Genomic DNA, 144,179 nt, shown 5'->3' with positions numbered 1-144,179 from the left:
TAAATGGTATTGGAGGGGATGATTGATGCCTTGTTTAACAATGTCATGTAAACAACGATTAAAGCATTAAGTATTTGTGGTGTTACCTTTCAATCTTTAAAGGACTTTTCTTTAGCATTTATTTTGTGATAATATTCATTTCTTTTTAATGTTTTCTCTATTAATGCTATTGGATTTTATAATCTTGTTACAATATGTTGGCTCCTAATAATAAGAAATCATCATTTGTTATCATATCTTTTAAAAACAGAAGACTACTAAAACTTTTCATATAATCCTGTTACAGAAAAAAACGACTATTTGCTTGTTATTATAGTCACTTATTATTTTTCAAAAACTTGTAAGTGAAGTGTTATGAAAATCATATGAATTTGGGAATTCCCAAGCATTCTCAGAATTTCTATTTCCTTGTTCCCAAATCCCAATGATTAATATCTGCCAGGAGTCGGAAAACAGTGAAAGGAAGTAACATCCTATGTTGGATACCTGGTAGGGTTAGTGAAGAAACGTTATTGCTGAGCTCTGTGTTACGCTCACGAATGATGCCATTGAGGAAGTCACGCTTGTTGAAAGGAACGCAGATACACAAAGAGTTTTGCTGCTGTCTGTTGGATAAGAACCCCCTGGTCGATTTCAGCTCCTACTGCAAGTTACAAAAATCAATCCAATGATAAATGAAAAGTGCCCAGTGTGCTGGGAAATAACTTATTTTTTGGCTTCAGAGGAAATTTTAGAAACAGTGCCAAGTGAAACGTAAAAACAAACTACGAAGACGTTCATGAATTTCCCTCTGAAGCTGACAGCCGTATTTTAGCAGATGGAACTCCTACTATTAGCCCAACTCTTGGGTTGAAACAGTGTGTCCAGGAAACCCTATGTTAAAATGCAATGTGTTGGGGATATTGTTCCTCTATTTGCTTGAGTTAATTTTCAAATTAGTGTACTCTTGCTTAGCTGTGCTCTGAGGGAATGAACAAAAGATTGGTAAACTCTGATGGAGAACACTGGTCAGGCAGGGCACATAGAATCCCTGGGGATGGTGGTTCCTGGCAAATGGGGGAGGACGCCCTGAGCCAGGCTTGGGCTGGGCTGGAGGAACATGAAGATGGGATCTACTCACAACCCCCAAAACTGAGGGGTCCTGGTAACACATTACTTCACCCTCAGCCATGCAAATTTATTATTTTTATGGATAAAATAGCTTTAAAAAACTAATTTACATTGAAATGTTAAAATATTTCTATAGAGATTAGAAATATTTATATAGAGATTATTGGGAATCCCCTCCTAAAGCCCAAACATAAAAACTACCAAAAAAAGAAATTCCGTGTAGGCTAAGATTGCAAATGACTGATGGAATGTAATTTAAATTAAACATGGAAAATATATTTCCTCTTTAATAAAGATCTAAATTCTATTCTTTTTAGGAGCCTTCAGAAATGAAATTCAACTATTAAAAAAAGTATAGAGAAGCCTTTAGAAAAGAAACTTTTCTTTTGCTGTATTATATATTAAAGAACTTTGATGAGAATAGTTCTAAAGTGTTTAATACTCGATTCCACTGATGTTTCTAGGTATTGTGGGGAACACCTAGAAATTAAATCTTCATCTTTGGCAGATCAGAGGCCTATTATTTTTAGGTAAAACAATTAAAATCCGCTTTTAATAAATCACAAATTTTGCAAGTTAGCCATTAATAGTAAGTGCTTTTCAAAGTTTGGCCCAATACATGAAAAAGCCAGAAAAACATACCTGCAATAGTTTTGCCCATCACCTTCTTATGCTGGCCTCAGGAGATTTATTAACAGCATTCAATATTTTAGGTAGGCTGGATGTGGTGGCTCATGCATGTAATCCCAGCACTTTGGGAGGCTGAGGTGGGAGGATGGCTTGAGAACAGGAGTTCAAGACCAGCCTGGTCAACCAAGTGAGCCCCTCGGTCTCTCTGAAAAGAAAAAAAAATTAGGTATCCTGTGGCTACCTCCAAAAACAAACTCCAGAGGAACTGAATTTTTTTTTTTTTTATTTCATGTGTTGGGATAATGGCTTCTTTTGCAGTTACTTACGAAGAATTTAAGGGTCAGTAAAAATATTTTTTCATCCTTAATAACATGAATTCTCTAATTTGTGTGTGATATAATGCTAGATATTGTTCCAAAAGTGTTACATAGACATAATCCATGCCCATTTTCAAAGATAATACTAATATAGAGAATAAGAATCATTATTATTGTAGTAATTATTATTTTAGTAATAGTAGTAATAATCAAAACAATTACATCAAACACTTATTAAACCCTTATTATGTGATAGGTAGTGTGTAAGCAATTTCCACATATTAGCTCCTTAAATGTGATCACTAACCCCATGAGGTAGGTAGCATTATGTCCATTTTATAGATGCAGAAACTGAGCTTTGAAGAGGGAAACAACTTGCCCAAGGCCATGCAGGCAGCCATTGATAAGGGTGGGGAGCGAGAAGTTGAAGTCTGAGATGTAAGTTCACAGACACGAGTACACAAACACGTACAAGATACTCGTATGACATGTGGGGTTGCTTGAAATATGGAATTGACTTTCCCCAGCACAAGAAAGTGTTTGGACAGATTTCAAAGGGATCTAACACTTCCTCAGAGGACTGCCCTACGACATTTTTCCGTGTGCTTTTCTGCCTCTTGTCCTATACTTTTGGCATTTCTTCTGCTCTTAGAGGCAATGAGTCAACAGCATATTTTTAGCACCTCCTGTGTGCATAGAAGTGGCCCCTGACTCAATGGGAGTGTATAACTACCATGGGCCAAATCAGTGTGCTTTCCTGTTAGCCAGGGGATTATAGAAGAACACGCTCCCCTGATTCCAACAGAACTTGCTGCCACTCTGATGTCTTCATTGTAAGGCCTCTAAATGAATGTTCAAGAAATTCATGTTAAAGGCACGTGTCATATGTGTAACTTGTAAACATTTGTGTACTTGTCTCTGTGTCCTTACACCTCAGGCTTCAACTCTTGTTTTTACCTTTATCAATGACTACCTGTGTGCTGTGTGGCTTTGGATCAATTGCTCACCCCCTCTAAAGCTCAGTTTCTGCATCTGTAAAATGGATATAATGCCATATATACATAGATATAGATATACATACACCAATATATATACACACATATATATGTGTGTATATACACACATATATATGTGTGTATATACATATATATATAATATACAAACTGAAATATATAGTTATATAAATATTTCAGTTTAAGTTTCAAAAATCACTGGAGGGTATTTTTATAATACCCTTCAGCAATTTTACCTGCTGCCTTTGCACATTCTGGTGAATTTCTAAATGGAAGTCTGATAGAGATTAATCTTTTAATGCATCATAAATAAAAAAGAAAATCACAGAATGATGTAGCTGGAGAGGACCCTGGGGATCTAGTGTTTCATGAAAGATTAATGTCCTTGATCTGTTTGTAAGTGTTTTGGAAAAATCTTCCATGGTCAAATAAAACTTGGCAATGTTGGATTAAAGTTAAATAGGTTTTTTTTTCCTGCAGAACTTCATAGTCTTTAATATGCTAATATGTTTTGTGAATCTACAAGGAATGAAGTGTTTCAATGCTTATTTTACCCAGATTCTCATTTTGGGACAGGCTGGTCAAGCTGAGTCAGATAGTATATTCTCTAGATGGAGATGATGGCTGATTCCTTTTTGACAGCAAGAGAGTCCCCAGGGGAAGCAAGGGTATATCAGTTGCTCCATTTCATGCCAAGGATCCTCAGTCTTTAGAGGCTCAGAGAAGGCTGAAAGGCTACTCTAGGCTATCAGGGCTACCATTCATTGTGACCCATGCTACAGAGAAGCTTTGAGCTCAGTGCAAAGGAGTGACCAGCCCTTGAGAATCAGGAAAATTTATTTATTCCAGACCTAGTCCACTGAGGACATACAAGGAATGGGGCAGGGGAGTGTCACCAGCTATGGTTACAAGCTAGTCTGATTCTCTTTCATTAAGAAAACTGGTCCCTGTGAGTTTAGATTGGGAAGCACCAGGTTAAAAAAATTTTAGGCCAGGAGTGGTGGCCACTGTACTCCAGCCTGGGTGACAGAGTGAGAATCTGTCTTAAAAAAAAAAAAAAGTTAAGTGATGTCTTCTGTTGAGGACCTCTCAGAACTTTTAATATGAAAGTGTGCATTGTGAAGAATGGGAGTAGAGTGTACAGGAGTTTTAAAAGCTACTTGGTCATGAAACTCTTGCTTTGTGCAGGATTCAAGGGGCACTAACATTCTGAGGAAAATAGTTTGGGAAACATTGATCTAATCCAAACTTCTCATTTTACCAGCAAACAACTGTGGGGCCCTCTAAGTTTCCTTTCTCCATCATTGTGACAAATTCATTGGAATTAATTCAATTAAACCTGGGGTCAGCTTCGAAGAGATTTATTTAGCAGGTAAATCTGTTTTGTACATTTTGAGGGAGTTCTGAGTTTCCATAGTCACAAACCACAGATCAATTTAACCAACCTTTATGGAATATCACCTATGGCCCAAAGACCCTTTAGCTACAGTGATGGTCTACAAAAATATAAACTGTAATTCTTGCAATACAGGAGATTAGTAATAATGGTAAATATAATGATGATGACACCATGAATAGCTAACATTTATTGAATGCCTTTCTATTAGTCAGGCACTTTACTAAGTATTTTAATCCTCCCAACAATTTATGAGATAGGGATTATAATAATTCCCATCTTATAGTGAGGACACTGAGGTTAGGAAATTATCCTAGCCTAAATGTTAAGTATAAGCATGAATAGAAAGGTGTTATTAGCCTATAAGACATTCCTTTATGAGTGATACAAAGTCCTATGTAAATTCAGAGAAAAGAAAAGTGGTTTTAGAAATCCTTGATCAGTGAGTGTGAAGCATGTGGTGGCCCGGTTACTGTTTGGTTGCCCATCTGTCCTCCCTCTGGGATCAGCACCCCCTTACTTTGGAAGAATTGTTTTCCTTTTCACTGTAAGGTTCTTTCTGGCTATGCGATGGGGCACATTGCCTCAAACTAGCCCTGTTCCAGTCTTTGAGAACCTTGAAATTGGAACCAAGGGAAGAGGATTGCCTCTTGAATGGTAATTCTCTAAAATCTAGTCTGAGGTGCTGGTGCCTAATCCCTGGGTCTGTGGAAGGAGCTGGGCTGTGAGAGGGGAGAATGATGTTGATGTCAAGAGAGAGGCAGGTGCTAGGAGCAGAGAAATGGAGGCCTGGAGCGTTTCTGGGCTTCTCTGAGGCTTAGGGTTTGGATCATTGTCTTCGTTACTGGAACAAAGGATTTACCATACCTGCTCTTCTGGGAATGAAACTGTCCTGCTTTGCAAAATAAAGTGTCATTAGAAAGAGATCTTAAAAACCCCACACCATAGACAGGTGCACAGATCCGTAGAAGTGTTAAAGTTCTGTCTGTTGGATGCTAAGCCAAGACTCTTAAGTATGTTCTAAAGAGAAACTGGTGTGTGTAGGCTGTGCACTCCCAGGGAGATAAAAAGTTAGGAACTTTATGGGTTGGGCTTGGTGGCTCCCACCTGTAATCCCAGCACTGTGGGAGGCTAAAGTGGGCAGATTGATTGAGCTGAGGAGTTCGAGACCAGCCTAGGCAACATGGTGAAACCCCATGTCTACAAAAACTACAAAAATTAGCTGGGCGTGGTGGCATGTACCTGTAGGCGGGAGGATCGCTTGAGCCCAAGAGGGAGAGGGTGCAGTGAGCCATGATTGTGCCACTGCACTCCACCTGGGTGACAGGAACTTTATGGGGAATGGGATCTTGGAGACTGAGTAGAGACTAGAGGAAAAAAAAAAAAAAAAAAAAACTACCTCCCCAACTGGCCACACTATTCTTTTAAAAAATGTTAATTGACAAATTAAAATTGTATGTATTTACGGAGGTATAATGTGATGTTATGATATATGTATACATTGTGGAATAATTAAATCCAGAGAATCAATAGATTCATCACCTCAAAACCTATCTTTTTTGTGGTGAGAACATTTGAAATTTATTGTCTTAGCAATTTTGAAATACACAATACTTCATTGTAAACTACAGTCACCATGCTGTGCTGTAGATCTCAACAAAATGTATTCTTCCTGTCTCAACTAAAACATTGTACTCTTTGACAACATTTCCCCATTCCTCTCACCCCCTCCAAAAACACCCATTCTTTATGTTGAAGAGAATGGCTAAAAAGTCCCAGCAGGTTTCAACTGACAGCTTCAGTGGTTGTCCCATCACACTTCAATGTTATTAATAGAAAGGGGAGGGGCAATACATAATTTGGACAGGCGGAAAGTACCACTGTAACCACTTTCCTGACTTCACAGAAAAAGTCCTCTTGTTTTCATCTGTAAAATGGGAACTGCGTGAATACCATTCTTCTTTTCTTCAGCCTCCAAAGAAAAAACAGATGCAAAGCCTTTTATCAATTGCAAAACAGTATACAATGTGTGTTATTACTCACAGTTGTCTTACTGTGACCAAACACTTTATAAGCCTGTGGCAAGTCAGCCTTACTCTCAGGAAGTGGACAATATTTGGGGAAGGAGAAGCAGCAGGATCTTTCAGGACAGTAGCCTTGGTGGGTCCAAAAATTCTTTGAGCAAAATGGGAGACAAAACTTTCTTCCTGCTTTGGGGTTTATCCTGTTAGTCTTTTCTCTCTTCACTCCTATTTTCTATGGAGAATTTCCTGGTTTTGGAGTTTGGGTGCGTTTTATGGAGAGGAGGCAGAACATCTTTAGCTCCAGCAGAATGAAAGGATACATGCAAAGGAACCTAGCACAGTATGTGGTACCCAGTTCCCCTTTAACTTGGCTTTATTCATTCACTCCTGGTAGGGCATTAATAAGGGATTTAGCCCCCTCCTATTGAAAACGATTAATTCAGGGAAGAGTTCAGGCAGTGTGGACAGATACAGTGTAGGCCAAGCCTGTTTCTAAGGCAGGAGCTGGGTAGGGAGGGTGAGAAGGGCGAGAAGAATAGGGAAATATGTGTCGTCTGTGTTGCTGCTGTTGCAACCACCAAAACAAACAAACAAGTGAAAAAAAAAAAAAAGAATTGTCCATACCGGAAAGTGTGCTGTTTTGGAGGAGGCTGGGGAAAGTGTGGATGGCTCGAGTGGGTCCTGTTGGATTGAAGTCTGACAGTGGTGATTCCCTTCAACAAATGGTCGGGGTGGGAGGGTACACACACACATACACACACACACACACCCCACACGCAGCACCAAGCCTCCGATTTCAGCGCTGGCAGGAGATAACCATCCTTAGCTCGCCTTTCCAGGGTTATTTTTGGCTGAGGCTGTTCGCTGATGGCAAAAGGTTTCAGCCCCCTCCCAAATCCCTCCCCATGCTTGTTCTAAAGAGAAACTGGTGCGTGTAGGCTGCGCACTCCCAGGGAGACAGGGAGACGGGCCTGGCGCCGGAGAGGAACCCGGACTCTGCCCAAAGTCTCGCCGCCCGCCGGCTGTTTTCTGGCGGAGGGTGTGCCGCGGAGGGCGGCGATCGCGCGTGAAGGCTGGGGCCAGGCGCGGGTGCAGGCGTCACCGGGGTCGGGCTAGCAGGCCCTGGAATCAGGCTTTTGGGACACCCCGAAAGTGAGTCCAACTTGGGGAGAAACTGAGGACACCTCGGGCGGTCTGGCAGCGGAGAAGGTGGGCGGGAGAAAACTTTACAGGAAGGCAGAAGCAGTCTCCGCCGAGGGAGTCAGCGAGCGGCCGCGTGGAGAGGAGGGGCGGGCGGTCCCCAGGCGGGCGGGCGCAGGGCGCAGGGTGCCGACCTGCCGGAGAGGGGGCCCGGGCGCGAGGCGGAGTCCCGGCACGCGGCCAGGCTGGTGGAGGCCCCCGGCAGGCTGCAGATTCCCTCCGGCCCCGGGAGCCACAGCAGGACCGGCCAGGAGGCACCACGGAGGGGAGCCCCATCCCGGTGCTGACAGTGCCCACCGTGCCCTACGAGGACTCGCGGCGGGCCGGCGGCGGGGTTCTGCGGCGACCTACCGGCCTCTTCGAGGGCCAGCGCAACTACCTGCCCAAATTCATCCAGAGCGTGCTATCGTCCATTGACCTGCGCGACCGTCGGGGCTGCACCACGGTGGTGGGCAGCGACGGCAGGTACTTTAGCAGGACGGCCATCGAGATCGTGGGGCAGATGGCCGCGGCCAACGGGGTGAGTGTCCAGATGCCCCTCGCTTCCCGCCGCGCTGCCGCCATGCCCTCTCCTAGCCCTTGTTCCCCTGCTGCCTCCAGGCCCAGCTGGGAGGCCCCTGCCCGGCCCAGGCTTTGCTTCCTCACTCCCGCGTCCTCACCCTCCAGCGCCCCACTCCCACCGTGCTTGCAGCCTCCCCGGCGCACCCCGGACACTGGGTTCTATTAGTACCCACTGCCCCCAAAAGCCTTGAGGGGTGTCCGTCGTTCCTGGAGCCACTCCGGGCGCCCTGGACTCTTCTCCGACTCTGCACACATCCCGCACCTGCTCATTTTTCTTTCGGACATTCTCTTACCCGGCCCTGTAGATTCCAAGGCAGCTCCCAGTTTTCCATATTGTTCCCAACGCGTTCACTGCCCACAGTCCCCACACAAACTTCTTTCCCAGGCTCACAACATAGTCCCTCTGCCCCGTGCCCTTTTTGCAATAATCTGCCAGTCCCCTAAGTCTTAGCTCTGCCTATTTAACAGTAGTGGTGTCTCAGAACACACACACACACACACACACACACACACACACACACGATCCCTGACATATTTGGCAAGAGTAGGCCCTGAAGGTTTTTAATATTTTGGTTTTTTAACCCAGTGGAATTACTGAATGATTTATTTAATTAGGGTAGGGATGGAGTGGATCCATTTGTTTGATGCGAAACAGCCTGAGCTCGCAGTTCCCAGGGGGCATATCTCTAAATGGTCTGAAACGAGATTTGCAGTGGTTTTCTTAATGCAATTCCCAACTTCTCTCCAAATGCCTTTTGACATTTGACAACATTTCATGCCTCTTCCCCTTTCGCTTTTCATCCTTGTTTTCTCTCCCTTCTCCCACGACCTCGGTAGTCTTCTGCAATCCAGATTCTCAGACCTCGGGTTTTTCTCCCTCTGCCCCTTTCCTCTCTGTCCTATAACTAGAAGCACCTTTTGGCATAGACCCGTATCCCAGTTTCCTCTTTCCCAGGTCCAGCAGCATCTCAAGGACATCTACAAGAGGGATACCTAACTTCAGGGGTCTCTGAATGATATGTGGGAAACATCGTCTAAAAAAGTAATTTTATCCTTATTCATGCAACCAGACCCACACTCACAGAACTTTTCTTTAAGGGGAGTGTCTTGCAGATGTATAAATGAGTGTTAACATCTTTAAAAGCGAAACTGCACAATTCCCTGGCATTTGAATTCCCTCCTTCCTTCCCAACCCTCTCCTTTTCATTTTCTCATTTATTATTAAAAACATTTTTAAAGGATCTCCATGCTTCATATTTATCTACTATAATTCCTCCTTCTCGGTGTTGCAGGGATGGGGAAAGAGGATTTTTTAAAAAACACAATAAAAAGCAATTGGGAGAAACAGGGCCAATGGTGTTGGGGTGGGTAGTGGAATTGTGATTTTTGACTCCAGTAGACAATGATGCTGGATATATGGGGTTTGATTTCTCTCTGGCTCCTCACTTGAGATTGATGAAGTTTGGCTAGAATCAGGGAGTTGAAGAGAGGTTGACAAATGGTCTTTCACTCTTCTCTGACAGGCTGTTCCTGTGGAGTGATGGAGAATAATGAGCCTTGGGAGAGCTATGGGAGCTCTCATACTCCTTCCCGAGCCAATTTTTTAGGGAGTGAGAGAAACATGGCCTGTCCAATACTTGTTGTGGGTCAAGATATTTTTGAAGCTACGGTTGTTGATTTGCATGGGAAAATTATTATGTCTTATTATTTCTTGTCCCACTTTACCATAAGGGCTCCTCAGCTTCTTACTTCAATGGGTCTTCCATGACACACACACTTTATTAACTCTAAGAGTGGAATTTATTTTAACAGATAATTAGCATAGGTCAATATATGCTGAAAATAGAGTCAAATTAAACACACTAGCTGTTATAAAAGACAGATGACAAAATCCACATAGAAGCATCGACTCTTAAATAATCTGAAAGTACTACTTCTAAGAGGGGCGGGCATGGGTGAAGGGAATGGTGGACATGTTTCAGAATTTCAAATGCCAACTTTAACCAATCGTTTCCTCATTTTGTTCACCTTCTTGGGGGCTTATGCTAAAGTGAAGTGAATAGCCATAAGGCTGGCTTCAGGAGAAAGGTGGTCTAAAAGAACTGGATAATTATAAGCAAAATTGGTCTCGAATGATTGAAAATTGATGAGAATGTGCTTGTCTCCTGATTTGGCATCCTGAGTTAGACTCAGGAATACTGAACATGGATCCCAAAGGCTTTGGTCTTTTTTGATATCCTATTGGATAATCATAAGCAGGCTAGAAAAATAGGAAACTAGAATTTATTCTCTTTGAACTGACAAATCTGACCAGTGGGCTGCATTCTCTATATCTGAAAAATCTTGGTTTTGATTGAAAAATTAATTTTACAAAGCAATTTTCTTTTTTTCAATTAAATTTCATTTTTTTTTTGACACAGGGTCTCACTTTGTTGCCCAGGCTGGAGTGCAATGGTACAGTCTTGGCTCACTGTAGCCTTGACCTCCCCAGATTCAGGTGATCTTCCCACCTCAGCCTCCTGAGTAGCTGGGGCTATAGGTGCACGCCACTATGCACAGCTGATTTTTGTGTTTTTACTACTCATAGGGTTTCTCTGTTGCCCAGTCTAGTCTCAAACTCCTGATCTCAAGAGATCTGCCTGCCTTGGCCTCCTAAAGTGTCATGAACCACCATGCCCAGCCTACAAAGCAATGTTCTAGGAAAAACTACAGTTACTCTTTGATTATGTAATTGCTGGAGAAGAAAAGCATGGCATTTCTAAAATGATGAACTATATTACTTATATTTTAATATCTCATAAAGTTTGAAATAGACATTTCAAACATAAACATGTATAAAAATTTTTATAAATTATAAAATCAAAAACATTTTACAATTATTTTATTATAAAATTATTATAGAATCAAAAACATTATAAATTTAAACAACTTTTTTAAAAATTTATTTTGGGATTTCCCATGGAGTGATGGAGAATAATGAGCCTTGGGAGAGCTATGGCAGCTCTCATACTCCCTCCTGGGCCAACTTTTTTAGGAAATGGGAGAAATATACCCTGTTCAATGTTTATTGTGGGTCAGGATATTTTTGAAGCTATAGTTGTTGATTTGCTTCAAACTTTTAAAAAATTATTATAAAATTATGGGATGTAAAAAAATTTATTATAAAACTTTGAAATTTTCAAACTTTCAGAAAAGCAGACAGATGAGATTAATGGCACTCACAGGCAAGCATAGAACATAGATTGTAAACATTTTGCTATATTTGTGTCATGACTATTTTTTGCTTGTGTTTGAAAGTCTATTAAAGAAAATGATATTTTACCCCTAAATTCTTTAGTACAGATTTCTAAAAAAATAAGAACATTTTCCTGTATAGTTACAAAATCATGTTTTCAAACAAAATAAAAAATGGCTTTTTTATATCATTTATTACCCAGTCCACATTCAGATTTCCTCAATTATTATGAAATGTCCTTTTATTTTTTGAGACAAAGTCTTGCTCTTTCACACAGCCTGAAGTGCAGTGAAACAATCATAGCTCATTGCAGCCTCAAACTCCTGGGCTCAAGTGATCTTCCTGCCTCAGCTTCCTGAGTAGCTAGGACTAGAGGTGCACACCACCATGCCCAGCTAATTTATTGTTTTTGTAGAGATGGAGGTCTTACTACGTTGCCCAGGCTGGTCTCAAACTCCTGGCCTCAAGTGATCCTTCCAGCTTGGTCTCCCTGAAATATCTTTTGTGGCTGGTTTGTTCAAATTAGTTTCTTCTAATCAAGGGATACACATTGCATTTGATTATTTAGCTCAAGACTTTTTTAACCTGGAAAATACCCATACTCTTTGTTTATGTATTTATTTAGTGAAATTGACTTGTTGAAAAACTAGTCAGTTGTCCTGTAGAATATTTCCCCTTCTGGAATTTTCTGGTTGCTTTTTATGGTGTCATTTAACTTTTCACTCTGTTTTTCCCTGGTTAACTGGAAGTTAGTTCTAAAGGCTTTTAGGCCTGCTATAACAAAATACCAAAAACTGGATGACTTATAAAGAACAGAAATTTATTTCTCACAGTCCTAGAGGCTAGCAAGTTTAAAATCAAGGAGCATGTGGTTTTGATATCTGGTTAGGACCAACTTTCTGGTTCATAGATTGGCCTTCTTGCTGGGCCCTCACATAGTGGGAGAGACTAGCTAGCTCTCTGGGGCCTCTTTTATAAGGGCACTAATTCCAATCATGAAGCCTCTGTCCTTATGATCTAATGACCCCCTAAAGGCCCCACCTTTTAATACCAGCACCTTTGGGGTTAGGATGTCAACATATTAATTTGGGGAAGACATACACGTTCAGCCCATTGCAAGGTTTAGTTAGATTCAGGTTCAACTTCTTTTTTTAAAGACTATTTCATAGGCAATAATGTGTATTCACATCCCATCATTAGTGATGGTGAGATGATCGCAAGGTTAGGGTGATCACTGCCTATCTCCTCTGCTATATTCCCCCTTGGGTCAAGCCAGTAGTCTGTGACGTGAACTTTGTACCATGTGTATATTCAGTTATATTCTGTATCAATAGTTACTTGATTGTTTTAGCATTTATTAATGATCCTTGCTTGAGTTGATTATTTCATTAGGGGTTTCAAAATGGTGAATTTCTAATTCTCTAATTCTATCTACATGTTTTAGCTGGCATTTTTCTATAAGCAGACCATTTTCTTCACAACTGGGTTATTTGGCTACCCTGAAACATAGTTCCTTCCGGGAAGGCAGAACATATGTTTATTTCTGTCTTTTAAAAATTACTGGTGTTTGGAGTGAAGATTAGGTGAGCTAACTACCTCCACAGGTGACAAATGAATTTTGTTTTGTCTCACTTTTGCTTTTTTGAATATCACTGTGGCTGCTTGGATTTTTATATTTAATTTGAATGGATTAGGGAATAAATGAGAAGATAGGTTTTATCTGTTTCTGTAGTTTTTATGTGGCTGTGTGAACTTACTTTTAAAAATTCCCAGAAATATTTTAATTCCCCTTTAAAGATATAAACTATGTCATACTATAAAGCAAAAGAAAAACCAATCATGTGAAGAGTAAATAGTATCGTTTAAACGAATTGTGGTTAAGCTTAGTTTGTAACTAATTAGTTTTTTATTTTCTTTCTACTTTTATCTGCTTCAGAGCCTCTTCAGTGGTTTAGATCTTCTATGTGTCAAATTATTCTAATCTCTTAAAAAGTTTAAGAGCTAAAATACAACACAATGACTACAGGAATGCCCTTGTCCTTTTCTGGGTAGGTACACCGAAGGCAACTTCTTTTTCTCTTCTTTGTTCTCTTCTTCTTTCTTATTCTTAAATCATCTTCAATATTGGACAGATGACAGCACTATGCCTGCCTCAAGATGTTTCTGACTTTTTCTTTTTCTTTTTCTTTTTTTTTTGAGATGGAGTCTTGCTCTGTCACCCAGGCTAGAGTGCAGTGGCACAATCTTGGCTCACTACAACTTCTGTCTCCTGGGTTCCAGTGATTCTCCCAACTCAGCCTCCTGAGTAGCTGGGGTTACAGGCATGCACCACCACGCCTAGCTAATTTTTTGTATTTTTACCAGAGACGGGGTTTCACCATGTTGGCCAGGCTGGTCTTGAACTCCTGACCTCAAGGGATCTGCCTGCCTTGGCCTCCCAAAGTGCTGGGATTACACGTGTGAGCCACTGCACCCGGCCATTTCTGACTTTTTCTAAAGTCTTCTTTCTCTGGAGATGACATTATATAATAGCACTGTTCAATAGAAGTTTCTTTGATGATGGAACTGTTCTATAATCTGCATTGTCCCAGCCACTAGCCATATGTGACTACTGTAACACTTGAAATGTGGCTAGAGCAACTGAAGAACTGAATTTTGCATTTTACTGAATTTTAATTAATTAAAATAGAAATGCAAATAACCATAAGTGGTTAGTAGCTACCATACTGGACAGCAAAGATCTATAATTCAGCATTTAAAATCGATTTTGTTTTGTTTTCAAAAATGGAGTCAGACTGTTACAACCCAAAAGAACTGTAGGTTAAATTAAGGTAAATCCCCAAATGCTACATACACATTTGGGAAATCCAAACCAGATTTTTTCATGTGATAACCACACCCTCTTTTGACTTTAGCCTTGGAGGTAATGGAGTATGGCAGAAAAAACCCTGTATCAGCAGCTGGAAGACTCACCTTCTTTTCCTAGCTCTGCCATATATTGACCAAAAGAGTCAAAGTCCATTCAGATGGTTGAAGGGCCTTGGAATTTTGTTTTTGGTTTTCACATACAAGTTGGAGGGCAGATGCGTTAGCCTCTTGAAATACCCAGAAACCACTTGTTTCCTCATCTAAAAATCAGGTATGACAGGATCATTTAATTATCCTGGAAATCAGATGAAGCACTGCATATGAAAGCACTTTGTAACATCGATAGCACTGGGAAATGTAAAGACCTTTTACTGAAATATAAAGGTGTATGGTCAACTGAATATATCTCAGATAGTTAGGATTTGACTGTATATATTGAATATAACCTGTAGTGGGCCCCTTGGTAAACGGCTTACAGTTTTGTTGCAAGTTTTAGCCAAGAGAAAATTTATTTGTTGACTAGTCATGCCCTTTATTGGCCACATGATGAGCAGCCAAGATATTAACACACAGTGCACCTTGCAGAATTCAAGAATGTCTCAGTGTCTTGTGAACTAGGAAGCTGAAATGCAGTGGTATGCAGAAGGCTGGCTCAGTAGGAGCCTTGGGAGTGTCCTCCAGATAGATGTTTGTGCAGGTTGTGTTTGATTCCAGTTGGCCATGAAAAGCTGGTTGCTCTAAAGAATGAGAATATACTTGGTTTTGCATTTACTAGAACTATCTGGGGAACAAATCTTGGGGTGGAAGAAAGAAGGGAGGGAGGGAAAGCTGTGCTTCAATACCTAGGGCTTCTTTCCTGGAATGGATCTGAGAATCTGGGATTGGGTGGCTAATATCTCATCTCTAGAAGGGAGAAAGAACTGGGTGGTGATGGCTTTGTATTTTCTATTGGAGTTCACTAGAGAATAGGTGAATGGAATGGGCTGCTATGATCCAGACATTAGGGAGGACAGGTTTGTGATACATTAGAAAACTTGAATGAGCCCTTCTATGATTCTCTCTTCCCTCTTTCTGCTTCCCGTTCTTAATCACCATCCGCAGGTTGTGGAATTAGCAAATCTATTATGTGAGCAATAGCAAACTTACAGGAGCCCTTGGCTCCAACTATCTCCCTGTTTGTGTCAGTTCCTTCTGGATGCTTTTAGTCTGTGGTCTTCATTCACTCTTTTTATGGGGAAGTAAAAGGAGTGGGACAGATTATGAGAAGAGCTGGGTCCTCCCAGTTGCTGGGGTGGTTATTTTAAGCTTTGTTTAATGTGTCCAGAGACCCAGATGGCATTTTTAACTAAGCTGCTTTATTAAATCTTGTGATAAAGCATAGTGATGTTTATTGAAAAGGCAGACACGTATCAGCAACATTATGCGTGAAACTTGCTCTAAGAATTTTCTATAAAACATCTGTTCTCTTTGAGCCTTTTGTGAACTCTGGAAGTTTGCTAGTTTCTATACAGACTTGAGGACAAGAAGCTGGAACCCACTTTTGGAGATGTCCAAGCATAGGTATTGGAATCATTAATCCTAACCCTCTCAGTTTTAAGGCCCCGGATACCCTTCTGTTAGACAACAGTAACATGAGCAAGCACTGTAATAACCTTTAAACAAGATTATTTGGAAATAATGGACAAGAAAAATTAGTATACATTGTTTGGGGATTTTAAAATTAAAGATAAAAAGCTAGGGCTTCAATGACCTGTGCCAGCCTATAGCCTTAATAGTCAATTTGCAAACACTCAAGATTTGGCCAATATGCCTCTACTACTTCTACTTAACACAGTCAAAGGGAAATTTTTAGAGTCTTTCATCTGATTTGACTCTCTTAGTTACGAATAAGAGGATATCTAGAATATATATGTGACTTGTTAAAATGAAAATCCACCTTCTCTGAGTCTTTAAATATCTTTCATATCTTACATTTTTTAGTCACATCAACTTTTGAAGTCATGTCCGTAGTTGTATGAAAAGAAAAATTTCAGGAACATTCAACCTCAAAAGTTCTTTTTCTTAGTCTGAAGTCGTAGAAGCATTTGACTTTTACTTTCTCTTTTTAAGTTTGTACTAGTAGGTATTTTGTATAAATATAATATTTAATTATTGCCTTTGTATTCTTTTTCTCTAGTAAACATCCTGGTTTTTAGCTATCAATATGTAGTTTTACATTCAGGGATTTCTAATGGAAAGAGAAAGGAATCTGAAATCAGAGGACGAGAGTATATTCTACTTGACCAAACACATACACAATACTGGAAGGAGAGTTTTACAACAAATATTTAATATCTATGACATGTAAAACGTTTTTTGAAATCAAGAAAATTCAAACAATTCAATACAAATATCATCAATAATAACACATGAACAGGTGGCCAACCTTATTAATAACCAGAGAAATATAAATTAAAACAATCCATCAACTTGTAAAAAAGATGAAATTACCCAGAGTTGGTGTAGGTGATGGAAAATTGTCATGTTTGTATACTGTTCATAGAATTTAAATTGACATAATTTTTTGGTCAGGCAATTTGGAAGTATATATCTAAATTAAAAGAGTAGTTTTCTAATAACCTGGGAATCTCTTAATCTAAGAATCTTTACTGTAGATTTTTCTAGAACAAATGTACAAACATCTGTGTACAAGGGTACTCACTGCAGCATTTTGCTAAGGAAAAACTCAGAAAAAATCTATATGTTCAACAGAGAACAGGTACATAATTTATGACACAACTGCACAATATACACCCCTAAAATAAAGGATATAAATTTATATGTAGTATGAAAAAGATGTGAATGATAGCTTGTTGGTGAAAAACAGCAATGACTGGAATATTGTGTGTAACGCAATCCTGCTTTTCTGTATATAATGTAGGCATAGAAAATAGGATTGAAAGGACATACTCTAGTCAACAGTGTATATAGCTTGGGTGGAGGGGGTGTATAATGGGGAAGGAGAGTCCCTTTTCCTATCTATTCCATATACATCTCTGGATTTAAAAGATCATACATGCATATGCATTACCTTCAAAATTAAAATGATAAAGACAAAAGGAGAAGCTTTGGATTTGAATCATGATACTACTGTTTGCAACTTCTATGACCGTGGGGAAGTCGCCTAGCCTCCTGGGGTTTATTTCCTCATTTATAAAAATAGGGAAAGTAATAATACTTGTCTACAAATCTTCTAGGGTTGTTGGGAGGATTGAATGTCATAATGGGTTACAGCGTTATGAATTATTTATTCATATAACACAATTATTATAAAAATATTTTGCTCTGATTAAAATAAAAGAAGGACGAGATCGTGTGTGTTTTTCAGTCCCAGTAGCTTTACTAACCAGAAAGCGCCTGCTGATGTGGTGATCACAGTTGCTTTGGTGCAGCTTCCTGTTGACTTTTGGCAATTCTCCACGCTGCTAGCTAAGGCTGAGGTGGCGACTGTGGAAGGTGTGATCTCCTCCCCCTCCCAGCACACATTTGTGTGCATACTCACACTCATGCACACACAAACACACACATGCACACTCTATCACAGTACATGAGGTGGCAGCAGCTGCTCCGGCATAGACTTTCACACAACATAAAGGGCTTTTTTGGTGTGGTCTGTGCATTATTTCCTGTGAAGCATGAGCTGAGTCAGTGCCATGCTTTTCCATCTGAAACCTTTCTGAGGCTCAGGCTGTGTTAAGAGCAAACCCTCTCCCCTCCATGCCCACCCCATGGCCCTCTACTGAAGCCAGATCATAGTCTGCTCATTTCATGAGGATTTTCAAACCGAATGGACTGGGCCATGTGAGAGATCACTGAAAGGAACAGACCAAGCAGAGGCTAAGAGACTCCACGCTAATCTGCTGAGTCATCTGAAAATGCACAGCTGTGGCAGCTCACGGTGCTTTAAAGTATTTTGGCAGGATGTTTGTTCAGGGGGCCTGTTCCTGCAGCCCTGCTGAATGTTTGGTTGGGAGGCATAATCATTTTTTGGACAGGATCTCCCAAATGTAAGGTGATAGATGCTAATGTGGAATATAATACAGAAGATCCAGCTTGGATGTCATAAATAACAATAAATTGTTTAATCTTGCTGAGTTGTAAATATATGATTGCCAGAGGTCTTTAGTTCACTGGAACATAGTATGGGGGCAGGGGCACTTAGCAAATAGGCAGTTATTATTTTCCAACCAGACAGAAACTGGTCTGATGAAATTTATCTAAAAAGGCATACACATGTATTTTAATTAATTGTGACAATTACTCAGAGAAAACACATGGCCCTAAAGAGGCTGAGGGTTTTTTTGTTCTAAATATAAATGTATATGTATATTCACCTATATTCTACCTATGTATAAGTAAGAGAATGAGTTTTTGTTTTGGGGATATATATTTATACGTATCTATACAGACAGATATACACATACTTAATTTCTGTGTACCTATTAAGGTGCGGTGACAGATGGAAAGTATTTTTAAGCATTTAGATAGCTTATTCTATAGCATATGTGTGCATATAGCCCACCCATAAAGCTTTGTCTCTTTTCTGGATATATTTAACAAGAGGCTAGAACAGAGTCCAAAATGTCAGAAATGTTTGAACATTCCATAGAAATGAAGGAGGTGTTTCCAAATGACCTATGTTTCTATGGCAATAAATAGAACTTGTGCTGCGTTGGATGGGTCAGGAGTAAGGAATATAAACAGTGTAATTATGGCTATTCCAGGCAGAAATCTACCTTGTAAGAACAGCTTTGTGCAGTGAGCTCGACAACATTGATCAGTTAGCAGTCCGGTTCAGTACAACATTGATAAGGTAGCAAGACGGTTCGGCAGTGCCAGTCGGAGACAAAGATGGGGACAATCAAAGAAGATGCAGGTCAGGACAAGGATGCAGACATGTACCTGTCACTACCATGGACTTCAGCAGCTTCTTAGTGAGCAGGTTTATGACCAAAGAAGAAAGACATCGTTGATATGTAAGCATGTTACAATTACTTTGCTGTTTAGTTACTAGCAAACTACATCCAGTTTTTAGTTTTTAGGGTTTTTTTTCTTTTTTCTTTTTTGAAACAGGTTCTTGTTCTGCCATCCAGGTTGGAGTGCAGTCGTTATCCAAGCTCACTGCAGCCTTAAAATCCTAGGCTCCATAGATCCTCCCACCTCAGCCTCCCAAGAAGCTGGGACTACAGGTGCACACGACCATGGCCAGCTAATATTTCTAATCTTTCTGTAGAGATGAGGCCTTGCTGTATTGCCCAGGCTGCTCTTGAGCTCCTGGCAGTGTAGATATTTCCATGTTTATACAGATGATGGTGTAGATATTTCCATGTTTATACAGATGAGTGTGTAGATATTTCCATGTTTTTAAAGATGGCGGTGTAGATATTTCCATGTTTATAGAGATGGCGGTGTAGATATTTCCATGTTTATACAGATAGCGGTGTAGATATTTCCACGTTTTTAAAGATAGCGGTGGAGAAATTTCCATTTTTATACAGCTAGCGGTGTAGATATTTCCATGTTAACACAGATGGCGGTGTAGATATTTCCATGTTTATTGAGATAGCGGTGTAGACATTTCCATGTTTATACAGATAGTGGTGTAGATATTTCCATGTTTATAGAGATAGCGGTGTAGATATTTCCATATTTATACATATAGCGGTGTAGATATTTCCATGTTTATAGTGATAGCGGTGTAGGAATTTCCATGTTTATAGTGATAGCGGTGTAGATATTTCCATCTTTATACATATAGCGGTGTAGATATTTCCATGTTTATAGTGATAGCGGTGAAGGAGTTTCCATGTTTATAGTGATAGCGGTGTAGATATTTCCATGTTTATATGGATAGCGGCGTAGATATTTCCGTGTTTATACGGATAGCGGTGTAGATATTTTCATGTTTATACAGATAGCGGTGTAGGTATTTACATGCTAATACAGATAGCGGTGTAGAAATTTCCATGTTTATACAGATGGCTGTGTAGATATTTCCATGTTTATACAGATGGCAGTGTAGATATTTCCATGTTTATGCAGATGGTGGTGTTGATATTTCCGTGTGTACAGAGATAGCGGTGTAGATATTTCCATCTTTGCACAGATTGCGGTGCAGGTATTTCCATCTTTACACAGATAGTGGTGTAGATATTTCCGAGTTTACAAAGATAGCTGTGTAGATATTTCCATGTTTACACAGATGGCGTTGTAGATATTTCCATGTTTACACAGATGGCGTTGTAGATATTTCCATGTTTATACAGATAGCGGTGTAGGTATTTCCATGTTTATACAGATAGCGGTGTAGATATTTCCATGTTTATACAGATCGCGGTGTAGATATTTCCATGTTTATACAGATCATGGTGTAGATATTTCCATGTTTATACATGTCGCGGTGTAGATATTTCCATGTTTATACAGATCGCGGTGTAGATATTTCCATGTTTATACAGATCATGGTGTAGATATTTCCATGTTTATACAGATCGTGGTGTTGATATTACCATGTTTATAGGGATAGAGGTGCAAATATTTCCACATAGAGATAGCGGTGTAGTTATTAGCATGTTTATACAGACAGCGGTGTAGGTATTTCCATGTATAAACAGATGACTATGTAGATATTTCCATGTTTAAACAGATGGTGGTGTAGATATTTACTTGTTTATACAAATAGCAGTGTATTTATTTCCATGTTTATACAGATAGCGGTGTAGATTTTCATGTATATACAGACGGCTGTGTAGATATTTCCATGTTTATAGAGATGGCTTTGTAGATATTTCCATGTTTATACAGATGACTTTGTAGGTATTTCCATGTATATACAGATAGGGGTGTAGAAATTTCCATGTTTATAGTGATGGCGGTGTAGATATTTCCATGTTTATACAGATCACGTTGTAGATATTTCCTTGTTTATACAAATAGAGGTGTAGTTATTTCCATGTTTATACAGATAGCGGTGCAGATATTTCCTTGTTTATACAAATTGCACTGTAGATATTTCCATGTTTATACATATCACGGTGTAGATATTTCCTTGTTTATACAAATAGCAGTGTAGTTATTTCCATGTTTATACAGATAGCGGTGTAGATATTTCCATGTATATACAGATGGCTGTGTAGATATTTCCATGTTTATACAGATGACTTGTAGGTATTTCCATGTTTATACAGATGGCGGTGAAGATATTTCCATGTTTATAGAGATACCTGTGTAGATATATCCATGTTTATACAGATAGCGGTGTAGATATTTCCATGTTTATACAGATCGTGGTGTAGATATTTCCATGTTTATGCAGATCGCGGTGTAGATATTTCCATGTTTATATAGATAGCGGTGTAGATATTTCCATGTTTTTACAGATATTGTTGTACATATTTCCATGTTTACACAGATTGAGGTGTAGGTATTTCCATCTTTCTACAGATGGCATTGTAGATATTTCCATGTTTATACAGATGGCGGTGTAGATATTTCCATGTTTATATAGATGGTGGTGTAGATATTACCATGTTTATACAGATAGATTTGTAGATATTTCCATGTTTATACAGATCGTTGTGAAGATATTTCCATGTTTATACAGATCGCGGTGTAGATATTTCCATGTTTATACAGATCGCGGTGTAGATATTTCCATGTTTATACAGATGGCGGTGTAGATATTTCCATGTTTATAGAGATCGCAGTGTAGAAATTTCCATGTTCATAGAGATAACGGTGTAGATATATCCATGTTCATAGAGATAGCAGTGAGGATATTTCCATGTTTATACAGATAGCAGTGTAGATATTTCCATTTTTATAGAGATAGCAGTTTTGATACTTCATATTTATACAGATAGCGGTGTAGATATTTCCATGTTAATACAGATTGCGGTGTAGATATTTCCATGTTTATACAGTTAGCGGTGTAGATATTTCCACGTTTATACACATGGCGGTGTAGATATTTCCATCTTTCTACAAATGGCAGTGTAGATATTTCCATGTTTATAGAGATGGCGGTGTAGATATTTCCATGTTTATATAGACGGCAATGTAGATATTTTCTTGTTTATGTAGATGGCGTTGTAGATATCTCCATGTTTAAAGAGATGGCGGTGTACATATTTCCATGTTTATAGAGACAGCGGTGTAGGTATTTCCATGTTTATACAGATAGCGGTGCAGATATTTCCATGTTTATACAGATTCCTATGCAGATATTTCCATATTTATACAGAGGTCTGTGTAGATATTTCTATGTTTATGCATATGGCATTGTAGATATTTCCATGTTCCTACACATGACTGTGTAGGCATTTCCATGTTTATACAGATGGCTTTGTAGATATTTCCATGTTTATAGAGATAGCGGTGCAGATATTTCCATGTTTATACAGATAGCGGTGTGTATATTTCCATGTTTATTCAGATCGTGGTGTAGATATTTCCATGTTTATACAGATACCGGTGTAGATATTTCCATGTTTATACAGAGCGCAGTGTAGATATTTCCATATTTATAGAGACAGAAGTGTAGATATTTCCATGTTTGTACAGATGGCGGTGTTGATGTTTCCATCTATACACAGATTGCCGTGTAGGTATTTCCATGTGTATACAGATGGCATTATAGATATTTCCATGTTTATACAGATGGTGGTGTAGATATTTCCATGTTTATACAGATGACTGTATAGATATTTCCATGTTTTTACAGATGGCATTGTAGATATTTCCATGTTTATAGAGATAGCGGTGTAGATATTTCCATGTTTATACAGATTGCGGTTTAGCTATTTCCATGTTTATACAGACCGCGGTGTAGATATTTCCATGTTTATACAGATAGCAGTGCAGATATTTCCATGTTTGTACAGATGGCGGTGTTGATATTTCCATCTATACACTGATGAACGTGTAGATATTTCCATCTTTATACAGATGGCGGCGCAGATATTTCCATGGATATGTAGAAGGCAGTGTAGTTATTTCCATGTATATACAGATAACGGTGTAGATATTTCCATGTTTATATAAATAGCGGTGTAGATATTTCCATGTATATACACATGGCTGTGTAGATATTTCCATGTTTATACAGATGGCAGTGTAGCTATTTCCATGTTTATACCGATAACTTTGTAAGTATTTCCATGTTTCTACAGATGATGGTGTAGATATTTCGATGTTTATAGAGATAGCAGTGGAGATATTTCCTTGTTTATAGAGATAGCGGTGTAGATATTTCCACGTTTATACTGATTGCGGTTTAGATTTTTCCATGTTTATAAAGATAGCGGTGTTGATATTTCCAAGTTTATACAGATAGGGGTGTAGATATTTCTATGTTTATAGAGATGGCGGTGTAGATATTTCCATGTTTATACAGAACACGTTGTAGATATTTCCTTGTTTATACAAATAGTGGTGTAGTTATTTCCATGTTTATACAGATAGCGGTGTAGATATTTCTTTGTTTATACAAATATCACTGTAGATATTTCCATGTTTATACAGATCACGGTGTAGATATTTCCTTGTTTATACAAATAGCGGTGTAGATATTTCCATGTTTATACAGATAGCGGTGTAGATATTTCCATGTATATACAGAAGGCTGTGTAGATATTTCCATGTTTATACAGATGGCTGTGTAGATATTTCCATGTTTATACAGATGACTTGTAGGTATTTCCATGTTTATACAGATGGCGGTGAAGATATTTCCATGTTTATAGAGATAGCTGTGTAGATATTTCCATGTTTATACAGATAGCGGTGTAGATATTTCCATGTTTACACAGATCTCTGTGTAGATATTTCCATGTTTATGCAGATCGCGGTGTAGATATTTCCATGTTTATACAGATAGCGGTGTAGATATTTCCATGTTTTACAGATATTGTTGTAGATATTTCCATGTTTACACAGATTGCGGTGTAGTTATTTCCATCTTTCTACAGATGGCATTGTAGATATTTCCATGTTTATACAGTTGGCGGTGTAGATATTTCCATGTTTATATAGATGGTGGTGTAGATATTACCATGTTTATACAGATAGCTTTGTAGATATTTCCATGTTTATATAGATGGCGGTGTAGATATTTCCATGTTCATTGTGATAACGGTGTAGATATATCCATGTTCATAGAGATAGCAGTGAGGATATTTCCATGTTTATACAGATAGCAGTGTAGATATTTCCATTTTTATAGAGATAGCGGTTTTGATATTTCATATATATACAGATAGCGGTGTAGATATTTCCATGTTTATACAGATTGCGGTGTAGATATTTCCATGTTGATGCAGTTAGTGGTGTAGATATTTCCACATTTATACAGATGGCGGTGTAGATATTTCCATCTTTCTACAAATAGCAGTGTAGATATTTCCAAGTTTATAGAGATGGCGGTGTAGATATTTCCATGTTTATATAGATGGCAATGTAGATATTTTCTAGTTTATGTAGGTGGCGTTGTAGATATCTGCATGTTTAAGGAGATGGCGGTGTACATATTTCCATGTTTATAGAGACAGCGGTGTAGGTATTTCCATGTTTATACAGATAGCGGTGCAGATATTTCTATGTTTATACAGATTCCTATACAGATATTTCCATATTTATACAGAGGGCTGTGTAGATATTTCTATGTTTATACAGATGGCAGTGTGGATATTTCCGTGTTCCTACACATGACTTTGTAGGCATTTCCATGTTTATACAGATGGCTTTGTAGATATTTCCATGTTTATAGAGATAGCGGTACAGATATTTCCATGTTTATACCGATAGCGGTGTATATATTTCCATGTTTATACAGATCGTGGTGTAGATATTTCCATGTTTATACAAACACCGGTGTAAATATTTCCATGTTTATACAGAGCGCGGTGTAGATATTTCCATGTTTATAGAGATAGCAGTGTAGATATTTCCATGTTTGTACAGATGGCGGTATTGATATTTCCATCTATACACAGATTGCCGTGTAGGTATTTCCATGTGTATACAGATGGCATTGTAGATATTTCCATTTTTATACAGATGGCGGTATAGATCTTTCCTTGTTTATAGAGATAGCGGTGTAGATATTTCCATATTTATACAGATAACGGTGTAGGAATTTCCATGTTTATACAAATAGCAGTGTAGTTATTTCCATGTTTATACAGATAGCGGTGTAGATATTTCCATGTATATACAAATGGCTGTGTAGATATTTCCATGTTTATACAGATGGCTGTGTAGATATTTCCATGTTTATATAGATGACTTGTAGGTATTTCCATGTTTATACAGATGGCGGTGAAGATATTTCCATGTTTATAGAGATACCTGTGTAGATATATCCATGTTTATACAGATAGCGGTGTAGATATTTCCATGTTTATACAGATCGTGGTGTAGATATATCCATGTTTATGCAGATCACCGTGTAGATATTTCCATGTTTATATAGATAGCGGTGTAAGTATTTCCATGTTTTACAGATATTGCTGTAGATATTTCCATGTTTACACAGATTGAGGTGTAGGTATTTCCATCTTTCTACAGATGGCATTGTAGATATTTCCATGTTTATACAGATGGCGGTGTAGATATTTCCATGTTTATATAGATGGTGGTGTAGATATTACCAAGTTTATACAGATAGCTTTGTAGATATTTCCATGTTTATACAGATCATGGTGAAGATATTTCCATGTTTATACAGATTGCGGTGTAGATATTTCCATGTTTATACAGATCACGGTGTAGATATTTCCATGTTTATACAGATGGCGGTGTAGATATTTCCATGTTTATAGAGATGGCAGTGTAAATATTTCCATGTTCATTGAGATAACGGTGTAGATATATCCATGTTCATAGAGATAGCAGTGAGGATATTTCCATGTTTATACAGATAGCAGTGTAGTTATTTCCATTTTTATAGAGATAGCAGTTTTGATACTTTATATTTATACAGATAGCGGTGTAGATATTTCCATGTTTATACAGATTGCGGTGTAGATATTTCCATGTTTATACAGTTAGCGGTGCAGATATTTCCACGTTTATACAGATGGCGGTGTAGATATTTCCTTCTTTCTACAAATGGCAGTGTAGATATTTCCATGTTTATAGAGATGGCGGTGTAGATATTTCCATGTTTATATAGATGGCAATGTAGATATTTTCTTTTTTATGTAGATGGCGTTGTAGATATCTCCATGTTTAAAGAGATGGCGGTGTACATATTTCCATGTTTATAGAGACAGCGGTGTAGGTATTTCCATGTTTATACAGATAGCGGTGCAGATATTTCCATGTTTATACAGATTCCTATGCAGATATTTCCATATTTATACAGAGGGTTGTGTAGATATTACTATGTTTATACAGATGGCAGTGTAGATATTTCCATGTTCCTACACATGACTGTGTAGGCATTTCCATGTTTATACAGATGGCTTTGTAGATATTTCCATGTTTATAGAGATAGCGGTGCAGATATTTCCATGTTTATACAGATAGCGGTGTATATATTTCCATGTTTATACAGATCGTGGTGTAGATATTTCCATGTTTATACAGATACCGGTGTAGATATTTCCATGTTTCTACAGAGTGCAGTTTAGATATTTCCATATTTATAGAGATAGAAGTGTAGATATTTCCATGTTTACACAGATAGCGGTTTAGCCATTTCCATGTTTATACAGACCGTGGTGTAGATGTTTCCATGTTTATACAGAGAGCGGTGCAGATATTTCCATGCTTGTACAGATGGCGGTGTTGATATTTCCATCTATACACTGATGACCGTGTAGATATTTCCATGTTTATTCAGATGGCGGCGCAGATATTTCCATGAATATGTAGAAGGCAGTGTAGTTATTTCCATGTACATACAGATAACGGTGTAGTTATTTCCATGTTTATATAGATAGCGGTGTAGATATTTCCATGTATATACACATGGCTGTGTAGATATTTCCATGTTTATACAGATGGCAGTGTAGCTATTTCCATGTTTATACCGATAACTTTGTAAGTATTTCCATGTTTATACAGATGGCGGTGTAGATATTTCGATGTTTATAGAGATAGCAGTGGAGATATTTCCATGTTTATAGAGATAGCGGTGTAGATATTTCCACGTTTATACTGATCGCGGTGTAGATTTTTCCATGTTCATAAAGATAGCGGTGTGGATATTTCCATGTTTGTACAGATAGGGGTGTAGATATTTCTATGTTTATAGAGATGGCGGTGTAGATATTTCCATGTTTATACAGATCACGTTGTAGATATTTCCTTGTTTATTCAAATAGCGGTGTAGTTATTTCCATGTTTATACAGATAGCGGTGTAGATATTTCTTTGTTTATACAAATAGCACTGTAGTTATTTCCATGTTTATACAGATCACGGTGTAGATATTTCCTTGTTTATACAAATAGCGGTGTAGATATTTCCATGTTTATACAGATAGCGGTGTAGATATTTCCATGTATATACAGAAGGCTGTGTAGATATTTCCATGTTTATACAGATGGCTGTGTAGATATTTCCATGTTTATACAGATGACTTGTAGGTATTTCCATGTTTATACAGATGGCGGTGAAGATATTTCCATGTTTATAGAGATAGCTGTGTAGATATTTCCATGTTTATACAGATAGCGGTGTAGATATTTCCATGTTTACACAGATCGCTGTGTAGATATTTCCATGTTTATGCAGATCGCGGTGTAGATATTTCCATGTTTATACAGATAGCGGTGTAGATATTTCCATGTTTTTACAAATATTGTTGTAGATATTTCCATGTTTACACAGATTGCGGTGTAGGTATTTCCATCTTTCTACAGATGGCATTGTAGATATTTCCATGTTTATACAGACGGCGGTGTAGATATTTCCATGTTTATATAGATGGTGGTGTAGATATTACCATGTTTATACAGATAGCTTTGTAGTTATTTCCATGTTTATACAGATCGTGGTGAAGATATTTCCATGTTTATACAGCTCGCGGTGTAGATATTTCCATGTTTATACAGATCGCGGTGTAGATATTTCCATGTTTATACAGATGGCAGTGTAGATATTTCCATGTTTATACAGTTAGCGGTGTAGATATTTCCACGTTTACAGATGGCGGTGCAGATATTTCCATCTTTCTACAAATGGCAGTGTAGATATTTCCATGTTTATAGAGATGGCGGTGTAAATATTTCCATGTTTATATAGATGGCAATGGAGATATTTTCTTGTTTATGTAGATGGCGTTGTAGATATCTCCATGTTTAAAGAGATGGCGGTGTACATATTTCCATGTTTATAGAGACAGCGGTGTAGGTATTTCCATATTTATACAGATAGCGGTGCAGATATTTCCATGTTTATACAGATTCCTATGCAGATATTTCCATATTTATACAGAGGGCTGTGTAGATATTTCTATGTTTGTACAGATGGCAGTGTAGATATTTCCATGTTCCTACACATGACTGTGTAGGCATTTCCATGTTTATACAGATGGCTTTGTAGATATTTCCATGTTTATAGAGATAGCGGTGCAGATATTTCCATGTTTATACAGATAGCGGTGTACATATTTCCATGTTTATACAGATCGTGGTGTAGATATTTCCATGTTTATACAGATACCGGTGTAGATATTTCCATGTTTATACAGAGTGCAGTGTAGATATTTCCATATTTATAGAGATACAAGTGTAGATATTTCCATGTTTGTACAGATGGCGGTGTTGATGTTTCCATCTATACACAGATTGCCGTGTAGGTATTTCCATGTGTATACAGATGGCATTATAGATATTTCCATGTTTATACAGATGGTGGTGTAGATATTTCCATGTTTATACAGATGACTGTATAGATATTTCCATGTTTTTACAGATGGCATTGTAGATATTTCCATGTTTATAGAGATAGCGGTGTAGATATTTCCATGTTTATACAGACCGCGGTGTAGATATTTCCATGTTTATACAGATAGCGGTGCAGATATTTCCATGTTTGTACAGATGGCGGTGTTGATATTTCCATCTATACACTGATGACCGTGTAGATATTTCCATGTTTATTCAGATGGCGGCGCAGATATTTCCATGGATATGTAGAAGGCAGTGTAGTTATTTCCATGTATATACAGATAACGGTGTAGATATTTCCATGTTTATATAGATAGCGGTGTAGATATTTCCATGTATATACACATGGCTGTGTAGATATTTCCATGTTTATACAGATGGCAGTATAGCTATTTCCATGTTTATACCGATAACTTTGTAAGTATTTCCATGTTTATACAGATGGCGATGTAGATATTTCGATGTTTATAGAGATAGCAGTGGAGATATTTCCATGTTTATAGAGATAGCGGTGTAGATATTTCCACGTTTATACTGATCGCTGTGTAGATTTTTCCATGTTTATAAAGATAGCGGTGTGGATATTTCCATGTTTGTACAGATAGGGGTGTAGATATTTCTATGTTTATAGAGATGGCGGTGTAGATATTTCCATGTTTATACAGATCACGTTGTAGATATTTCCTTGTTTATTCAAATAGCGGTGTAGTTACTTCCATGTTTATACAGATAGCGGTGTAGATATTTCTTTGTTTATACAAATAGCACTGTAGTTATTTCCATGTTTATACAGATCACGGTGTAGATATTTCCTTGTTTATACAAATAGCGGTGTAGATATTTCCATGTTTATACAGATAGCGGTGTAGATATTTCCATGTATATACAGAAGGCTGTGTAGATATTTCCATGTTTATACAGATGGCTGTGTAGATATTTCCATGTTTATACAGATGACTTGTAGGTATTTCCATGTTTATACAGATGGCGGTGAAGATATTTCCATGTTTATAGAGATAGCTGTGTAGATATTTCCATGTTTATACAGATAGCGGTGTAGATATTTCCATGTTTACACAGATCGCTGTGTAGATATTTCCATGTTTATGCAGATCGCGGTGTAGATATTTCCATGTTTATACAGATAGCGGTGTAGATATTTCCATGTTTTTACAGATATTGTTGTAGATATTTCCATGTTTACACAGATTGCGGTGTAGGTATTTCCATCTTTCTACAGATGGCATTGTAGATATTTCCATGTTTATACAGAAGGTGGTGTAGATATTTCCATGTTTATATAGATGGTGGTGTAGATATTACCATGTTTATACAGATAGCTTTGTAGTTATTTCCATGTTTATACAGATCGTGGTGAAGATATTTCCATGTTTATACAGCTCGCGGTGTAGATATTTCCATGTTTATACAAAACGCGGTGTAGATATTTCCATGTTTATACAGATGGCAGTGTAGATATTTCCATGTTTATACAGTTAGCGGTGTAGATATTTCCACGTTTACAGATGGCGGTGTAGATATTTCCATCTTTCTACAAATGGCAGTGTAGATATTTCCATGTTTATAGAGATGGCGGTGTAAATATTTCCATGTTTATATAGATGGCAATGGAGATATTTTCTTGTTTATGTAGATGGCGTTGTAGATATCTCCATGTTTAAAGAGATGGCGGTGTACATATTTCCATGTTTATAGAGACAGCGGTGTAGGTATTTCCATATTTATACAGATAGCGGTGCAGATATTTCCATGTTTATACAGATTCCTATGCAGATATTTCCATATTTATACAGAGGGCTGTGTAGATATTTCTATGTTTATACAGATGGCAGTGTAGATATTTCCATGTTCCTACACATGACTGTGTAGGCATTTCCATGTTTATACAGATGGCTTTGTAGATATTTCCATGTTTATAGAGATAGCGGTGCAGATATTTCCATGTTTATACAGATAGCGGTGTACATATTTCCATGTTTATACAGATTGTGGTGTAGATATTTCCATGTTTATACAGATACCGGTGTAGATATTTCCATGTTTATACAGAGTGCAGTGTAGATATTTCCATATTTATAGAGATACAAGTGTAGATATTTCCATGTTTGTACAGATGGCGGTGTTGATGTTTCCATCTATACACAGATTGCCGTGTAGGTATTTCCATGTGTATACAGATGGCATTATAGATATTTCCATGTTTATACAGATGGTGGTGTAGATATTTCCATGTTTATACAGATGACTGTATAGATATTTCCATGTTTTTACAGATGGCATTGAAGATATTTCCATGTTTATAGAGATAGCGGTGTAGATATTTCCATGTTTATACAGACCGCGGTGTAGATATTTCCATGTTTATACAGATAGCGGTGCAGATATTTCCATGTTTGTACAGATGGCGGTGTTGATATTTCCATCTATACACTGATGACCGTGTAGATATTTCCATGTTTATACAGATGGCGGCGCAGATATTTCCATGGATATGTAGAAGGCAGTGTAGTTATTTCCATGTATATACAGATAATGGTGTAGTTATTTCCATGTTTATATACATAGCGGTGTAGATATTTCCATGTTTATACACATGGCTGTGTAGATATGTCCATGTTTATACAGATTGCAGTGTAGCTATTTCCATGTTTATACCGATAACTTTGCAAGTATTTCCATGTTTATACAGATGGCGGTGTAGATATTTCGATGTTTAAAGAGATAGCAGTGGAGATATTTCCATGTTTATAGAGATAGCGGTGTAGATATTTCCACGTTTATACTGATCGCGGTGTAGATTTTTCCATGTTTATAAAGATATCAGTGTGGATATTTCCATGTTTATACAGATAGGGGTGTAGATATTTCTAAGTTTATAGAGATGACGGTGTAGATATTTCCATTTTTGTACAGATCACGTTGTAGATATTTCCTTGTTTATACAAATAGCGGTGTAGATATTTCCATGTTTATACAGATAGCGGTGTAGATATTTCTTTGTTTATACAAATAGCACTGTAGATATTTCCATGTTTATACAGATCACGGTGTAGATATTTCCTTGTTTATATAAATAGCGGTGTAGATATTTCCATGTTTATACAGATAGCGGTGTAGATATTTCCATGTATATACAGAAGGCTGTGTAGATATTTCCATGTTTATACAGATGGCTGTGTAGATATTTCCATGTTTATGCAGATGACTTGTAGGTATTTCCATGTTTATACAGATGGCGGTGAAGATATTTCCATGTTTATAGAGATAGCTGTGCAGATATTTCCATGTTTATACAGATAGCGGTGTATATATTTCCATGTTTACACAGATCGCTGTGTAGATATTTCCATGTTTATGCAGATCGCGGTGTAGATATTTCCATGTTTATACAGATGGCGGTGTAGATATTTCCATGTTTATATAGATGGTGGTGTAGATATTACCATGTTTATACAGATAGCTTTGTTGATATTTCCATGTTTATAGAGATGGCGGTGTAGATATTTCCATGTTCATTGTGATAACGGTGTGGATATATCCATGTTCATAGAGATAGCGGTGAGGATATTTCCATGTTTATACAGATAGCAGTGTAGATATTTCCATTTTTATAGAGATAGCGGTTTTGATATTTCATATTTATACAGATAGCGGTGTAGATATTTCCTTGTTTATACAGATTGCGGTGTAGATATTTCCATGTTTATACAGTTAGTGGTGTAGATATTTCCACGTTTATACAGATGTCGGTGTAGATATTTCCATCTTTCTACAAATGGCAGTGTAGATATTTCCATGTTTATAGAGATGGCGGTGTACATATTTCCATGTTTATATAGATGGCAATGTAGATATTTTCTTGTTTATGTAGATGGCGTTGTAGATATCTGCATGTTTAAAGAGATGGCGGTGTACATATTTCCATGTTTATAGAGACAGCGGTGTAGGTATTTCCATGTTTATACAGATAGCGGTGCAGATATTTCCATGTTTATACAGATTCTTATGCAGATATTTCCATATTTATACAGAGGGCTCTGTAGATATTTCTATGTTTATTGAGATGGCAGTGTGGATATTTCCGTGTTCCAACACATGACTTTGTAGGCATTTCCATGTTTATACAGATGGCTTTGTAGATATTTCCATGTTTATAGAGATAGCGGTACAGATATTTCCATGTTTATACAGATAGCGGTGTATATATTTCCATGTTTATACAGATCGTGGTGTAGATATTTCCATGTTTATACAGACACCGGTGTAGATATTTCCATGTTTATACAGAGCGCGGTGTAGATATTTCCATGTTTATAGAGATAGCAGTGTAGATATTTCCATGTTTGTACAGATGGCGGTATTGATATTTCCATCTATACACAGATTGCCGTGTAGGTATTTCCATGTGTGTACAGATGGCATTGTAGATATTTCCATGTTTATACAGATGGCGGTATAGATCTTTCCTTGTTTATAGAGATAGCGGTGTACATATTTCCATATTTATACAGATAACGGTGTAGGAATTTCCATGTTTATACAAATAGCAGTGTAGTTATTTCCATGTTTATGCAGATAGCGGTGTAGATATTTCCATGTATATACAAATGGCTGTGTAGATATTTCCATGTTTATACAGATGGCTGTGTAGATATTTCCATGTTTATATAGATGACTTGTAGGTATTTCCATGTTTATACAGATGGCGGTGAAGATATTTCCATGTTTATAGAGATACCTGCGTAGATATATCCATGTTTATGCAGATAGCGGTGTAGATATTTCCATGTTTATAAAGATCGTGGTGTAGATATTTCCATGTTTATGCAGATCGCCGTGTAGATATTTCCATGTTTATATAGATAGCGGTGTAGGTATTTCCATGTTTTTACAGATATTGTTGTAGATATTTCCATGTTTACACAGATTGAGGTGTAGGTATTTCCATCTTTCTACAGATGGTATTGTAGATATTTCCATGTTTATACAGATGGCGGTGTAGATTTTTCCATGTTTATATAGATGGTGGTGTAGATATTACCAAGTTTATACAGATAGCTTTGTAGATATTTCCATGTTTATACAGATCGTGGTGAAGATATTTCCATGTTTATACAGCTCGCGGTGTAGATATTTCCATGTTTATACAGATCGCGGTGTAGATATTTCCATGTTTATACAGATGGCGGTGTAGATATTACCATGTTTATAGAGATGGCAGTGTAGATATTTCCATGTTCATTGAGATAACGGTGTAGATATATCCATGTTCATAGAGATAGTAGTGAGGATATTTCCATGTTTATACAGATAGAAGTGTAGATATTTCCATTTTTATAGAGATAGCAGTTTTGATACTTCATATTTATACAGATAGCGGTGAAGATATTTCCATGTTTATACAGATTGCGGTGTAGATATTTCCATGTTTATACAGTTAGCGGTGTAGATATTTCCACGTTTATACAGATGGCGGTGTAGATAATTCCATCTTTCTACAAATGACAGTGTAGATATTTCCATGTTTATAGAGATGGCGGTGAAGATATTTCCATGTTTATATAGATGGCAATGTAGATATTTTCTTGTTTATGTAGATGGCGTTGTAGATATCTCCATGTTTAAAGAGATGGCGGTGTACATATTTCCATGTTTATAGAGACAGCGGTGTAGGTATTTCCATGTTTATACAGATAGCGGTGCAGATATTTCCATGTTTATACAGATTCCTATGCAGATATTTCCATATTTATACAGAGGGTTGTGTAGATATTTCTATGTTTATACAGATGGCAGTGTAGATATTTCCATGTTCCTACTCATGACTGTGTAACCATTTCCATGTTTATACAGATGGCTTTGTAGATATTTCCATGTTTATAGAGATAGCGGTGCAGATATTTCCATGTTTATACAGATAGCGGTGTATATATTTCCATGTTTATACAGAGCGCAGTCTAGATATTTCCATATTTATAGAGATAGAAGTGTAGATATTTCCATGTTTACACAGATAGCGGTTTAGCTATTTCCATGTTTATACAGACCGCGGTGTAGATATTTCCATGTTTATACAGACAGCGGTGCAGATATTTCCATGTTTGTACAGATGGCGGTGTTGATATTTCCATCTATACACTGATGACCGTGTAGATATTTCCATGTTTATTCAGATGGCGGCGCAGATATTTCCATGGATATGTAGAAGGCAGTGTAGTTATTTCCATGTATATACAGATAACGGTGTAGTTATTTCCATGTTTATATAGATAGCGGTGTAGATATTTCCATGTATATACACATGGCTGTGTAGATATTTCCATGTTTATACAGATGGCAGTGTAGCTATTTCCATGTTTATACTGATAACTTTGTAAGTATTTCCATGTTTATACAGATGGCGGTGTAGATATTTCGATGTTTATAGAGATAGCAGTGGAGATATTTCCATGTTTATAGAGATAGCGGTGTAGATATTTCCACGTTTATACTGATCGCGGTGTAGATTTTTCCATGTTTATAAAGATAGCGGTGTGGATATTTCCATGTTTATACAGATAGGGGTGTAGATATTTCTATGTTTATAGAGATGGCGGTGTAGATATTTCCATCTTTATACAGATCACGTTGTAGATATTTCCTTGTTTATTCAACTAGCGGTGTAGTTATTTCCATGTCTATACAGATAGCGGTGTAGATATTTCTTTGTTTATACAAATAGCACTGTAGTTATTTCCATGTTTATACAGATTACGGTGTAGGTATTTCCTTGTTTATACAAATAGCGGTGTAGATATTTCCGTGTTTATACAGATAGCGGTGTAGATATTTCCATGTATATACAGAAGGCTGTGTAGATATTTCCATGTTTATACAGATGGCTGTGTAGATATTTCCATGTTTATACAGATGACTTGTAGGTATTTCCATGTTTATACAGATGGCGGTGAAGATATTTCCATGTTTATAGAGATAGCTGTGTAGATATTTCCATGTTTATACAGATAGCGGTGTAGATATTTCCATGTTTACACAGATCGCTGTGTAGATATTTCCATGTTTATGCAGATCGCGGTGTAGATATTTCCATGTTTATACAGATAGCCGTGTAGATATTTCCATGTTTTTACTGATATTATTGTAGATATTTCCATGTTTACACAGATTGCGGTGTAGGTATTTCCATCTTTCTACAGATGGCATTGTAGATATTTCCATGTTTATACTGACGGCGGTGTAGATATTTCCATGTTTATATAGATGGTGGTGTAGATATTACCATGTTTATACAGATAGCTTTGTAGTTATTTCCATGTTTATACAGATCGTGGTGAAGATATTTCCATGTTTATACAGCTCGCGGTGTAGATATTTCCATGTTTATACAGATCGCGGTGTAGATATTCCCATGTTTATACAGATGGTGGTGTAGATATTTCCATGTTTATACAGATGACTGTATAGATATTTCCATGTTTTTACAGATGGCATTGTAGATATTTCCATGTTTATAGAGATAGCGGTGTAGATATTTCCATGTTTATACAGACCGCGGTGTAGATATTTCCATGTTTATACAGATAGCGGTGCAGATATTTCCATGTTTGTACAGATGGCGGTGTTGATATTTCCATCTATACACTGATGACCGTGTAGATATTTCCATGTTTATTCAGATGGCGGCGCAGATATTTCCATGGATATGTAGAAGGCAGTGTAGTTATTTCCATGTACATACAGATAACGGTGTATTTATTTCCATGTTTATATAGATAGCGGTGTAGATATTTCCATGTATATACACATGGCTGTGTAGATATTTCCATGTTTATACAGATGGCAGTGTAGCTATTTCCATGTTTATACCGATAACTTTGTAAGTATTTCCATGTTTATACAGATGGCAGTGTAGATATTTCGATGTTTATAGAGATAGCAGTGGAGATATTTCCATGTTTATAGAGATAGCGGTGTAGATATTTCCACGTTTATACTGATCACGGTGTAGATTTTTCCATGTTTATAAAGATATCAGTGTGGATATTTCCATGTTTATACAGATAGGGGTGTAGATATTTCTATGTTTATAGAGATGGCGGTGTAGATATTTCCATGTTTATACAGATCACGTTGTAGATATTTCCTTGTTTATACAAATAGCGGTGTAGATATTTCCATGTTTATACAGATAGTGGTGTAGATATTTCTTTGTTTATACAAATAGCACTGTATATATTTCCATGTTTATACAGATCACGGTGTAGATATTTCCTTGTTTATATAAATAGCGGTGTAGATATTTCCATGTTTATACAGATAGCGGTGTAGATATTTCCATGTATATACAGAAGGCTGTGTAGATATTTCCATGTTTATACAGATGGCTGTGTAGATATTTCCATGTTTATGCAGATGACTTCTAGGTATTTCCATGTTTATACAGATGGCGGTGAAGATATTTCCATGTTTATAGAGATAGCCGTGTAGATATTTCCATGTTTATACAGATAGCGGTGTATATATTTCCATGTTTACACAGATCGCTGTGTAGATATTTCCATGTTTATGCAGATCGCGGTGTAGATATTTCCATGTTTATACAGATAGTGGTGTAGATATTTCCATGTTTATATAGATGGTGGTGTAGATATTACCATGTTTATACAGATAGCTTTGTAGATATTTCCATGTTTATAGAGATGGCGGTGTAGATATTTCCTTGTTCATTGTGATAACGGTGTAGATATATCCATGTTCATAGAGATAGCAGTGAGGATATTTCCATGTTTATACAGATAGCAGTGTAGATATTTCCATTTTTATAGAGATAGCGGTTTTGATATTTCATATTTATACAGATAGCGGTGTAGATATTTCCTTGTTTATACAGATTGCGGTGTAGATATTTCCATGTTTATAGAGTTAGTGGTGTAGATATTTCCACGTTTATACAGATGGCGGTGTAGATATTTCCATCTTTCTACAAATGGCAGTGTAGATATTTCCATGTTTATAGAGATGGCGGTGTAGATATTTCCATGTTTATATAGATGGCAATGTAGATATTTTGTTGTTTATATAGAAGGCGTTGTAGATATCTGCATGTTTAAAGAGATGGCGGTGTACATATTTCCATGTTTATAGAGACAGCGGTGTTGGTATTTCCATGTTTATACAGATAGCGGTGCAGATATTTCCATGTTTATACAGATTCCTATACAGATATTTCCATATTTATACAGAGGGCTCTGTAGATATTTCTATGTTTATAGAGATGACAGTGTGGATATTTCCGTGTTCCTACACATGACTTTGTAGGCATTTCCATGTTTATACAGATGGCTTTGTAGATATTTCCATGTTTATAGAGATAGCGGTACAGATATTTCCATGTTTATACAGATATCGGTGTATATATTTCCATGTTTATACAGATCGTGGTGTAGATATTTCCATGTTTATACAGACACCGGTGTAGATATTTCCATGTTTATACAGAGCGCGGTGTAGATATTTCCATGTTTATAGAGATAGCAGTGTAGATATTTCCATGTTTGTACAGATGGCGGTATAGATATTTCCTTGTTTATATAAATAGCGGTGTAGATATTTCCATATTTATGCAGATAACGGTGTAGGAATTTCCATGTTTATACAAATAGCAGTGTAGTTATTTCCATGTTTATACAGATAGCGGTGCAGATATTTCCATGTATATACAAATGGCTGTGTAGATATTTCCTTGTTTTTACAGATGGCTGTGTAGATATTTCCATGTTTATATAGATGACTTGTAGGTATTTCCATGTTTATACAGATGGCGGTGAAGATATTTCCATGTTTATAGAGATACCTGTGTAGATATATCCATGTTTATACAGATAGCGGTGTAGATATTTCCATGTTTATACAGATCGTGATGTAGATATTTCCATGTTTATGCAGATCACGGTGTAGGTATTTCCATCTTTATAGAGATAGCGGTGTATAAATTTCCATGCTGATACAGATAGCGGTGTAGATATTTCCATGTTTATACAGACCGCGGTGTAGATATTTCCATGTTTTTACAGATAGCGTTGCAGATATTTCCTTTTTTATACAAATAGCACTGTAGATATTTCCATGTTTATACAGATCGCGGTGTAGTTATTTCCTTGTTTATACAAATAGCAGTATAGTTATTTCCATGTTTATACAGATAGCGGTGTAGATATTTCCATGTTTTTACAGGTATTGTTGTAGATATTTCCATGTTTACACAGATTGAGGTGTAGGTATTTCCATCTTTCTACAGATGGCATTGTAGATATTTCCATATTTATAGAGATAGAAGTGTAGATATTTCCATGTTTGTACAGATGGCGGTGTTGATGTTTCCATGTTTGTACAGATTGCCGTGTAGGTATTTGCATGTGTATACAGATGGCATTAGAGATATGTCCATGTTTATACAGATGGTTGTGTAGCTATTTCCATGTTTATACAGATTGCGGTGTAGATATTTCCATGTTTATAGAGATAGCTGTGTAGATGTTTTCATGTTTATAGAGATAGCGCTGTAGATATTTCCATGTTTATACAGATAGCGGTGTAGATATTTCCATGTTTATACAGATCGCGGTGTAGGTATTTCCATGTTTATACAGATCGCGGTGCAGATATTTCCATGTTTTTACTGATATTGGTGTAGATATTTCCATGTTTGCCCAGATTGCGGTGTAGATATTTCCATATTTATACAGATGGCGGTGTAGATATTTCCATGTTTATACACATGGCGGTGTAGATATTTCCATGTTTATATAGATGGTGGTGTAGATATTACCATGTTTATACAGATAGCGGTGTAGATATTTCCATGTTTATACAGATCGAGGTGAAGATATTTCATGTTTATACAGATCGTGGTGTAGATATTTCCATGTTTATACAGATCGCAGCGTAGATATTTCCATGTTTATACAGATAGCGGTGTATGTATTTCCATGTTTATACAGATGGCAGTGTAGATATTTCCATGTTTATAGAGATGGCGGTGTAGGTATTTCCATGTTCATAGAGATAGCGGTGTAGATATATCCATGTTCATAGAGATAGCAGTGAGGATTTTTCCATGTTTATACAGATAGCTGTGTAGATATTTCCATTTTTATAGAGATAGCGGTTTTGATATTTCATATTTATACAGATAGCGGTGTAGATATTTCCATGTTTATACAGATTGCGGTGTAGATATTTCCATGTTTATACAGATAGCGGTGTAGATATTTCCACGTTTATACAGATTGCGGTGCAGATATTTCCATCTTTCTGCAAATGGCAGTGTAGATATTTCCATGTTTATAGAGATGGCGGTGTATATATTTCCATGTTTATATAGATGGCAATGTAGATATTTTCTTGTTTATGTAGATGGCGTTGTAGATATCTCCATGTTTAAAGAGATGGCGGTGTATATATTTCCATGTTGATGGAGATAGCGGTGTAGATATTTCCATGTTTATAGAGATAGCAGTGTAGATATTGCCATGTTTATAGAGATAGCGTTGTAGATATTTCCATATTTCTACAGATGACTGTGTACATATTTCCAGGTTCGTACAGATGGCAGTCTAGGTATTTCCATGTTTATAGAGATAGCGTGTAGATATTTTCATGTTTATACAGATTGGGGTGGAGGTATGTACATGTTCATGCAGAGAGCAATGGAGATATTTCCACGTTAATACACATAGCGGTGTAGATATTTCCATGTTTATACAGATAGCGGTGTAGATATTTACATGTTTATACAGATGGCTGTGTCGATATTTCCATGTTTACGCAGAGTTCTCTGTAGATATTTCCATGTTTATATAGATGACAGTGTAGATATTTCCAGGTTTATACAGATGACTGTGTAGGTATTTCCATGTTAATACAGATGGCGGTGTAGATATTTCCATGTTTATAGAGATAGCGGTGTAGATATTTCCATGTTTATTGAGATAGCGGTGTAAATATTTCCATATTTTTACAGATGGTGTAGATATTTCCATGTTTTTACAGATAGCGGTGTAGTTATTTCCATCTTTATTCAGAGAGTGCTGTACATATTTCCATGTTTATACACATCCCCGTGTAGATATTTCCATGTTTATACAGATAACGTTGTAGATATTTCCATCTTTATAAAACGGTGGTGTAGATATTTTCATGTTCCTACACATGACTGTGTAGTTATTTCCATGTTTATACAGATGGCGGTGTAGATATTTCCATATTTATAGAGATAGCATTGTAGATATTTCAGGTTTATACAGATCGTGGTGTAGATATTTCCATGTTTATACAGATACAGGTGTAGATATTTCCATGTTTATACAGACTGCATTGTAGGTATTTCTATGTTTATACAGATAGCAGTGTAGTTATTTCCATGTATGTACAGATTGCCGTGTTGATATTTCAATATGTACACAGATTTCAGTGTAGATATATCCATCTTTATACAGATGGCGTTGTAGATATTTCCATGGATATGCAGATGGCGGTGTGGATATTTCCATGTTTATAGAGATAGCGGTGTAGGTATTTCCATGTTTATAGACATAGCGGTGTTGATATTTCCATGTTTATACAGACTGCAGTGTCGGTATTTCTCTGTTTATAAGATAGCGGTGTAGATATTTCCATGTTTGTACAAATGGCGGTGTTGACATTTCCATCTGTTCACAGATTGCCGTGTAGATATTTCCATCTTTATACAGATGGCATTGTATATATTGCCATGGATATGCAGATTGCGGTGTAGGTGTTTCCATGTTTATAGACATAGCGGTGTAGGTATTTCCATGTTTATATAGATGGCGTTGTAGATATTTCCATGTTTATGCCGATAGCGGTGTTGGAATTTCCACGTTTATACAGATAGCGATGTAGATATTTCCATGTTTATACAGCTCGCGGTGCAGATATTTATATCTTTATACAGATGGCATTATAGATATTTCCTTATTCACACAGATGGCAGTGTAGATGTTTCCATGTTTATACAGATGGCGGAGTAGTTAGTTCCATGTTTATGGAGAAGGCAGTGTAGATATTTTCATGTTTATAGAGATGGCGGTGTAGATATTTCCATGCTTATAGAGATAGCAGTGTAGATATTTACATGTTTATACAGATGGCTGTGTAGATATTTCCATGTGTATACAGATGGCATTGTAGATATTTCCATGTTTATACAGATGACTGTATAGGTATTTCCATGTTTTTACCGATGGCAGTGCTGATATTTCCTTGTTTATACAGATAGCGGTGTAGATATTTCCATGTATAAACAGATGTCTCTGTAGATATTTCCATGTTTAAACAGATGGTGGTGTAGATATTTCCTTGTTTATACAAATAGTGGTGTATTTATTTCCATGTTTAAACAGATAGCAGTGTAGATATTTCCATGTATATACAGACGGTTCTGTAGATATTTCCATGTTTATACAGATGGCTGTGTAGATATTTCCATGTTTAAACAGATGACTTTGTAGGTATTTCCATGTTTATACAGATTGTGGTGTAGATATTTCCATGTTTATAGAGATAGCTGTGTAGATATTTCCATGTTTATACAGATAGCGGTGTAGATATTTCCATGTTATACAGATCGCGGTGTAGATATTTCCATGTTTATACAGATCGCGGTGTAGATATTTCCATGTTCCTACACATGACTGTGTTGGTATTTCCATGTTTACACAGATTTCTTTGTAGATATTTCCATGTTTATAGAGATAGCGGCGTAGATATTTCCATGTTTATACAGATAGCAGTGTAAATATTTCCATGTTTATACAGATCGTGGTGTAGAAATTTCCATGTTTATTCAGACCGCAGTGTAGATATTTCCATGTTTATACAGATGGCGGTGTAGATATTTCCATGTTTATAGAGATAGCGGTGTAGGTGTTTCCATATTTATACAGATAACGGTGTACATATTTTCATGTTTATACAGATAGCAGTGTAAATATTTCCATGTTTATGCAGATCACGGTGCAGATATTTCCATGTTTATAGAGATAGCGGTGTAGATATTTCCATGTTTATACAGATAGCGGTTTAGATATTTCCATGTTTACACAGATTGAGGTGTAGGTATTTCCATCTTTCTACAGATAGCGGTGTAGATATTTCCATCTTTGTACAGAAAGCGGTGTAGATATTTCCATGTTTATACAGATCGCGGTGTAGATATTTCCATGTTCCTACATATGACTGTGTTGGTATTTCCATGTTTATACAGATGGCTTTGTAGATATTTCCATGTTCACAGAGATAGCGGTGTAGATATTTCCATGTTTATAGAGATAGCTGCGTAGATATTTCCATGTTTTTACAGATAGCAGTGAAAATATTTCCATGTTTATACAGATCGTGGTGTTGAAATTTCCATGTTTATACAGACCGCAGTATAGATATTTCCATGTTTATACAGATGGCGGTGTAGATATTTCCATGTTTATAGAGATAGCGGTGTAGGTATTTCCATATTTATACAGATAACGGTGTACATATTTTCATGTTTATACAGATAGCAGTGTAAATATTTCCATGTTTATACAGATCGTGGTGTTGAAATTTCCATGTTTATACAGACCGCAGTATAGATATTTCCATGTTTATACAGATAGCGTTTTAGATATTTCCATGTTTATACAGGCTGCGGTGTAGATATTTCCATGTTTACATAGATGGCTGTGTAGATATTTCCATGTTTATACAGATGACTTTGTAGGTATTTCCATGTTTATACAGATGGCGGTGTAGATATTTCCATGTTTGTAGAGATAGCTGTGTAGATGTTTCCATGTTTATGGAGATAGCGCTGTAGATATTTCCATGTTTATACAGATGGCGGTGTAGATATTTCCATGTTTATAGAGATAGCGGTGTAGGTATTTGCATATTTATACAGATCACGGTGTAGATATTTCCATGTTTATAGAGATAGCGGTGTAGATATTTCCATGCTTATACAGATATCGTTTTAGATATTTCGATATTTATACAGGCTGCGGTGTAGATATTTCCATGTTTATACAGATAGGGGTGTAGATATTTCCATGTTTGTACAGATGGCGGTGTTGATATTTCCATGTTTATACAGATGGCTGTGTATATATTTCCATGTTTATAAAGATGACTTTGTAGGTATTTCCATGTTTATACAGATGGCAGTGTAGATATTTCCATGTTTATAGAGATAGCTGTGTAGATGTTTCCATGTTTATGGAGATAGCGCTGTAGATATTTCCATGTTTATACAGATCGCGGTGTAGATATTTCCATGTTTATACAGATCGCGGTGTAGATATTTCCATGTTTATTCAGATAGCGGTGTAGTTATTTACATGTTTTTACAGATATTGGTGTAGATATTTCCATGTTTGCCCAGATTGCGGTGTAGATATTTCCATGTTTATACAGATGGCGGTGTAGATATTTCCATGTTTATACACATGGCGGTGTAGATATTTCCATGTTTATATAGATGGTGGTGTAGATATTACCATGTTTATACAGATAGTAGTGTAGATATTTCCATGTTTATACAGATCGTGGTGAAGATATTTCCATGTTTATACAGATCGCGGTGTAGATATTTCCATGTTTATACAGATCGAAGTGTAGATATTTCCAAGTTTATACAGATAGCGGTGTAGTTATTTCCATGTTTATACAGCTAGCTGTGTAGATATTTCCATGTTTATCCAGATGGCGGTGTAGATATTTCCATGTTTATAGAGATAGCGGTGTAGATATTTCCATGTTTATTGAGATAGCGGTGTAAATATTTCCATATCTTTACAGATGGTGTAGATATTTCCATGTTTTTACAGTTAGCGGTGTAGTTATTTCCATCTTTATTCCGAGAGTGCTGTACATATTTCCATGTTTATACACATCCCTGTGTAGATATTTCCATGTTTATACAGATAACGTTGTAGATATTTCCATCTTTATAAAACGCTGGTGTAGATATTTTCATGTTCCTACACATGACTGTGTAGTTATTTCCATGTTTATACAGATGGCGGTGTAGATACTTCCATATTTATAGAGATAGCATTGTAGATATTTCCAGGTTTATACAGATCGTGGTGTAGATATTTCCATGTTTATACAGATACAGGTGTAGATATTTCCATGTTTATACAGACTGCAGTGTTGGTATTTCTATGTTTATACAGATAGCAGTGTAAATATTTCCATGTATGTACATATGGCGGTGTTGAAATTTCCATCTGTACACAGATTTCCGTGTAGATATTTCCATCTTTATACAGATGGCGTTGTAGATATTTCCATGGATATGCAGATGGCCGTGTGGATATTTCCATGTTTATAGAGATAGCGGTGTAGTTATTTCCATGTTTATAGACATAGCGGTGTAGATATTTCCATGTTTATACAGACTGCAGTGTCGGTATTTCTATGTTTATAAGATAGCGGTGTAGATATTTCCATGTTTGTACAGATGGCGGTGTTGATATTTCCATCTGTACACAGATTGCCGTGTAGGTATTTCCATCTTTATACAGATGGCATTGTGTATATTGCCCTGTATATGCAGATGGCGGTGTAGGTATTTCCATGTTTATATAGATGGCGTTGTAGATATTTCCATGTTTATACCGATAGCGGTGTTGGTATTTCCACATTTATACAGATAGCGATGTAGATATTTCCATGTATATACAGCTCGCGGTGCAGATATTTTTATCTTTATACTGATGGCATTGTAGATATTTCCTTATTCACACAGATGGCGGTGTAGATGTTTATATGTTTATACACATGGTGGAGTAGTTAGTTCCATGTTTATGGAGATGGCAGTGTAGATATTTTCATGTTTATAGAGATGGTGGTGTAGATATTTCCATGTTTATAGAGATGGCAGTGTAGATATTTACATGTTTATACAGAGGGCTGTGTAGATATTTCCATGTGTATACAGATGGCAGTGCAGATATTTCCATGTTTATAGAGATAGCGGTGTAGATATTTAAATGCTTGTACAGATGGCGGTGTTGGTATTTCCATCTATACACAGATGGCCGTGTAGATATTTCCATGATTATACAGATGGTGGCGTAGATATTTCCATGTTTATACAGATAGCGGTGAAGATATTTCCATGTTTACACAGATGGTGGTGTAGATATTTCCGTGTTTATACACATGGCTGTGTAGATACTTCCATCTTTATGGAGATGGCAGTGTAGATATTTTCATGTTTATATAGATGGCGGTGCAGATATTTCCAAAATTTATAGAGATAGCGGTGTAGATATTTCCATCTTTCTACAGATGGCAGTGTAGATAATTCCATGTTTATACAGATGGCAGTGTAGGTATTTCCATGTGTATACAGATGGTATTGTAGGTATTTCCATGTTTATACAGATGGTGGTGTAGATATTTCCAGGTTTATTCAGATGACTGTGTAGATATTTCCATGTTTTTACAGATGGCAGTGTAGATTTGTCAATGTTTATAGAGATGGCGCTGTAGACATTTCCATGTTTATACAGATAACGGTGGAGATATTTCCATGTTTATACAGAGAGCAGTGGAGATATTTCCATGTTTATACACATAGCGGTGTACATATTTCCATGTTTATAGAGACAGCGGTGTAGGTATTTCCATGTTTATACAGATAGCGGTGCATATATTTCCAGGTTTCCACAGATGCCTATGCAGATATTTCCATATTTATACAGAGGGCTGTGTAGATATTTCTATGTTTATACAGATGGCAGTGTAGATTATTAAATGTTCCTAAACCTGACTGTGTAGGTATTTCCATGTTTATACAGATGTCTTTGTAGATATTTCCATGTTTATAGAGATAGCGGTGTATATATTTCCATGTTTATACAGATCATGGTGTAGATATTTCCATGTTTGTACAGATTCCGGTGTAGATAATTCCATGTTTATACAGACCGCAGTGTAGATATTTGCATGTTTATAGAGATTGCAGTCTAGATATTTCCATGTTTGTACAGATGGCGGTGTTGATGTTTCCATCTATACACAGATTGCCGTGTAGGTATTTCCATGTTTATACAGATGGCGGCACAGATATTTCCATGGATATGTAGATGGCGGTGTAGATATTTCCGTGTTTATACATATAGCGGTGTAGTTATTTCCATGTTTATATAGATAGCGGTGTAGATATTTCCATGTATATACACATGGCTGTGTAGATATTTCCATGTTTATACAGATGGCGGTGTAGATATTTCCATGTTTATACAGATAACTTTGTAAGTATTTCCATGTTTATACAGATGGCGGTGTAGATATTTTGATGTTTATAGAGATAGCAGTGGAGATATTTTCACGTTTATGCAGATAGCGGTGTAGATATTTCCATGTTTACACAGATTGCGGTGTAGTTATTTCCATCTTTCTACAGATGGCATTGTAGATATTTCCATGTTTATACAGATGGCGGTGTAGTTATTTCCATGTTTATATAGATGGTGGTGTAGATATTACCATGTTTATACAGATAGCGGTGTAGATATTTCCATGTTTATACAGATCGTGGTGAAGGTATTTCCATGTTTATACTGATCGCGGTGTAGATATTTCCATGTTTATAATGATCGCGGTGTAGATGTTTCCATGTTTATACAGATCGCGGTGTAGATATTTCCATGTTTATACAGATAGCGGTGTAGATAGTTCCGTGTTTATACAGATAGCGGTGTAGATATTTCCATGTTTGTACAGATTCCGGTGTAGATAATTCCATGTTTATACAGACCGCAGTGTAGATATTTGCATGTTTATAGAGATTGCAGTCTAGATATTTCCATGTTTGTACAGATGGCGGTGTTGATGTTTCCATCTATACACAGATTGCCGTGTAGGTATTTCCATGTTTATACAGATGGCGGCACAGATATTTCCATGGATGTGTAGATGGCGGTGTAGATATTTCCGTGTTTATACATATAGCGGTGTAGTTATTTCCATGTTTATATAGATAGCGGTGTAGATATTTCCATGTATATACACATGGCTGTGTAGATATTTCCATGTTTATACAGATGGCGGTGTAGATATTTCCATGTTTATACAGATAACTTTGTAAGTATTTCCATGTTTATACAGATGGCGGTGTAGATATTTTGATGTTTATAGAGATAGCAGTGGAGATATTTTCACGTTTATGCAGATAGCGGTGTAGATATTTCCATGTTTACGCAGATTGCGGTGTAGATATTTCCATCTTTCTACAGATGGCATTGTAGATATTTCCATGTTTATACAGATGGCGGTGTAGTTATTTCCATGTTTATATAGATGGTGGTGTAGATATTACCATGTTTATACAGATAGCGGTGTAGATATTTCCATGTTTATACAGATCGTGGTGAAGGTATTTCCATGTTTATACTGATCGCGGTGTAGATATTTCCATGTTTATAATGATCGCGGTGTAGATGTTTCCATGTTTATACAGATCGCGGTGTAGATATTTCCATGTTTATACAGATAGCGGTGTAGATAGTTCCGTGTTTATACAGATAGCGGTGTAGATATTTCCATGTTTATAGAGATAGCGGTGTAGATATTTCCATGTTCATAGACATAGCCCTGTTGATTTTTCCATGTTTATAGAGATAGCGGCGTGGATATTTCCATGTTTATACAGATTGGGTGTAGATATTTCCATGTTTATAGAGATGGCGGTGTAGATATTTCCATGTTTTTAGAGATAGCTGTGTAGATATTTCCATGTTTATACAGATCGCGGTGTAGATAATTCCATGTTAATAGAGATAGCAGTGTAGATATTTTCATGTTTGTACAGATGGTGGTGTTGGTGTTTCCATCTATACACAGATTGCCGTGTAGGTATTTCCATGTGTATACAGATGGCATTGTAGATATTTCCATGTTTATACAGATGGTGGTGTAGATATTTCCATGTTTACACAGATGACTGTATAGGTATTTCCATGTTTATACAGATGGCGGTGTAGATATTTCGATGTTTCTAGAGATAGCAGTGGAGATATTTCCATGTTTATACAGATAGCGGTGTAGATATTTCCATGTTTATACTGATCGTGGTGTATATATTTCCATGTTTATAGAGATGGCGGTGTAGATATTTCTATGTTCATAGAGATAGCGGTGTTGATTTTTCCATGTTTATAGAGATAGCGGTGTGGATATTTCCATGTTTATACAGATAGGGGTGTAGATATTTCCATGTTTATAGAGATGTTGGTGTAGATATTTCCTTGTTTATACAGATCACGGTGTAGATATTTGCTTGTTTATACAAATAGTGTAGTTATTTCCATGTTTATACAGATAGCGGCGTAGATATTTCCATGTATATACTGATGGCTGTGTAGATATTTCCATGTTTATACAGATGGCTGTGTATATATTTCCATGTTTATACAGATGACTTTGTAGGAATTTCCATGTTTATACAGATGGCGGTGTAGATATTTCCATGTTTATAGAGATAGCTGTGTAGATATTTCCATTTTTATACAGATGGCTGTGTAGATATTTCCAGGTTTACAAAGATGACTTTGTAGGTATTTCCATGTTTATACAGATGGCGGTTTGGATATTTCCATGTTTATAGAGATAGCTGTGTAGATATTTCCATGTTTATACAGATAGCGGTGTATATATTTCCATGTTTATACAGATCGCGGTGTAGATATTTCCGTGTTTACACAGATCGCGGTGTAGATATTTCCATGTTTATACAGATAGCGGTGTATATATTTCCATGTTTTTACAGATATCGGTTAATATATTTCCATGTTTACACAGATTGCAGAGTAGATATTTCCGTCTTTCTACAGATGGCATTGTAGATATTTCCATGTTTATACAGATGGCGGTGTAGATATTTCCATGTTTATATAGATGGTGGTGTAAATATTACCATGTTTATACATATAGCGGTGTACATATTTCCATGTTTATACAAACAGCGGTGTAGGTATTTCCAAGTTTATACAGATAGCGGTGCAGATATTTCCATGTTTACACAGAGGTCTATGCAGATATTTCCATATTTATACAGAGGGCTGTTTAGATATTCCTATGTTTATACAGATGGCTGTGTAGATATTTCCATGTTCCTACACATGACTGTGTAGGTATTTCCATCTTTATACAGATGGCTTTGTAGATATTTCCATGTTTATAGAGATAGCGTTGCAGATATTTCGATGTTTATACAGTTATCGCTGTATATATTTCCATGTTTATACACATCATGGTGTAGATATTCCCATGTTTATACAGATACCGGTGTAGATATTTCCATGTTTATACAGACCGCAGTGTAGATAATTCCATTTTTAGAGAGATAGCAGTGTAGATATTTACCTGTTTATACAGATGGCTGTGGAGATATTTCCAGATGTATACAGATGGCATTGTAGATATTTCCATGTTTATACAGATGACTGTATAGGTATTTCCATGTTTTTACACATGGCAGTGCAGATATTTCCATGTTTATACAGATAACGGTGTAGATATTTCCATGTATATACAGATATCTCTGTTGATATTTCCATGTTTAAACAGATGGTGGTGTAGATAATTCCTTGTTTAAACAAATAGGGATGTAATTATTTCCATGTTTATACAGATAGCGGTGTAGATATTTCCATGTATATACAGACGGCTGTGTAGATATTTCCATGTTTATAGAGATAGCTGTGTAGATATTTCCATGTTTATACAGAAAGTGGTGTAGCTATTTCCATGTTATACAGATCGCGGTGTAGATATTTCCATGTTTATACAGATCGCGGTGTAGATATTTCCATGTTCCTACACATGACTGTGTTGGTATTTCCATGTTTATACAGATGGCTTTGAAGATATTTCCATGTTTATAGAGATAGCGGTGTAGATATTTCCATGATTATACAGATCACAGTGTAAATATTTCCATGTTTATACAGATCTTGGTGTAGAAATTTCCATGTTTATACAGACCGCAGTGTAGATATTTCCATGTTTATACAGATGGCGGTGTAGATATTTCGATGTTTGTACAGATAGCGGTGTTGGTATTTCCACATTTATACAGATAGCGATGTAGATATTTCCATATTTATACAGGCCGCGGTGCAGATATTTATATCTTTATACAGATGGCATTGTCGATATTTCCTTATTCACACAGATGGCGGTGTAGATGTTTCCATGTTTATACAGATGGCGGAGTAGTTAGTTCCATGTTTATGGAGATGGCAGTGTAGATATTTTCATGTTTATAGAGATGGCGGTGTAGATATTTCCATGTTTATAGAGATAGCAGTGTAGATATTTTCATGTTTATACAGATGGCTGTGTAGATATTTCCATGTGTGTACAGATGGCATTGTAGATATTTCCATGTTTATACAGATGACTGTATAGGTAGTTCCATGTTTTCACAGATGGCAATGCAGATATTTCCATGTTTACAGAGATAGCGGTGTAGATATTTCCATGATTGTACAGATGGCGGTGCTGATATTTCCATCTATATACAGATGGCCGTGTAGATATTTCCATGTTTATACAGATGGCGGTGTAGATATTTCCATGGACAAGCAGATGGCGGTGTAGATATTTCCATGTTTATACAGAGAGCGGTGTAGATATTTCCATGTTTACACAGATGGTGGTGTAGATATTTCCGTGTTTATACACATGGCGGAGTAGATAGTTCCATCTTTATGGAGATGGCAGTGTAGTTATTTTCATGTTTGTAGAGATGGCGGTGTAGATATTTCCATATTTATAGAGATAGCGGTGTAGATATTTCCATCTTTCTACAGATGGCAGTGTAGATATTTCCATGTTTATACAGATGGCGGTGTAGCTATTTCCATATTTATACAGATGTCTGTGTAGATATTTCCATGTGTATACAGATGATATTGTAGGTATTTCCATGTTTATACAGATGGTGGTGTAGATATTTCCATGTTTATTCAGATGACTGTGTACATATTTCCATGTTTTTACAGATGACAGTGTGGATATTTCAATGTTTATAGAGATGGCGCTGTAGATATTTCCATGTTTATACAGATAACGGTGGAGATATTTCCATGTATATGCAGAGAGCAGTGGAGATATTCCCATGTTTCTACACATAGCGGTGTACATATTTCCATGTTTATAGAGACAGCGGTGTAGGTATTTCCATGTTTATACATATTGCGGTGCAGATATTTCCATGTTTATACAGATGCCTATGCAGATATTTCCATATTTATACAGATGGCAGTGTAGATATTTCCATGTTTATTCAGATGTCAGTGTAGATATTTAAATGTTCCTACACATGACTGTGTAGGTATTTCCATGTTTATACAGATGTCTTTGAAGATATTTCCATGTTTATAGAGATTGTGGTGCAGATATTTCTATGTTTACACAGATAGCGGTGTATGTATTTCCATGTTTATACAGATCGTGGTGTAGATATTTCCATGTTTATACAGATACTAGTGTAGATATTTCCATGTTTATACATACCGCAGTGTAGATATTTCCATGTTTATGGAGATAGCACTGTAGCTATTTCCATGTTTGTACAGAAGGCGGTGTTGATGTTTCCATCTATACACAGATTGCCATGTAGGTATTTCCATGTGTATACAGATGGCATTGTAGATATTTCCATGTTTATACAGATAGTGGTGTAGATATTTCCATGTTTACACAGATGACTGTATAGGTATTTCCATGTTTATACAGATGGCGGTGTAGATATTTCCATCTTTATAGAGATAGCGGTGAAGATATTTCCATATTTATACAGATAACGGTGTAGAAATTTCCATGTTTATACAGATAGCGGTGTAAATATTTCCATGTTTATACAGATCACGGTGTAGATATTTCCATGTTTATAGAGATAGCGGTGCAGGTATTTCCATGTTTATACAGACCGCGGTGTAGATATTTCCATGTTTATACAGATTGTGGTGCAGATATTTCCATGTTTGTACAGATGTTGGTGTTGATATTTCCATCTATACACAGATGACCGTGTCGATATTTCCATGTGTATACAGATGACGGCGCAGATATTTCCATGGATATGTAGATGGCGGTGTAGATATTTCCATGTTTACACAGATAGCGGTGTAGTTATTTCCATGTTTATATAGATAGTGGTGTAGATATTTCCATGTATATACACATGGTTGTGAAGATATTTCCAGATTTATACAGATGGTGGTGTAGATATTTCCATGTTTATACAGATAACTTTGTAAGTATTTCCATGTTTACGCAGATGGCGGTGTAGATATTTCGATGTTTATAGAGATAGCAGTGGAGATCTTTCCATGTTTATACAGATGGTGTTGTAGATATTTCCATGTTTATACAGATAGAATTGAAGATATTTCCATGTTTATACAGATAGCAGTGTAGATATTTCCACATATATAGAGATAGCGGTTTAGATATTTCATATTTATACAGATAGCGGTGTAGATATTTCCATGTTTATACAGATTGCAGTGTAGATATTTCCATGTTTATACAGATGCCTATGCAGATATCTCCATATTTTTACAGAGGGCTGTGTAGATATTTCTATGTGTATACAGATGGCAGTGTAGATATTTCCATGTTCCTACACATGACTGTGTAGCTATTTCCATGTTTATATAGATGACATTGTAGGTATTTCCATGTTTATACAGATGGCGGTGTAGATATTTCCATGTTTATAGAGATAGCGGTGTATATATTTCCATGTTTATACAGATCGTGGTGTAGATATTTCCATGTTTATACAGATACCGGTGTATATATTTCCATGTTTATACAGAACGCCGTGTATATATTTCCATGTTTATAGAGATAGCAGTGTAGATATTTCCAAGTATGTACAGATGGTGGTGTTGATGTTTCCATCTATACACAGATTGCCTTGTAGGTATTTCCATGTGTATACAGATGGCATTGTAGATATTTCCATGTTTATACAGATGGTCGTGTAGATATTTCCATGTTTACACAGATGACTGTATAGGTATTTCCATGTTTATACAGATGGCGGTGTAGATATTTCCATGTTTATAGAGATAGCGGTGTAGATATTTCCATATTTATACAGATAATGGTGTAGAAATTTCCATGTTTATACATATAGCGGTGTTAATATTTCCATGTTTATACAAGTCACGGTGTAGATATTTCATTGTTGATACAAATAGCGGTGTAGTTATTTCCATGTTTATACAGATAGTGGTGTAGATATTTCCATGTATATACAGATGGCTGTGTAGATATTTCCATGTTTATACAGATGGCTTTGTAGATATTTCCATGTTTATATAGATAACATTGTAGGTATTTCAATGTTTATACAGATGGCGGTTTAGATATTTCCATGTTTATAGAGATAGCTGTGTAGATATTTCCATGTTTATACAGATCGCAGTGTATATATTTCCATGTTTATACAGATCGTGGTGTACATATTTCCATGTTTATACAGATACCGGTGTAGATATTTCCATGTTTGTACAGACCACCGTGTATATATTTCCATGTTTATAGAGATAGCAGTGTAGATATTTTCAAGTTTGTTCAGATGGCGGTGTTGAAGTTTCCATCTATACACAGATTGCCTTGTAGGTATTTCCATGTGTATACAGATGGCATTGTAGATATTTCCATGTTCCTACACATGACTGTGTAGTTATTTCCATGTTTATATATATGGCGGTGTAGATATTTCCATATTTATAGAGATAGCAGTGTAGATATTTCCAGGTTTATACAGATAGTGATGTAAATATTTCCATGTTTATACAGATCGTGGTGTAGATATTTCCATGTTTATACAGATACCGGTGTAGATATTTCCATATTTATACAGACTGCAGTTTAGGTAGTTCTATGTTTATGCAGATAGCGGTGTAGATATTTCCATGTTTGTACAGATGGCGGTGTTGATATTTCCATCTGTACACAGATTGCCGTGTAGATATTTCCATCTTTATACAGATGGCGTTGTAGATATTTCCATGGATATGCAGATGGCGGTGTGGATATTTCCATGTTTATAGAGATAGCGGTGTAGGTATTTCCATGTTTATACACATAGTGGTGTAGATATTTCCATGTGTATATAGATGGCGTAGTAGATATTTCCATGTTTATACCGATAGCGGTGTTGGTATTTCCACGTTTATACAGATAGCGTTGTAAATATTTCCATGTTTATACAGCTCACGGTGCAGATATTTATATCTTTATACAGATGGCATTGTAGATATTCCCTTATTCACAGAGATGGCGGTGTAGATGTTTCCATGTTTATACAGATGGCGGAGTAGTTAGTTCCATGTTTATGGAGATGGCAGTGTAGATATTTTCATGTTTATAGAGATGGCGGTGTAGATATTTCCATGCTTATAGAGATAGCAGTGTAGATATTTACATGTTTATACAGATGGCTTTGTAGATATTTCCATGTGTATACAGAAGGCATTGTAGTTATTTCCATGTTTATACAGATGACTGTATAGGTATTTCCATGTTTTTACAGATGGCAGTGCAGATATTTCCATGTTTATACAGATACCGGTGTAGATATTTCCATGTATAAACAGATGTCTCTTTAGATATTTCCATGTTTAAACAGATGGTGGTGTAGATATTTCCTTGTTTATACAAATAGTGGTGTATTTATTTCCATGTTTATACAGATAGCGGTGTAGATATTTCCATGTATATACAGACGGCTGTGTAGATATTTCCATGTTTATACAGATGGCTGTGTAGATATTTCCATGTTTACACAGATGACTTTGTAGGTATTTCCATGTTTATACAGATTGCGGTGTAGATATTTCCATGTTTATTCAGATAGCAGTGTAGATATTTCCATGTGTGTACAGATGGCGGTGTTGATATTTCCATCTATACACAGATGACCATGTAGATATTTCCATGTATATGCAGACGGCGGCGCAGATATTTCCATGGATATGTAGATGGCGGTGTAGATATTTCCATGTTTATACAGATAGCGGTGTAGTTATTTCCATGTTTATATAGATAGCGTAGTAGATATTTCCATGTATTTACACATGGCTGTGTTGGTATTTCCATGTTTATACAGATGGCGGTGTTGATATTTCCATGTTTATACCGATAACTTTGTAAGTATTTCCATGTTAATACATATGGCGGTGTAGATATTTCGATGTTTATAGAGATAGCAGTGGAGATATTTCCATGTTTATAGATATAGCGGTGTAGATATTTCCACGTTTATACTGATCACGGTGTAGATATTTTCATGTTTATAGAGATGGCGGTGTAGATATTTCCATGTTCATAGAGATAGCGGTGTTGATTTTTCCATGTTTTTAGAGATAGGGGTGTGGATATTTCCAAATTTATACAGATAGGGGTGTAGATATTTCCATGTTTATAGAGATGGCGTTGTAGATGTTTCCATGTTTATTCAGATCACGGTGTAGATATTTCCATGTTTATACAGATCACGGTGTAGTTATTTCCATGTTTATACAGATCATGTTGTAGATATTTCCATGTTTATACAGATCGCTGTGTTGATATTACCATGTTTATAGGGATAGCGGTGCAAATATTTCCACATTTATGCAGAGAGCGGTGTAGTTATTAGCATGTTTATACAGATAGTGGTGTAGTTATTTCGATGTATGAACAGATATCTGTGTATATATTTCCGTGTTTAAACTGATGGCGGTGTAGATATTTCCTTGTTTATACAATTAGCGGTGTAGTTATTTCCATGTTTATACAGATCACAGTGTAGATATTTCCTTGTTTATACAAATAGCGGTGTAGTTATTTCCATGTTTGTACAGATTGCGGTGTAGTTATTTCCTTCTTTATACAAATTGCGGAGTAAATATTTCCATGTTTATACAGATCACGGTGTAGATATTTCCTTGATTATACAAATAGCGGTGTAGTTATTTCCATGTTTATACAGATAGCGGTGTAGATATTTCCATGTATGTACAGATGGCTGTGTAGAGATTTCCATGTTTATACAGATGGCTGTGTAGATATTTCCATGTTTATACAGATGACTTTGTAGGTATTTCCATGTTTATACAGATGGCGGTGTAGATATTTCCATGTTTATAGAGATAGCTGTGTAGATATTTCCATGTTTATAGAGATAGCTGTGTAGATATTTCCATGTTTATAGAGATAGCGGTATAGATATTTCCATGTTTATACAGATCGCGGTGTAGATATTTCCATGTTTATACAGATAGAGGTGTAGATATTTCCATGTTTATATAGATGATGGTGTAGATATTACCATGCTTATACAGATAGCGGTGTAGATATTTCCATGTTTATACAGATCGTGGTGAAGATATTTCCATGTTTATACAGATCGCGGTGTAGATATTTCCATGTTTATACAGATCGCAGTGTAGATATATCCATGTTTATACAGATCGCAGTGTAGATATATCCGTGTTTATACAGATAGCGGTGTAGATATTTCCATGTTTATACAGATAGCGGTGTAGATATTTCCATGTTTATACAGATGGCGGTGTAGATATTTCCATGTTTATAGAGATGGCGGTGTAGATATTTCCATGTTCATAGAGATAGCAGTGAGGATTTTTCCATGTTTATACAGATAGCAGTGTAGATATTTCCATTTTTATAGAGATAGCGGTTTTGATATTTCCTACTTATACAGATAGCGGTGTAGATATTTCCATGTTTATACAGATTGCGGTGTAGATATTTCCATGTATATACAAATAGCGGTGTAGATATTTCCACGTTTATACAGATGGCGGTGTAGATATTTCCATCTTTCTACAAATGGCAGTGTAGATATTTCCATGTTTATAGAGATGGCGGTGTATATATTTCCATGTTTTTATAGATGGCAATGTAGATATTTTCTTGTTTATGTAGATGGCGTTGTAGATATCTCCATGTTTAAAGAGATGGTGGTGTATATATTTCCATGTTGATGGAGATAGCGGTGTAGATATTTCCATGTTTATAGAGATAGCGGTGTAGTTATTTCCATGTTTATAGAGATAGCGGTGTAGATATTTCCATATTTCTACAGATGACTGTGTAGATATTTCCATGTTCGTTCAGATGGCAGTGTAGATATTTCCATGTTTATAGAGATAGAGGTGTAGATATTTTCATGTTTATACAGATTGCGGTGGAGATATGTCCATGTTTATACAGATAGCAATGGAGATATTTCCACGTTAATACACATAGCGGTGTAGATATTTCCATGTTTATACAGATAGCGGTGTAGATATTTCCATGTTTATATAGATGGCGTTGTAGATATTTCCATGTTTATACCGATAGCGGTGTTGGTATTTCCACGTTTATACAGATAGCGATGTAAGTTTTCCATGTTTATACAGCTTGCGGTGCAGATATTTATATCTTTACACAGATGGCATTGTAGATATTTCCTTATTCACACAGATGGCGGTGTAGATGTTTCCATGTTTATAGAGTTAGCAGTGAAGATATTTACATGTTTATCCAGATGGCTGTGAAGATATTTCCATGTGTATACAGATGGCATTGTAGATATTTCCATGTTTATACAGATGACTGTAAAGGTATTTCCATGTTTTTACAGATGGCAGTGCAGATATTTCCATGTTTATAGAGATAGCGATGTAGATATTTCCATGTTTGTACAGATGGCGGTGTTGATATTTCCATGTACACACAGATGGCCGTGTAGATATTTCCATGTTTATACAGATGGCGGCGTAGATATTTCCAAGGACATGAAGATGGCGGTGTAGATATTTGCATGTTTATGCAGATAGCGGTGTAGATATTTCCATGTTTACACAGATGGTGGTGTAGATATTTCCGTGTTTATACAAATGTCCGAGTAGATACTTCCATCTTTATGGAGATGGCAGTGTAGATATTTTCATGTTTATATAGATGGCGGTGTAGATATTTCCATATTTATAGAGATAGCGGTGTACATATTTCCATCTTTCTACAGATGGCAGTGTAGATATTTCCATGTTTATACAGAAGGCCGTGTAGATATTTCCATGTTTATTCAGATGGCCGTGTAGATATTTCCATATTTATACAGATGTCTGTGTAGATATTTCAATGTTTATAGAGATGGCGCTGTAGATATTTCCATGTTTAGACAGATACCGGTGTAGATATTTCCATGTTTACACAGACCGCAGTGTAGATATTTCCATGTTTATAGAGACAGCAGTGTAGATATTTCCATGTTTGTACAGATGGCGGTGTTGATGTTTCCATCTATACACAGATTGCCGTGTGGGTATTTCCAGGTGTATACAGACGGCATTGAAGATATTTCCATGTTTATACAGATGGTGGTGTAGATATTTCCATGTTTACACAGATGAATTTGTAAGTTTTTCCATGTTTATTCAGATGGCAGTGTAGATATTTCCATGTTTATAGAGATAGCTGTGTAGATATTTCCATGTTTATACAGATAGCGGTGTAGATATTTCCATGTTTATACAGATAGCAGTGTAGATATTTCCATATTTACACAGATAACGGTGTAGAAATTTCCATGTTTATACAGATAGCGGTGTAGATATTTCCATGTTTTTATAGATAGCGGTGTAGATATTTCAATGTTTTCACAGATAAAGGTGTAGATATTTCCATGTTTACACAGATTGCCGTGTAGATATTTCCATCTTTCTACAGATGGCATTGTAGATATTACCATGTTTATATAGATGGCGGTGTAGATATTTCCGTGTTTATATAGATGGTGGTGTAGATATTACCATGTTTATACAGATAGCGGTGTAGATATTTCCATGTATATGCAGATCGTGATGAAGATATTTCCATGTTAATACAGATCGCGGTGTAGATATTTCCATGTTTGTACAGATCGCGGTGTAGATATTTCCATGTTTATACAGATAGCGATGAAGATATTTCCATGTTTATACAGATAGCCGTGTACTTATTTCCATGTTTATAGAGTTAGCGGTGTAGGTATTTCCATGTTTATAGTCATAGCGGTGTAGATATTTCCATGTTTATATAGATGGCGTTGTAGATATTACCATGTTTATACCGATAGCGGTGTTGGTATTTCCACGTTTACACAGATAGCGATGTAGATATTTCCATGTTTATGCAGCTCACGGTGCAGATATTTATATCTTTATAAAGATGGCATTGTAGGTATTTCCTTGTTCACACAGATGGCGATGTAGATGTTTCCATGTTTATACAGATGGCGGAGTAGTTAGTTCCATGTTTATGGAGACGGCAGTGTAGATATTTTCATGTTTATAGAGATGGCGGTGTAGATATTTCTATGTTTATACAGATAGCAGTGTAGATATTTACATGTTTATACAGATGGCTGTGTAGATATTTCCATGTGTATACAGATGGTATTTTAGATATTTCCATGTTTATATAGATGAGTGTATAGGTATTTCCATGTTTTTACAGATGGCAGTTCAGATATTTCCATGTTTATAGAGAAAGCGGTGTAGATATTTCCATGTTTGTACAGATGGCGGTGTTGATATTTCCATCTATACACAGATGGCCGTGTAGATATTTCCATGTTTATACAGATGGCGGCGTAGATATTTCCATGGACGTGCAGATTGCGGTGTAGATATTTCCATGTTTATACAGATAGCGGTGTAGGTATTTCCATGTTTATAGAGATAGCTGTGTGGATATTTCCATGTTTATACAGATAGCTGTGTAGATATTTCCATGTTTATAAAGATCGCGGTGTAGATATTGCCATGTTTATACAGATCGCGGTGTAGATATTTCCATGTTTATATAGATAGCGGTGTAGATATTTCCATGTTTTTACAGCTATCGGTGTTGATATTTCCATGTTTACACAGATTGCCGTGTAGATATTTCCATCTTTCTACAGATGGCTTTGTAGATATTTCCATGTTTATATAGATGGCGGTGTAGATATTTCCGTGTTTATATAGATGGTGGTGTAGATATTACCATGTGTATACAGATAGCGGTGTAGATATTTCCATGTATGTACAGATCGTGGTGAAGATATTTCCATGTTTATACAGATCGCGGTGTAGATATTTCCATGTTTGTACAGATCGCGGTGTAGATATTTCCATGTTTATACAGATAGCGATGAAGTTATTTCCATGTTTATACAGATAGCGGTGTAGTTATTTCCATGTTTACAGAGATAGCGGTGTAGGTATTTCCATGTTTATAGACATAGCGGTGTAGATATTTCCATGTTTATATAGATGGCGTTGTAGATATTACCATGTTTATACCGTTAGCGGTGTTGGTATTTCCACGTTTATACAGATAGCGATGTAGATATTTCCATGTTTATGCAGCTAACGGTGCAGATATTTATATCTTTATAAAGATGGCATTGTAGATGTTTCCTTGTTCACACAGATGGTGATGTAGATGTTTCCATGTTTATACAGATGGCGGAGTAGTTAGTTCCATGTTTATGGAGATGGCAGTGTAGATATTTTCATGTTTATAGAGATGGCGGTGTAGATATTTCTATGTTTATAGAGATAGCAGTGTAGATATTTACATGTTTATACAGATGGCTGTGTAGATATTTCCATGTTTACAAAGATAGTGTTGTAGATATTTCCATCATTATACAGATAGTGGTGTAGATATTTCCATGTTTATAATGATAGCGGTGTAGATATTTCCATGTTGATAGAGATTGCGGTGGAGATATTTCCATGTTTAGACAGTTAGCGATGTAGATATTTCAATGTTTATACAGATAGCGGTGTAGATATTTTCGTGTTTATGCAGATAGCGGAGGAGATATTTCCATGTTTATACAGATGGCGGTGTAGATATATCCAAGTTTATACAGATAGCGGTGTTGTTATGTCCAAGATTATACAGATTACGGTTTAGGTATTTCCTTGTTTATAGAGTTAGCGGTGTAGATATTTCCATCTTTATGCAGATCTCGGTGTAGATATTTCCATCTTTCTACAGATGGCAGTGTATATATTTCTGATTATACAGATGGCGGGGAAGATAATTCCATGTTTGTACAGATGGCGGTGTAGTTATTTCCATGTTTATGCTGATTGCGGTGTAGATATTTACATGTTTATAGAGATGGCAGTGTAGATATTTCGATGTTTATACAGATAGTGGTGTAGATATTTCCATGTGTATACAAATAGTGGTGTACATATTTCCAAGTTTACAGAGATAGCTGTGTAGATATTTACGTGTTTACACAGATAGCTTTGTAGATATTTCCATGTTTATACTGATAGCAGTGTAGATATTTCCATGTTTATACTGATAGCGGTGTAGATATTTCCATGTTCATACAGATAGAGGTGGAGTTATTTCCATGTTTATACAGATAGCGATGTAGATATTTACATGTTTATATAGATAGCGGTGTAGATATTAACATGTTTATAGAGATAACGGTGTAGATATTTCCATATTTATATAGATAGCGGTGTAGATATTACCATGTTTACACAGATGTCGGTGTAGATATTTCCATGATTATACAGATGGCGGTGGAGATATTTCCATGTTTATACAGATCGTGGTGTAGATATTTCCATGTTTATAAAGATAGCGGTGTTTGTATTTACATGTTTATTCAGATAATGGTGCAGATATTTCCATGATATAGAGATAGCGGTGTAGATATTTCCATGTTCATACAAATAGCGGTGTAGGTATTTCCATGTTTATACAGATAGCGGAGTAAATATTTGCATGTTTATAGAGACAAAGGTGTAGATATTTCCATATTTATACAGATAGCGGTGTAGATATTTCCATGTTTTTACAGATGGTGGTGTAGATATTTCCATGTTTATACAGATAGCGGTGTAGATATTTCCATGTTCATGCAGATGGCGATGTAGATATTTCCATGTTTATAGAGTTGGCAGTGTAGATATTTCCATGTTTATACAGATTGTGGTGTAGATATTTCCATGTTTATACCGATAGTGGTGTACATATTTCCATGTTTACAGAGAAAGCACTGTAGGTATTTTCATATTTGCACAGATTGCGGTCTAGATATTTCCATGTTTATACAGATAGTGGTGTACATATTTCCATGTTTACAGAGATAGCACTGCAGGTATTTTCATATTTGCACAGATTGCAGTCTAGATATTTCCATCTTTACACAGATATTGATGTACAGATTTTCATGTTTACACAGATATCTGTGTAGATATTTCCATCTTTACACAGATATTGTTGCAGATATTTTCATGTTTATAGAGATGGCTGTGTAGATATTTCCATGTTTATACAGATGGCAGTGTAGGTATTTCCATGTTTATACAGATAGTTGTGTAGAGATTTCCATGTTTATACAGATGACTGTGTAGCTATTTCCGTGTTTATACTGATGGCAGTGTAGATATTTGCATGTTTATACAGATAGAAATGTAGATATTTCCATGTTTATAATGATAGCGGTGTAGCTATTTCCTTGTTTATACAGATAGCGTTGTACATATTTCTATGTTTATACAGATCGTGGTGTAGATATTTCCATGTTTATACATATCGTGGTGTAGATATTTCCATGTTTATTCAGATACCGGAGTAGATATTTCCATGTTTACAGAAATAGCGGTGTAGATATTTGCATATTTGCACAGATTACGGTGTAAATATTTCCATCTTTATACAGATAGCGGGGTACATATTTCCATGTTTACACAGATAGCTGTGTAGATATTTCCATGTTTACACAGATAGTGTTGTAGATATTTCCATGCTTATACAGGTAGCGTTATAGATATTTCCATGTTTATAGAGATATCGCTGGAGATATTTCCATGTTTACACAGATAGCGATGTAGATATTTCCATGCTTACGCAGATAGCGGTGTAGATATTTCCATGTTTAGACTGATATCGGTGTATATATTTCCAAGTTTGTACAGATAGCTGTGTAGGTATTTCCATGTTTTTACAGATAGCTGTGTAGATATTTCCATGTTTACAGAGATAGCAGTGTAGATATTTCCATCCTTGCACAGATTGCAGTGTAGATATTTCCATGTTTACACAGATAGCGGTGTAGATATTTCCATGTTTACACAGATATCTGTGTATGTATTTCCATATTTGCACAGATAGCCTTGTAGATATTTCCATGTTTATACACATAGGGGTGTAGATATTTCCATGTTTATAAAGATAGCTGTATAGATATTTCCACGTTTATACAGATAGCGTTGCAGGTATTCCCATGTTCATAGAGATAGCGGTGTAGATATTTCCATGTTCATAGAGATAGTGGGGTAGATATTTCCACGTTTATACAGATAGCAGTGTAGACATTTCCATGTTTATAGAGATAGCTGTGTAGATATTTACATGTTCATACAGATGGCAGTGTAGATATTTCCATGTTTATGCAGATAGCTGTGTAGGTATTTCTATGTTTATGAAGATGACTGTGTAGCTATTTCCATGTATATAGAGATGGCGGTGTAGATATTTCCAATTTTATAGAGACTGCTGTGTAGATATTTCACTGTTTATACACATAGCGCTGTAGACATTTCCATGTATATAGAGATGGCGGTGTAGATATTTCTATTTTTATAGAGAGGGCGTGTAGTTTTTTCCACGTGTATAGAGATGGCAGTGTAGTTATTTCCATGTTTATAGAGATAGCGGTAGAGATATTTCCATGTTTATACAGATAGCGGTGTACATATTTCCATGTTTATACAGATAGCGGTGTAGATATTTCCATGTTTAAAAAGATGGCGGTGTACATAGTTCCATGTTTATGGAGATGGCGGTGTAGATATTTTCATGTTTATAGAGATGGCGGTGTAGATATTTCTATGTTCATAGAGATTGCGGTGTAGATATTTGCATGTTTATAGAGATAGCGTTGTATGTATTTCTATGTTTATAGAGATACGGGTGTAGTTATTTCCATGTTTATACAGATGGCAGTGAAGATATTTCCAGGTTTATGCAGATGGCGGTGTAGATATTTCCATGTTTATAGAGATAGGGGTGTAAATATTTCCATGTTTATACAGATGGCCGTGTAGATATTTCCATGTGTATACATATGTCAGTGTAGATATTTCCATGTTTATAGAAATGGCTGTGTAGTTATTTCCATGGTTATAGAGATAGCGGTGTACATATTTCCATGTTTATACACATAGCGGTGTAAATATTTCCATGTTTATACAGATACCGGTGCAGATATTTCCATGTTTATAGTGATCGTTGTGTAGATATTTCAATGTTTATTCAGATAGCGGTGGAGATATTTCCATGTTTATAGAGACAGCGGTGTACATATTTCCATGTTGATACAGATGGCTGTGTAGATATTTTCTTGTGTATACTGATGCTAGTGTATATATTTCCATGTTTATAGAGTTGGAGGTGTAGATATTTCCATGTTTATACAGACGACTGTGTAGATATTTGCATGTTTATATAGATGGCGGTGTAGATATTTCCTTGTTTATTCAGCTGGCGGTGTAGATATTTTCTTGTGTATTCAGATAGTGGTGTAGGTATTTCCATGTTTATACAGATAGCGGTGTAAATATCTCCATGTATATAGAGAGAGCAGTGTAGATATTTCCATCTTTGCACAGATTGTGGTGCAGATATTTCCATCTTTACACAGATAGCTCTTTATATATTTCCAAGTTTACACAGATAGCTGTGTAGGTATTTACGTGTTTACACAGATAGCTTTGCAGATATTTCCATGTTTATACTGATAGCGGTGTAGATATTTCCATGTTTATACTGATAGCGGTGTAGATATTTCCATGTTCATACAGATAGAGGTAGAGTTATTTCCATGTTTATACAGATAGCGATGTAGATATTTACATGTTTATATAGATAGTGGTGTAGATATTAACATGTTTATAGAGATAACGGTGTAAATATTTCCATGTTTATACCGATGCCGTGAAGATATTTCCATGTGCTTACATATGGTAATATAGATATTTCCATGTTTATAGAGATGGTTGTATAGATATTTCCATGTTTATACAGATGGTGGTGTAGATATTTCCATGTTTATACACATGACTGTGTAGATATTTGAATGTTCATACAGATTGCAGTGTAGATATTTCCATGTTTATAGAGATAGTGGTGTAGATATTTCCATGTATATACAGATGGCGGTGTAGTTATTTCCATGTTTATACAGATGGCGGTGTAGTTATTTACATGTTTATACAGATGGAGGTGTAGATATTTCCATGTTTATACACATAGCGGTGTAGATATTTCCATGTTTACAGTGATAGCGGTGTAGATATTTCCATCTTTGCACAGATTGTGGTGTAGATATTTCCATCTTTACACAGATAGCGGTGTAGATATTTCGTAGTTTACACAGATACCTGTGTAGATATTTCCATGTTTACACAGATAGGGTTGTAGATATTTCCGTGTTTATCCAGATAGCGGTTTAGATATTTTCATGTTTACTCAGATAGCGGTGGAGATATTTCCTTGTTTATACAGATCGTGGTGGAGATATTTCCATGTTTATACAGAAAGCGGTGTAGATATTTCCATGTTTCTACAGGTAGCGGTGTAGATATTTCCATTTTATACAGATCGCGATGTAGATATTTCCATCTTTCCACAGATGGCAGTGTAGAGATTTCCATGTTTATAGAGATCGCGGTGTAAGTATTTCCGTGTTTATACAGATGGCTGTGTAGATATTTCCATGTGTATACATATGGCAATGTAGGTATTTCCATGTTTATAGAGATGTTGGTGTAGATATTTCCATGTTTATACAGATGACTGTGTAGATATTTGCATGTTTATACAGATGGCGGTGTAGATATTTCCATGTTCATAGAGATAACGGTGTAGATATTTCCATGTTTATACAGAGAGCGGTGTAGATATGTCCATGTTTATAGAGAGAATGGTGTAGATATTTCCATATTTATGCAGATAGCGGTGTAGATATTTCCATGTTTATAGAGACGGCGGTGTAGTTATTTCCATGTTTATAAAGATTGTGGTGTAGATATTTCCATGTTTATAAAGACGGTGGTGTAGATATTTCCATGTTTATACAGATAGCGGTGGAGATATCTCCTGTTTATACAAATCGTTTTGTAGATAATTCCATGTTTATATAGGTAGCGGTGTTAATATTTCCATGTTTATACAGGTAGCTGTGTAGATATATTCATCTTTATACAGATCGCAGTGTAGATATTTCTCTCTTTCCACTGATGGTCGTGTAGATATTTCCATGTTTATTCAGATGGCGGTGTAGGTATTTCCATGTATATAGAGATGGCGGTATAGATATTTCTATGTTTATACAGATAGCCCTGTAGATATTTCCTTGTGTATAGAGATGGCGGTGTAGGTATTTCCATGTTTATAGAGATAGTGGTGAAGATATTTCCTTGTTTATACAGATAGCGGTGTAGATATTTCCATGTTTACAGGGATAGCGGTGTGGATATTTCCATCTTTGCACATATTGCGGTGCAGCTATTTCCATCTTTACACAGATAGCCGTGCAGATATTTCCAAGTTTACACAGATAGCTGTGTACATATTTCTAAGTTTACACAGATAGTGTTGTAGATATTTCCATTTTTATACTGATAGCGGTGTAGATATTTCCATGTTTATAGAGATAGCGGTGTGGATATTTCCATGTTTATACAGATTGCGGTGTAGATATTTCCATGGTTATACAGATAGCGATGTAGATATTTCCATGTTTATACAGACAGCGGTTTAGATATTTCCATGTTTATCGAGAGAGCGGTGTAAATATTTCCATGTTTATACAGATGGCTGTGTAGTTATTTCCATGTGTATACATATGGCAGTGTAGATATTTCCATGTTTATAGAGATGGCGCTGTAGGTATTTCCATAGTCATAGAGACATCGGTGTAGATATTTCCATGTTTATACAGATGGCGGTGTAGATATTTCCTTGTTTATGCAGAGAGTGGTGTAGGTATTTCCATGTTTATACAGATAGCGGTGTAGATATTTCCATGTTTATAGAGATAGCGGTGTATATATTTCCATTTTGCACAGATTTCAGTGCAGATATTGCCATCGTTACACAGATAACTCTGTAGATATTTACAAGTTCACACAGATAGCTGTGTTGATATTTCCATGTTTACACAGAAAGCGTTGTAGATATTTCCATGTTTATACAGATATCGGTGTAGATATTTCCATGTTTACAGGGATAGCGGTGTGGATATTTCCATCTTTGCACATATTGCGGTGCAGCTATTTCCATCTTTACACAGATAGCCGTGCAGATATTTCCAAGTTTACACAGATAGCTGTGTACATATTTCTAAGTTTACACAGATAGTGTTGTAGATATTTCCATTTTTATACTGATAGCGGTGTAGATATTTCCATGTTTATAGAGATAGCGGTGTGGATATTTCCATGTTTATACAGATTGCGGTGTAGATATTTCCATGGTTATACAGATAGCGATGTAGATATTTCCATGTTTATACAGACAGCGGTTTAGATATTTCCATGTTTATCGAGAGAGCGGTGTAAATATTTCCATGTTTATACAGATGGCTGTGCAGTTATTTCCATGTGTATACATATGGCAGTGTAGATATTTCCATGTTTATACAGATGGCGGTGTAGATATTTCCATAGTTATAGAGACAGCGGTGTAGATATTTCCATGTTTATACAGATGGCGGTGTAGATAATTCCTTGTTTATGCAGATAGTGGTGTAGGTATTTCCATGTTTATACAGATAGCGGTGTAGATATTTCCATGTTTATAGAGATAGCGGTGTATATATTTCCATTTTGCACAGATTTCAGTGCAGATATTGCCATCGTTACACAGATAACTCTGTAGATATTTACAAGTTCACACAGATAGCTGTGTTGATATTTCCATGTTTACACAGAAAGCGTTGTAGATATTTCCATGTTTACACTGATAGCGGTGTAGATATTTCCATGTTGATACAGATAGCGGTGTAGATATTTCCATGTTCATACAAATAGCGCTGGAGTTATTTCCATGTTTATACAGATATTGATGTAGATATTTCCATGTTTATACAGATAGCGGTGTAGATATTAACATGTTTATAGAGATAGCAGTGTAGATATTTCCATGTTTATACAGATGTCTGTGTTGATATTTCCATGTATATACAGATGGCAGTGCAGCTACTTCCATGTTTATAAAGATAGTGGTATAGATATTTCCATGATTATACAGATGAATGTGAAGATATTTGCATGTTTATACAGATGGCGGTGTAGATATTTTCATGTTTACAGAGATAGTGTTGAAGATATTTCCATGTTTATTAGAGATAGTGGTGTACATATTTCCATATTTATACAGATAGCGGTGTATATATTTACATGTTTATAGAGATGGCGGTGTAGATATTTCCATGTTTATACAGATGGCGGTGTACACATTTCCATGTTCATACTGATGGCGGTGTACATATTTCCATGTTTATACAGATAGCGTTGTAGATATTTCCATGTTTACGGAGATATCGTTGTAGATACTTGCATCTTTGCATAGATTGCGGGGTAGATATTTCCATCTTTACACATATAGCGGTGAAGATATTTCCTAGTTTACACAGACAGGTGTGTGGATATTTCTATGTTTACACAGATAGCGTTGTAGATACTTCCATGTTTACACAGATAGCGGTGTAGATATTTCCATGTTTATACAGAGACCGCTGTAGATATTTCCACCTTTGTACAGATAGCGTTGTAGATATATCCATGTTTATACAGATGGCGATGTAGATATTTCCATATGTATACAGATAGCGGTGTAGATATTTAGATGTTTATATAGATAGCGGTGTAGATATTTCCATGTTTACAGAGATAGCGGTGTAGATATTTCCATCTTTCCACAGATTGCGGTGTAGATATTTCCATATTTTCACAGATAGCATTGTAGATATTTCCATGTTTACACAGATAGCTGTGAAGATATTTCCATGTTTTCACAGATACCGTTGTAGATATTTCCATGTTTATAAAGATAGCGGTGTAGATATTTCCAAGTTTATACTGATAGCGGTGTAAATATTTCCATGTTTATACAGATGGCGTTAAGCTATTTCCAAGTGTATACATATGGCAATGTAGATATTTCCAAGTTTATAAAGATGATGGTGTAGATATTTCCATGTTTATACAGATGGTGGTGTAGATATTTCCATCTTTATACAGATGACTGTGTAGATATTTGAATGTTTATACAGATTGCAGTGTAGATATTTCCATGTTTACAGAGATAGTGGTGTAGATATTTCCATGTATATACAGATTGCGGTGTAGATATTTCTATTTTCATAGAGATAACAGTGTAGATATTTCCATATTTATACAAATAGCGGTGTAGATATTGCCATGTTTATACAAATGGCGGTGTAGATATTTCATGTTTATACAGATGGCGGTGTAGGAATTTCCATGTTTATACAGATGGAGGTGTAGATATTTCCATGTGTATACAGATAGCGGTGTATATATTTCCATGTTTACAGAGATAGCGTTGTAGATATTTCCATCTTTGCACAGAGTTCGGTGTAGATATTTCCATCTTTACACAGATAGCAGTGTAGATATTTCCATGTTTACACAGATAGCGTTGCAGATATTTCCGTGTTTATACAGATAGTGGTGTAGATATTTCCATGTTTATACAAATAGTGGTGTAGATATTTCCATGCTTATACAGATAGCGGTGGAGATATTTCCTTGTTTATACAGATCGTGGTGGAGATATTTCCATGTTTATACAGATAGCGGAGTAGATATTTCCATGTTTCTACAGATGGCGGTGTAGGTATTTCCATGTTTATACAGATGGCGGTGTACATATTTCCATGTTTATACAGATAGCGGTGTAGATATTTCCATGTTTACAGAGATAGCGTTGTAGATATTTCCATCTTTGCATGGATTGCTAGGTAGATATTTCCATCTTTACACATATAGCATTGGAGATATTTCCAAGTTTACACAGACAGCTGTGTGGATATTTCTATGTATACACAGGTAGTGTTGTAGATACTTCCATGTTTACACAGATAGCAGTGTAGATATTTCCATGTTTATACAGATAGCAGTGTAGATATATCCACCTTTGTAAAGATAGCGTTGTAGATATATCCATGTTTATACAGATGGCGATGTAGATATTTCCATATATATACAGATAGCGGTGTAGATATTTCCATGTTTACAGAGATAGCGGTGTAGATATTTCCATGTTTTCACAGATAGCGTTGTACATATTTCCATGTTTATAAAGATAGCGGTGTAGATATTTCCACATTTATACAGATAGCGGTGTGGATATTTCCATGTTTACAGAAATAGCGGTGAAGGCATTTCCATCTTTGCACAGATTGCGGTGTAGATATTTCCATTCTTACACAGATACCGATGTAGTTATTTCCAAGTTTACACAGCTGTGTAGATAATTCCATGTTTCCAAAGATAGCGGTGTCCATATTTCCATGTTTATAGAGATAGCGGTGTGGATATTTCCATGTTTATACAGACAGCGGTGTAGATATTTCCATGTTTATTCAGATAGCGGTGTAGAGATTTCCACGTTTATACAGATAGTGGTGGAGATAATTCCATGTTTATAAGATAGCGATGTAGATATTTCCGCGTTTATACAGATATCGGTGTAGATATTTCCATGTTTATAGAGACAGTGGTGCAGATATTTCCATGTTTATACACATGGCTGTGTAGATTTTTCCATGTGTATACAGATGGCAGTGTATATATTTCCATGTTTATAGAGATGGTGGTATAGATAATTCCATGTTTATACAGATGACTGTGTAAATATTTGCATGTTTATACAGATGGCGGTGTAGGTATTTCCATGTTTTTAGAGATAGCGGTGTAGATATTTCCACATTTATACTGATAGTGTTGTAGATATTGCCATGTTTACACAGATAGCGGTGTAGATATTTACATGTTTATAGAGATGGTGGTGTTTTTCTATGTTTATACAGATAGCAGTGTAGATATTTCCATGTTTACAGAGTTAGCGGTGTAGCTATTTCCATCTTTGCACAGATTGCAGTGCAGGTATTTCCATCTTTACACAGATAGCAGTGTAGATATTTCAAAGTTTACACAGATAGCTGGGAAGATATTTCCATGTTTACACAGATAGCATTGTAGATATTTCCAAGTTTATACAGTTAGCGATGTAGATATTTCCATGTTTATACAGATAGCGGTGTAGATATTTCCATGTTTATAGAGATAGCGGTGAAGATATTTCCATGTTTATGCAGATAGCGGTATAGATATTTCCATGTTTCTACAGATAGCGGTGTAGATATTTCCATGTTTATAGAGATAGTTTTGTAGATATTTCCATGTTTATACAGATGGATTACTAGATATTTCCATGTGTATACAGATGGTGTTGTAGATATTTCCATGTTTATACAGATTGTGGTGAAGGTATTTCCAGGTTTATACAGAGGACTGTGTAGATATTTGCATGTTTATACAGATGTCGGTGTAGATATTTCCATGTCTATAGAGATAGAGGTGTAGAAATTTCCATGTTTATACAGATAGCGGTGCAGATATTTCCATGTTTATAGAGATAAGGGTGTAGATATTTCCATATTTATACAGACAGCGGTGTAGGTATTTGCATGTTTATACAGATGGTGGTGTAGATATTTCCATGTTTATACAGATGGCGGTGTAAATATTTCCATTATTATGGAGATAGCGGTGTAGATATTTCCATGTACACAGAGATAGCAGTGTAGATATTTCCATCATTGCACAGATTGCAGAGTAAATATTTCCAACTTTACACAGATAGCGGTGTAGATATTTCCAAATTTACACAGATTGCTATGTAGATATTTCCATGTTAACACAGATAGCGTGGCAGATATTTCCATGTTTATACAGATAGCGGTGTACATATTTCCATGTTTATGCAGATAGCTATGTAGATATTTCCATGTTTATACAGATAGCGTTGGAGATATTTCCTTGTTTATACAGATCGTGGTGTAGATATTTCCATGTTTATACAGATATCCGTGTAGATATTTCCGTGTTTATACAGGTCGCGGTGTACATATTTCCTTGTTTAGACAGATCGCGTTGTAGATATTTCCATCTTTCCACAGATGGCAGTGTAGATATTTCCACGTTTATACAGATAGCGGTGTAGATATTTCCATGTTTATAGAGATTGCGGTGTAAATATTTCCATGTTTATAGAGATGACTGTGTAGATATTTCCATGTGTATACATATGGCAGTGTAGATATTTCCATATTTATAGAGATGGTGGTGTAGATATTTCCATGGTTATAGAGATAGCAGTGTAGATATTTCCATGTTTATACAGATGGCGGTGTATATATTTCCTTGTTTATACAGATAGCATTGTAGATATTTCCATGTTTATACACAGAGCGGTGTAGATATTCCCATGTTTATACAGATAGCGGTGTAAATATTTCCATGTTTATACATATGGCGTGAAGATATTTCCATGTGTATACATACGGCAATGTAGATATTTCCATGTTTATAGAGATGGTGATGTAGATATTTCCATGTTTATACAGATGGTGGTGTAGATATTTCCATGTTTATACAGATGACTGTGTAGGTATTTTCATGTTTAAACAGATTGCGGAGGATTTATTTCCATGTTTATAGAGATAGTGATGTAGATATTTCCATGTTCGTACAAATGGCGGTGTAGATATTTCCATGTATATAGAGATAACAGTGCTGATATTTCCAGAATTATACAGATAGCGGTGTTGATATTTCCATGTTTATACAGATGGCGGTGTAGATATTTCCATGTTTATGCAGATGGCTGTGTAGTTATTTTCCTGTTTATATAGACGGATGTGTAGATATTTCCATGTTTATACAGACAGCGGTGAAGATATTTCCATATTTGCAGACATAGCGGTGCAGATACTTCCATCTTTGCACAGATTGCTGTGTAGATATTTCCATCTTTACACCGATAACGGTGTAGATATTTCGAAGTTTACACAGATAGCTGTGTAGATATTTCCATGTTTATACAGATAACGGTGGAGATATTTCCTTCTTTATACAGATCGTGGTGTAGATATTTCCATGTTTATACAGATAGCAGTGTAGATATTTCCAAGTTTCTACAGGTAGCAGTGTAGATATCTCCATGTTCATACAGATAGCGTTGGAGTTATTTCCATGCTTATACTGATAGCGGTGCAGATATTAACATGTTTATTGAGATAGCAGTGAAGATATTTCCATGTTTATGTAGATGGCATTGTAGATATTTACATGTGTATACACTTGGCAATGTAGCTAATTCCATGTTTATAAAGATTGTGATGTAGATATTTCCATGATTATACAGATGAATGTGTAGTTATTTGCATGTTTATACAGATGGCGGTGTAGATATTTCCATGTTTATAGAGATAGCGGTGTAGATATTTCCACATTTATACAGTGTAGATATTTCCATGTTTATAGAGATAGCGGTGTAGATATTTCCACATTTATACAGATAGCGGTGTAGATATTTCCATGTTTATACAGATGTCCGTGTAGATATTTCCATGTTTATACATAGAGCGGAGTAGATATTTCCATGGTTATAGAGATAACGGTGCAGATATTTCCATTTTTGCACAGATAGCAGTGTAGATATTTCCATGTTCATGCAGATGGCGGTGTAGATATTTCCATGTTTATAGAGATGGCGGTGTAGATATTTCTATGTTTATACAGATAGCAGTGTAGATATTTCCATGTCTATAGAGATGGCAGTGTAGGTATTTCCATGTTTATAGAGATAGTGTTGAAGAGATTTCCATGTTTATACAGATAGCGGTGGAGTTATCTCCTTGTTTATAGAAATAGTGGTGTAGGTATTTCCATGTTTATACAGATAGCGGTGTAGATATTTCCATGTTAATGCAGATAGCGGTGGAGATATTTCCACGTTTACAGAGTCAGCGGTGTAGATATTACCATGATTACACAGATGGCTTTGTAGATATTCCCATGTGTATACAGATGGTATTGTAGATATTTCCATTCATATAGAGATGGTGGTGTAGATATTTTCATGTTTTTACCGACGACTGTGTAGATATTTGCATGTTTATATAGATGGCGGTGAGGATATTTCCATGGTTAAAGAGATAGCAGTGTAGATATTTCCATGTTTATACAGATAGTGGTGTAGATATTTCCATGTTTACAGAGACAGCGGTGTAGATATTTCCATGTTTGCACAGATTGTGGTGTAGATATTTCTATCTTTACTCAGTTAGTAGTGTAGCTATATCCATCTTTACACAGATAGCTGTGTAGATATTTCCATGTTTATACAGATAGCAGTGAAGGTATTACCATGTTTATAAAGAGAGCGGTGTAGATATTTCCATGTTTATACACATAGCGGTGGACGTATTTCCATGTTTATACAGACAGCATTGTAGATATTTCCATGTTTATACAGATAGCGGTGTAGATATTTCCATGTTTATACAGATCGCGGTGTAGATATTTCCATGTTTATACAGATAGCGGTGTAGATATTCCCATGTTTACACAAATAGCGGTGTAGATATTTCCATGTTTATACAGATAGCGGTGGAGATTTTTCTAAGTTTATACAGATAGCGGTGGAGATATTTCCATGTTTATACAGATAGCGGTGTAGATATTTCCATGTTTATACGGATGGCTGTGTAGATATTTCCATGTGTATACAGATGGTAGTGTAGATATTTCCATGTTTATGCAGATGGAGGTGTAGATATTTCTTTGTTTATACAGATGACTGTGCAGAAATTTCCATGTTTTTACAGATGGCGGTGTAGATATTTCCATGTTTATACACATAGCGGTGAAGATAATTCCATGTTTATAGAGATGGCTGTGTAGATATTGCCATGTTTATACAGATGGCTGTGTGGACAGTTCCATATTTATACAGATGTCATTGTGGATATTTCCATGTTTATGCAAATAGTTGTGTAGATATTTCCATGTTTATATAGATGAAAGTTTAGTTATTTCCATGTTTATACAGATGGCGGTGTTTATATTTCCATGTTTATAGGGATAGTCATGTAGATATTGCCATGTTTATACGGATAGCGGTGTAGGCATTTCCATGTTTATATAGATAGCGGTGTAGATATTTCCATATTGATACAGATAGTGGTTTAGATATTTCCATGTTTATACAGATGGCGGTGTAGATATTTCCATGTTTATACAGATGGCTGTGTGGATAGTTCCATGTTTATACAGATGGCTGTGTAGATATTTTCATGTATATTCAAATAGTTGTGTAGATATATCCATGTTTATACAGATGACCGAGTAGGTATTTCCTTGTTTATACAGATTGCGGTATAGATATTTCCATATTGATACAGATAGAGGTGTAGATATTTTCATGTTTATACAGATAGCAGTCTCGATATTTCCACGTTTATACAGATAGCGGTGTAGATATTTCGATGTTTATACAGATAGAGGTGTAGATAATTCCATACTTACAGAGATAGCGGTGTGTATATTTCCATATTTGCACAGATTGTGGTGTAGGTATTTCCATTTTACACAGATAGCGGTGTACATATTTCCTTGTTTACACAGATAGCTGTGTATATATTTCCATGTTTGCACAAATAGTGTTGTAGTTATTTCCATGTTTATACAGATAGCGGTGTAGATATTTACATATTTATACAGATAGCGGTGTAGATATTTCCATGTTTATGCAGGTAGAGGTGTAGATATTTCCATGTTTATGCAGATTGTAGTGCAGATATTTCCATCTTTCTACAGATGGCAGTGTAGATATTTCTGTGTTTATACAGATTGCGGTGTAGATATTTCCATGTTTATGCAGATGGCGGTGTAGATATTTCCATGTTTATAGAGATGGCCGTGTAGATATTTCTATGTTTACAGAGTTATCGGTGTAGATAATTCCATATTTACAGAGATGGCAGTGTAGGTATTTCCATGTTTATAGAGATAGTGGTGCAGTTATTTCCATATTTATAGAGCTAGCGGCGTAGATATTTCCATCTTTATACAGATGGCAGTGTAGTTATTTCCATGTTTATACAGATAGCGGTGTAGATATTTCCATGTTTACACAGATGGCAGTGTAGATAGTTCCATGTTTATGGAGATGGCATGTAGATATTTTCATGCTTATAGAGATGGCGGTGTATATATTTCCCTGTTTATAGAGATAGCGGTGTAGATATTTCCATGATTATAGAGAATTCGGTGTAGGTATTTCCATGAGTATATAGATAGCATTGCAGATGTTTCCATGTTTATACTGATGGCTGTGTAGATAGTTCCATGTGTATAAAGATGGCAATTTAGATATTTCCATATTTACAGAGATGGTGGTGTAGATATTTCCATGTATGTACAGATGACTCTGTAGATATTTCCATGTTTATACATATAGCGGTGTAGCTATTTCCAAGTTTATGGAGATAGCGGTGCAGATATTTCCATGTTTATAGAGATAGCGGTGCAGATATTTCCATGTTTGTAGAGATTGCGGTGTAGATATTTACATCTTTACACAGATAGATGTGTACATATTTCCATGTTTACGCAGATAGCTCTGTAGATATTTCCATGTTTACACAGATATTGTTATAGATATTTCCATGTTTATACAGTTATCTGTGTAGATATTTCCATATTTATACAGATATTGATGGAGATATTTCCATGTTTATACAGGTAGAGGTGCAGATATTTCCATGTTTATGCAGATCGCGGTGCAGATATTTCCATCTTTCTACAGACGGCAGCGTAGATATTTCTATGTTTTTACAGAAGGTGGTGTAGATATTTCCATGTATATACAGATAACTGTGTAGATATTTTCATGTTTATACAGATGGCTGTGTAGATATTTCCATGTTTATACAGATGGCGGTGTAGACATTTCCATGTTTTTGGAGATAGCGGTGTAGATATTTCCATGTTTGTACATATAACGGTGCAGATATTTCCAAGTTTATAGAGATAGCGGTGTAGATATTTCCATCTTGGAACAGATTGCGGTGAAGATATTGCCATCTTTACACAGATAGCGGCGTATAGATTTCCATGTTTACACTGATAGCGTTGTATATATTTCCATGTTTATACAGATAGTGGTGTAGATGTTTCCATGTTTATACAGACAGCGGTGGAGATATTTCAATGTTTATACAGATAGCGGTGTAGATATTTCTTGTTTATACAGATAGCGGTGTAGATATTTCCATGTTTATAGAGATAGCAGTGTAGATATTTCCATGTATCAGAGACAGCGGTGTAGATATTTGCATATTTGCACGGATTGAGGAGTAGATATTTCCATCTTTACACAGATAGTGGTGTACATATTTCCATGTTTACACAGATAGCTGTGTAGATATTTCCATGTTTACACAGTTTTGTAGATATTTCCATGTTTATACAGATAGCGGTGTAGATATTTCTATGTTTATAAAGATAGCGGTGTAGATATTTCCATTTTTATAGAGATAGCGGTGGAGGTATTTACATGTTTATTCAGATAGCTATGAAGAGATTTCCATGTATATACAGATAGCAGTGTAGATATTTCCATGTTTATACCGATAGTGGTGTAGATGTTTCTATGTTTATAGTGATAGCGGTGTAGATATTCCCATGTTTATACAGAGAGTGGTGGCGATATTTCCATGTTTATACAGATAGCGGTGGAGATATTTCTATGTTTATACAAATGGCAGTGTAGATATTTCCAAGATTATGGAGATAGCGGTGTATATATTTCCATTTTATAGAGATAGCGTTGTAGATACTTCCATCTTTATACAGATTGTGGTGCAGGTTTTCCCATGTTTATGGAGATAGCGGTGTAGATATTTCCATGTTTATACAGATGGCTGTTTAGATATTTCCATGTTTATACAGATGGAGGTGTAGATATTTCCATGTTTATACAGATGTCTATGTAGATAGTTTCATGTTTTTACAGATGGCGGTGAAGATATTTCCATGTTTATGCAGATAGCGGTGTAGATATTTCCATGTTTATACAGATTGCGGTGTAGATATTTCCAAGTTTATACAGATGGCGGTGTAGATATTTCCATCTTTCTACAAATGGCAGTTTAGATATTTCCATGTTTATAGAGATGGCGGTGTAGATATTTCCATGTTTATATAGATGGCAATGTAGATATTTTCTTTTTTATGTAGATGGCGTTGTAGATATCTCCATGTTTAAAGAGATGGCGGTGTAGACATTTCCATGTTTATAGAGATAGCAGTGTAGATATTTACATGTTTATTCAGATGGCTGTGTAGATATTTCCATGTCTATACAGATGGCATTGTAGATATTTCCATGTTTATACAGATGACTATCTAGGTATTTCCATGTTTTTACAGATGGCAGTGCAGATATTTCCATGTTTATAGAGATAGCGGTGTAGATATTTCCATATTTGTAGAGATGGCGTTGTTGATATTTCCATCTATGCACAGATGGCCGTGTAGACATTTCCAGGTTTATACAGATGGCGGCGTAGATATTTCCTTGGACATGCAGACGGAGGTGTAGTTATTTCCATGTTTACACAGATGGTGGTGTAGATATTTCCATGTTTATACACACGGCGGAGTAGATACTTCCATCTTTATGGAGATGGCAGTGTAAATATTTTCTGGTATATAGAGATGGCGGTGTAGATATTTCCATATTTATAGAGATAGCGGTGTAGATATTTCCATCTTTCTCCAGATGTCAGTGTAGATATTTCCATGTTTATACAGATGTCTGTGTAGTTATTTCCATGTGTATACATATGGTATTGTAGCTATTTCCATGTTTATACAGATGGTGGTGTAGATATTTCCATGTTTATTCAGATGACTGTCTAGATATTTCCATGTTTTGTAGATGGTAGTGTAGATATTTCAATGTTTATAGAGATGGCGCTGTGGATATCTCCATGTTTATAAAGATAACGGTGGATATATTTCCATGTTTATAGACATAGCGGTGTACATATTTCCGTGTTTATAGAGACAGCGGTGCAGATATTTCCATGTTTATACAGATGCCTTTGCAGATATTTCGATATTTATACAGAGGGCTGTGTAGATATGTTTATACAGATGGCAGTGTAGATATTTTCATGTTCCTACACATGACTGTGTAGATATTTCCATGTTCGTACAGATGGCAGTGTACATATTTCCATGTTTATAGAGATAGCGGTGCAGTTATCTCCATGTTTATACAGATAGCGGTGTATATATTTCCATGTTTATACATATCGTGGTGTAGATATTTCCATGTTTATACAGATACCGGTGTAGATATTTCCATGTTTATACAGACCGCAGTGTAGATATTTCCATGTTTATAGAGATAGCAGTGTAGATATTTACATGTTTGTACAGATGGCGGTGTTGATGTTTCCATCTATACACAGATTGCCGTGTAGGTATTTCCATGTGTATACAGATGGCATTGTAGATATTTCCATGTTTATACAGATAGCAGTGTATATATTTCCATGTTTATACATATCGTGGTGTAGATATTTCCATGTTTATACAGATACCGGTGTAGATATTTCCATGTTTATACAGACCGCAGTGTAGATATTTCCATGTTTATAGAGATAGCAGTGTAGATATTTCCATGTTTGTACAGATGGCGGTGTTGATGTTTCCATCTATACACAGATTGCCGTGCAGTTATTTCCATGTGTATACAGATGGCATTGTAGATATTTCCATGTTTATACAGATGGTGGTGTAGATATTTACATGTTTACACAGATGACAGTATAGGTATTTCCATGTTTTTACAGATGGCGGTGTAGATATTTCCATGTTTATAGAGATAGCGGTGTAGATATTTCCATATTTATACAGATAACGGTGTAGAAATTTCCATGTTTACACAGATATCGGTGTAAATATTTCCATGTTTATACAGATCACGGTGTAAATATTTCCATGTTTATAGAGATAGCGGTGTATATGTTTCCATGTTTATAGAGATAGCGGTGTAGATATTTCCATGTTTATAGAGATAGCGGTGTAGATATTTCCATGTTTATACAGATAGCGGTGCAGATATTTCCATGTTTGTACAGATGGCGGTGTTGATATTGCCATCTATACACAGATGACCGTGTAGATATTTCCATGTTTACAGATGGCCGCGCAGATATTTCTATGGATATGTAGATGGCGGTGTAGATATTTCCATGTATGTTCACATGGCTGTGTAGATATTTCCATGTTTATACAGATGGCGGTGTAGATATTTCCATGTTTATACAGATAACTTTGTAAGTATTTCCATGTTTATACAGATGGCGGTGTAGATATTTCGATGTTTATAGAGATAGCAGTGGAGATATTTCCATGTTTATACAAATAGCGGTGTAGTTATTTGCATGTTTATATAGATAGCGGTGTAGGTATTACCATATATATACACATGGCTGTGTAGATATTTCCATGTTTATACAGATGGTGGTGCAGTATTTCCATGTTTATACAGATAACTTTGTAAGTATTTCCATGTTTATACAGATGGCGGTGTAGATATTTTGATGTTTATAGAGAGAGCAGTGGAGATATTTCCATGTTTATACAGATAGCGGTGTAGATATTTCCATGTTTATAATGATCACGGTGTAGATATTTCAATGTTTATAGAGATGGCGGTGTAGATATTTCCATGTTTATACCTATGGCTGTGTAGATATTTCCATGTTTACACAGATCGCGGTGTAGATATTTCCATGTTTATAAAGATCATGGTGTAGATATTTCCATGTTTATACAGATCGCGGTGTTGATATTACCATGTTTATAGGGATAGCGGTGCAAATATTTCCACATTTATACAGATAGCGTTGTAGTTATTAGCATGATTATACAGATAGCGGTGTAGATATTTCCATGTGTAAACAGATGTCTGTGTATATATTTCCATGTTTATACAGATGGCGGTGTAGATATTTCTTTGTTTATACAAATAGCGGTGTAGTTATTTCCATGTTTATACAGATAGCGGTGTAGATATTTCCATGTATATACCGATGGCTGTGTAGATATTTCCAAGTTTATACAGATGACTTTGTAGGTATTTCCATGTTTATACAGATGGTTTTGTTGGTATTTCCATGTTTATAGAGATAGCTGTTTAGATTTTTCCATGTTTATACAGATAGCGGTGTAGATATTTCCATGTTTATACAGATAGCAGTGGCGATATTTCCATGTTTATACACGTAGCGGTGTACATATTTCCATGTTTATAGAGACAGCGGTGTAGGTATTTCCATGTTTATACAGATAGCGGTGCAGATATTTCCATGTTTATACAGATGCCTATGCAGATATTTCCATGTTCATACAGATGGCAGTGTAGATATTTCCATGTTCCTACACATGACTGTTTAGGTATTTCCATGTTTATACAGATGGCTTTGTAGATATTTCCATGTTTATAGAGATAGCGGTGTAGATATTTCCATGTTTATACTGATCACGGTGTAGATATTTCCATGTTCATAGAGATACCGGTGTTGATTTTTCCATGTTTATAGAGATAGCTGTGTGGATATTTCCATGTTTATACAGATAGGGGTGTAGATATTTCCATGTTTATAGAGATGGCGTTGTAGATATTTCCATGTTTATACAGATCACGGTGTAGATATTTCCATGTTTATACAGATCGCGGTGTAGATATTTCCATGTTTATACAGATCATGGTGTAGATATTTCCATGTTTATACAGATCGCGGTGTTGTTATTACCATGTTTATAGGGATAGCGGTGCAAATATTTCCACATTTATACAGATAGCGGTGTAGTTATTAGCATGTTTATACAGATAGCGGTGTAGATATTTCCATGTATAAACAGATGTCTGTGTATACATTTCCATGTTTAAACAGATGGCGTTGTAGATATTTCCTTGTTTATACAAATAGCGGTGTAGTTATTTCCATGTTTATACAGATATCGGTGTAGATATTTCCATGTTTATACAGATGGTGGTGTAGATATTTCCATGTTTATACAGATGACTGTATAGGTATTTCCGTGTTTTTACAGATGGCATTGTATATATTTCCATGTTTATAGAGATAGCAGTGTAGATATTTCCATGTTTATACAGATGGCGGTGTAGATATTTCCATGTTTATAGAGATGGCGGTGTAGGCATTTCCATATTTATACAGATATTGGTGTAGATATTTCCATGTTTATACAAATAGCAGTGAATATATTTCCATGTTTATACAGATAGCAGTGTAAATATTTCCATGTTTATACAGATCACGGTGCAGTTATTTCCATGTTTATAGAGATAGCGGTGTAGATATTTCCATGTTTATACAGATAGCCGTTTAGATATTTCCATGTTTATACAGACCGCGGTGTAGATACTTCCATGTTTATACAGATGGCGTTGTTGATATTTGCATCTATACACAGATGACCGTGTAGATATTTCCATGTTTATACAGATGGCCGCGCAGATATTTCCATGGGTATGCAGATGGCGGTGTAGATATTTCCATGTTTATACAGATAGCGGTGTAGTAATTTCCATGTTTATATAGATAGCGGTGTAGATATTTCCATGTATATACACATGGCTGTGTAGATATTTCCATGTTTATTCAGATGGCGGTGTAGATATTTCCATGTTTCTACCGATATCTTCGTAAGTATTTCCATGTTTATACAGATGGCGGTGTAGATATTTCGATGTTTATAGAGATAGCAGTGGAGAAATTTCCAAGTTTATAGAGATAGCGGTGTAGATATTTCCACGTTTATACTGATCGCGGTGTAGATATTTCCATATTTATAGAGATGGCCGTGTAGATATTTCCATGTTCATAGAGATAGCGTTGTTGATTTTTCCATGTTTATAGAGATAGCGATGTGGATATTTACATGTTTCTACTTATAGGGGTGTAGCTATTTCCATGTTTATAGAGATGGCGGTGTAGAAATTTCCATGTTTATACAGATCACGGTGTAGATATTTCCATGTTTATACAGATCGCGGTGTAGATATTTCCATGTTTATACAGATCATGGTGTAGATATTTCCATGTTTATTCAGATCGCGATGTTGATATTACCATGTTTATAGGGATAGCAGTGCAAATATTTCCACATTCATACAGATAGCGGTGTAGCTATTAGCACGTTTATACAGATAGTGGTGTAGATATTTCCATGTATAAACAGATGTCTGTGTATATATTTCCATGTTTAAACAGATGGCGGTGTAGATATTTACTTGTTTATACAAAAAGCGGTGTAATTATTTCCATGTTTTTACAGATCACGGTGCAGATATTTCCTTGTTTATACAAATAGCAGTGTAGTTATTTCAATGTTTATACAGATAGCGGTGTAGATATTTCCTTGTTTAAACAAATAGCGGTGTAGATATTTCCATCTTTATACAGATCACGATGTAGATATTTCCTTGTTTATACAAATAGCGGAGTAGTTATTTCCATGTTTATACAGATAGCGGTGTAGATATTTCCATGTATATACAGATGGCTGTGTAGATATTTCTTTGTTTATACAAATAGCGGTGTAGTTATTTCCATGTTTATACAGATAGCGGTGTACATATTTCCATGTATATACAGATGGCTGTGTAGATATTTCCTTCTTTATACAAATAGCGGTGTAGGTATTTCTATGTTTATACAGTTAGCGGTGTAGATGTTTCCATGTACATACAGATGGCTGTGTAGATATTTCCAGGTTTACATAGATGGCTGTGTAGATATTTCCATGTTTATACTGATGACTTTGTAGCTATTTCCATGTTTATACAGATGGCGGTGAAGATATTTCCATGTTTATAGAGATAGCTGCGTAGATATTTCCATATTTATACAGATAGTGGTGTAGATATTTCCATGTTTATACAGATCGCGGTGTAGATATTTCCATGTTTATGCAGATCGCGGTGTAGATATTTCCATGTTTATACAGATAGCGGTGTAGATATTTCCATATTTTTACAGATATTGGTGTAGATATTTCCATGTTTACACTGATTGCGGTGTAGATATTTCCATCTTTCTACAGATGGCATTGTAGATATTTCCATGTTTATACAGATGGCGGTGTAGATATTTCCATGTTTATATTGATGGTGCTGTAGATATTACCATGTTTATACAGATAACGGTGTAGATATTTCCATGTTTATACAGAGAGCAGTGTTGATATTTCCATTTATATAGAGATAGCGGTTTTGATATTTCATATTTATACAGACAGAGTTGTAAATATTTCCATGTTTATACAGATAGCGGTGTAGATATTTAAACGTTTATACAGAGGGCGGTGTAGATATTTCCATCTTTCTACAAATGGCAGTGTAGATATTTCCATGTTTATAGAGATGGCGCTGTAGATATTTCCATGTTTATATAGATGGCAATGTAGATATTTTCTTGTTTATGTAGATGGCATTGTAGATATCTCCATGTTTAAAGAGATGGCGGTGTATATATTTCCATGTTGATGGAGATAGCGGTGTAGATATTTCCATGTTTATAGAGATAGCAGAGTAGTTATTTCCATGTTTATACAGATAGCGGTGTAGATATTTCCATGTTTGTACTGATGGCGGTGTTGATATTTCCATCTACACACTGATGGCCGTGTAGATATTTCCATGTTTATACAGATTGTGGCGCAGATATTTCCATGGACATGCAGATGGCGGTGTAGTTATTTGCATGTTTATACAGATAGCGGTGTAGATATTTCCATGTTTTCACAGATAGTGGTGTAGATATTTTCGTGTTTATACACATGCCGGAGTAAATACTTCCATCTTTATGGAGATGGCAGTGTAGATATTTTCATGTTTATAAAGATGGCGGTGTAGATATTTCCATATTTATAGAGATAGCGGTGTAGATATTTCCACCTTTCTACAGATGGTATTGTAGCTATTTCCATGTTTACACAGATGGTGGTGTAGATATTTCCATGTTTATTCAGATGACTGTGTAGATATTTCCATGTTTTTACAGATGGCAGTGTAGATATTTCAATGTATATAGAGATGGCGCTGTAGATATTTCCATATTTATACAGATAACGGTGGAGATATTTCCATGTTTATACAGAGAGCAGTGGAGATATTTCCATGTTTATACACATAGCGGTGTACATATTTCCATGTTTATAGAGACAGCGGTGTAGGTATTTCCATGTTTATACAGATAGCGGTTCAGATATTTCCATGTTTATTCAGATGCCTATGCAGATATTTCCATATTTATACAGAGGGCTGTGTAGATATTTCCAGGTTTATACAGAAGACAGTGTAGATATTTCCATGTTCCTACACATGACTGTGTAGGTATTTCCATGTTTATACAGATGGCTGTGTAGATATTTCCATGTTTATAGAGATAGCGGTGTAGATATTTCCATGTTTATACAGATAGCAGTGTATATATTTCCATGTTTATACAGATGGTGCTGTAGATGTTTCCATGTTTATACAGATACCGATGAAGATATTTCCATGCTTATACAGACCACAGTGTAGATACATCCATGTTTATAGAGATAGCAGTGTATATATTTCCATGTTTGTACAGATGGCCGTGTTTATGTTTCCATCTATACACAGATTGCTGTGTAGGTATTTCCATGTGTATACAGATGGCATTGAAGATGTTTCCATGTTTATACAGATGGTGGTGTACATATTTCCATGTTTACACAGATGACTGTATAGGTATTTCCATGTTTATACAGATGGCGTTGTAGATATTTCCATGTTTATAGATATAGCGGTGTAGATATTTCCATATTTATACAGATAACAGTGTAGAAATTTCCATGTTTATACACATATCGGTGTAAATATTTCCATGTTTACACAGATCACGGTGTAGATATTTCCATGTTTATAGAGATAGCGGTGTATATATTTCCATGTTTATACAGATAGCGGTGTAGATATTTCCATGTTTATACAGACCGCGGTGTAGATATTTCCATGTTTATACAGATAGTGGTGCAGATTTTTCCATGTTTGTACAGATAGCGGTGTTGATATTTCCATCTATACACAGATGACCGTGTAGATATTTCTGTTTATTAAGATGGCGGTGCAGATATTTCTATGGATATGTAGATGGCAGTGTAGATATTTCCATGTATATACAGATAGCGGTGTAGTTATTTCCATGTTTATATAGAGAGCGGTGCAGATATTTCCATTTATGTACACACGGCTGTGTAGATATTTCCATGTTTATACAGATGGCGGTGTAAATATTTCCATGTTTGTACAGATAACTTTGTAAGTATTTCCATGTTTATACACATGGCGGTGTAGATATTTCGATGTTTATAGAGATAGCAGTGGAGATATTTTCATGTTTACACAAATAGCGGTGTAGTTATTTCCATGTTTATATAGATAGCGGTGTAGATATTTCCATGTATATACAGAGAGCGGTGTAGATATTTCCATGTTTACACAGATAGTGGTGTAGATATTTCCGTGTTTATACACATGCCGGAGTAAATACTTCCATCTTTATGGTGATGGCAGTGTAGATATTTTCATGTTTATAAAGATGGCGGTGTAGATATTTCCATGTTTATACAGATGGCTGTGTAGATATTTCCATGTTTATACAGATGACTTTGTAGGTATTTGCATGTTTATACAGATGGCGGTGTAGATATTACCATGTTTATAGAGATAGCTGTGTAGATATTTCCATGTTTATACGGACAGCGTTGTAGATATTTCCATGTTTATACAGATCGCGGTGTAGATATTTCCATGTTTATACAGACAGCAGTGGAGATATTTCCATGTTTATACACATAGCGATGTACATATTTCCATGTTTATAGAGACAGCGGTGTAGGTATTTCCATGTTTATACAGATAACGGTGTAGATATTTCCATGTTTATAGAGATAGCAGTGTAAATATTTCCATGTTTATACAGATCACGGTGTAGTTATTTCCATGTTTATAGAGATAGCGGTGTAGATATTTCCATGTTTATACAGAACGCGGTGAAGATATTTCCATGTTTATACAGATAGTGGTGCAGATATATCCATGTTAGTACAGATAGCAGTGTTGATATTTCCAGCTATACACAGATGACCGTGTAGATATTTCCATGTTTATACAGATGGCGGTGCAGTTATTTCTATGGATATGTAGATGGCGGTTTAGATATTTCCATGTTTATACAGATCGCGGTGTAGTTATTTCCATGTTTATAGAGATAGCAGTGTAGATATTTCCATGTTTATACAGATAGCAGTTTAGATATTTCCATGTTTATACAGATGGTGGTGTAAATATTTCCATGTTTATACAGATGACTGAATAGGTATTTCCGTGTTTTTACAGATGGCATTGTAGATATTTCCATGTTTATAGAGATAGCAGTGTAGATATTTCCATGTTTATACAGATGGCGGTGTAGATATTTCCATGTTTATAGAGATAGCGGTGCAGGTATTTCCATATTTATACAGATATCGGTGTAGATATTTCCATGTTTATACAGATAGCAGTGTAAATATTTCCATGTTTATACAGATCACGGTGTAGTTATTTCCATGTTTATAGAGATAGCGGTGTAGATATTTCCATGTTTTTACAGATAGTGGTTTAGATATTTCCATGTTTATATAGACCGCGGTGTAGATACTTCCATGTTTATACAGATGGCGTTGTTGATATTTCCATCTATACACAGATGACCGTGTAGATATTTCCATGTTTATACAGATGGCAGCGCAGATATTTCTATGGATATGTAGATGGCGGTGTAAATATTTCCATGATTATACAGAAAGCGGTGTAGTTATTTCCATGTTTACAGATCGCGGTGTTGATATTACCATGTTTATAGGGATAGCGGTGCAAATATTTCCACATTTATACAGATAGCGGTGTAGTTATTAGCATGTTTATACAGATAGCGGTGCAGATATTTCCATGTATAAACAGATGTCTGTGTATATATTTACATGTTTAAACAGGTGGCGGTGTAGATATTTCCCTGTTTATACAAATAGCGGTGTAGTTATTTCCATGTTTATGCAGATAGCTGTGTAGATATTTCCATGTAAATACACATGGCTGTGTAGGTATTTCAGTGTTTATACCGATGGCTCTGTAGATATTTCCATGTTTATACAGTTGACTTTGTAGGTATTTCCATGTTTATACAGATGGCGGTGTAGCTATTTCCATGTTTATAGAGATATCTGTGTAGATATTTCCATGTTTTTACAGATAGCGATGCAGATATTTCCATGTATATACAGAACGCGGTGTAGATATTTCCATGTTTATACAGATAGCGCTGTAGGTATTTCCATGTTTATACAGATGGCAGTGTAGATATTTCCACGTTTATAGAGATTGCGGTGAAGATATTTCCATGTTTATAGAGATAGCGATGTAGATATATCCGTGTTCATAGAGATAGCAGTGAGGATACTTCCATGTTTATACAGATAGCAGTGTAGATATTTCCATTTTTATAGAGATAGCGGTTTAGATACTTCATATTTATACAGATAGCGGTGTAGATATTTCCGTGTTTATACAGATTGCGGTGTAGATATTTCCATGTACCTACACATGACTTTGTAGGTATTTCCATGTTTATACAGATGGCTTTGTAGATATTTCCATGTTTATAGAGATAGCGGTGCAGATATTTCCATGTTTATACAGATAGCGGTGTAAATATTTCCATGTTTCTACAGATCTTGGTGTAGATATTTCCATGTTTATACAGATACCGGTGTAGATATTTACATGTTTATACAGACCGCAGTGTAGGTATTTCCATGTTTATAGAGATAGCGGTGTAGATATTTCCATGTTTGTACAGATGGCGTTGATGCTACCATCTATACAAAGATTGTCATTTAGGTATTTCCATGTGTATACAGGTGGCATTGTAGATATATCCATGTTTATACAGATGGTGGTGTAGATATTTCCAAGTTTATACAGATGACTCTGTAGGTATTTCCATGTTTTTACAGATGGCATTGTAGATATTTCCATGTTTATAGAGATAGAAGTGTAGCTATTTCCATGTTTATACAGATGGCTGTGTAGATATTTCCATGTTTATAGAGATAGCGGTGTAGATATTTCCATATTTATAGAGATAACTGTGAAGATATTTCCATGTTTATACAGATAGCGGTGTAAATATTTCCATGTTTATAAAGATCATGGTGCAGATATTTCCATGTTTATATAGATAGCGGTGTAGTTACTTCCATGTTTATGCAGATAGCGGGGTAGATATTTCCATGTTTATACAGACCGCGGTGTAGATATTTCCACGTTTATACAGATAGCGGTGTAGATATTTCCATGTTTGTACAGATGGCGGTGTTGATATTTCCATCTATACACAGATGACCGTGTAGATATTTCCATGTTTATACAGATGGCGGCACAGATATTTCTATGGATATGTAGATGGCGGTGTAGATATTTCCATGTTTATACAGATAGCGGTGTAGTTATTTCCATGTTTATATAGATAGCTGTGTAGATATTTCCATGTATATACACATGGCAGTGTAGATATTTCCATTTTTATACAGATGGCGGTGTAGATATTTCCATGTTTATACAGATCGCGGTGTAGATATTTCCATGTTTATACAGATCGCGGTGTAGATATTTCCATGTTTATACAGATCATGGTGTAGATATTTCCATGTTTATACAGATCGCGGTGTTGATATTACCATGTTTATAGGGATAGCGGTGCAAATATTTCCACATTTATACAGATAGCGGTGTAGTTATTAGCATGTTTATACAGATAGCGGTGTAGATATTTCCATGTATAAACAGATGTCTGTGTATATATTTCCATGTTTAAACAGATGGCGGTGTAGATATTTCCTTGTTTATACAAATAGCGGTGTAGTTATTTCCATGTTTATACAGATAGCGGCGTAGATATTTCCATGTATATACAGATGACTGTGTAGATATTTCCATGTTTATACAGATGGCTGTGTAGATATTTCCATGTTTATACTGTTGACTTTGTAGTTATTTCCATGTTTATACAGATGGCGGTGTAGATATTTCCATGTTTATAGAGATAGCTGTGTAGATATTTCCATGATTATACAGACAGCGGTGTAGATATTTCCATGTTTATACATATCGTGGTGTAGATATTTCCATGTTTATACAGACAGCAGTGGAGATATTTCCATGTTTATACACATAGCGGTGTAGATATTTCCATGTTTATAGAGACAGCGGTGTAGGTATTTCCATGTTTATACAGATAGCGGTTCAGATATTTCCATGTATATACAGATGCCTATGGAGATATTTCCATATTCATACAGAGGGCTGTGTAGGTATTTCCATGTTTATACAGATGGCAGTGTAGATATTTCCATGTTCCTACACATCACTGTGTAGGTATTTCCATGTTTATACAGATGTCTTTGTAGATATTTCCATGTTTATAGAGATATCGGTGCAGATATTTCCATGTTTATACAGATAGCCGTGTATATATTTCCATGTTTATACAGATCGTGGTGTAGATATTTCCATGTTTATACAGATACCAGTGTAGGTATTTCCATGTTTATACAGACCACAGTGTAGATATTTCCATGTTTATAGAGATAGCGGTGTAGATATTTCCATGTTTGTACAGATGGGGGTGTTGATTTTTCCATCTATACACAGATTACCATGTAGGTATTTCCATGTGTATACAGATGGCATTGTAGATATTTCCATATTTATACAGATGGTGCTGTAGATATTTCCATGTTTATACAGATGACTTTATAGGTATTTCCATGTTTTTACAGATGGCATTGTAGATATTTCCATGTTTATAGAGATTGCAGTGTAGATATTTCCATGTTTACACAGATAACGGTGTAGATATTTCCATGTTTATACAGATAATGGTGTAGATATTTCCATGTTTATACAGATAGCCGTGTAAATATTTCCATGTTTATACAGATCCCGGTGTAGATATTTCCATGTTTATAGAGATAGCGGTGTAGATATTTCCATGTTTATACAGATAGCGGTGTAGATATTTCCATGTTTATACAGACCGTGGTGTAAATATTTCCATGTTTATTTAGATAGCGTTGCAGATATTTCCATGTTTGTACTGATGGCGGTGTTGATATTTCCATCTATACACAGATGACCGTGTAGATATTTCCATGTTTATACAGATGGCAGCGCAGATATTTCTATGGATATGTAGATGGCGGTGTAAATATTTCCATGTTTATACAGAAAGCGGTGTAGTTATTTCCATGTTTATATAGATAGCGGTGTAGATATTTCCATGTATATACACATGGCTGTGTAGATATTTCCATGTTTATTCAGATGGTGGTGTAGTTATTTCCATGTTTATACAGATAACTTTGTAAGTATTTCCATGTTTATACAGATTGCGGTGTAGATATTTCGATGTTTATAGAGATAGCAGTGGAGAAATTTCCATGTTTATACAGATAGCGGTGTAGATATTTCCATGTTTATACTGATCGCGGTGTAGATATTTCCATGTTTATAGAGATGGCGGTGTAGATATTCCCATGTTCATAGAGATAGCGGTGTTGACTTTTACATGTTAATAGAGATAGCGGTGTGGATATGTCCATGTTTATACAGATATTGGTGTAGATATTTCCATGTTTATAGAGATGGCAGTGTAGATATTTCCATGCTTATACAGATCACGGTGTAGATGTTTCCATGTTTATACACATCATGGTGTAGGTATTTCCATGTTTACAGATCGCGGTGTTGATATTACCATGTTTATAGGGATAGCGGTGCAAATATCTCCACATTTATACTGATAGCGGTGTAGTTATTAGCATGTTTATACAGATAGCGGTGTAGATATTTCCATGTATAAACAGATGTCTGTGTATATATTTACATGTTTATACAGATGGCGGTGTAGATATTACCTTGTTTATACAAATAGCGGTGTAGTTATTTCCATGTTTATACAGATAGCTGTGTAGATATTTCCATGTATATACACATGGCTGTGTAGATATTTCAATGTTTATACAGATGGCTGTGTAGATATTTCCATGTTTATACAGATGACTTTGTAGTTATTTCCATGTTTATACAGATGGCGGTGTAGATATTTCCATGTTTATACAGATATCTGTGTAGATATTTCCATGTTTTTACAGATAGCGGTGCAGATATTTCCATGTATATACAGAACGCGGTGTAGATATTTCCATGTTTATACAGATAGCGGTGTAGGTATTTCCATATTTATACAGATCGCGGTGTAGATATTTCCATGTTTATACAGATAGCGGTGTAGATATTTCCATGATTATACAGATAGCTGTGTAGATATTTCCAGGTATATACACATGGCTGTGTAGATATTTCAATGTTTATACAGATGGCTGTGTAGATATATCCATGTTTATACAGATGACTTTGTAGGTATTTCCATGTTTATACAGATGGCGGTGTAGATATTTCCATGTTTATAGAGATAGCTGTGTAGATATTTCCATGTTTTTACAGATAGCGGTGCAGATATTTCCATGTATATACAGAACGCGGTGTAGATATTTCCATGTTTATACAGATTGCGGTGTAGATATTTCCATATTTATACAGATCGCGGTGTAGATATTTCCATGTTTATACAGATAGCGGTGTAGATATTTCCATGTTTATACAGATAGCGCTGTAGGTATTTCCATGTTTATACAGATGGCAGTGTAGATATTTCCACGTTTATAGAGATTGCGGTGTAGATATTTCCATGTTTATAGAGATAGCGGTGTAGATATATCCGTGTTCATAGAGATAGCAGTGAGGATACTTCCATGTTTATGCAGATAGCAGTGTAGATATTTACATTTTCATAGAGATAGCGGTTTAGATACTTCATATTTATACAGATAGCGGTGTAGATATTTCCGTGTTTATACAGATTGCGGTGTAGATATTTCCATGTACCTACACATGACTGTGTAGGTATTTCCATGTTTATACAGATGGCTTTGTAGATATTTCCATGTTTATAGAGATAGCGGTGCAGATAATTCCATGTTTATACAGATAGCGGTGTAAATATTTCCATGTTTCTACAGATCGTGGTGTAGATATTTCCATGTTTATACAGATACCGGTGTAGATATTTACATGGTTATACAGACCGCAGTGTAGGTATTTCCATGTTTATAGAGATAGCGGTGTAGATATTTCCATGTTTGTACAGATGGCCTTGTTGATGCTACCATCTATACACAGATTGTCATTTAGGTATTTCCATGTGTATACAGGTGGCATTGTAGATATTTCCATGTTTATACAGATGGTGGTGTAGATATTTCCAAGTTTATACAGATGACTCTGTAGGTATTTCCATGTTTTTACAGATGGCATTGTAGATATTTCCGTGTTTATAGAGATAGCAGTGTAGCTATTTCCATGTTTATACAGATGGCTGTGAAGACATTTCCATGTTTATACAGATAGCGGTGTAAATATTTCCATGTTTATTCAGATCATGGTGCAGATATTTCCATGTTTATATAGATAGCGGTGTAGTTATTTCCATGTTTATGCAGATAGCGGTGTAGATATTTCCATGTTTATACAGACCGCAGTGTAGATATTTCCACGTTTATACAGATAGCGGTGTAGATATTTCCATGTTTGTACAGATGGCGGTGTTGATATTTCCATCTATACACAGATGACCGTGTAGATATTTCCATGTTTATACAGAAGGCGGCACAGATATTTCTATGGATATGTAGATGGCGGTGTAGATATTTCCATGTTTATACAGATAGCGGTGTAGTTATTTCCATGTTTATATTGATAGCGGTGTAGGTATTTCCATGTATATACACATGGCAGTGTAGATATTTCCATGTTTATACAGATGGCGGTGTAGATATTTCCATGTTTATACAGATCGCGGTGTAGATATTTCCATGTTTATACAGATCGCGGTGTAGATATTTCCATGTTTATACAGATCATGGTGTAGATATTTCCATGTTTATACAGATCGCGGTGTTGATATTACCATTTTTATAGGGGTAGCGGTGCAAATATTTCCACATTTATACAGATAGCGGTGTAGTTATTAGCATGTTTATACAGATAGCGGTGTAGATATTTCCATGTATAAACAGATGTCTGTGTATATATTTCCATGTTTAAACAGATGGCAGTGTAGATATTTCCTTGTTTATACAAATAGCGGTGTAGATATTTCCATGTTTCTGCAGATAGCGCTGTAGGTATTTCCATTATTATACAGATGGCTGTGTAGATATTTCCTTGTTTATAGAGATGGCGCAGTAGATATTCCCATGTTTATATAGATGGCAGTGTAGATATTTTCTTGTTTATGTAGATGGCGTTGTAGATACCTACATGTTTAAAGAGATGGCGGTTTGTATATTTCCATGTTTATAGAGATAGCGGTGTAGTTATTTCCATGTTTATGGAGATAGCGGTGTAGATATTTCCATGTTTCTACAGATGACTGTGTAGATATTTCCATGTTTGTACAGATGGCAGTGTAGATATTTCCATGTTTATAGAGATAGCCGTGTAGTTATTTTCATGTTTATACAGATTGCGGTGGAGATAAGTCCATGATTATACAGATAGAAATTTAGATATTTCCACGTTAATACACATAGCGGTGCAGATATTTCCATGTTTATACAGATAGCGGTGTAGATATTTCCATGTTTATACAGATGGCTGTGCCGATATTTCCATGTTTATACAGAGTTCTCTCTAGATATTTCCATGTTTATATAGATGACAGTGTAGATATTTCCCGGTTTATACAGATGACTGTGTAGATATTTCCATGTTAATACAGAAGGCGGTGTAGATATTTCCATGCTTAGAGAGATAGTGGTGTAGATATTTCCATGTTTATAGAGATAGCGGTTTAAATATTTCCATCTTCATAGAGATAGTGGTTTACATATTTCCATGTTTATACAGATGGCGGTGTAGATACAGCCATGTTTCTGAAGATGGCAGTGTAGATATTTTCATGTTTACATAGATGGCGGTGTAGATATTTCCATGTTTACTGAGATTGTAGTGTAGATATTTCCATGTTTATAGTGCAAGTGGTGGATGTATTTCCATGTTTATAGAGATAGCGGTGTAGACATTTCCATATTTATACAGGTAGCAGTGTAGGTATTTCCATGTTTATACAGATGGCGATGTAGATATTTCCATGTTTGTAAAGATGGCGGTGTAGATATTTCCTTGTTTGTACTGATAGCGGTGTAGATATTTCCATGTATATACAGATAGCGGTGTAGATATTGCCATGTTTGCACAGATAGCGGTGGAGATATTTCCCTGTTTATACAGATAGCGATGTAGATATTTCCATGTTTATACAGATAGCGGTGTAGATATTTCCATGTTTATAGAGATAGCGGTGTAGATATTTCCATGTTTATACAGATGGCTGTGTAGATATTTCCATGTGTATACAGATGGTGGTATAGATATTTCCATGTTTATACATATAGCGGTGTAGATATTTGCATGTTTACAGATATAGCAGTAAAGATATTTCCATCTTTGCACTGATCGCGGTGTAGACATTGCAAACTTTACACAGATAGCGGTGTAGATATTTCCAAGTTTACACAGATAACTGTGTTGATATTTCCATGTTTACAGAGATATCACTGTAGATATTTCCATGTTTATACAGATAGCGGCATAGTTATTTACATGTTGATACAGATAGCGGTGTAGATATTTTCAGGGTTATACAGATAGTGGTGTAGATATTTCCACGTTTTACAGATAGCTGTGTAGATATTTCCCTGTTTACACAGATAGCGTTGTAAATATTTCCATGTTTACAAAGATCGCGTTGTAGATATTTCCATGCTTACACAGATTGCGGTGTAGATATTTCCAAGTTTACACAGATAGCTGTGTAGATATTTCCATGTTTACACAGATAGCGTTGTAGATATTTCATTGTTTACAGAGATAGCGGTGTAGGTATTTCCATGTTTTTAAAGACACCGGGGTAGGTATTTCCTTGTTTATAAAAATAGCGCTGGAAATATTTCCATGTTTATACAGATAGCGGTGTAAAAATTTCCATGTTTATACAGATAGCGGTGTATTTATTTCCATGTTTATACAGATAGCTGTGTAGTTTTTTCCATGTTTATAGATACTGCGGTGTAGATATTACCATCTTTGCACAGATTGCTGTGTAGATATTTCCATGTTTATACAGGTAGCGGTGTAGAAATTCCCATGTTTATACAGATCGCTTTGTAGATATTTCCATCTTTCTACATATGTCAGTGTAGATATTTCCATGTTTATACAGATGTGTGTGTAGCTATTTCCATGTATATGCAGATGGCGGTGTAGATATTTCCATATTTATAGGGATGGCGGTGTAGTTATTTCTATGTTTATAGAGATAGCGGTGTAAATATTTCCATGCTTATAGAGATGGTGGTGTAATTATTTTCATATTTATAGAGATAGCGGTGTAGGTATTTCCATGTTTATACAGATAGCGGTGTTGCTATTTCCATCTTTATACAGATAGCGGTGTAGATATTTCCATGTTTATACAGCTCGCGGTGTAGATATTTCCATCTTTATACAGATGGCAGTGTAGATATTTCCATGTTTGTACAGATAGCGGTGTAGATATTTCCATGTCTATAGAGATAGCGGTGTAGTTATTTCCATATTTATACAGATTGCGGTGTAGATATTTCCATCTTTATACAGATGGCGGTGTAGATATTTCCATGTTTATACAGATGAAAGTGAAGATATTTCCATGTTCATACAGATAGTGGTGTAGATATTTCCATGTTTATACTGATGGCGGTGTAGATACACCCATGTATCTGAAGATGGCGGTGTAGATATTTTCATGTTTATAGACATAGAGGTGTAGATATTTCCATGTATATAGAGATAGCAATGTAGATATTTTCATGTTTATAGGGAAAGCCGTGTAGGTATTTCCATGTTTATACAGATGGCAGTGTAGATATTTCCATGTTTATACAGATATCGGTGTAGATATTAACATGTTTACAGAGATAGCGGTGTAGGTATTTCCATCTTTGCATAGATTGCGGTGTAGGTATTGCCAAATTTACACAGATAGCGGTGTAGATATTTCCAAGTTTACACTGATAGCTGTGTGGATATTTCCATGTTTACAGAGATAGCATTGTACATATTTCCATGTTTATACAGATTGTGGTGTAGTTATTTCCATGTTGATACAGATAGCGGTGTAGATATTTCCATGTTTATACCGGTAGCGGTGTAGAAATTCCCATGTTGATACAGATCTCTTTGTAGACATTTCCATCTTTCTACAGATGTCAGTGTAGATATTTCCAAGTTTATACAGATGGCAGTGTAGATATTTCCATGTTTATACAGATATCTGTGCAGATATTTCCATGTTTATGCAGATGGCGGTGTAGATATTTCCATGTTTATAGAGATGGCGTTGTAGTTATTTCTATGTTTATAGAGATAGCAGTGTAAATATCTCCATGTTTATAGAGATGATGGTGTAAGTATTTTCATGTTTATAGAGACAGCGGTGTAGATATTTCCATGTTTATACAGATAAAGGTGTTGGTATTTCCATGTTTGTACAGATAGCGCTGTAGATATTTCCATGTTTATACAGCTCGCGGTGTAGATATTTCCATCTTTATACAGATGGCAGTGTAGATATTTCCATGTTTATACAGATAGCGATGTAGAAATTTCCATGTCTATAGAGATAGCGGTGTAGGTATTTCCATATTTATACAGATTGTGGTGTAGATATTTCCAACTTTATACAGATGGCGGTGTAGATATTTCCATGTTTATACAGATGGCAGTGAAGATATTTCCATGTTTATACAGATAGTGGTGTAGATATTTCCATGTTTATACAGATGGCGGTTTAGATACATCCATGTTTCTGAAGATGGCGGTGTAGATATTTTCATGTTTATAGAGATGACGGTGTACATATTTCCATGTTTATACAGATGTCTGTGTTGATATTTCCATGTTTATGCAGATAGCGGTGTAGATATTTCCATGTTTGTAAAGATGGCGGTGTTGATAACTCCATCTATACGCAGATGACCGTGTAGATATTTCCATGTTTATACAGATGGCAGTGTAGATATTTCCATGTTTATACCGATAACTTTGTAAGTATTTCCATGTTTATACAGATGGCGGTGTAGATATTTCGATGTTTATAGAGATAGCAGTGGAGATATTTCCATGTTTATAGAGATAGCGGTGTAGATATTTCCACGTTTATACTGATCGCGGTGTAGATTTTTCCATGTTTATAGAGATAGCAGTGTGGATATTTTCATGTTTATACAGATAGGGTTGCAGATATTTCCATGTTTATAGAGATGGCGGTGTTGATATTTCCATGTTTATACAGATCACGTTGTAGATATTTCCTTGTTTATACAAATAGCGGAGTAGTTATTTCCATGTTTATACAGATAGCGGTGTAGATTTTTCCTTGTTTATACAAATAGCACTGTAGATATTTCCATGTTTATACAGATCACGGTGTAGATATTTCCTTGTTTATACAAATAGCAGTGTAGTAATTTCCATGTTTATACAGATAGCGGTGTAGATATTTCCATGTATATACAGAAGGCTGTGTAGATATTTCCATGTTTATACAGATGGCTGTGTATATATTTCCATGTTTATACATATGACATGTAGGTATTTCCATGTTTATACAGATGGCGGTGAATATATTTACGTGTTTATAGAGATAGCTGTGTAGATAATTCCATGTTTATACAGATAGCGGTGTAGATATTTCCATATTTACGCAGATCGCTGTGTAGATATTTCCATGTTTATGCAGATCGCGGTGTAGATATTTCCATGTTTATACAGATAGCGGTGTAGATATTTCCATGATTTACAGATATTGTTGTAGATATTTCCATGTTTACTCAGATTGCGGTGTAGGTATTTCCATCTTTCTACAGATGGCATTGTAGATATTTCCATGTTTATACAGATGGCGGTGTAGATATTTCCATGTTTATATAGATGGTGGTGTAGATATTACCATGTTTATACAGATAGCTTTGTAGATATTTCCATGTTTATAGAGATGGCGGTGTAGATATTTCCATGTTCATTGTGATAACGGTGTAGATATATCCATGTTCATGGAGATAGCAGTGAGGATATTTCCATGTTTATACAGATAGCAGTGTAGATATTTCCATTTTTATAGAGATAGCGGTTTTGATATTTCATATTTATACTGATAGCGGTGTAGATATTTCCATGTTTATACAGATTGCGGTGTAGATATTTCCATGTTTATACAGTTAGCGGTGTAGATATTTACACGTTTATACTGATGGCGGTGTAGTTATTTCCATCTTTCTACAAATGGCAGTGTAGATATTTCCATGTTTATTGAGATGGCGGTACAGATATTTCCATGTTTATACAGATAGCGGTGTATATATTTCCATGTTTATACAGATCATGGTGTAGATATTTCCATGTTTATACAGATACCGGTGTAGATATATCCATGTTTATACAGATCGTGGTGTAGATATTTCCATGTTTATAGAGATAGCAGTGTAGATATTTTCATGTTTGTACAGATGGCGGTATTGATATTTCCATCTATACACAGATTGCCGTGTAGGTATTTCCATGTGTATACAGATGGCATTGTAGATATTTCCATGTTTACACCAATAACTTTGTAAGTATTTCCATGTTTATACAGATGGCGGTATAGATATTTCCTTGTTTATATAGATAGCGGTGTAGATATTTCCATATTTATACAGATATCAGTGTAGGAATTTCCATGTTTATACAGATATCAGTGTAAATATTTCCATGTTTATATAGATCACGGTGTAGATATTTCCATGTTTATAGAGATAGCGGTGTATATATTTCCATGCTGATACAGATAGCGGTGTAGGTATTTGCATGTTTATACAGACCGCGGTGTAGATATTTCCATGTTTATACAGATAGCGGTGGAGATATTTCCATGTTTGTACAGATGGCGGTGTTGATAACTCCATCTATACGCAGATGACCGTGTAGATATTTCCATGTTTATACAGATGGCAGTGTATATATTTCCATGTTTATACCGATAACTTTGTAAGTATTTCCATGTTTATTCAGATGGCGGTGTAGATATTTCGATGTTTATAGAGATAGCAGTGGAGATATTTTCATGTTTATAGAGATAGCGGTGTAGATATTTCCACGTTTATACTGATCGCGATGTAGATTTTTCCATGTTTATAGAGATAGCAGTGTGGATATTTTCATGTTTATACAGAAAGGGGTGTAGATATTTCCATGTTTATAGAGATGGCGGTGTAGATATTTCCATGTTTATACAGATCACGTTGTAGATATTTCCTTGATTATACAAATAGTGGTGTAGTTATTTCCATGTTTATACAGATAGCGGTGTAGATATTTCTTTGTTTATACAAATATCACTGTAGATATTTCCATGTTTATACAGATCACGGTGTAGATATTTCCTTGTTTATACAAATAGCGGTGTAGATATTTCCATGTTTATACAGATAGCGGTGTAGATATTTCCATGTATATACAGAAGGCTGTGTAGATATTTCCATGTTTATACAGATGGCTGTGTAGATATTTCCATGTTTATACAGATGACTTGTAGGTATTTCCATGTTTATACAGATGGCGGTGAAGATATTTACATGTTTATAGAGATAGCTGTGTAGATAATTCCATGTTTATACAGATAGCGGTGTAGATATTTCCATATTTACACAGATCGCTGTGTAGATATTTCCATGTTTATGCAGATCGCGCTGTAGATATTTCCAAGTTTATACAGAAAGCGGTGTAGATATTTCCATGTTTTTACAGATATTGTTGTAGATATTTCCATGTTTACACAGATTGCGGTGTAGGTATTTCCATCTTTCTACAGATGGCATTGTAGATATTTCCATGTATATACAGATGGCGGTGTAGATATTTCCATGTTTATATAGATGGTGGTGTAGATATTACCATGTTTATACAGATAGCTTTGTAGATATTTCCATGTTTATAGAGATGGCGGTGTAGATATTTCCATGTTCATTGTGATAACGGTGTAGATATATCCATGTTCATAGAGATAGCAGTGAGGATATTTCCATGTTTATACAGATAGCAGTGTAGATATTTCCATTTTTATAGAGATAGCGGTTTTGATATTTCATATTTACACTGATAGCGGTGTAGATATTTCCATGTTTATACAGATTGCGGTGTAGATATTTCCATGTTTATACAGTTAGCGGTGTAGATATTTACACGTTTCTACTGATGGCGGTGTAGATATTTCCATCTTTCTACAAATGGCAGTGTAGATATTTCTATGTTTATAGAGATGGCGGTGTAGATATTTCCATGTTTATATAGATGGCAATGTAGATATTTTCTTGTTTATGTACATGGCGTTGTAGATATCAGCATATTTAAAGAGATGGCGGTGTACATATTTCCATGTTTATAGAGACAGCGGTGTAGGTATTTCCATGTTTATACAGATAGCGGTGCAGATATTACCATGTTTATACGGATTCCTATGCAGATATTTCCATATTTATACAGAGGGCTGTGTAGATATTTCTATGTTTATACAGATGGCAGTGTGGATATTTCCGTGTTCCTACACATGACTTTGTAGGCATTTCCATGTTTATACAGACGGCTTTGTAGATATTTCCATGTTTATAGAGATAGCGGTACAGATATTTCCATGTTTATACAGATAGCAGTGTATATATTTCCATGTTTATACAGATGGTGGTGTAGATATTTCCATGTTTATACAGATACCGGTGTAGATATTTCCATGTTTATACAGAGCGCGGTGTAGATATTTCCATGTTTATAGATATAGCAGTGTAGATATTTCCATGTTTGTACAGATGGCGGTATTGATATTTCCATCTATACACAGATTGCCGTGTAGGTATTTCCATGTGTATACAGATGGCATTGTAGATATTTCCATGTTTACACCGATAACTTTGTAAGTATTTCCATGTTTATACAGATGGCGGTATAGATATTTCCTTGTTTATATAGATAGCGGTGTAGATATTTCCATATTTATACAGATATCAGTGTAGGAATTTCCATGTTTATACAGATATCAGTGTAAATATTTCCATGTTTATAGAGATCACGGTGTAGATATTTCCATGTTTATAGATATAGCGGTGTATATATTTCCATGCTGATACATATAGCGGTGTAGATATTTGCATGTTTATACAGACCGCGGTGTAGATATTTCCATGTTTATACAGATAGCGGTGCAGATATTTCCATGTTTGTAAAGATGGCGGTGTTGATAACTCCATCTATACGCAGATGACCGTGTAGATATTTCCATGTTTATACAGATGGCAGTGTAGATATTTCCATGTTTATACCGATAACTTTGTAAGTATTTCCATGTTTATACAGATGGCGGTGTAGATATTTCGATGTTTATAGAGATAGCAGTGGACATATTTCCATGTTTATAGAGATAGCGGTGTAGATATTTCCACGTTTATACTGATCGCGGTGTAGATTTTTCCATGTTTATAGAGATAGCAGTGTGGATATTTTCATGTTTATACAGATAGGGTTGCAGATATTTCCATGTTTATAGAGATGGCGGTGTTGATATTTCCATGTTTATACAGATCACGTTGTAGATATTTCCTTGTTTATACAAATAGCGGAGTAGTTATTTCCATGTTTATACAGATAGCGGTGTAGATTTTTCCTTGTTTATACAAATAGCACTGTAGATATTTCCATGTTTATACAGATCGCGGTGTAGATATTTCCTTGTTTATACAAATAGCAGTGTAGTAATTTCCATGTTTATACAGATAGCGGTGTAGATATTTCCATGTATATACAGAAGGCTGTGTAGATATTTCCATGTTTATACAGATGGCTGTGTAGATATTTCCATGTTTATACAGATGACATGTAGGTATTTCCATGTTTATACAGATGGTGGTGAATATATTTACGTGTTTATAGAGATAGCTGTGTAGATAATTCCATGTTTATACAGATAGCGGTGTAGATATTTCCATATTTACGCAGATCGCTGTGTAGATATTTCCATGTTTATGCAGATCGCGGTGTAGATATTTCCATGTTTATACAGATAGCGGTGTAGATATTTCCATGATTTACAGATATTGTTGTAGATATTTCCATGTTTACTCAGATTGCGGTGTAGGTATTTCCATCTTTCTACAGATGGCATTGTAGATATTTCCATGTTTATACAGATGGCGGTGTAGATATTTCCATGTTTATATAGATGGTGGTGTAGATATTACCATGTTTATACAGATAGCTTTGTAGATATTTCCATGTTTATAGAGATGGCGGTGTAGATATTTCCATGTTCATTGTGATAACGGTGTAGATATATCCATGTTCATGGAGATAGCAGTGAGGATATTTCCATGTTTATACAGATAGCAGTGTAGATATTTCCATTTTTATAGAGATAGCGGTTTTGATATTTCATATTTATACTGATAGCGGTGTAGATATTTCCATGTTTATACAGATTGCGGTGTAGATATTTCCATGTTTATACAGTTAGCGGTGTAGATATTTACACGTTTATACTGATGGCGGTGTAGTTATTTCCATCTTTCTACAAATGGCAGTGTAGATATTTCCATGTTTATTGAGATGGCGGTACAGATATTTCCATGTTTATACAGATAGCGGTGTATATATTTCCATGTTTATACAGATCATGGTGTAGATATTTCCATGTTTATACAGATACCGGTGTAGATATATCCATGTTTATACAGATCGTGGTGTAGATATTTCCATGTTTATAGAGATAGCAGTGTAGATATTTTCATGTTTGTACAGATGGCGGTATTGATATTTCCATCTATACACAGATTGCCGTGTAGGTATTTCCATGTGTATACAGATGGCATTGTAGATATTTCCATGTTTACACCAATAACTTTGTAAGTATTTCCATGTTTATACAGATGGCGGTATAGATATTTCCTTGTTTATATAGATAGCGGTGTAGATATTTCCATATTTATACAGATATCAGTGTAGGAATTTCCATGTTTATACAGATATCAGTGTAAATATTTCCATGTTTATATAGATCACGGTGTAGATATTTCCATGTTTATAGAGATAGCGGTGTATATATTTCCATGCTGATACAGATAGCGGTGTAGGTATTTGCATGTTTATACAGACCGCGGTGTAGATATTTCCATGTTTATACAGATAGCGGTGGAGATATTTCCATGTTTGTACAGATGGCGGTGTTGATAACTCCATCTATACGCAGATGACCGTGTAGATATTTCCATGTTTATACAGATGGCAGTGTATATATTTCCATGTTTATACCGATAACTTTGTAAGTATTTCCATGTTTATTCAGATGGCGGTGTAGATATTTCGATGTTTATAGAGATAGCAGTGGAGATATTTTCATGTTTATAGAGATAGCGGTGTAGATATTTCCACGTTTATACTGATCGCGGTGTAGATTTTTCCATGTTTATAGAGATAGCAGTGTGGATATTTTCATGTTTATACAGAAAGGGGTGTAGATATTTCCATGTTTATAGAGATGGCGGTGTAGATATTTCCATGTTTATACAGATCACGTTGTAGATATTTCCTTGATTATACAAATAGTGGTGTAGTTATTTCCATGTTTATACAGATAGCGGTGTAGATATTTCTTTGTTTATACAAATAGCACTGTAGATATTTCCATGTTTATACAGATCACGGTGTAGATATTTCCTTGTTTATACAAATAGCGGTGTAGATATTTCCATGTTTATACAGATAGCGGTGTAGATATTTCCATGTATATACAGAAGGCTGTGTAGATATTTCCATGTTTATACAGATGGCTGTGTAGATATTTCCATGTTTATACAGATGACTTGTAGGTATTTCCATGTTTATACAGATGGCGGTGAAGATATTTACATGTTTATAGAGATAGCTGTGTAGATAATTCCATGTTTATACAGATAGCGGTGTAGATATTTCCATATTTACACAGATCGCTGTGTAGATATTTCCATGTTTATGCAGATCGCGGTGTAGATATTTCCATGTTTATACAGAAAGCGGTGTAGATATTTCCATGTTTTTACAGATATTGTTGTAGATATTTCCATGTTTACACAGATTGCGGTGTAGGTATTTCCATCTTTCTACAGATGGCATTGTAGATATTTCCATGTATATACAGATGGCGGTGTAGATATTTCCATGTTTATATAGATGGTGGTGTAGATATTACCATGTTTATACAGATAGCTTTGTAGATATTTCCATGTTTATAGAGATGGCGGTGTAGGTATTTCCATGTTCATTTTGATAACGGTGTAGATATATCCATGTTCATAGAGATAGCAGTGAGGATATTTCCGTGTTTATACAGATAGCAGTGTAGATATTTCCATTTTTATAGAGATAGCGGTTTTGATATTTCATATTTACACTGATAGCGGTGTAGATATTTCCATGTTTATACAGATTGCGGTGTAGATATTTCCATGTTTATACAGTTAGCGGTGTAGATATTTACACGTTTCTACTGATGGCGGTGTAGATATTTCCATCTTTCTACAAATGGCAGTGTAGATATTTCTATGTTTATAGAGATGGCGGTGTAGATATTTCCATGTTTATATAGATGGCAATGTAGATATTTTCTTGTTTATGTACATGGCGTTGTAGATATCAGCATATTTAAAGAGATGGCGGTGTACATATTTCCATGTTTATAGAGACAGCGGTGTAGGTATTTCCATGTTTATACAGATAGCGGTGCAGATATTACCATGTTTATACGGATTCCTATGCAGATATTTCCATATTTATACAGAGGGCTGTGTAGATATTTCTATGTTTATACAGATGGCAGTGTGGATATTTCCGTGTTCCTACACATGACTTTGTAGGCATTTCCATGTTTATACAGACGGCTTTGTAGATATTTCCATGTTTATAGAGATAGCGGTACAGATATTTCCATGTTTATACAGATAGCAGTGTATATATTTCCATGTTTATACAGATGGTGGTGTAGATATTTCCATGTTTATACAGATACCGGTGTAGATATTTCCATGTTTATACAGAGCGCGGTGTAGATATTTCCATGTTTATAGATATAGCAGTGTAGATATTTCCATGTTTGTACAGATGGCGGTATTGATATTTCCATCTATACACAGATTGCCGTGTAGGTATTTCCATGTGTATACAGATGGCATTGTAGATATTTCCATGTTTACACCGATAACTTTGTAAGTATTTCCATGTTTATACAGATGGCGGTATAGATATTTCCTTGTTTATATAGATAGCGGTGTAGATATTTCCATATTTATACAGATATCAGTGTAGGAATTTCCATGTTTATACAGATATCAGTGTAAATATTTCCATGTTTATACAGATCACGGTGTAGATATTTCCATGTTTATAGATATAGCGGTGTATATATTTCCATGCTGATACATATAGCGGTGTAGATATTTGCATGTTTATACAGACCGCGGTGTAGATATTTCCATGTTTATACAGATAGCGGTGCAGATATTTCCATGTTTGTAAAGATGGCGGTGTTGATAACTCCATCTATACGCAGATGACCGTGTAGATATTTCCATGTTTATACAGATGGCAGTGTAGATATTTCCATGTTTATACCGATAACTTTGTAAGTATTTCCATGTTTATACAGATGGCGGTGTAGATATTTCGATGTTTATAGAGATAGCAGTGGAGATATTTCCATGTTTATAGAGATAGCGGTGTAGATATTTCCACGTTTATACTGATCGCGGTGTAGATTTTTCCATGTTTATAGAGATAGCAGTGTGGATATTTTCATGTTTATACAGATAGGGTTGTAGATATTTCCATGTTTATAGAGATAGCGGTGTAGATATTTCCTTGTTTATACAAATAGCAGTGTAGTAATTTCCATGTTTATACAGATAGCGGTGTAGATATTTCCATGTATATACAGAAGGCTGTGTAGATATTTCCATGTTTATACAGATGGCTGTGTAGATATTTCTATGTTTATACAGATGACTTGTAGGCATTTCCATGTTTATACAGATGGCAGTGAAGTTATTTCCATGTTTATAGAGACAGCTGTGTAGATATTTCCATGTTTATACAGATCACGGTGTAGATATTTCCATGTTTATACAAATCGTGGTGCAGATATTTCCATGTTTATGCAGATCGCGGTGTAGATATTTCCATGTTTATACAGATAGCGGTGTAGACAGTTCCATGTTTTTACTGATATTGTTGTAGATATTTCTATGTTTACACAGATTGCAGTGTAGGTATTTCCATCTTTCTACAGATGGCATTGTAGAGATTTCCATGTTTATACAGATGGCGGTGTAGGTATTTCCATGTTTATATAGATGGTGGTGTAGATATTACCATGTTTATAGAGATAGCTTTGTAGATATTTCCATGTTTATACAGATCGTGGTGAAGATATTTCCATGTTTATACAGATCGTGGTGTAGATATTTCCATGTTTATAGAGATCGCGGTGTAGATATTTCCATGCTTATACAGATAGCGGTGTAGATATTTCCATGTTCATTGAGATAGCGGTGTAGATATATCCATGTTCCTAGAGATAGCAGTGAGGATATTTCCATGTTTATACAGATAGCAGTGTAGATATTTCCATTTTTATAGAGATAGCGGTTTTGATATTTCATATTTATACAGATAGCGGTGTAGATATTTCCATGTTTATACAGATTGCGGTGTAGATATTTCCATGTTTATACAGATAGCGGTGTAGGTATTTCCTCGTTTATACAGATGGCGGTGTAGATGTTTCCATCTTTCTACAAATGGCAGTGTAGATATTTCCATGTTTATAGAGATGGCAATGTAGATATTTTCTTGTTTATGTAGATGGCGTTGTAGATATCTCCATGTTTAAAGAGATTTTGGTGTACATATTTCCATGTTTATAGAGACAGCGGTGTAGGTATTTCCATGTTTATACAGATAGCGGTGCAGATATGTCCATGTTTATACAGATTCCTAAGCAGATATTTCCATATTTAAACAGAGGGCTGTGGAGATATTTCTATGTTTATACAGATGGCAGTGTAGATATTTCCTTGTTCCTACACATGACTGTGTAGGCATTTCCATGTTTATACAGATGGCTTTGTAGATATTTCCATGTTTATAGAGATAGCGGTGCAGATATTTCCATGTTTATACAGACAGCGGTGTATATATTTCCATGTTTATACAGATCGTGGTGTAGATATTTCCATGTTTATACAGATACTGGTGTAGCTATTTCCATGTTTATACAGATGGCATTGTAGATATTTCCATGTTTATACAGAGCGCAGTGTAGATATTTCCATGTTTATAGAGATAGCAGTGTAGATATTTCCATGTTTGTACAGATGGCGGTGTTGATGTTTCCATCTATACACAGATTGCCGTGTAGTTATTTCCATGTGTATACAGATGGCATTGTAGATATTTCCATGTTTTTACAGATGGTGGTGTAGATATTTCCATGTTTACACAGATGACTTTATAGGTATTTCCATGTTTATACAGATGGCGGTATAGATATTTCCATGTTTATAGAGATAGCGGTGTAGATATTTCCATATTTATACAGATAACAATGTAGAAATTGCCATGTTTATACAGATATCGGTGTAAATATTTCCATGTTTATACAGATCACGGTGTACGTATTTCCATGTTTATAGAGATAGCGGTGTATACATTTCCATGTTTATACAGATAGCGGTGTAGATATTTCCATATTTATACAGACAGCGGTGTAGATATTTCCTTGTTTATACAGATAGCGGTGCAGATATTTCCATGTTTGTACAGATGGCGGTGTTGATGTTTCCATCTATACACAGATGACCGGGTAGATATTTCCATGTTTATACAGATGGCAGTGCAGATATTTCTATGGATATGTAGATGGCGGTGTAGATATTTCCATGTATACACAGATAGGGGTATTGTTATTTCCATGTTTATATAGAGAGCGCTGTAGATATTTCCATGTATGTACACATGGCTGTGTAGATATTTCCATGTTTATACAGATGGCGGTGTAGATATTTCCATGTTTATACAGATAACTTTGTAAGTTTTTCCATGTTTATACAGATAGCAGTGTAGATATTTCCATGTTTATAGAGATGTCTGTGTATATATTTCCATGTTTAAACAGCTGGCAGTGTAGATATTTCCTTGTTTATACAAATAGCGGAGTAGTTATTTCCATGTTTATACAGAACACGGTGTAGATAATTCCTTGTTTATACAAATAGCGGTGTAGATATTTCCATGTTTATACAGATCACGGTGTAGATATTTCCTTGTTTATACAACTAGCGGTGTAGTTATTTGGATGTTTATGAAGACCGCAGTGTAGATATTTCCATGTCTTTAAAGATAGCGGTGTTGATATTACCATGTTTATAGGGATAGCGGTGCAAATATTTCCACATTTATAAATATAGCGGTGTAGTTATTAGCATGTTTATACAGATAGTGGTATAGATATTTACATGTATAAACAGATGACTGTGTATATATTTCCATGTTTAAACAGCTGGCGGTGTAGATATTACCTTGTTTATACAAATAGCGGAGTAGTTGTTTCCATGTTTATACAGATCATGGTGTATATATTTCCTTGTTTATACAAATAGCAGTGTAGTTATTTCAATGTGTATACAGATAGCGGTGTAGAGATTTCCTTGTTTATACAAATAGCGGTGTACATATTTCCATGTTAATACAGATCACGGTGTAGATATTTCCTTGTTTATTCAAATAGCGGTGTAGTTATTTCCATGTTTATACAGATAGCAGTGTAGATATTTCCATGTATATGAAGATGGCTGTGTAGATATTTCCATTTTTATATAGATGGCTGTGTAGATATTTCCATGTTTATACAGATGACTTTGTAGGTATTTCCATGTTTATACAGATGGCGGTGTAGTTATTTCCATTTTTATAGAGATAGCTGTGTAGATATTTCCATGTTTATACAGATAGCGGTGTAGATACTTCCATGTTTACACAGATTGCGGTGTAGATATTTCCATCTTTCTACAGATGGCATTGTAGATATTTCCATGTTTATACAGATGGCGTTGTAGTTATTTCCATGTTTATATAGATGGTGGTGTAGATATTACCATGTTTATACAGATAGCGGTGTAGATATTTCCATGTTTATACAGAAGGTGGTGAAGTTATTTCCATGTTTATACAGATCGCGGTGTAGATATATCCATGTTTATACAGATCACAGTGTAGATATATCCATGTTTATACAGATAACTTTGTAGATATTTCCATATTTATACAAACAGTGGTGTAGGAATTTCCATGTTCCTACACATGACTGTGTGGTTATTTCCATATTTATACAGATGACGGTGCAGATATGTCCATATTTATAGAGATAGCAGTGTAGATATTTCCAGGTTTATACAGATAGCGATGTAAATATTTCCATGTTTATACAGATCGTGGTGTAGATATTTCCATGTTTATACAGATACCGGTGTAGATATTTCCATGTTTATACAGACTGCAGTGTAGGTATTTCTATGTTTATACAGATAGCGGTGTAGATATTTCCATGTTTGTACAGATGGCAGTGTAAATATTTCCATGTTTATACAGATCGTGGTGTAGATATTTCCATGTTTATACAGATACCGGTGTAGATATTTCCATGTTTTTACAGACCGCAGTGTAGATATTTCCATGTTTATAGAGATAGCGGTGTAGATATTTCCATGTTTGTACAGACGGCGATGTTGATATTTCCATCTATACACAGATTGCCGTGTAGGTATTTCCATGTGTATACAGATGGCATTGTAGATATTTCCATGTTCATACAGATGGTGGTGTAGATATTTCCATGTTTATACAGATGACTGTATAGGTATTTCCATGTTTTTACAGATGGCATTGTAGATATTTCCATGTTTATAGAGATAGCAGTGTAGATATTTTCATGTTTATACAGATGGCGGTGTAGATATTACCATGTTTATACAGACCGTGGTGTAGATATTTCCATGTTTATACAGATAGCCATGTAAATATTTCCACGTTTTTACAGATCACGGTGTAGATATTTCGATGTTTATACAGATAGCAGTGTAGATATTTCCACGTTTATACAGATGGCGGTGTAGATATTTCCATCTTTCTACAAATGGCAGTGTAGATATTTCCATGTTTATAGAGATGGCGGTGTAGATATTTCCTTGTTTATATAGATGGCAATGTAGATATTTTGTTGTTTATGTAGATGGCGTTGTAGATATCTCCATTTTAAATAGATAGCGGTGTATATATTTCCATGTTGATGGAGATAGCGGTGTAGATATTTCCATGTTTATAGAGATAGCGGTGTAGTTATTTCCATGTTTATAGAGATAGCGGTGTAGATATTTCCATATTTCTACAGATGACTGTGTAGATATTTCCATGTTTGTACAGATGGCAGTGTAGATATTTCCATGTTTGTACAGGTGGCAGTGTAGATATTTCCATGTTTATAGAGATAGCGGTGTAGAAATTTTCATGTTTATACAAATTGCGGTGGAGATAAGTCCATGTTTATACAGATACCAATGGAGATATTTCCACGTTAATACACATAGTGGTGTAGATATTTCCATGTTTATACAGATGGCTGTGCCGATATTTCCATGTTTATACAGAGTTCTCTGTAGATATTTCCAAGTTTATGTAGATGACAGTGTAGATATTTCCAGGTTTATACAGATGACTTTTTAGGTATTTCCATGTTTATACAGATGGCGGTGTAGATATTTCCATGTTTATAGAGATAGCTGTGTAGATATATCCATGTTTATACAGATAGCGGTGTAAATATTTCCATGTTTATACAGATCGTGGTGTAGATATTTCCATGTTTATACAGACACCGGTGTAGATATTTCCATGTTTATACTGATCGCGGTGTAGATATTTCCATGTTTATAGAGATTGCGGTGTAGATATTTCCATGTTCACAGTGATAGCGGTGTTGATTTTTCCATGTTTATAGAGATAGCGGTGTGGATATTTCCATGTTTATACAGATAGGGGTGTACATATTTCCATGTTTATAGAGATGGCGGTGTAGATATTTCCATGTTTATACAGATCACGGTGAAGATGTTTCCATGTTTATACAGATCATGGTGTAGATATTTCCATGTTTTTACAGATCGCAGTGTTGATATTACCATGTTTATAGGCATAGCGGTACAAATATTTCCACATTTATACAGATAGCGGTGTAGTTATTCGTATGTTTATACAGATAGCGATGTAGATATTTCCATGTATAAACAGATGTCTGTGTATATATTTCCATGTTTAAACAGATGGCGGTGTAGATATTTCCTTGTTTATACAAATAGCAGTGTAGTTATTTCCATGTTTATACAGATAGCGGTGTAGATATTTCCATGTATATACAGATGGCTGTGTAGATATTTCCATGTTTATACAGATGGCTGTGTAGATATTTCCATGTTTATAGAGATGGCGGTGTAGATATTTCCATGTTTATAGAGATAGCGATGAAGATATTTCCGTGATTATACAGATAGCGGTGTAAATAATTCCATGTTTATACAGATCGTGGTGTAGATATTTGCATGTTTATACAGATACCGGTGTAGATACTTACATGTTTATACACACCGCAGTGTAAGTATTTCCTCTTTTATAGAGATAGCGGTGTAGATATTTCCATGTTTGTACAGTTGGCGGTGTTGATGTTTCCATCTATACACAGATTGCCGTGTAGGTATTTCCATGTGTATACAGATGGCATTGTCGATATTTCCATGTTTATACAGATGGTGGTGTAGATATTTCCACGTTTATACAGATGACTGTATAGGTATTTCCATGTTTTTACAGATGGAATTGTAGATATTTCCATGTTTATAGAGATAGCAGTGGAGATATTTCCATGTTTATACAGATAGCGGTGTAGATATTTTCATGTTTATACAGATCATGTTGTAGATAATTCCATGTTTATACAGATCGCGGTGTTGGTATTACCATGTTTATAGGGATAGCGGTGCAAATATTTCCACATTTATACAGATAGCGATGTAGTTATTAGCATGTTTATACAGATATCGGTGTAGATATTTCCATGTATATACAGATGTCTGTATATATATTTCCATGTTTAAACAGATGGCGGTGTAGATATTCACTTGTTTATACAAATAGCGGTGTAGATATTTCCATGTTTATACAGCTCGCGGTATAGATATTTCCATCTTTATACAGATGGCAGTGTAGACATTTCCATGTTTATACAGATAGCGGTGTAGATATTTCCATGTCTATAGAGATAGCGGTGTAGTTATTTCCATATTTAGACAGATTGCGGTGTAGATATTTCCATCTTTATACAGATGGCAGTGTAGATATTTCCATGTTTATACGGATGGCAGTGAAGATATTTCCATATTTATACAGATAGTGCTGTGGATATTTCCATGTTTATACAGATGGCGGTGTAGATAATCCATGTTTCTGAAGATGGCGGTGTATATATTTTCATGTTTACAGAGATGGAGATGTAGATATTTCCATGTATATAGAGATAGCAGTGTAGTTATTTTCATGTTTATAGAGAAAGTGGTGTTGGTATTTCCATGTTTATACAGATGGCAGTGTAAATATTTCCATGTTTATACAGATATCTGTGTAGATATTTACATGTTTACAGATATATCAGTGTAGGCATTTCTATCTTTGCACAGATTGCGGTGTAGGTATTGCCAAATTTACAGAGATAGCAGTGTAGATATTTCCAAGTTTACACAGATAGCTTTGTAGATATTTCCATGTTTACAGAGATAGCATTGTAGATATTTCCATGTTTATACAGATTGCGGTGTCGTTATTTCCATGTTGATAAAGATAGCGGTGTAGATATTTCCATGTTTATACAAGTAGCGGTGTAGAAATTCCCATGTTTATACAGATCGCTTTGTAGACATTTCCATCTTTCTACAGATGTCAGTGTAGATATTTCCAAGTTTATACAGATGGCAGTGTAGATATTTCCATGTTTATACAGATGTCATTGTAGATATTTCCATGTTTATGCAGATGGCGGTGTAGATATTTCCATGTTTATAGAGATGGCGGTGTAGTTATTTCTATGTTAATAGAGATAGCGGTGTAAATATCTCCATGTTTATAGAGATGGTGGTGTAAGTATTTTCATGTTTATACAGTTAGCGCTGTAGATATTTCCATGTTTATACAGATAATGGTGTTGGTATTTCCATGTTTAAACAGATATCGGTGTAGATAGTTCCATGTTTACACAGCTCGCGGTGTAGATATTTCCATCTTTATACAGAAGGCATTGTGGATATTTCCATGTTTATACCGATAGCGGTGTAGATATTTCCATGTCTATAGAGATAGCGGTGTAGTTATTTCCATATTTATACAGATTGCGGTGTAGATATTTCCATCTATGTACAGATGGCGGTGTGGTTATTTCCATGTTTATACAGATGGCAGTGAAGGTATTTCCATGTTTATACAGATAGTGGGGTAGATATTTCCATGTTTATAGAGATACCGGTGTAGATATTTCCATGTTTTTACAGACCGCAGTGTAGATATTTCCATGTTTATAGAGATAGCGGTGTAGATATTTCCATGTTTGTACAGACGGCGGTGTTGATATTTCCATCTATACACAGATTGCCGAGTAGGTATTTCAATGTGTATACAGATGGCATTGTAGATATTTCCATGTTTATACAGATGGTTGTGTAGATATTTCCATGTTTATACAGATGACTGTATAGTTATTTCCATGTTTTTACAGATGGCATTGTAGATATTTCCATGTTTATAGAGATAGCAGTGTAGATATTTTCATGTTTATACAGATGGCGGTGTAGATATTTCCATGTTTATACAGACCGCGGTGTAGATATTTCCATGTTTATACAGATAGCCATGTAAATATTTCCACGTTTTTACAGATCACGGTGTAGATATTTCCATGTTTATACAGATAGCGGTGTAGATATTTCCACGTTTATACAGAGGGCGGTGTAGATATTTCCATCTTTCTACAAATGGCAGTGTAGATATTTCCATGTTTATAGAGATGGCGGTGTAGATATTTCATTGTTTATATAGATGGCAATGTAGATATTTTGTTGTTTATGTAGATGGCAATGTAGATATCTCCATTTTAAATAGATAGCGGTGTATATATTTCCATGTTGATGGAGATAGCGGTGTAGATATTTCCATGTTTATAGAGATAGCGGTGTAGTTATTTCCATGTTTATAGAGATAGCGGTGTAGATATTTCCATATTTCTACAGATGACTGTGTAGATAATTCCATGTTTGTACAGATGGCAGTGTAGATATTTCCATGTTTGTACAGGTGGCAGTGTAGATATTTCCATGTTTATAGAGATAGCGGTGTAGAAATTTTCATGTTTATACAAATTGCGGTGGAGATAAGTCCATGCTTATACAGATACCAGTGGAGATATTTCCACATTAATACACATAGTGGTGTAGATATTTCCATGTTTATACAGATGGCTGTGCCGATATTTCCATGTTTATACAGAGTTCTCTGTAGATATTTCCATGTTTATGTAGATGACAGTGTAGATATTTCCAGGTTTATACAGATGACTTTGTAGGTATTTCCATGTTTATACAGATGGCGGTGTAGATATTTCCATGTTTATAGAGATAGCTGTGTAGATATATCCATGTTTATACAGATAGCGGTGTAAATATTTCCATGTTTATACAGATCATGGTGTAGATATTTCCATGTTTATACAGATACCGGTGTAGATATTTCCATGTTTATACTGATCGCGGTGTAGATATTTCCATGTTTATAGAGATTGTGGTGTAGATATTTCCATGTTCATAGTGATAGCGGTTTTGAATTTTCCATGTTTATAGAGATAGCGGTGTGGATATTTCCATGTTTATACAGATAGGGGTGTACATATTTCCATGTTTATAGAGATGGCGGTGTAGATATTTCCATGTTTATACAGATTACGGTGTAGATATTTCCATGTTTATACAGATGGTGGTGTAGATATTTCCATGTTTATACAGATCATGGTGTAGATATTTCCATGTTTATACAGATCGCGGTGTTGATATTACCATGTTTATAGGGATAGCGGTGCAAATATTTCTACATTTATACAGATAGCGGTGTAGTTATTAGCATGTTTATACAGATAGCAGTGTAGATATTTCCATGTATAAACAGATGTCTGTGTATATATTTCCATGTTTAAACAGATGGCGGTGTAGATATTTCCTTGTTTATAAAAATAGCAGTGTAGATATTTCCATGTTTATACAGATAGCGGTGTAGATATTTCCATGTATATACAGATGGCTGTGTAGATATTTCCATGTATATACAGATGGCTGTGTAGACATCTCCATGTTTATACAGATGGCTGTTTAGATATTTACATGTTTATACAGATGTCTTTGTAGGTATTTCCGTGTTTATACAGATGGCGGTGTAGATATTTCCATGTTTGTAGAGATAGCTGTGTGGATATTTCCATGTTTACACAGATAGCGGTTTAGATATTTCCATGTTTATACAGATCGCGGTGCCGATATTTCCATGTTTATACAGAGTTCTCTGTAGATATTTCCATGTTTATATAGATGACAGTGTAGATATTTCCAGGTTTATACAGATGACTCTGCAGATATTTCCATGTTAATACAGATGGCGGTTTAGATATTTCCATGTTTATAAAGATAGTGGTGTAGATATTTCCATCTTTATAGAGATAGCGGTATAAATATTTCCATCTTTATACAGATAGTGGTGTAGATATTTCCATGTTTATACAGATGGCGGTGTAGATACAGCCATTTTTCTGAATATGGCAGTGTAGATATTTTCATGTTTACATAGATGGTGGTGTAGATATTTCCATGTTTACAGAGATTGCGGTGTAGATATTTCCATGTGTATAGTGCAAGTGGTGTACGTATTTCCATGTTTATAGAGATAGCAGTGTAGACATTTCCATATTTATACAGGTAGCGGTGTAGGTATTTCCATGTTTATACAGATGGCGGTGTAGATATTTCCATGTTTCTAAAGATGGCGATGTAGATATTTCCTTGTTTATACTGATGGCGGTGTAGATATTTCCATGTTTATACAGACTGCAGTGTAGGTATTTCTATGTTTATACAGATAGTGGTGTAGATATTTCCATGTTTGTACAGATGGCGGTGTTGATATTTCCATCTATACACAGATTGCCGTGTAGATATTTCCATCTTTATACAGATGGCGTTGTAGATATTTCCATGGATATGCAGATGGCGGTTTGGATATTTCCATATTTATAGAGATAGCGGTGTAGGTATTTCCATGTTTATAGACATAGCGGTGTAGATATTTCCATGTTTATATAGATGGCGTTGTAGATATTTCCATGTTTATAGCGATAGCGGTGTTGGTATTTCCACGTTTATACAGATAGCGATGTAGATATTTCCATGTTTATACACCTCGCGGTGCAGATATTTATACCTTTACACAGATGGCATTGTAGATATTTCCTTATCCACACAGATGTCGGTGTAGATGTTTCCATGTTTATACAGATGGCAGAGTAGTTAGTTCCATGTTTACGGAGATGGCAGTGTAGATATTTTCATGTTCATAGAGATGGTGGTGTAGATATTTCCATGTTTATAGAGATAGCAGTGTAGATATTTACATGTTTATACAGATGCCTGGGTACATATTTCCATTTGTATACAGATGGCATTGTAGATATTTCCATGTTTACACAGATGACTGTACAGGTTTTTCCATGTTTTTACAGATGGCAGTGCAGATATTTCCATGTTTATAGAGATAGCGGTGTAGATATTTCCATGTTTGTACAGATGGCGGTGTTGATATTTCCATCTATACACAGACGGCCGTGTAGATATTTCCATGTTTATACAGATGGCGGCGTAGGTGTTTCCATGGACATGCAGATAGCGGTGTAGATATTTCCATGTTTACACAGATGGTGGTGTAGATATTTCCGTGTTTATACACATGGCAGAGTAGATAATTCCATGTTTATGGAGATTGCAGTGTAGATATTTTCATGTTTATAGAGATGGCGGTGTAGATATTTCCATATTTATAGAGATTGTGGTGTAGGTATTTCCATCTTTCTGCAGATGGCAGTGTAGATATTTCCATGTTTATACAGATGGCTGTGTAGATATTTCCATATTTATACAGATGTCTGTGTAGATGTTTCCATGTGTGTACAGATGGTATTGTACCTATTTCCATGTTTATACACATGGTGGTGTAGATATTTCCATGTTTATTCAGATGACTGTGTAGATATTTCCATGTTTTTAGAGATGGCAGTGTAGATATTTCAATGTTTATAGAGATGGCGCTGTAGATATTTCCATGTTTATACAGATAACGGTGGAGATATTTCCATGTTTATACAGACAGCAGTGGAGATATTTCCATGTTTATACACATAGCGGTGTACATATTTCCATGTTTATAGAGACAGTGGTGTAGGTATTTCCATGTTTATACAGATAGCGGTGTAGATATTTCCATGTTTACAGATCGCGGTGTAAATATTTCCATGTTAATACAGATCGCGGTGTAGATATTTCCATGTTTATACAGATAGCGGTGTAGATATTTTCATATTTTTACAGATATCGGTGTAGATATTTCCAAGTTTACAGAGATTGCGGTGTAGTTATTTCCATCTTTCTACAGATGGCATGGTAGTTATTTCCATGTTTATAAAGATGGCGGTGTAGATATTTCCATGTTTATATAGATGGTGTAGATATTACCATGTTTATACAGATAGCGGTGTAGAGATTTCCATGTTTATACAGATCGCGGTGAAGATATTTCCATGTTTATACAGATCGCGGTGTAGATATTTCCATGTTTATACAGATCGTGGTGAAGATATTTCCATGTTTATACCGATAGCGGTGCAGATTTTTCCATGTTTGTACAGATAGCGGTGTAGATATTTCCATGTTTATTGACATAGCGGTGTAGATATTTCCAAGTTTTTATATATGGCGTTGTAGATATTTCCATGTTTATACCGATATCGGTGCTGGTATTTCCACGTTTATACAGATAGTGGTGTAGATATTTCCATCTTTTTACAGATATCGGTATAGATATTTCCATGTTTACACAGATTGCGGTGTAGATGTTTCCATCTTTCTACAGATGGCATTGTAGATATTTCCATGTTTATACAGATGGCTTTGTAGATATTTCCATGTTTATATAGATCTTGGTGTAGATATTACCATGTTTATACAGATAGCGGTGTAGATATTTCCAAGTTTATACAGATGACATTGTAGGTATTTCCATGTTTATACAGATGGCGGTGTAGATATTTCCATGTTTCTACAGATATTGGTGTAGATATTTCCATGTTTGCACAGATGGCGATGTAGATATTTCCATGTTTATACAGATGGCGGTGTAGATATTTCCATGTTTATACACATGGCGGTGCAGATATTTCCATGTTTATATAGATGGTGGTGTAGATATTACCATGTTTATACAGATAGCGGTGAAGATATTTCCATGTTTATACAGATCGCGGTGTAGATATTTCCATGTTTATACAGATCGCAGTGTAGATATTTCCATGTTTATACAGATAGCGGTGTAGATATTTCCATGTTTATACAGATAGCTGTGTAGATATTTCCATGTTTATACAGATGGCGGTGTAGACATTTCCATGTTTATAGAGATGGCGGTGTAGATATTTCCATGTTCATAGAGATAGCGGTGTAGATATATCCATGTTCATAGAGATAGCAATGAGGATATTTCCATGTTTATACAGATAGCTGTGTAGATATTACCATTTTTATAGAGATAGCGGTTTTGATATTTCATATTTATACAGATAGCGGTGTAGATATTTCCATGTAAATACAGATGGCTGTGTAGATATTTCCATGTTTATACAGATAGCGGTGTAGATATTTCCACATTTATACAGATGGCGGTGCAGATATTTCCATCTTTCTACAAATGGCAGTGTAGATATTTTCATGTTTATAGAGATGGCGGTGTACATATTTCCATGTTTATATAGATGGCAACGTAGATATTTACTTGTTTTTGTAGATGGCGTTGTACATATCTCCATGTTTAAAGAGATGGTGCTGTATATATTTCCATGTTGATGGAGATAGCGGTGTAGATATTTACATGTTTATAGAGATAGCGGTGTAGTTATTTCCATGTTTATACAGATCACGGTGTAGATATTTCCTTGTTTATACAAATAGCGGTGTAGTTATGTCCATGTTTATACAGATAGCGGTGTAGATATTTCCTTGTTTATACAAATAGCGGTGTAGATATTTACATGTTTATACAGATCATGGCGTAGATATTTCCTTGTTTATACAAATAGTGGTGTAGTTATTTCCATGTTTATACAGATAGCGGTGTAGATATTTCCATGTGTATACAGATGGCTGTGTAGATATTTCCATGTTTATACAGATGGCTGTGTAGATATTTCCATGTTTATACAGATGAATTTGTAGGTATTTCCATGTTTATACAGATGGCGGTGTAGATATTTCCATGTTTATAGAGATAGCTGTGTAGATGTTTCCATGTTTATAGAGATAGCGCTGTAGATATTTCCATGGATATGCAGATGGCGGTGTTGATATTTCCATGTTTATAGAGATAGCGGATTAGGTATTTCCATGTTTATAGACATAGCGGAGTAGGTATTTCCATGTTTATAGACATAGCGGTGTAGGTATTTCCATGTTTATGTAGATGGCATTGTAGATATTTCCATGTTTATAACGATAGCGGTGTTGGTATTTCAACGTTTATACAGATAGTGACGTAGATATTTCCATGTTTATACAGCTCGCGGTGCAGATATTTATATCTTCATACAGATGGCATTGTAGATATTTCCTTTTTCACACAGATGGCGGTGTAGATGTTTCCATGTTTATACAGATGGCGGAATATTTAGTTCCATGTTTATGGAGATGGCTGTGTAGTTATTTTCATGTTTATAGAGATGGCGTTGAAGATATTTCCATGTTTATAGATATAGCATTGTAGATATTTACATGTTTATGCTGATGGCTGTGTAGATATTTCCATGTGTATACAGATGGCATTGTAGATATTTCCATGTTTATACAGATGACTGTATAGGTATTTCCATGTATTACACATGGCAGTGCAGATATTTCCATGTTTATAGAGATAGCGGTGTAGATATTTCCACGTTTGTACAGATGGCGGTGCTGATATTTCCATCTATACACAGATGGCCGTGTAGATATTTCCATGTTTATACAGATGGCTGCTTAGATATTTCCATGGACATGCAGATGGCGGTGTAGATATTTCCAAGTTTATACAGATAGCGGTGTAGATATTTCCATGTTTACACAGATGGTGGTGTAGATATTTCCGTGTTTATACACATGGCGGTGTAGATACTTCCATCTTTATGGAGATGGCAGTGTAGATATTTTCATGTTTATAGAGATGGCGGTGTAGGTATTTCCATATTTATAGAGATAGCGGTGTAGAAATTTCCATTTTTCTACAGATGGCAGTGTAGATATTTCCATGTTTATACAGATGGCGGTGTAGATATTTCCATATTTATACAGATGTCTGTGTAGATATTTCCATGTCTATACAGATGGTATTGTAGGTAATTCCATGTATATACAGATGGTTGTGTAGATATTTACATGTTTATACAGATGGCTGTGTTGATATTTCCATGTTTATACAGATGAATTTGTAGTTATTTCCATGTTTATACAGATGGCGATGTAGGTATTTCCATGTTTATAAAGATAGCTTTGTAGATATATCCATGTTTATAGAGATAGCTGTGTAGATATTTCCATGTTTATATAGCTGGTGGTGTAGGTATTTCCAGGTTTATAGAGATAGCGGTGTAGATATTTCCATATTTATGCAGATAACGGTGTAGATATTTCCATGTTTATACAGATAGCCGTGTAAATATTTCCATGTTTATACAGATCACGGTGTAGATATTTCCATGTTTATAGAGATAGCGGTGTAGATATTTCTATGTTTATACAGATAGCGATGTAGATATTTCCATGTTTATACAGACCGTGGTGTAAATATTTCCAGGTTTATAGAGAAAGCGGTGTAGTTATTTCCATGTTTATATAGATAGCGGTGTAGATGTTTCCATGTATATACACATGGCTGTGTATATATTTCCATGTTTATACAGATGGCGGTGTAGATATTTCCATGTTGATACAGATAACTTTGTAAGTATTTCTATGTTTATACAGATGGTGGTGTAGATATTTCGATGTTTATAGAGATAGCAGTGCAGATATTTCCATGTCTATACAGATAGCGGTGTAGATATTTCCATCTTTATACTGATCGCAGTGTAGATATTTCCATGTTTATAGAGATGGCGGTGTAGATATTTCCATGTTCATAGAGATAGCGGTGTTGATTTTTCCATGTTTATAGATATAGCGGTGTCGATTTTCCATATTTATACAGATAGGGGTGTAGATATTTCCATGTTTATAGAGATGGCGGTGTAGATATTTCCATGATTATACAGATCACGGTGTAGATGTTTCCATGTTCATACAGATCATGGTGTAGATATTTCCATGTTTATACAGACCGCTGTGTTGATATTACCATGTTTATAGGGATAGCGGTGCAAATATTTCCAAACTTATACAGATAGCGGTGTAATTATTAGCAAGTTTATACAGATAGCGGTGTAGATATTTCCGTGTATAAACAGATGTCTGTGTATATATTTCCATGTTTAAATAGATTGCGGTGTAGACATTTCCTTGTTTATACAAATAGCGGTGTAGTTTTTTCCATATTTATACAGATCACAGTGTAGATATCTCCTTGTTTATACAAATAGCGGTGTAGTTATTTCCATGGTTATACAGATAGCGGTGTAGATATTTCCTTGATTATACAAATAGCGGTGTAGATATTTCCATGTTTATACAGATCACGGTGTAGATATTTCCTTGTTTATACAAATAGCGGTGTAGTTATTTCCATGTTTATACAGATAGCGGTGTAGATATTTCCATGTAAATACAGATGGCTGTGTAGATATTTCCATGTTTATACAGATGGGTGTGTAGATGTCTCCATGTTTATACAGATGACTTTGTAGGTATTTCCATGTTTATACTGATGGCGGTGTAGATATTTCCATGTTTATAGAGATAGCTGTGTAGATATTTCCATGTTTATACAGATAGCGGTGCAGATATTTCCATGTTTATACAGGTCGCGGTGTAGATATTTCCATGTTTATACAGAAGGCTGTGTAGATGTCTCCATGTTTATACAGATGACTTTGTAGGTATTTCCATGTTTATACAGATGGCGGTGTAGATATTTCCATGTTTATAGAGATAGCTGTGTAGATATTTCCATGTTTATACAGATAGCGGTGCAGATATTTCCATGTTTATACAGGTCGCGGTGTAGATATTTCCATGTTTATACACATCGCGGTGTAGATATTTCCATGTTTATACAGATAGCGGTGTAGATATTTCCATGTTTTTACAGATATCGGTGTAGATATTTCCATGTTTATACAGATTGCGGTGTAGATATTTCCATCTTTCTACAGATGGCATTGTAGATATTTCCATGTTTTTACAGATGGTTGTGTAGATATTTCCATGTTTATATAGATAGTGGTGTAGATATTACCATGTTTATAGAGATAGCGGTCTAGATATTTGCAAGTTTATACAGATCGTGGTGAAGATATTTCCACGTTTTTACAGATCGCGGTTTAGATATTTCCATGTGTATACAGATCGCGGTGTAGATATTTCCATGTGTATACTGATAGCGGTGTAGATTTTTCCATGTTTATACAGAGCAGTGTAGATATTTCCATGTTTATAGAGATAGCGGTGTAGGTATTTCCATGTTTATAGACATAGCGGTGTAGATATTTCCATGTTTATATAGATGGCGTTGTAGATATTTCCATGTTTATACCCATAGCAGTGTTGGTATTTCCACGTTTATACAGATAGAGATGTAGATATTTCCATGTTTATGCAGCTCGCGGTGCAGATATTTATATCTTTATACAGATGGCATTGTAGATATATCCTTATTCACACAGATGGCGGTGAAGATGTTTCCTTGTTTATACAGTTAACTTTGTAAGTATTTCCACGTTTATACAGATGGCGGTGTAGATATTTCGATGTTTATAGAGATAGCAGTGGAGATATTTCCATGTTTATACAGATAGCGGTGTAGATATTTCCATATTTATACTAATCGTGGTGTAGATATTTCCATGTTTATAGAGATGGCGGTGTAGATAGTTGCATGTTCGTAGAGATAGCGGTGTTGATTTTTCCATGTTTATAGAGATAGCGGTGTGGATATTTCCAAGTTTATACTGATAGGGGTGTAGATATTTCCATGTTTTTGCAGATATCGGTGTAGATATTTCCATGTTTACACAGATTGCGGTGTAGATATTTCAATCTTTCTACAGATGGCTTTGTAGATATTTCCATGTTTATACAGATGGCGGTGTAGATATTTCCATGTTTATATAGATGGTGGTGTAGATATTACCATGTTTATACAGATAGCGGTGTAGATATTTCCATGTTTATACAGATTGTGATGAGGATATTTCCATGTTTATATGGATAGCGGTGCAGATATTCCCATGTTTCTACAGATGGCGGTGTTGTTATTTCCATCTATACACAGATGACATTGTAGATATTTCCATGTTTATACAGATGGTGGCGCAGATATTTCTATGGATATGTGGATGGTGGTGTAGATATTTCCATGTATATACAGATTGCGCTGTACTTATTTCCATGTTTATATAGAGAGCAGTGTAAATATTTCCATGTATGTACACATGTCTCTGTAGATATTTCCATGTTTATACAGATGGCGGTGTAGATATTTCCATGTTTTTACAGATAACTTTGTAAGTATTTCCATGTTTATACAGATGGCGGTGTAGATATTTCTATGTTTATAGAGATAGCAGTGGAGATATTTCCATGTTTATACAGATAGCGGTGTAGTTATTTCCATGTTTATATAGATAGCGGTGTAGATATTTCCATGTTTATAGAGATGGCGTTGTAAATATTTCCATGTTCATAGAGATTGAGGTGTTTATTTTTCCATGTTTATAGAGATAGCTGTGTGGATATTTCCATGTTTATACAGATAGGGGTGTAGATATTTCCATGTTTATAGAGATGACGGTGTAGATATTTCCATGTTTATACAGATCACGGTGTAGTTATTTCCATGTTTATACGGATCACGGTGTAGATATTTCCATGTTTATACAGATCATGGTGTAGATATTTCCATGTTTATACAGATCGCGATGTTGATATTACCATGTTTACAGGGATAGCGGTGCAAATATTTCCACATTTATAGAAATAGCGGTGTAGTTATTACCATGTTTATACAGATAGCGGTGTAGATATTTCCATGTATAAACAGATGTCTCTGTATATATTTTCATGTTTAAACAGATGGCGGTGTAGATATTTCCTTGTTTATACAAATAGCGGTGTAGTTATTTCCATGTTTATAGAGTTATCGGTGTAGTTATTTCCATGTATATACAGATGGCTGTGTAGATATTTCCATGTTTATACAGATCACTTTGTAGGTATTTCCATGTTTATACAGATGGCGCTGTTGGTATTTCCATGTTTATAGAGATAGCTGTGTAGATATTTCCATGTTTATAGAGATAGCGGTGTAGATATTTCCATGTTTATACAGATCGCGGTGTAGATATTTCCATGTTTATACAGACAGCAGTGGAGACATTTGCATGTTTACACACATAGCGGTGTACATATTTCCATGTTTATGGAGACAGCGGTGTTGGTATTTCCATGTTTATACAGATAGCGGTGCAGATATTTCCATATTTATACAGATGCCTATGCAGATATTTCGATATTTATACAGAGGGCCTTGTAGATATTTCCATGTTTATACAGATGGCAGTGTAGATATTTCCATGTTCCTACCAATGACTGTGTAGGTATTTCCATGTTTATACAGATGGCTTTGTAGATATTTCCATGTTTATAGAGATAGCGGTGTAGATATTTCCATGTTTATACAGATAGCGGTGTAGATATTTCCATGTTTATACAGACCGCGGTGTAGATATTTCCATGTTTATACAGATAGCGGTGCAGATAATTCCATGTTTGTACAGATGGCGGTGTTGATATTTCCATTTATACACTGATGACCGTGTAGATATTTCCATGTTTATACAGATGGCGGCACAGATATTTCTATGGATATGTAGTTGGCGGTGTAGATATTTCCACGTTTATACAGATAGTGGTGTAGTTATTTCCATGTTTATAGAGATAGCGGTGTAGATATTTCCTTGTTTCTACAGATGACTGTGTAGATATTTCCATGTTTGCACAGATGGCAGTGAAGATATTTCCATGTTTATAGAGATAGCGGTGTAGATATTTTCATGTTTATACAGATTGCGGTGGAGATTTGTCCATGATTATACAGATAGCATTGGAGATATTTCCATGTTAATACACATAGTGGTGTAGATATTTCCATGTTTATACAGATAGCGGTGAAGATATTTCCATGTTTATACAGATGTCTGTGCCGATATTTCCATGTTTATACAGAGCTCTATGTCGATATTTCCATGTTTATGTAGATGACAGTGTAGATATTTCCAGGTTTATACAGATGACTGTGTAGATATTTCCATATTAATACAGACGGCGGTGTAGTTATTTCCATGTTTATAGAGATAGCGGTGTAGACATTTCCATGTATACAGAGATAGCGGTTTAAATATTTCCATCTTTATACAGAGAGTTGTGTAGATATTTCCATATTTATACAGATGGCGGTGTAGATATTTCCATGTTCACAGAGATTGCGGTGTAGATATTTCCATGTTTATAGTGCAAGTGGTGTAGGTATTTCCATGTTTATAGAGATAGCATTGTAGACTTTTCCATATTTAAACAGGTAGCGGTGTAGGTATTTCCATGTTTATACAGATGGCGGTGTAGATATTTCCATGTTTCTAAAGATGGCAGTGAATATATTTCCTTGTTTATACAGATAGCGGTGTATATATTTACATGTATATACAGATAGCGGTGTAGAAATTTCCATGTTTACACAGATAGCAGTGGAGATATTTCCATGTTTATACAGATAGCGGTGTAGATATTTCCACGTTTATACTGATCGCGGTGTAGGTATTTCCATGTTTATAGAGATGGCGGTGTAAATATTTCCATGTTCATAGAGATTGAGGTGTTGATTTTTCCATGTTTATAGAGATAGCTGTGTGGATATTTCCATGTTTATACAGATAGGGGTGTAGATATTTCCACGTTTATAGAGATGACGGTGTAGATATTTCCATGTTTATACAGATCACGGTGTAGTTATTTCCATGTTTATACAGATCACGGTGTAGATATTTCCATGTTTATACAGATCATGGTGTAGATATTTCCATGTTTATACAGATCGCGATGTTGATATTACCATGTTTATAGGGATAGCGGTGCAAATATTTCCACATTTATAGAGATAGCGGTGTAGTTATTACCATGTTTATACAGATAGCGGTGTAGATATTTCGATGTATAAACAGATGTCTGTGTATATATTTCCATGTTTAAACAGATGGCGGGGTAGATATTTCCCTGTTTATACAAATAGCGGTGTAGTTATTTCCATGTTTATACAGTTATCGGTGTAGATATTTCCGTGTATATACAGATGGCTGTGTAGATATTTCCATTTTTCTACAGATGGCTGTGTAGATATTTCCATGTTTATACAGATCACTTTGTAGGTATTTCCATGTTTATACAGATGGCGGTGTAGGTATTTCCATGTTTATAGAGATAGCTGTGTAGATATTTCCATGTTTATAGAGATAGCGCTGTAGATATTTCCATGTTTATACAGATCGCAGTGTAGATATTTCCATGTTTCTACAGACAGCAGTGGAGACATTTGCATGTTTATACACATAGCGGTGTACATATTTCCATGTTTATGGAGACAGCGGTGTTGGTATTTCCATGTTTATACAGATAGCGGTGCAGATATTTCCATGTTTATACAGATGCCTATGCAGATATTTCCATATTTATACAGAGGGCTTTGTAGATATTTCCATGTTTATACAGATGACTTTGTAGTTATTTCCAAGTTTATACAGATGGCGATGTAGGTATTTCCATGTTTATAAAGATAGCTTTGTAGTTATATCCATGTTTATAGAGACAGCAGTGTAGATATTTCCATGTTTATATAGATGGTGGTGTAGATATTTCCATGTTTATAGAGATAGTGGTGTAGATATTTCCATATTTATGCAGATAACGGTGTAGATATTTCCATGTTTATACAGATAGCCGTGTAAATATTTCCATGTTTATACAGATCACGGTGTAGATATTTCCATGTTTATAGAGATAGCGGTGTAGATATTTCCATGTTTATACAGATAGCGATGTAGATATTTCCATGTTTATACAGACCATGCTGTAAATATTTCCATGTTTATACAGAAAGCGGTGTAGTTATTTCCATGTTTATATAGATAGCGGGGTAGATGTTTCCATGTATATACACATGGCTGTGTATATATTTCCAAGTTTATAGAGATGGCGGTGTAGATATTTCCATGTTTATACAGATAACTTTGTAAGTATTTCCATGTTTATAGAGATGGTGGTGTAGATATTTCGATGTTTATAGAGACAGCAATGGAGATGTTTCCATGTCAATACAGACAGCGGTGTAGATATTTCCATGTTTATACTGATCGCGGTGTAGATATTTCCATTTTTATAGAGATGGCGGTGTAGATATTTCCATGTTCATAGAGATAGCGGTGTTGATTTTTCCATGTTTATAGAGATAGCGGTGTGGATTTTCCATATTTATACAGATAGGGGTGTAGATATTTCCATGTTTATTGAGATGTCGGTGTAGATATTTCCATGATTATACAGATCACGGTGTAGATATTTCCATGTTTATACAGATGGCAGTGTAGATATTTCCATGTTCCTACCAATGACTGTGTAGGTATTTCCATGTTTATACAGATGGCTTTGTAGATATTTCCATGTTTATAGAGATAGCGGTGTAGATATTTCCATGTTTATACAGATAGCGGTGTAGATATTTCCATGTTTATACAGACCGCGGTGTAGATATTTCCATGTTTATACAGATAGCGGTGCAGATAATTCCATGTTTGTACAGATGGCGGTGTTGATATTTCCATTTATACACTGATGACCGTGTAGATATTTCCATGTTTATACAGATGGCGGCACAGATATTTCTATGGATATGTAGTTGGCGGTGTAGATATTTCCACGTTTATACAGATAGTGGTGTAGTTATTTCCATGTTTATAGAGATAGCGGTGTAGATATTTCCTTGTTTCTACAGATGACTGTGTAGATATTTCCATGTTTGCACAGATGGCAGTGAAGATATTTCCATGTTTATAGAGATAGCGGTGTAGATATTTTCATGTTTATACAGATTGCGGTGGAGATTTGTCCATGATTATACAGATAGCATTGGAGATATTTCCATGTTAATACACATAGTGGTGTAGATATTTCCATGTTTATACAGATAGCGGTGAAGATATTTCCATGTTTATACAGATGTCTGTGCCGATATTTCCATGTTTATACAGAGCTCTATGTAGATATTTCCATGTTTATGTAGATGACAGTGTAGATATTTCCAGGTTTATACAGATGACTGTGTAGATATTTCCATATTAATACAGACGGCGGTGTAGTTATTTCCATGTTTATAGAGATAGCGGTGTAGACATTTCCATGTATACAGAGATAGCGGTTTAAATATTTCCATCTTTATACAGAGAGTTGTGTAGATATTTCCATATTTATACAGATGGCGGTGTAGATATTTCCATGTTCACAGAGATTGCGGTGTAGATATTTCCATGTTTATAGTGCAAGTGGTGTAGGTATTTCCATGTTTATAGAGATAGCATTGTAGACTTTTCCATATTTAAACAGGTAGCGGTGTAGGTATTTCCATGTTTATACAGATGGCGGTGTAGATATTTCCATGTTTCTAAAGATGGCAGTGAATATATTTCCTTGTTTATACAGATAGCGGTGTATATATTTACATGTATATACAGATAGCGGTGTAGAAATTTCCATGTTTACACAGATAGCAGTGGAGATATTTCCATGTTTATACAGATAGCGGTGTAGATATTTCCACGTTTATACTGATCGCGGTGTAGATATTTCCATGTTTATAGAGATGGCGGTGTAAATATTTCCATGTTCATAGAGATTGAGGTGTTGATTTTTCCATGTTTATAGAGATAGCTGTGTGGATATTTCCATGTTTATACAGATAGGGGTGTAGATATTTCCACGTTTATAGAGATGACGGTGTAGATATTTCCATGTTTATACAGATCACGGTGTAGCTATTTCCATGTTTATACAGATCACGGTGTAGATATTTCCATGTTTATACAGATCATGGTGTAGATATTTCCATGTTTATACAGATCGCGATGTTGATATTACCATGTTTATGGGGATAGCGGTGCAAATATTTCCACATTTATAGAGATAGCGGTGTAGTTATTACCATGTTTATACAGATAGCGGTGTAGATATTTCGATGTATAAACAGATGTCTGTGTATATATTTCCATGTTTAAACAGATGGCGGGGTAGATATTTCCCTGTTTATACAAATAGCGGTGTAGTTATTTCCATGTTTATACAGTTATCGGTGTAGATATTTCCGTGTATATACAGATGGCTGTGTAGATATTTCCATTTTTCTACAGATGGCTGTGTAGATATTTCCATGTTTATACAGATCACTTTGTAGGTATTTCCATGTTTATACAGATGGCGGTGTAGGTATTTCCATGTTTATAGAGATAGCTGTGTAGATATTTCCATGTTTATAGAGATAGCGCTGTAGATATTTCCATGTTTATACAGATCGCAGTGTAGATATTTCCATGTTTCTACAGACAGCAGTGGAGACATTTGCATGTTTATACACATAGCGGTGTACATATTTCCATGTTTATGGAGACAGCGGTGTTGGTATTTCCATGTTTATACAGATAGCGGTGCAGATATTTCCATGTTTATACAGATGCCTATGCAGATATTTCCATATTTATACAGAGGGCTTTGTAGATATTTCCATGTTTATACAGATGACTTTGTAGTTATTTCCAAGTTTATACAGATGGCGATGTAGGTATTTCCATGTTTATAAAGATAGCTTTGTAGTTATATCCATGTTTATAGAGACAGCAGTGTAGATATTTCCATGTTTATATAGATGGTGGTGTAGATATTTCCATGTTTATAGAGATAGTGGTGTAGATATTTCCATATTTATGCAGATAACGGTGTAGATATTTCCATGTTTATACAGATAGCCGTGTAAATATTTCCATGTTTATACAGATCACGGTGTAGATATTTCCATGTTTATAGAGATAGCGGTGTAGATATTTCCATGTTTATACAGATAGCGATGTAGATATTTCCATGTTTATACAGACCATGCTGTAAATATTTCCATGTTTATACAGAAAGCGGTGTAGTTATTTCCATGTTTATATAGATAGCGGGGTAGATGTTTCCATGTATATACACATGGCTGTGTATATATTTCCAAGTTTATAGAGATGGCGGTGTAGATATTTCCATGTTTATACAGATAACTTTGTAAGTATTTCCATGTTTATAGAGATGGTGGTGTAGATATTTCGATGTTTATAGAGACAGCAATGGAGATGTTTCCATGTCAATACAGACAGCGGTGTAGATATTTCCATGTTTATACTGATCGCGGTGTAGATATTTCCATTTTTATAGAGATGGCGGTGTAGATATTTCCATGTTCATAGAGATAGCGGTGTTGATTTTTCCATGTTTATAGAGATAGCGGTGTGGATTTTCCATATTTATACAGATAGGGGTGTAGATATTTCCATGTTTATTGAGATGTCGGTGTAGATATTTCCATGATTATACAGATCACGGTGTAGATGTTTCCATGTTCATACAGATCATGGTGTAGATATTTCCATGTTTATACAGACCGCTGTGTTGATATTACCATGTTTATAGGGATAGCGGTGCAAATATTTCCAAACTTATACAGATAGCGGTGTAGTTATTAGCAAGTTTATACAGATAGCGGTGTAGATATTTCCCTGTATAAACAGATGTCTGTGTATATATTTCCATGTTTAAACAGATTGCGGTGTAGACATTTCCTTGTTTATACAAATAGCGGTGTAGTTATTTCCATGTTTATACAGATCACAGTGTAGATATCTCCTTGTTTATACAAATAGCGGTGTAGTTATTTCCATGGTTATACAGATAGCGGTGTAGATATTTCCTTGATTATTCAAATAGCGGTGTAGATATTTCCATGTTTACACAGATTGCGGTGTAGATATTTCCATCTTTCTTCAGATGGCATTGTAGATATTTCCATGTTTTTACAGATGGTTGTGTAGATATTTCCGTGTTTATATAGTGGTGTAGGTATTACCATGATTATAGAGATAGCGGTGTAGATATTTGCATGTTTATACAGATCGTGGTGAAGATATTTCCATGTTTTTACAGATCGCGGTGTAGATATTTCCATGTTTATACAGATAGCGGTGTAGATTTTTCCATGTTTATACAGATAGCGGTGTAGATATTTCCATGTTTATACAGACCGCGGTGTAGATATTTCCATGTTTATAGAGATAGCGGTGTAGATATTTCCATGTTTATACAGATCGCGGTGTAGATATTTCCATGTTTATACAGACAGCAGTGGAGACATTTGCATGTTTACACACATAGCGGTGTACATATTTCCATGTTTATGGAGACAGCGGTGTTGGTATTTCCATGTTTATACAGATAGCGGTGCAGATATTTCCATATTTATACAGATGCCTATGCAGATATTTCGATATTTATACAGAGGGCCTTGTAGATATTTCCATGTTTATACAGATGGCAGTGTAGATATTTCCATGTTCCTACCAATGACTGTGTAGGTATTTCCATGTTTATACAGATGGCTTTGTAGATATTTCCATGTTTATAGAGATAGCGGTGTAGAAATTTCCATGTTTATACAGATAGCGGTGTAGATATTTCCATGTTTATACAGACCGCGGTGTAGATATTTCCATGTTTATACAGATAGCGGTGCAGATAATTCCATGTTTGTACAGATGGCGGTGTTGATATTTCCATTTATACACTGATGACCGTGTAGATATTTCCATGTTTATACAGATGGCGGCACAGATATTTCTATGGATATGTAGTTGGCGGTGTAGATATTTCCACGTTTATACAGATAGTGGTGTAGTTATTTCCATGTTTATAGAGATAGCGGTGTAGATATTTCCTTGTTTCTACAGATGACTGTGTAGATATTTCCATGTTTGCACAGATGGCAGTGAAGATATTTCCATGTTTATAGAGATAGCGGTGTAGATATTTTCATGTTTATACAGATTGCGGTGGAGATTTGTCCATGATTATACAGATAGCATTGGAGATATTTCCATGTTAATACACATAGTGGTGTAGATATTTCCATGTTTATACAGATAGCGGTGAAGATATTTCCATGTTTATACAGATGTCTGTGCCGATATTTCCATGTTTATACAGAGCTCTATGTAGATATTTCCATGTTTATGTAGATGACAGTGTAGATATTTCCAGGTTTATACAGATGACTGTGTAGATATTTCCATATTAATACAGACGGCGGTGTAGTTATTTCCATGTTTATAGAGATAGCGGTGTAGACATTTCCATGTATACAGAGATAGCGGTTTAAATATTTCCATCTTTATACAGAGAGTTGTGTAGATATTTCCATATTTATACAGATGGCGGTGTAGATATTTCCATGTTTACAGAGATTGCGGTGTAGATATTTCCATGTTTATAGTGCAAGTGGTGTAGGTATTTCCATGTTTATAGAGATAGCATTGTAGACTTTTCCATATTTAAACAGGTAGCGGTGTAGGTATTTCCATGTTTATACAGATGGCGGTGTAGATATTTCCATGTTTCTAAAGATGGCAGTGAATATATTTCCTTGTTTATACAGATAGCGGTGTATATATTTACATGTATATACAGATAGCGGTGTAGAAATTTCCATGTTTACACAGATAGCAGTGGAGATATTTCCATGTTTATACAGATAGCGGTGTAGATATTTCCACGTTTATACTGATCGCGGTGTAGATATTTCCATGTTTATAGAGATGGCGGTGTAAATATTTCCATGTTCATAGAGATTGAGGTGTTGATTTTTCCATGTTTATAGAGATAGCTGTGTGGATATTTCCATGTTTATACAGATAGGGGTGTAGATATTTCCACGTTTATAGAGATGACGGTGTAGATATTTCCATGTTTATACAGATCACGGTGTAGTTATTTCCATGTTTATACAGATCACGGTGTAGATATTTCCATGTTTATACAGATCATGGTGTAGATATTTCCATGTTTATACAGATCGCGATGTTGATATTACCATGTTTATGGGGATAGCGGTGCAAATATTTCCACATTTATAGAGATATCGGTGTAGTTATTACCATGTTTATACAGATAGCGGTGTAGATATTTCGATGTATAAACAGATGTCTGTGTATATATTTCCATGTTTAAACAGATGGCGGGGTAGATATTTCCTTGTTTATACAAATAGCGGTGTAGTTATTTCCATGTTTATACAGTTATCGGTGTAGATATTTCCGTGTATATACAGATGGCTGTGTAGATATTTCCATTTTTCTACAGATGGCTGTGTAGATATTTCCATGTTTATACAGATCACTTTGTAGGTATTTCCATGTTTATACAGATGGCGGTGTAGGTATTTCCATGTTTATAGAGATAGCTGTGTAGATATTTCCATGTTTATAGAGATAGCGCTGTAGATATTTCCATGTTTATACAGATCGCAGTGTAGATATTTCCATGTTTCTACAGACAGCAGTGGAGACATTTGCATGTTTATACACATAGCGGTGTACATATTTCCATGTTTATGGAGACAGCGGTGTTGGTATTTCCATGTTTATACAGATAGCGGTGCAGATATTTCCATGTTTATACAGATGCCTATGCAGATATTTCCATATTTATACAGAGGGCTTTGTAGATATTTCCATGTTTATACAGATGACTTTGTAGTTATTTCCAAGTTTATACAGATGGCGATGTAGGTATTTCCATGTTTATAAAGATAGCTTTGTAGTTATATCCATGTTTATAGAGACAGCAGTGTAGATATTTCCATGTTTATAGAGACAGCAGTGTAGATATTTCCATGTTTATATAGATGGTGGTGTAGATATTTCCATGTTTATAGAGATAGTGGTGTAGATATTTCCATATTTATGCAGATAACGGTGTAGATATTTCCATGTTTATACAGATAGCCGTGTAAATATTTCCATGTTTATACAGATCACGGTGTAGATATTTCCATGTTTATAGAGATAGCGGTGTAGATATTTCCATGTTTATACAGATAGCGATGTAGATATTTCCATGTTTATACAGACCATGCTGTAAATATTTCCATGTTTATACAGAAAGCGGTGTAGTTATTTCCATGTTTATATAGATAGCGGGGTAGATGTTTCCATGTATATACACATGGCTGTGTATATATTTCCAAGTTTATAGAGATGGCGGTGTAGATATTTCCATGTTTATACAGATAACTTTGTAAGTATTTCCATGTTTATAGAGATGGTGGTGTAGATATTTCGATGTTTATAGAGACAGCAATGGAGATGTTTCCATGTCAATACAGACAGCGGTGTAGATATTTCCATGTTTATACTGATCGCGGTGTAGATATTTCCATTTTTATAGAGATGGCGGTGTAGATATTTCCATGTTCATAGAGATAGCGGTGTTGATTTTTCCATGTTTATAGAGATAGCGGTGTGGATTTTCTATATTTATACAGATAGGGGTGTAGATATTTCCATGTTTATTGAGATGTCGGTGTAGATATTTCCATGATTATACAGATCACGGTGTAGATGTTTCCATGTTCATACAGATCATGGTGTAGATATTTCCATGTTTATACAGACCGCTGTGTTGATATTACCATGTTTATAGGGATAGCGGTGCAAATATTTCCAAACTTATACAGATAGCGGTGTAGTTATTAGCAAGTTTATACAGATAGCGGTGTAGATATTTCCCTGTATAAACAGATGTCTGTGTATATATTTCCATGTTTAAACAGATTGCGGTGTAGACATTTCCTTGTTTATACAAATAGCGGTGTAGTTATTTCCATGTTTATACAGATCACAGTGTAGTTATCTCCTTGTTTATACAAATAGCGGTGTAGTTATTTCCATGGTTATACAGATAGCGGTGTAGATATTTCCTTGATTATTCAAATAGCGGTGTAGATATTTCCATGTTTACACAGATTGCGGTGTAGATATTTCCATCTTTCTTCAGATGGCATTGTAGATATTTCCATGTTTTTACAGATGGTTGTGTAGATATTTCCGTGTTTATATAGTGGTGTAGGTATTACCATGATTATAGAGATAGCGGTGTAGATATTTGCATGTTTATACAGATCGTGGTGAAGATATTTCCATGTTTTTACAGATCGCGGTGTAGATATTTCCATGTTTATACAGATAGCGGTGTAGATTTTTCCATGTTTATACAGATAGCGGTGTAGATATTTCCATGTTTATACAGACCGCGGTGTAGATATTTCCATGTTTATAGAGATAGCGGTGTAGATATTTCCATGGTTATACAGATCGCGGTGCAGATAATTCCATGTTTGTACAGATGGCGGTGTTGATATTTCCATCTATACACTGATGACCGTGTAGATATTTCCATGTTTATACAGATGGCGGCACAGATATTTCTATGGATATGTAGATGGCGGTGTAGATATTTCCATGTTTATACAGATAGTGGTGTAGTTATTTCCATGTTTATAGAGATTGCGGCGTAGATATTTCCATGTTTCTACAGATGACTGTGTAGATATTTCCATGTTTGTACAGATGGCAGTGTAGATATTTCCATGTTTATAGAGATAGCGGTGTTGATATTTTCATGTTTATACAGATTGCGGTGGAGATTTGTCCATGTTTATACAGACAGCATTGGAGATATTTGCACGTTAATACACATAGCGGTGTAGATATATCCATGTTTATACAGCTAGCGGTGAAGATATTTCCATGTTTATACAGATGGCTGTGCCGATATTTCCATGTTTATACAGAGTTCTCTGTAGATATTTCCATGTTTATATAGACGACAGTGTGGATATTTCCAGGTTTATACCGATGACTGTGCAGATATTTCCATATTAATACAGATGGCGGTGTAGATATTTCCATGTTTATAGAGATAGCGGTGTAGGCATTTCCATGTATATAGAGAGAGCGGTTTAAATATTTGCATCTTTATACAGAGAGTTGTGTAGATATTTCCATATTTATACAGATGGCGATGTAGATACAGCCATGTTTCTGAGTATGGCAGTGTAGATATTTTCATGTTTACATAGATGGCGGTGTAGATATTTCCATGTTTACAGAGATTGCGGTGTAGATATTTCCATGTTTATAGTGCAAGTGGTGTAGGTATTTCCATGTTTATAGAGTTAGCATTGTAGACATTTCCATATTTAAACAGGTAGCGGTGTAGGTATTTCCATGTTTATACAGATGGTGGTGTAGATATTTCCATGTTACTAAAGATGGCAGTGTAGATATTTCCTTGTTTATACAGGTAGCGGTGTATATATTTACATGTTTATACAGATAGCGGTGTAGAAATGTCCATGTTTACACAGATAGCGGTGGAGATATTTCCCTGTTTATACAGATAGCTATGTAGACATTTCCTTGTTTATACAGATAGCGGTGTAGATATTTCCATGTTTATACAGATAGCGGTATAGATATTTCCATGTTTATACAGATGGCTGTGTAGATATTTCCATGCTTATACAGATGGCTGTGTAGATATTTCCATGTTTATACAGATGACTTTGTAGTTATTTCCATGTTTATACAGATGGCGGTGTAGATATTTCCATGTTTATAGAGATAGCTGTGTAGATATTTCCATGTTTACACAGATAGCGGTCTAGATATTTCCATGTTTATACAGATCGCGTTGTATATATTTCCATGATTATGCAGATCGCGGTGTAGTTATTTCCATGTTTATACAGATAGCAGTGTAGATATTTCCATGTTTATACAGATGGCGGTGTAGTTATTTCCATGTTTATAGAGATAGCGGTGTAGATATATCCATGTTCATAGAGATAGCAGTGAGGATATTTCCATGTTTATACAGATAGCAGTGTAGATATTTCCAGTTTTATAGAGATAGCGGTTTAGATATTTCATATTTATACAGATAGTGGTGTAGATATTTCCATGTTTATACAGATTGCGGTTTAGATATTTCCATGTTTATACAGATAGCGTTGTAGATATTTCCACGTTTATACAGATGACGGTGTAGATATTTCCATCTTTCTACAAATGTCAGTGTAGATATTTCCATGTTTATATAGATGGCATTGTAGACATTTTCTTGTTTATGTAGATGGCGTTGTAGATACCTCCATGTTTAAAGAGATGGCGGTGTTTATGTTTCCATGTTGTTGGAGATAGCGGTGTAGATATTTCCATGTTTAAAGAAATAGCGGTGTAGTTATTTCCATGTTTATAGAGATAGCGGTGCAGATATTTCCATGTTTATACAGATCATGGTGTAGATATTTCCATGTTTATACATATACCGGTGTAGATATTTCCATGTTTCTTCTGATGACTGTGAAGATATTTCCATGTTTTTACAGATGGCAGTTTAGATTTGTCAATGTTTATAGAGATGGCGCTGTAGATATTTCCATGTTTATACAGATGAATTTGTAGGTATTTCCATGTGTATACAGGTGACATTGTAGATATTTCCATGTATATACAGATGGTGGTGTAGATATTTCCATGTTTATACAGACCGCGGTGTAGATATTTCCATGTTTATACAGATAGCGGTGCAGATATTTCCATGTTTGTACAGATGGCGGTGTTGATATTTCCGTCTATACACAGATGAACGTGTAGAATATTTCCATGTTGATACAGACGGTGGCACAGATGTTTCCATGGATATGTAGATGGCGGTGTAGATATTTCCATGTTTATACAGAGAGCGGTGTAGTTATTTCCATGTTTATATAGGTAGCGGTGTAGATATTTCCATGTATATACAGATGGCTGTGTACATATTTGCATGTTTATGCAGATGGCGTTGTAGTTATTTCCATGTTTTTACAGATAACATAGCAAGTATTAGCATGTTTATACAGATAGCGGTGTACATATTTCCAGGTTTATATAGATCGTGGTGAAGATATTTCCATGTTTATACAGATCGCGGTGTAGATATTTCCATGTTTATACAGATCACGGTGTAGATATTTCCATGTTTATACAGATAGTGGTGTTGATTTTTCCATGTTTATAGAGATAGCGGTGTGAATATTTCCATGTTTATACAGATAGGGGTGTAGATATTTCCACGTTTATAGAGATGGCGGTGTAGATATTTCCATGTTTATACAGATCACGGTGTTGATATATGCTTGTTTATACAAATAGAGGTGTAGTTATTCCCATGTTTATACAGATAGCAGTGTAGATATTTCCATGTATATACAGTTGGCTGTGTAGATATTTCCATGATTATACAGATGGCTGTGTGGATATTTCCATGTTTATACAGATGACTTTCTAGGTATTTCCATGTATATACAGATAGCGGTGTAGATATTTCCATGTTTCTAGAGATAGCGGTATAGATATTTCCATCTTTCTACAGATGACAGTGTAGATATTTCCATGTTTATAGAGATGACGGTGTAGATATTTCCATATTTATACAGATGTCTGTGTAGATATTTCCATGTTTATACAGATGGCTTTGTAGATATTTCCAAGTTTATACAGATGACTTTCTAGGTATTTCCATGTTTATACAGATGCCGGTGGAGATAATTCCATGTTTATAGAGATAGCTGTGTAGATATTTCCATGTTTATACAGATCACGGTGTAAATATTTCCATGTTTATAAAGATCGCGGTGTAGATATTTCCATGTTTATACAGATAGCGGTGTAGATATTTCAATGTTTATAGAGATAGCGGTGTAGTTATTTCCATGTTTATAGACATAGCGGTGTAGATATTTCCATGTTTATATAGATGGCGTTGTAGATACTTCTATGTTTATACCGAAAGCGGTGTTGGTATTTCCACGTTTATACAGATAGCGATGTAGATATTTCCATGTTTATACAGCTCACGGTGCAGATATTTATATCTTTATACAGATTGCATTGTAGATAATTCCTTATTCACACAGATGGTGGTGTAGATGTTTCCATGTTTATACAGATGGCGGAGAAGTTAATTCCATGTTTATGGAGATGGCAGTGTAGATATTTTCATGTTTATAGAGATGGCGGTGTAGATATTTCCATGTTTATAGAGATAGCAGTGTAGATATTTCCATGTTTTTACAGATGGCGGTGTTGATGTTTCCATCTATACACAGATTGCTGTGTAGGTATTTCCATGTGTATACAGATGGCATTGTGGATATTTCCACGTTTCTACAGATGGTGGTGTAGATATTTCCATGTTTACACAGATGACTGTATAGGTATTTCCATGTTTATAGAAATGGCGGTGTAGGTATTTCCATGTTTATAGACATAGCGGTGTAGATATTTCCATGTTTGTATAGATGGCGTTGTAGATATTTCCATGTTTATACCGATAGCGGTGTTGGTATTTCCACGTTTATACAGATAGCGATGTAGATATTTCCATGTTTATACAGCTCGCTGTGCAGATATTTATATCTTTATACAGACGGCATTCTTGATATTTCCTTATTCACACAGATGGCGGTGTAGATGTTTCCATGTTTATACAGATGACGGAGAAGTTAGTTCCATGTTTATGGAGATGGCAGTGTAGATATTTTCATGATTATAGAGATGGCGGTGTAGATATTTCGATGTTTATAGAGATAGCAGTGTTGATATTTCCATGTTTATACAGATGGCGGTGTAGATATTTCCATGTTTATATAGATGATGGTGTAGATATTACCATGTTTATACAGATAGCGGTGTAGATATATCCATGTTTATACAGATCGTGGTGAAGATATTTCCATGGATATACAGATCACAGTGTAGCTATTTCCATGTTTATACAGATACCGATATAGATATTTCCATGTTTATACAGATAGCGGTGTAGATATTTCCATGTTTATAGAGATAGCAGTGTAGATATTTACATGTTTATACAGATGGCTGTGTAGATATTTCCATGTGAATACAGATGGCATTGTAGATATTTCCATGTTTATACAGATGACTGTATAGGTATTTCCATGTTTATAGATTTAGCGGTGTAGATATTTCCATGGATATGCAGATGGCGGTGGAGATAGTTCCATGTTTATACAGATAGCGGTGGAGATATTTCCATGTTAGTACAGATGGCGGTGTTGATGTTTCCATCTATACACAGATTGACGTGTGGGTATTTAAATGTGTATACAGATGGCATTGAAGATATTTCCATGTTTATACAGATGGTGGTGTAGATATTTCCATGTTTACACAGATGACTTTGTAGGTTTTTCCATGTTTATACAGATGGCAGTGTAGATATTTCCATGTTTATAGAGATAGCTGTGTAGATATTTCCATGTTTATACAGATAGCGGTGTAGATATTTCCATGTTTATAAAGACCGCGGTGTAGATATTTCCATGTTTATACAGATCGCGGTGTAGATATT

The sequence above is a fragment of the Pan paniscus genome, chromosome 8, assembly GCF_029289425.2.
Source record: "Pan paniscus chromosome 8, NHGRI_mPanPan1-v2.0_pri, whole genome shotgun sequence".
NCBI classification, from domain to species: domain Eukaryota; kingdom Metazoa; phylum Chordata; class Mammalia; order Primates; family Hominidae; genus Pan; species Pan paniscus.
Note: the sequence above shows the minus strand (reverse complement) of the source record.